Raw genomic sequence first — 144,179 nt, 5'->3', positions numbered from 1 at the left:
ACACCTGCAACTGTCCCCTGATGCCTGGTACACGGATAATAACACCTGACATCTAACTACCAGCGTGCCACGATGTGACTATGTCATGTGTGTGTCATGTGTTCCCATGAGCTTGCTGTTGGTGTACCGTCAACTGCATCTGCTGTTGCTGCATCCAACATGTGTCTGTGTGTAGATGGGCATGGCACACAATTACGCACACCATGCCACATGTGGTATCCCAAGTAACGTGTGTCTGTATGCATCGAACATGGTATTTCGACACAGTTATCCTACTGCGCTGACCCCCAAGATGAAGGTGATGGCAGCCCTACATTTTTTTGCCACCTGTACGTGTCAATTCACCATAGCTGATGTGGGTGGCATGTCCCAGACCATGTTCATCCGTGTCATGCATGATGTTTTAGAAGCCATGTTGGAGCACCTGGATGAATTCATCCATTTTCCAACTCGTGAGCAGTTGACAGGTATCAAGGGTGAGTTCTATGCCCTGGGAGGGATGCCCCATGTAATTGGATCCATTGATGGGACACATGTGGCTTTGGTACCACCACAGGCACAGGAGGTAGCCTATCGAAACCGAAAACATTATCACTCCATTAATGCCCTTGTGGTGTGTCTACCTAACTTACTGATTTCTCATGTCTGTGCACGTTTTCCAGGGTCAGCACACGATGCCTACATCATGAGGCGTAGCAGGGTGCCAGAAATGATGCTGCGGCTGCACAACGAATGAGCATGTCTTGTTGGTGGGTATACTCTGTTTGTCCTGTATTTAGCGGTATCTTTGTATGTTACGGCATCTCCTGACCCACTGCTTTACATGATGTTTCCATGTAGGGGACTCTGGCTATCCCAACATGCCATGGCTGATGACGCCTCTCCGCAACCCCAGAACAGCTGCAGATCACCGTTACAACAACGCCCATGGGCAGACCAGGCGAGTGATTGAGAGGACGTTTGGCCTCCTGAAGAGCCGCTTCTGGTGCCTCCACAAGACAGGTGGGTCCCTCCCATATGCACCGGTGAAGGTCTGCAAAATCTTCCTTGTGTGCTGCATGCTGCACAACATGGCAGTGGAGAAAGCTGTGCCACTCATCCTGGATCCGGATGAGCAGGAACATCCACCCATGGAGGATGAAGGCCTTGGTTACGAGGCAAGTGAGGAGGAGGAGGAGGAGGAGGACATCCGGAGTCAGCTCATACGCAACTTCTTCTCATAATGGTGAGTCCCTTGGTCTGAGTGTGCACGCTTGGAGTCTTGTGTGGCATGTGTTGCAATGTGTGTGTCCAGCTGACTGTATGCTAAGTGACTTAGAGGTGTGTTCTTCTGATGTGTCACTCGAGTGATGATGTCATTCCACACAATTTAGCTGACACACTCAATTTTCAACTAGCATGGTGTCAACCTTATTAATGTAGAGTACATGACCATCCATGCGGATGACTATCTTTTTCCTGACTTCTTGTATGTCTTTCATCCCCAGGTAGTTGTGCATGCTGTCTGCTCGTGGCATCGTTGTGCTCCTGCTATTCCTCATGAGTATTGCAACATGTGCTGAATCAGCGTTACATGCACGGACATGGTGAAAAGTCTCCTTTGGGTAAGGATTACAACAAGGCATTTTGGGTGTGGTAGTTGTTTCTAATGTGTGGGCACTGCTCCTGTGCAGGTTTTGTTACTATGCATACATGTCGACTCACTATGGGGCATATGACATGTAGCATGGCTCACATGAATTGATAGTCACACTTCGTGACAGTAATCTGTAATGGGATTGTGGATTGTGATGAAGGCCTCAATGTGTGTAAAACTTCCCTCTGAAACATACAGGATACTACGGGTGGACATAGTGTGGGACATCCCCATGAGAGGCTCAATGGGGAATTGCAGCCTCTCCGTGTGCAGCAGGGGGTGTTTGGCTCACCCCCTTCACTTGTGTGCCAGTTCAATGGATTTACAGCATCTGTGGTGCGAAGGGGGTGTCCAGTGTAGGTCACACATGTTCATCCAAAAGACCTGTGAGTCTGTTCATATTGATGCAGTTCCATAGGTGTGGCCCTGAGTAATAAAGGTGTTCCTCACCCTCCAAGGTGTCTCATCTCTGTCAATGCAGGTCTCTTGCCACTGTGCATGCGGCATCTCTGGCATAGTTGTCAAAGATTGTACATATGAGTCTATGTGTAGATTAGCAACATGCATGCTGTTCTTCATGTATTTGATTCTCTATTGTGCATGAAGTCCATGGCTGTGTATGTGTTTTGGCATGTTGGTCCCCACAACGGCCCGTCAACACCTGCTGAGGGTGTGTTTCCTGTGCGCAGTTCGGCCTTCAGTTTCCTGATCTGGTGTCAGTCATCTTTGGTGATTGTGCATCCATTGTCTCTGGGTGTGCCATGGAAAACCGGACACTCCTTCCTTTACATACACCTGTTGCAGTTGTCCTTTCTGACATCCTTGTCTTTGTGTGCAACTTGTGGCATAGTTTCCAGGACATGCCGCCTGCTGTTGCAGCCCCTGCAGCAAGGGTACACAAAGTTTCCGGATTTGGCAACACACACACATCAAATATGCTCCTCCCTTCCTCCCTCAACCTATTCATTTGGCTGTCATCAGCTTGTCTGTGCCACAGTTGCGGCTACGCGGTGCCAAAGGCTGGACCGTCTGCACATGCAACGTGCACATTGCACGACCCTCAGGTCCTTGCATGACCCACATCACACTACAGTCTGATGTTGCAGCCACCTTCCAAGCAATGTCCATCCACAAATCTACCGCCTGCTCTCAGGCATACACTAAGCGCACACACAACACCTTTGCATGATGAGTGTGCAACTCCAACTGCCTACACAGCGCTGCCACGCCTTCCAGGCCCTCTAACACCAACAAGGTCATGTACCTCCTACTCCCCACTGGCTCTGTACCCCAGCAAGGCCACGGGAGTGGGACTCAAGGCTTCTGCATGTAGTATGGTGTCGTCGTCAGGCACATGGCACAGGTATCATCTCTCAGCGTGTCAATCTACAATGTGTCCAGGACCCCCCTCTCCACCATCACATGCGCACAGCACCTCATCATCAGCTCGTATGCCATTGACAGCCAGGTGCTCCTCACCCTCACCAAGGACGCAGACATTGCCAGTTCTAATATTCAAGAATGCATGAGATCCATTGATGAATGGCTGAACATCAGCCATCTGAGGCTGGACTTGTACAGGACTGAGGTCAACATCTGAGGATTGTCCCCTTACAGCTGGGTCAACTGCTTGTGTCCCACCCGCAAGAGCCCTGCACAAGCACCCAGTGTCCACGCACCCAAGATGGTGTGCATCATGGATTGCTTGCTCACATTTGCCATGCTAATCACCAGCATCTGTGCCTCAGCCTGCAACACCCTCTGCATTATGCACATGGTCCCCAGATAGATCCACTCCAAGGAAAGACCGACCGTCCCCCAGGTCCACGACGGTTCAGTGACTTAATATCGAGAGACAAAATATCGACTACACAAAATATCGACGACAAAATATAGAAAGACAGAGGTGCCGATCAGGATCCTGGAAAAACCGGGTACAAACTGTCGGTCGGAGCGTTTTCTCCATCCGACTCGTACCCGGTCGTAAAACTTCACAAACATGCAAGTACGATTCGCACGGAAACACCATTTCCGTACGAGTCGTACAAAACACCAACCGACGAAAATATACATACAAATGTGATCCGGGAAAGCGCCGACGTTACGTCGGGACGCTTTCAGGCAGCGTTTCACGAACCAGGAAGTACGATTCAAACCGACAGCAGTCCGGACGGCAATATTTTTACGGCACCCAAAAAGTGCCGGAAAAGCGAAGTACGCCGCGATGCGAGTGGAATTGGGGGCCCGGTACATGCCGAACCACCCCCAGCCCCCGTGAGTACGTGCCGAACACCCCCCCCAGCCGCCGTATGTACACGCCGAACACCCCCCCAGCCCCTGTATGTACGCGCCGAACCCCCTGTGTATGTACACCCGTGTACGTACGAGGCGTACCCCCACCCGTGTATGTACACCCCCCGTGTATGTACACCCGTGTACGTACGAGTCGAACCCCCCCATGTATGTACACCCGTGTACGTACGAGGCATACCCCCACCTGTGTATGTACACCCCCGTGTATGTACACCCGTGTATGTATGAGGCGTACCCCCGTGTATGTACACCCGTGTACGTACGAGGCGTACCCCCACCCGTGTATGTACACCCCCTCCCTGTATGTGCACCCGTGTACGTACGAGGCGTACCCCCACCCGTGTATGTACGGTGAGTAGCCCCAGCGCTAGGCACTGGGGGTACGCACCGTACATACACGGGTGGGGGTACGACTCGTATGTACACGGGTGTACATACACGGGGGGTTCGACTCGTACGTACACGGGTGTACATACACGGGGGGGTGTACATACATGGGGGTTCGACTCGTACGTACACGGGTGTACATACACGGGGGGGTTCGGAGCGTACATACGGGGGCTAGGGGGGTGTTCGGCGCCAATGCGGGCACATGTCTCCATGGTTGCTATGGGAGTTCGGTGCGGACGGTGTTTTTTCCATACGGTTGTGACATCGGACGCACGGGATGGATCGTACTTGCGCGGTCGGACTTCACTTTTTACATTTGTACGGTAAATCGTCTGGGGACGTGTCGGACACATTTTCCGACCCGAGGACGTGTGGGGAATTATTCCCAATGCGATTCGTATGGACTTTTTCCCATGCGAATCGTACTTGGCAGTTTGTACGGCACTTGTACGATTCGTACGGTAAAAAGACCGGATACGAGTCGTACGGGGAAATTTTTTCCAGGATCCTGATCGGCACCAGAATATCGACTCCCTATCTACAAACAGGTAAGTACCAAAATATCGATTCCAAAATATAGAATGTTAAAATATAGTTAGCTAAAATATCGAATTTTTTTAATGTATTAAAAATAATATAAAAGTAATTAAATGTTAAAAACAATTAAATAAAACATACATAATATAATATAAAAAAGCTTAAAATGTAAACATAATAAAAGTAATGTAAAAAAAGTGGAGATTTTGTTGGATAGTGAGAGCATAAAAATTACTATTCCCACTCCAGTGAGTGCAACAGTAGGGAAAGCGTTGGATAGCGGTGGGGTAAAAATTACTATTCCCACTCCAGTGAGTTCAATAGTAGGGAAAACGTTGGATAGCGTAGGGGTAAAAATGACTATTCCCACTCCAAACAGTGCAACAGTAGGGAAAGCGTTGGATAGCGTAGGGGTAAAAATTACTATTCCCACTCCAGAGAGGGCAACAGTAGGGAAAGCGTTGGATAACGGGAGGGTAACAATTACTATTCCCACTCCAGAGAGTGCAACACTAGAGAAAGTGTTGGATAGCGCAGGGGTAAAAATTACTATTCCCACTCCAGAGAGTGCAACAGTAGGGAAAGCATTGGATAGCGGGAGGGTAACAATTACTATTCCCACTCCAGAGAGTGCAACAGTAGGGAAAGCGTTGGATAGCGAGAGGGTAACAATTACTATTCCCACTCCAGAGAGTGCAAAAGTAGGGAAAGCATTGGATAGCGTAGGGGTAAAAAATACTATTCCCACTCCAGTGAGTGCAACAGTAGGGAAAGCGTTGGATAGCGTAGGGGTACAAATTACTATTCCCACTCCAAAGAGTGCAACAGTAGGGAAAGCGTTGGATAGCGGGAGGATAAAATTAACTATTCCCACTCCAGAGAGTGCAACAGTAGGGAAAGCGTTGGATAGCGCAAATGGAAAAATTACTAATCCCACTCCAGTGAGTGCAACAGTAGGGAAAGCGTTGGATAGCGTAGGGGTAAAAATTACTATTCCCACTCAAGTGAGTGCAACAGTAGGCAAAACGTTGGATAGCGTAGGGGTAAAAATTGCTATTCCCACTCCAAAGAGTGCAACAGTAGGGAAAGCATTGGATAGCAGAAGGGTAAAAATTACTATTCCCACTCCAGTGAGTGCAACAGTAGGGAAAGAGTTGGATAGCGGAGGGTAAAAAATACTATTCCCACTCCTGCAAGTGCAAAAGTGGGGAAAGTAATGATTTAAATTTAAAATAAGATTACATTAATTATCAATACCAATAAAAAGTTAATTAAAAATAATTTCCAATTAATAACAATTAATTACCATTTAAAAATATTAATTACCAATTGATAAAAATTAATTACCAATTAATAATAATTAATTACCAATTAATAATTAATTATCAATTATCAACACACATAAATAAAAAAATAATATTTACTTTATTACAATTAATTTACTTCCCACCCAATTCCCCTATAAACCCACAACCCACTCCCAATAATAAAAAATACAATTAACATTATTATCAATTAATCAATTAATAAACATAATTTTGCAAACAATAAAAATTAATTAGCAATTCATACAAATTATTTACCCATTAATACACATTAATTACCATTTAATAAATAATTATCAATTAATTATCAATACACATAAATAAAAAAATAATTATTTACTTTATTACACTCAATTTACTTCCCACCCAATTCCCCTACAAACCCACAACCCGCTCCTAATAATAACAAATACAATTAACATAATTATCAATTAATCAATTAATATAAATTAATTACCAATTAATAAAAATTAATTACCAATTAATAATTAATTATCAATCAATTAATTATCAAAACATATAAATATAATTAATATTTAATTAACCATAATTAAATTACTTCCCACCCTATTCCCCTATAAACCCACAACCCGCTACGGAATTAAATTGCGCAATAATTAAATTACATAACATTCATTTGTTTAAATAAATTAAACATACATTACAAAAATAATACATTATTTTAACACATATACTACCACACATAACACTAAAAAAAAATTCGATATTATGGTAATCTATATTTTAAAATTCGATATTATGGTATTCTATATTTTTTTAATTCTATATTATGGAAATCGATATTTTGTACCCCAATTTCGATATTCTGACCTATCTATATTTTGATAATTCGATATTCTGTCCACTCTATATTTTAACTTCGATATTCTGGGCAGTCGATATTTTGGAATCGATATTTTGGGTGTTCACCGTCCACGACAACATCCGTGTCAAATACTGCCCTGCCCTCTACGGAGCAGGCACATCCAAGCTCCCGGGAAACTTGTCCACATCCAGGGTGCATCTGCACACCTCAGCTTCAACATACGGCGCACCAGCCACATCACCGTCCAGCAGAGATAGCTGCAATGGATCACTGTCTGCTGCAGGATGACCTTCACACTACACACCCACACTCAGGAGGCAGGCCACAACCCCGAACACAAACCAACCGTGTACCACTGTCATCCGAGACCCCGTTGGGCCATCTCCGTGCATCCAACCTTGCCCTGGACACCATTCTTCACATCCACCTTACTCCAGCATGCAGGACATAGTCCTCCCACCTGGCCACACATACCTGGGACTCCCTCCCCGGGAACCTCCACATGAGCCATGACCTCTGCGCCTTAATGATACTCTTCCAAATAGGTCTGTCCACACAGTATTGCAAGGCCCCCTCAGCAGCTTGAGGACATCACAGGTGAGTATTGTGCTCCATGTCTGCATTGAATGATACATTGTGACCTATGTGTGTCCTGTACCAGACTCAGATCCCAGGGTATGGATGGGTGGAGTTAGTTCAACACTCAGGCATAGTTAGACATTTACACACACATATGTTGTGGACTAATGCAAATTGACAGCAACATCTCATGAAAAAATAAAGATTTTTATTTAGGGTGGGGTACGTGTTTTGGTAGATAAACTAAGGTGCTCTACCGGGTGCATAGAATCCAAAGTTCACAAGGGGAGATGGGATCCTTTGCTTTGGAAGTCATCAGAGTCCAGACCACAGTGTTGGTCATCATTGGTCAGACTGTGACCAGCAAGTCCATGTGGCAGAGAATGTCATTGGATGAGGTGCTGCTGTTGCGCCAGAGGGCCAGGTGCCAGGCCAGGTGAACTGGGAGATGTGGATGGTCCGCTGACTCTCACGGTCTTTTCTGTGGACGACCCACCTTCCTGGCCAGGAGCTCAGCCAGTCTTGCCTCCATCCGTCCTTGGTGTTGTTGTTGACTGGCATGTTGCTCGGCCTGCAGGTTCTTCATCTCGTCGAGGGTCCCCTTCATCTCTGTGAGGCTCGCCACTACCTGGCTGATGCCCCTGGTGTCACGCCGGTATGTGTCCAGGATGTGGCATATGTGTGACATACCGGTTCCCACAGCTGGCTGGTCAGGTTCGCGCCTCGACTGCCTCCACTCCCACCACCCCTGCCCAAACGAACCTGGCCTGCCGTTTTGGGCACATCGGGTATACGGGACCCCTGAGGGATGGCATTTGCGGGGTTGTCTGCCTCCTCCTGGATGCTCGGAGAACCTTGTCCCTCCTGGTCAGACTGGCTCTGTTGTTCAGTGCGAGCAGGGCTCCTGGGTGTCTCCTGGGATGTGGCAGGAATGGGGGTGGGGGATGGCACAGATGTACCTGACGCAGGTGCTGCAGCACCAGAGGGGCCAGGTTGGTCGGGGTCATCCACGGAGTGGTGAGAGTCATCGCTGCCGGTGGGATCATCTTCACGCTGAGCCTGGGACTGTGATTGTTCCCCCCCATTGTTGGGGGGAGGTCCATGACGTTGCCCTGTGTGTGAGAGAGAGACAATGTTAATGCTGTTTCATGCCACATCCATGTTTCATACATATTCAAGTTGTCACAGTTCCTCCAGGTAGTTGGATGTGCCTAGCATTCCTCTCAATGTACACTTGGGGATGGGTATGTTGCGGGGGACAGATTGATATGTTCTCCTGAGTGTTTGACAAGGAGATTTTTGGCTAGGATGCTTATTTGGCTATGGATTGGTTTTGTTGTGTCACATGTCCATTGTGAGAGTGGGTAAATCCGTTGCCTGCCCCGAGGGTGTGTGCTTGTGTAAGGGGGGGGGGTGTGACCAGGCCTGCTGTTGGGTGTAGTGTGATTTGTCATTGGGTCTCCCAGGTGATGTGTCTGTCCCCTCATGGTGCATGCTGGCATGACAGTGAGTGTGAGTTCCTGTGCTAGATATCTGAGCTTGTGGAGTTGGTGTTTGAGTGTACAGTGGTCACAGGAGGGCCTTGTGCTGCATACAGCAGGGCCAAGTGTCAGCTACCTTGTCAGTACTTTGCCGTCCCTGTGCATTGGGCATAGTGCATGGGTATGTACCTAGGCCAAATGGGCTGAGGGCATTGGTGTCTGCTTCTGAGTTGCACAATGTGTTGTGTGAGCCACACCTTCCCAGCATCCCGGACATCCAGTCTTGGGTTTGTGGTTGGTGTGGCCTGGGACATGGCATTGCCTTTATTTGTGAATGGGGCATGGAGACGTTAGTGGCATGAGCGTGGTTTTTGAGTGTGGTTGTGTGCGGTGAGAGCTTGGGGGAAGTTGCGTGCATTTGGTGTATTTGTGGTGTGGATGCCATTCACCCCATGTTACGTTAGTTGTTTGTGTACTCACCAGGCTCTGCGACTCCTTCGACTCTGTGTACTCCCACCGGCGGAAGCAGGGCCATCACCTTCTCCTCCCAGGGATGGTAATGTACCGGTCTGTGGGGCAGCCCACCTCCAGTGATGTTACTCTGGGCGTATTCCTCGTTCATTTTCCTCTTGACTGCCCTCCGCAGATCGTACCACCTGGCTTGGCATTCATGCCTGGTCCTTCGGATGGGCGCAACAGCATTCACCTTATCGACGATCCTCTGCCACAGGCTAGTTTTTTGGGCTATGCTGGTCTGTCTGACCAATGTTCCAAACAGCTGTGGCTCGACTCTGAGGACTTCGTTGACAAGGAGGTCCAGCTCCGCCCTTGTGAACTTTGGATTCTTGTCTGTGGGCATGGTGTGGGGTGTGGGTGTGGATGGTTGTGGGTGTGTGGGTGTGAATGTGACGGTGTGTGTGTGAATGTGAAGAGGGGGTGTTTGTGAAGGAGGTTGTGTGAAGGTGTGTAAGTTAAGGTGTAGTTAAGGTGTAAGTAAGGTGCAGTTGTTTGTCTGCGGGGTCTGGCAGCAGTGGGTCTGTTGCAAAGGCTCATGGGTTGTGTGTGTGGGCCCTTTTTATTGGTCCATTTGTGGGTGTGGCTGGGTTTGAAATTTTGGTGGGTGTGTTATAAGAGGTGGTTGTGATTTTGGACCTCTGTTTGGATGTGGCAGGTCAGTCATTGAGATGTATTTTGTCATGTAGACGTGTTTTGTGGTGTTGTGCGAGTCAAATTGACCCTCCTTGTGCTGTTTTACAGTGTCCTGGTTCTGTACGAGTCTTTTTCCCGTAGGTAAAGTCCATACATAAGCGATGCTGGGTGAGGGTACTGGTGTACGGTGTTGTGGTGCGGCGCGTACAGGTGCAGGGCTGGGGTACGTGTCTGGGGTATGGCGCGTACAGGTGCGGGGCTGGGGTACGGGCCTGGGGTGCGGCACGTACATGCACGGGCTGGGGTACGAGCCTGGGGTGCGGCGCGTACATGCATGGGGCTGGGGTACGGCCCTGGGGTACGGTGCGTACAGGTACGGGGCTGGGGTATGGGCCTGGGGTGCGATGCGTACAGGTACGGGGCTGGGGTATGGGCCTGGGGTGCGGCGCGTACAGGCACTACGGGCCTGGGGTACGGTGCGTACAGGTACGGGGCTGTAGTACGGGCCTGGGGTGCGGCGCGTACAGGCACTACGGGCCTGGGGTGCGGTGCGTACAGGTACGGGGCTGGGGTGCGTGCCTGGGGTGCGGTGCGTACAGGTGCGGGGCTGGGGTACGGGCATGGGGTACGGTGCGTACAGGTACGGGGCTGGTGTACGGGCCTGGGGTGCAGCACGTACAGGTGCAGGGCTGGGGTACAGGCCTAGGGTACGGTGCGTACAGGTACGGGGCTGGGGTACAGGCCTGGGGTGCAGCGCGTACAGGCACTACGGGCATGGGGTATGGCGTGTACAGGTGCGGGTCTGGGATACGGGCCTGTGGTACGGTGCGTACAGGTACGGGGCTGGGGTACGGGCCTGGGGTGCGGCGCGTACAGGCATTACGGGCCTGGGGTACGGTGCGTACAGGTACAGGGCTGGGGTACAGGCTTGGGGTGTGGCGCGTACAGGCACTACGGGCCTGGGGTGCAGTGCTTACAGGTACGGGGCTGGGGTACTGTGCGGACAGGGGGGGGTACGGTGCTGACATACGGGGGTACGGTGCTGACATATGCGGGGGAGAGGGGGCTGTACGACTCGTATCCGGGCACAAGTTTACCTGTGTACATGTGTGCTACTGCGTTCGCTCCGTTGGGGCCTTTTACATGCGGTTGTGTATTCGGACGGGCGGTACGGATCGTACTTGCGCGCTCGGACTTCTGTTTTACGATTTACACGTAAAAATGTCTGGCTCCCTCTCGTACTCTTTTCCAGACGCTATTCGGACGTAAAAATGTCCGGCTCCCTCTCGTAACCTTTTCCTGACGCTATTCGTATGTATTTTTCACGTACGAATCGTACTTCGCCATTTGTGCGGTACTTGTACGATTCGTACGTGAAAATATACGGATACGAGTCGTACGCAAATTTATTATACCGGATCGGAATCGGCACCTAAGTGTTGTGTATTATTCGAAAATCAACCTCTACACAAGTCTTTAAAGTTCTCTGGCAGACACATTTCTGTTAGTAGTAATGTAATTCTGCAGGTTTCTGGGCTATGTAATGTCACAATCTGCAGCTGACACCTTCAACAAGAAGATTCGTTCCAAATCGTGATGTCTGGAAGTCAAGGTCAGATTTGTGACCTTTAAGGTCAATGATCTGACCTAGGACTTTGATTATATTTAGGAGATAACAAATACGGTTAAGGTATTTATGCAGTCATAGGACCTTCTATGGGAAGGTGTTGAAGCTGGGACTCTTCTCAAGGCCAATAACCTGCAAGGAGCCTCTCCAGAAAAGAACACAATTTTAATCGGTTTTGATGTAGCTGAAACAATAAAACAACTGTCAGGCTAAACTTAGAGGCAATATGTAAAGTTTTTATCCAGTATTTCAAACAGGGATACAGTCAAATTATAACTTATGAATTATTTGAAACTAAAATGAGAAGAATCCAATTGATACAACCGGAGATATGAAATTTGAGAGATTTAAGTAAACATAGTGCCTAACAGCACAAAGTGCCAGCCATAGGTATCTGGTCACTCTGGATCGTGACAAAGTCACAAGTTCAGGCTTGCCATGATGAACTATCTTAAATCCGGGTTTCAGAACATTGTGAGGTCCCATGTTCAGAATGCATTGCGTGGTGACTGGGATGTCCTGCATCAAGGATGCATCACACAGCAGCGGTTAGAGGAACCTTGGGACTGCAATGCGAGGACCTGCATTGAGGATGTGCCTCACTGCAAAGATTCTGATGCAAGGCTTGGAGGAGATACATCATGCTGCATCAGTGCTGCCCAAGAGACCACAGCTGGGCTGGCAGAGCACATTCAGCTCCACTTCCAAGGGTCTAGGACTGAAGTGGTACCACCTGGGGGGCAAGACTCACAGCAGCAGAGTCCAGGTGCTAAGTTGAGGGCGGTTGGAGACTTTTCTGTCCCTGAGGCTCTGATCAGGAGGCCAGACAACTTGCCCTTGAATTAATTGTGGTGTCCTTGGTTCAAGATGAAGGTCCAGTCCTTCTCGCACAGGCAGCAGCGTAGCAGGACGGCAAGGCAGCAGAGTAGCAGTTCTTATTGCAGAGAAGCACAGCAGTCCTTTTGAGCCTTCCACAGGTCCAGAGGGGTAACACTTTGTGAGTGACCTCATGCAGAGCCTTTGTGGTGTGTAAGTATGTTAGGCTACAGCTCACCCCCCTCATTAAGTCAGGATGGCCAATCCTGCCAACACCTATTGGCCCTTTTTCGCACTGTCTGGGAGCAATACACAAATTCATCGCAATCTGGAGCGAAATGATGCTTCTTTACTGGACGCTCAGCGAATAAATGTCTCATGACAGAAGATTCCACAAATGTATCCATGTTTAATAAAGTTTTATTCCATGTATTCCAACTCTTTTGTCTGCTTGTTCATGTCAGTTAATCATGTCACATGAGAGACACAAAGTATTTTTTACATCTAATGCAGCAGATATGCCACTCCGGGCCTTTTTCTGAAGCAAGAATTCATACGTAAATCATCCTTAGTAGTACATGTTATTCCCAATGCATTTCGGGCATTTTTTTGCCCTTCATCAGAGGTTCACTACAATTAACCCCTTCCATGCGCATGACGGAACCACGCCGTCATGAGCCATGGGCGGCGTGTTCTCATGACCGCGTGGTTCCGTCATGCTGTGGCCGCTCCGCCCACACTGCACTGATTCCCCCCCTGTGTGGGCAAAATATCGAGTGGGCAGAGTCCTGACGCAACCACACCGTCATGAGCACAGCTCGCCCGTGACTCATGACGGCGTGGTTCCGTCACGAGCATGGCGGCACCGCGCTCACCCCGCACCTCCCCAGCGCCACGGCGGAATTCGCGCCGCGGCGAAGGAGTTAAAAACAACATAAACATTAGGATGTTTATCTAGATCGTGATTCATGCAATGTCAATAACAATATAGCCCACAGTTCCTACTTTATTCTAAGATAGCCCCCAAGATCAACGTTTTCCCTCTAGTTGCATAATTATACATCACACAGTGCCCAAACAGGCTTTCTTCAAACTGCTTGCGATCTTATCCATTTTACTTCCACATCCCTTTTGCAGCCCTCTATGGCCAGTCCCCTAGCACTCTACCATCTTTACACCACTTCCCAAGCCTGTAACTAACTGCCTCCTCACACCAAATCAATTACTCTGGTGCATGAGCTATCCCAACACCCTTCCATGTATCTATCCAAACCTCCCACCTTCTAAATCACCTGCTGCACTCCTTTCAACTTCCTTCCTTCTAAACCCCTTCATCTCAACCCCTTCAGTGTGTTCAAACAGAAAACGTACCCGTCCCATTAAACAAGACTTAATCAGTGTTCCACCATACCTTATTCCTCAGTTGCCCGATTCTCCTTCCCGTCATACTCTCACCTAGCGCAAAAAACAGTAACGCGCCCACTTTCACCTCCTCCCTTTTAAGTGCTCAAAACTACATACCGCCCCTCCCAGTCAACCAATCATGTGAGCAGCCAACATTCTTGTGCCTACAATTCCCATAACCCTCCTGCAAACAACTATTCACATACTCTACTTGAATGATTAAACTCGTACATGTCGCAAGCTCACTACCTCTCGATAAAAACCTCCCTGGGCTACTCCCTCGAGTACCCCGCCCACCCGCCGTTGGAATATGAAACGTCAATCATGTAATGAAGTGCTGAAGATTATGACACATATCTATTTCTATGCGATGCTCTACTTCAAAACTGTAGTTTACATTTCAAAGTTCCTGTTGAAAATCCGTTACTTCTAATACTCTGCATTAGAACATTGGAATGTTGGGAGCTCCATTGAAAACAATGGAGCGCTCCGGGCTTATAATGGCTGGTATAAGCCCGGAGCACCAACATTCCAATGTGTCTTTGTTCACAGCTCTGGCTGTGAACAAAGACTTCAGGGAGCCTGAGGGGATTTCAATCCCCTCGTGCTCCCTGAAGGCTTTGTTTTGTTAGAACATCCTGCCCTCTAGTGGCAGAATGTTCTAATAGCCTTATAGCCCTTCGTAGCAGGGCTATACCGGCTTTTAAAGTCCCTCTGCTTTGATAAAGTCCCTCGCCTTCGGCTCGGGCCTTTAACTCTGCAGCGGGCCTTTAACAGCCGGTATAGCCCGCTACGGCGGGCTATAAGGCTATATTAATGCATGCCCTCAACCCAAAAATATCCATCATGCTGTTTTTCAGCGCGGTTCACTCGCTCCCATGTTTAAGGTGACGTTATCTCTCACGTGACACCCCCTTTTCTAGCAATACACAAATACCATATGCCAGCTGCACCTAGTCATTTAACCCAGGGTGCTGGCTGCAGGCATCAAATGGTTAGGACAAGAAAATGTCAACTTTCTAAAAGTGGTATTTCAGAAAATGTGACTTAAAATATGACTTTTGCATCAAATGGACTTAAAATTAGAATTATTTAGACACCAACTCGACATTCCTATCTGCTCCCAATTGAAAGATACCACTTAATAAATGGAATGGGGTAGCTAAATGTTATCCTATGAGAGAGGTAGGCCTTGCAGTAGATAAAAACAAATTTAAGAGGTTTTCACAACCAGAACCTGCAAAAGTTAAAAGTATATTTATAACTTCTTAAATATACTACACCCTGCCCTATGGGCCTTTTAGGTTAACCTAGGGATGACTTATATATAGATTAAAAAGTAATGTGCAGGCCTGGCAATAGGTTTCTTTTGCTAGATATAAATGGCAGTTTAATACTGCATAGCAGACCTGAGACAAGCACTTTAGAACTGGTTAACAGTGGTAAAGTGCACAGAGGTCTAAAAGCCATCAAAAACTGGTTCAGAAAACAGAAAGAGGGAAGGCAAAAAGTCTGGGAATGGCCCACAGAAGAAGGCCAAGTCCAATAGAATCCATCCAGTATTATAAAACCATAAAATGTGCATGAGTTAAAAGACACCAATATCGTTGGTCGGTTTTCATTTTCTATCTCTCTGTGTGTTTAAGTTGGTGCTTTTCCAGTATGGTTTTCACTGTGAGCAAGGGATCCCAGAAATGAGTCGCAGTACCAACAAACTTAAAGCTAAAACTGAAATAGAGCATTATTTTTCAGTAGAGAAGGAAAAGCTCTACTGTGAGCTTAGAAGCCATTTACTACTGTTCTAGTCTATATGTATGCGCAGGAACTAATTGAATCACCCTTTTGTAAGCATGCAAAGAATCCCTGTGCATGCTTAGAAAAAGGCAAATCAGTACGTTCATGAGTATACATATAAATTAGAATAGTAGTCAATGGCTTGGAGGCACGGGGTCCAGGTGTGGGAGGAGTGCATCTCATGAGAGAGAAAGGAAGGGCTTTGAGCGTCCACTCTGGAGGTTAGAGCCCACGGCTGCAACACTGCAGTGATGTAGTGCAGTTACGGCACAGAAATGGAGCAGAGAGCCTTATCTGCTGAATCTGAGGACATTGTGGCAGGCACTCTGTGTCCCCGGCTGCTGCGCATCTTATTAGTCAACACGTCTATACATGTGCACAAATTCACAGTCAAAGAGACTTCATTAGACGTGACTAACACCAAAGATACACCCATGAAATGCAGCTGAAATCCAGACAACTGCTTGCAAGCCATTATTTATTTAAAAAGTACAAAAAAAATATGAAGATTTAACATTTATTGATAATAATCATCACCTCATGTTCAGACGACTTGCTGTGAGGAGTGTCTTTGCGCTTGGATGCTTTTGATTAACACTATCAATAAATTCTAAGGATATCTTGCTCACAATCAGTTTATCGTGTTTGCCCACGCCTAGGTATGCTCAAGCTACGAGCGCCATGTCTGCTTTAGGAGATAACCATTCCTTTACTTGTTCTGCTTGCCCTGCCATTTGAATGCTGCCTTTCCTTCGGCCAATGTGTGACCGGGGGTCTTTATTCTGAAGCATGTACATTGTTTTTTCTAGGGGTGGGCATAAATCGTGAAATTCTTTGTAGTGTAATCTCGTGGAGTTACCGAAGAATTCCGCAAGATTACGCAAGAAGATTTGTATTTTTTAAAGCTCTTTCTTAGTTAAAAAATGTCTTGGATGCAAGGATACATTTTGCGCTATGGTGTTAAGTGCAACCGAGCGTGAATAGCGAGCAGGATCAGCCGCTCATTCTCGAAAAAAGTACTCTGGCGGTAGGATTTTCTTCCAATTTACTACTGCATTTAGAGCTAGTTTCTCAGCACAAAATAGACCCTGGCAGCCAAAATAGATGCAAGGATGCATTCTGCACCTAGAAACAGCACTAAGTGTAGCAGAACATGAATAGGGAGTGCAAGCAGCCACTCACGCTCGTTTAACGTGCTCTTGATTTTTCTCCCAAAATAATCTTAATTACGCGAGTAGTAGTAATTGGATAATAATCAGTAATTTTATGTCTAAGAGTAATGCGGATTTACCAAAAGTACTCAGATTACTCCTGCATGATTGAAATTCTGCCCAGGCCTACTTTTTCCACTTCTGTCCTATGGCCTAGTACGTCACTCATACCCTTTATGCCATTGCTCTAGTGTTGGACGTTTGGAAATTCTGTTGTTGGGAAGTGGAGATTCCTTGCCTGCCCCATGGAGGCAACCCCTTTCTACTCAATTGTCTGTGTGTGCCATTACAGACTGGCCTCTTCAAATCAAGCTGATGTGCTGGTCAAAACTGAAGGCTATGGCATTTCTGATGCTCTTCCACCTCAAAGCCTTAAGCCCCGCCCTCATTTCTGGTGCTCCTTTAGTCATGCTTTGCTCCTTGCTTTGGACCCCATTTTATACTATGTACGTGGAGCAAGAAGATTTCAGGGGCCTTTTTATGCACTTTTGCTCCTGGGCCATCTGCTGGGTTATTATGGCTCTGGCTCCATGATGCTCCGTTCATGAGCTTGGCCTTTGCACATGAGGCCATGACCTGTGACCAACCCCGCTGCGTACAGCCAATGCTCTCAGAGGGGTAGGCACTTGGCCTGGGTTCTCTCACAGTGGTGGGCACAAGGCCTGCCCACAAGCTGGCCCTGGGCAGCAGGGCTTAGCTGCCCAGCAGACAGTTTGATGAAGTACCTGGACGTAGACCAGACCCAACCGCCCACCGCTGCTGTGCACGGCCATAGGCCATGCAGAATAGGGGTTGAGTGATCTGCGATAGGATGGAAGGAGAGTCTGACTACAGGCCAGTGCCTGCAACCAACCCCTATTATGCATGTTATTTGGCTGTGCTCAAAGAGAGTTGGACACTTCCCTGGAGGTTGGGAGCAGGGCCTAGCTACAGTCCAGGTCCTGTGGCCAATCCACATCGTGCACATTTGGGGCTGGGTGTTCACTAATGGGTTGGGCACAGGTTGCCTGAGGATGTTGGGTTCATGCGCAACTATATTATCAAACACCCCATAAAATCACTGAAAAAAGCAAAGGTTAAAGTGATATTATAATTAGCGATGGTAATAAGACCTTATCTTATGTGAAACAAAAACAGGAATTAATGTAAAAAAAACAAAAGATAAAGTGACATTATAGTTTGGTGTACAAATGAGGTATGAAATACTGGTTTAAAACAGAAAACCCCAGGCATTCCTCAGTTATAGTTTGGTGACCTACCTATAATCTGCACCTGTTATGCACTGCTTATGATCTCACATATTACATTACTCTAGATGACATCACTGATTTTAAACATTAGTTTTGTGTAGTTCCTACAAATCTAAAAAGGCTCTGAGCGTTTAGGCAACATAAACTAAACGATTGATGTCCAGACTGATTTCAGACACCCCCAGACGACATGTTAGTTTGTAGACCAGCTAGCTCAGTGCCAGTGGCATCTTTTGAACATGATAACCCTGAACCCTCAGTGATCATGGAAACAATACAGTACTTTTCGCTCAGTCACTCGTGCTTACTACCTCTTAGAGAGATACTCAGAATAAACAGTGGTGACGTTTTCAATAAAGATTTATTGAACCAGTGTCATTCTAGTATAAAATACATGTGCTACAACAACCATTAGGCAGAAACAGATATATACGATAACAAGCAACAACAGAGTAAATGAAAGGTAGAATTCTACCACGGTGCTAAAACAGTGAATATATGCAGGCATATAGATACATGGCAGTAATCGTGAGTACTTCTACGATGCATAACCCTAACTAGATGTACCTTAATGTGCCTAGCATGTATGTAGGAAAGAGCCAACCCCATTACAAGATGTGAGAAAGCAAAGGACCCCATCTTGGTCGGGAGTTGGACACCCCAATAGATGTCAGGCCACAGTGTGGTGGAGTGCCTGCGTGCAGGGACTTCAGTGTCTCGTGTCATCATGTCAGCATGGAAGCTTTTTCTTCTCCTCCTTGCCCAGCAAAGATGTGGTACTTATATACCAGAAAGGTACCCTCAGGGGTCCTACCTATGGTGTCAAGGCACTGTAGGCATGTCAGCCAAGGATAACGATAATGGTGACCTTTTTACAGAGTTATTATGCAGAAGATGGAAATCCTGCTGTGATACTGAAAACACTCATGCATATTAAATGAGGCTAGCTTCGGAGAATACCGTACAAAATTTATGCAGCACCTAACTAGGTAAAAAGTCAGTGCCGGAACTGTTATGTAGAGCAAGGTAGGACAAATGTATGTAAAAGGTCGTATAACTACCTAGTCCTATATTGGAGTATATTGGGGTTCATAACACCCACTCCTCATCGACAAAGTAATAAATGCTAAAATATGCCTGATTAAAAAGCATAAAAACATTCCTAAAATATGAGTATAAAAAATCTAAAAACATGGTATGTATTAAAAAATTATGTCAGCGTTAAAAAGCTCTATAAGTCCTTTAAATAGTCAATTTACTGTTAGACCAACTGAACACATCGAAAGCCATAGTGCTCAGTGAGAGCAAAAGAGGAAATAAAACAAAAAATTAAGATTTCAAATTCGAATTTAGGTCATTTGAAAAAAAAAGCAGAATTGTTCCCAGCACACAGAGAGCCAAATGTTTATGTGTCCTGTGTGGGAGACACAACATCACTGCTGCTTCCCTTCGCAGATGATGGTGCCTGTAACACCTCAGTCAATGCTGAATTCATGTTAGATCTACAAAAAGAATAGAAATAAATTAAGATTTTTTCATCAAGATTCCGTGACTCCTGTGTATTACTAATGTACACTCCAGTAATTACGGGTTGGAAATTTATATATTTGGTCTATATTAATTATGATGTCTGGGCATCATCAACGATGGAAATGTGAAGTTTCAAAATAAAAATAATGATATTATCAATGATAACACATGTAGATAATAGAGACTCTTTTCCTGTATGTGCTATGTCATCCAGCGTATCCCCACTATGCTGTGTATAGTTTTTCCATACCTCAAAGTGTGAATGCGAGGGAATCCAAGGTGTGTTCAAGTCCTTGATCTTGGCTAGTCCAAGACAGGAAGTCTGTTGCACTGTGTTGTTCAGGGAAATATTCTGCTGTGGTATGAGACATGCTCTAAATAATGTCTTAGTTCCCTGAACTTGCAAGTCTTTAGTCCTACAGACAAATGTTGTGTCTGTGGTGCCCCTCTAAAAGGTAAAACCTTGTAAAGACAGCTGGGAAATAAAGAAAGCAGAGTATATCTGCTTTGTATTAGTGAGCATATTTTTCTTTGCAGGTGGAGGTGCAACCCTATAATAATATGAGGTGTGGACTGAAGTGTTAAACCAGGAAAAATAAGCAAACATGTATGAAAACGTTTGTGAACTACCTTTCGGTGGTGTTGGGCAAATTTTCCGTTGATGGTAAGTAAAAATATTTCATGGGATACTTGTTTTGTGCAAGAAATGATGACCATAATGTTGGTAACAATACACAGTATCAAAATCAGATGAAACCCAATCTCAAACTATTATTCAGGAATCGGAACTGCTGTAATATTCACAAAGGACAGGTCTCTTCGTTCACGATGAGATGATGTATGTGGCTTGAGGACCAAGTTCACATGTTGTACTGCGGAGCGTACTGGAAGATAATGTCCATTCAGGAGCAGGAAAAAGACAGTCACCATACCTACCCAGAGGACTAGAAAAAGTAGACCAATTGCCATCCAGAGCTGTAGCCAGGGAGAAACAAAGTAATTATTTTTCAGCCAAAAGTAGATATTATATATTTTTTCTTCGTGGGAAACAGAAGCTGGCGGTAACTCAGGTTCACTCGGATCTAGTGAGGGGGTATCAAAATTGATGAAGTAGCAAGATGCTGTTCAATCTATCTTTGGTAGCTCAGCAGGTTGTGTGGAACTGGCTGTTGACTCCTTTCAAGACATGTTTACATACATGTCGGTATTAGGCCGATTTGAGATCTGTGTTTCATTTGTATTTGGTTGTTCAATTTTGACAGGTACAAGTTCCATTCCATTGTTGGCAACTCCATTACTTCATACAGTAGAATCTTCAAACGTTATTAGGCTTTCTGTCTAAACTTCCTGTATGGTAGCAAGAGGAGAACGGTGGCTACCAAGAAGCCCACGTGCCCTGCTATTAAGTGTTGGCCTTATAGTGTGGTTTGACCAGATCAATGGAGATTAATCAAGGTTTGGTACCCACATTCTCATCCCAAACAGGACCTCATAGGGAGTACAGTCTCTTAGTGAAACTATTGGCATGTTATTAAGTGTCCTCTGGACCCCATATAGGTGATTGACCCAACTGCCACACGTGCCTAATACCCTTTCTGTTAAGGATTGCTTTAAGTTCCAGTTTTTTCTCTCCATAACCAAATTTCCCGCAGGAGGAGTACCGCAATGCAACACCCAAGCATCCCATGGCTTCTGTGTAAGCCTGAGAGCTAAGTGCAGGGCCACGGTCAGAATGTAATGTGCCAATTGCATATGTTCCTCTGAAGACTCACAAATCCTTTATAACAGTTCAAGCGTCAGCCGAGCGCTAGGGCAAAATCCACAGGAATCGAGAGCATGAATCCACTGCCAACAAGCTGTACTTGTAAGCCCCCTCAGATTGTAGGTGCTGCACTGGTCCAAATAGACACATGTGAGAGGTCTGTCTGATATCAGTAAAGGTTTCTGGGGTGGACGTGCTATGGTTCCAGCACAAGTGCAAATAGTAGCAGCAGCAGGGGGCATACCTGTCACGTCCCTCTTCCAAGGGATGAAGACTGCTGAGGGTCGCGCATTAACTACCACTTGTGCCAGGGGTTTTGTACATAAGAGGCTAATACAAGCCCTGAATTTGGGGCCAAGCACAACACATTCCAAGACTGCAAATAGGTAGGGCCATTCAATGGTGCCAAAAGCAAAAAGCGCATCCAAGGAAAGCACTATGGCTTCTTCTCGGAGGGTGTCCTTCCTCCCCAATACTCTATGTAGTTGGCGTAGATTGAGTGCAGTGTTTCTCCCGGGCATAAAGTCGGATTGGTAAGGGTGCACCAATTTGCTAATGCATTGCGTCAGTCTGGTTGCAGGTACTTTTGCGAGTATTTTAGTTTTCGCCTTAAGCAGCAAGATGGGGTGGTATGAGGGACAGTCTTCAGCCAGTTTGCCTGGTTTACAGGTAGTGACTATGGTTGCTAATCGCTGGTCCCTTACAAGCTACCCTGTCTCTACACTTCCCGGGACATGTTAAGGAGGTATGGCGCCAGTTGTGAGGCTGTCATTTGGTGCAGTTGAATTGGGATACCGTTGGGGCCTATAGCTTCCCCTGACTGCATACTACCAATAGCTGCCACTATTTTCTCCACTGTGAGATCGCTTTTGAGTTGTATTGCTTCTTCAGAGGTAAGTGTTGTGAGGTGAATATCTTTTATGAATTTTGTAGAATTTGCAGCTCAGGTCGCTGCTTCCGGAGTGTAGATCTTTGTGTAATATTTAGCAAATGCTTCCGCAATGTATTGTGTGTCCCCCAGTGGGTCCCCTATTTCTGAGTGGAGCAAGGTGACCCATCTGTGTAAGTACTCATTCTCCCAGAAGTAGTCATCTATAGTTTTAGTGAGCCCTGACCTTATTTGTGGGATTTTGAGGTACCCTAGGTGTATGGATGAAGCTCATTGTTCACTCTGTGTTTACGCTGTGTAACTGGGACAGATGGGGGAGTGGTCGGAGATGCCCCTTGCTAAATGATGTATGTCATTGAACCTAGAGACTCCGTCTGCGTAGGTGAGGATAAAATCAATGCAGGATAGGCTATTGTGCGCCCTTGAGAAAAACATTTATTGTTGTGTTTGGGTGTCATGGGCCTGTCACACCTCCACTAGTCCCAGGGCTCCCAAGAAGTCTGTGAAGAGCAAAGCATTCCGGGTTGCCCTTCTGGGGGGGGGGAGGTGGTCTATCTGGCCGCATGTTGTCGAAATCTCCTCCGATTATTAAATCCCCTTCTGGCGTTTTGAGTAGAAATGTGCTTATTGGACTTGGCCCTTCTTGCAGAGTCATCCCTGAACTTTTTGCCTTCCTCCTATATTTTTTCTGACCTGTTGTTGGCTGTTTTATGACTCTGGGCACTTTACCACTGCTGATCAGTGCTAAAGTGCATATGCTCTCCATTGTAAATTGATGTATGGATTAGTGATTCCATGATTGGCTGGTTTGGTTTACCTGTCAGACCCTAGTACAGTGCACCAGGAGTGCCCAGGGCTGGTAATACAAATGCTGCTGGTGGGCTCCCAGCACTGGTTGTGCCACCTACAGAAGCAGCCTGTAAAAGAGTGTCTCAGGTCTGCCATTGCAGAGCCTGTGTGCAGTCTGGTACTGCCATGCTGACTGGGCAAGTGCACCCACTTGCCAGTCCCTAAACCTTTCCTTTTCTGCATATTAGTCACCCCTATGGTAAGCCCAAGGGCAGGGTGCATTGTAAGTATACGGTAGGACATGCCCTGGTGTGTGTGGCATGCCCTAATACTGAATTACAGCCGTTTTCATTTTTCACTATTGCAAGGCTACCTTTTCCTCATAGGCCAGAATGGGCAGTTTGATTATTACTTCTTATAATCCTAACTGACTCAGGAACTAGGTAGAAATTCGAGTTTAGTATGCCTGAACTCAGAATGATAAAATGCATCTTTTAGTGAAGTTGGTTTTAACATTCTGTGTTTGAAAATACCACTTTTAGAAAGTAGGTATTTTCTTGTCTAACCATCCAAGCCTGCTTCTGCTAGGTTGTGTATTCCTTGTCTGGAGTTTGAGTGACAGAGGCTGAGGGATTCCAGGAGACAGGGTGAGTCAGCACAGGGCTGAATAGAGAGATCTGCATGTTGATAGGTGGGAGGAGTTGCACCTGGGACCTGAATAGGGATGTGCCTTCCCTCCACAATGCTGGCTCCACCTCCTGTGGTGCCTCTGATGTCCCTGGCCTGCAATGTGAAAGGAAAGAAGGAGTCTTGTCAACAAAGTGCTCCAGGACTGACCAGAACTGGTTTGGACTAGGCAAAGGCCTCTCTGCCTGCAGAGAACAAAGAGAAACTGGGTATAAATATTGGGACCCAAAAACAAGAACTTTAGATCACTTTGGGAAACAAGAAGAAACCTTTGCTGAGGAGAGGAACCAGAGAGACTGAGGAGAGACTATCCCTTAACTGAAGTGCTGCTTGGGGGATTGGCCTGCAGTGGTTGCCTGACTGCCAAAGAGAAGAGAAAAGGAACTTTGTGTACTTTATTCAACTTGTGAAGGATCTCCAAGGGCTTGAGAAAGAGCTAGCCTTCTGCTGAAGTCTCAGGGACAACAGACTTCAACCACCGGCTCCCCAAGAGTTCTTTGGAAGTGCCTGCAGCTGTATTTGGGGTCTTCTGAGGGACTGCGTGTCGCAAGGAGCTGGAAGCTGGACTCACGAAGAAGAAGCATGTCGCCACCGCAGCTGCTGCCATTGCTTCTCTGAACAAGGGTGTCGCCGCTGTAGCTGTCACATTCCATCGTAAGCAACGTCTAGCTACCTCGAAGAAGCATGGCGCCTCCGCAGCCGCTGCAGTCGCATCTCTGAACAAGGGTGTTGCAGCTGCAGCTGTCGCATCAAGCCGACACGTCTCGCTACACCGGAGAAGCGTGCTGCCGCCTCAGCCGCTGTCATCGCATCACTGAACAAGGGTGTCGCCGCTGCAGCTGTCACATCGAGCCGAAGTGCCTTGCATCACTGGAGAAGCATGCTGCTGCCGCTGTCGTCGCTTCTCTGAACAAGGGTGTCGCCGCTGCAGCTGTCGCATCGAGACGAAGCATCTCGCATCATTAAAGAAGAGTGTCGCCGCCATAGCCTCTGACGTCGCATCACTGAACAAGGGTGTCGCCGGTGCAGCTGTCGCATTGAGTCGAGATGACACGCATCATCGGAGAAGCGTGTCGCAGGGCCTTTCGCAGCTCAGAAGAATCGTTGAGTCACCGCACAGTGCAGTAAGAAACCGACGCATCACCGTTCCTGCGTGTAAGGAACCGACGCATCACCTTCCCTGCAACACTTTCGTTGTATAGCATTACGCATCCAAAGGTACATTGACTCAAAGTGTCGCATTTTCACATCTAAAGAAAACTAAGCGAATTCTACCATTTTAAGTAAGGGTGGGCGTAGTTCGCGAAGTAGCACTTCGCGAAGCTACGCAAAGTGAAGTTCGCACTACGCGAGCTATGCGTAGCACTTCGCGAACTGCGAAGTAACATGTTCGCACTGTGCAAGATGTTGTTTTCAATGATTGCACAGTGCGGACAAGCAACCGGCACTGTGCAATCATTGAAAATGGCATCTTGCACAGTGCGAGCTGTAGTTTTCTGCTGCTCGAGTAGATTTTTCCTCGAGCTGCAGCTTTCTCAACGCGAACTGGTAGTTTCTCATCGCGAGCGGTCGCGAGCATACGCGACCCCTCGCAATGAGAAACCTGACCTTCTCGCGTTGTGAATCTCGCCGGGAGGTTTATTTTCCATGCTCGCGATCGCGAACAAGGAAAAAGTCTCGCCAGGATGTCATTTTGCTTGCTCGCGGTCGCCAACTTGACGTTGAGGACCGCGAGCAAGCAAAAAATGACCGCAGCACTACGCAACACTACGCTACGCGTGTTCGCACTGTGCTACGTGCAGTTCGCGTAGTGCGAAGTAGCGCGAACTTCGCAAACTACGCGAGCGTAGCTTAGTGCTTCGCCCAGGCCTAATTTTAAGTACAGTATTGTGGATTTTTGTCGTTTATGGTCTTGTGTTAAATCCATATAAAGTATACCTATTTTTTTATATAAAACTTGTGTGGTGTCCATCTGCAGTGTTGTCACTTGGTTACAGTATGTGTTCACAAATGCTTTACACACTGCCTCTGAGATAAGCCTGTCTGCTCGTGCCAAGCTACCAAGGGGGTGAGCAGGGGTTATTTTAGGAATGTACCCCATTACCCTGACTAGACGCAAGGGTCAAAAGTTGTCAAAAGTACCTATCTCTGCCAACTAGAGACCCCAAATCTAACAGTGCTCAACGTGGGCAAGGCTATACTATGCAGTGCTGGTGGAATGTGTACAAGACAATGATATGTTTTCCCTCCCAGCATCCTGAAATCGCTGCAAATCTACCTTGCTCATCTTTCCATGTGTGCTCTATAATGAGGGGAAATTGATTTCTTAATAGAATGCCTACTCCCCTCGATCCGGAGGTAAATCGAGAATGCGCTCCCAACTTGTATCCTTATCTGTCAAGGGCTTTACATGAATTACCAACTAATTGTGTCTCCTGAAGTAGGACTGCATCAGGTGAATGTCACTTGATATATTGTAATACCGGCCTTCTTTTCAGTTTTTCTCTCATGCCATTCACGTTCCACGAGAGGAGTCGCAGATTCAGGCTACGTAGCAGGTCATGCATTGTGAGTGTCTAGCAAGAGTCCCTTCCTCCCCGACCCCGGTCTAAGTCTGCCTCCTAAGGGATTTCTATAACCTAGTGTGGGATGATGGTCTTTGGAATGCTGTATGCCATGTCCTACTGCAGCTAGGGATTTAGCACTATAACAACTAACATAACTACTGTGGCTCCCAACCCCCGGTCCCTCCCTCCCTCCCTGCATGAAGGACTTAAAAAGAACCCGCCTCCCCAACAATGCAGAGTGCCTGTCGTTCCCTCACTTTAACTTATTTGGAGATGGTATTCCAGCTCCCCCCTCTTTTCCTTCCCCCTGATAGATTATTATATTGTTTTAGTACCATACGGTGCTATAAGGTCCTTTTGCCAGCGTCACTTGTTCAGTCTCTGTGTAGTGCATTATATATTCCTTGCTCACAGTTGAGTCTGTCGCTTGTAGAATAGAGACCCTAGTTTTTCCTAAACACATTTCAACAATGTCTCTTGGATCAGTTTGTCTATTCTATTGTGTTCGAGCTCTGTCAGGGATTGGTGTGTTTTTGTGTGCCACTGGTTTGAGTGCCATCGTTGTTCTCTAGATTGGTCTCCGCTGAGTCTGACTGGTTCTGTGCCTTTGGAAGCCTAATGCGACCTCTCCTTCTTTTGCCATGGTCTGTGACTTTTCTCCATCCCTCGAGCCATTCCCATGCCTCTTTTGGTGTTGTAAAGAGTCATACTTTTCCTTCTGCTTCTACTCGCAATTTTGCAGGGAACAGCATTGAGTACTTCACTTCTCTGCAGCTCTTTTTTTCACTTTCATTAAGCTGCAGCTTTGTTTTTGCACTTTGACCATGTAGTTTGGGAAGAAGGTGATAGTGCTTTGTTCGTACCTCAGTGGCAGAGCAGTGCAGGCCACCTGAAGAATAATATCTCAGTCCTGAAAGTAAAAAATCTGCCCCAGGATAGGTCTCGGGGTGCTCCTGGTCTAGATATGTCTCCTGGTACACGGCTTGCTCCACTGAAAAATAATTTGATAATCCTCTGGGTTGTAGGTGTTTCTGCACTAGTTCTTCCACAAACCGGTCTACTACTGGGTCTTCTGCTTTCTCAGGGATGCCAATATTTTGTACATTATTGCACCTCATGCGTCCCTCCTACTCATCCAGCTTGGCAGCAAGCATTTTGCTATTACAGTGAAGTTGTTGAACTTGATGCTTGAGATTGTTTGTCTCTTCATTGAGGGTGGCCTTTTGGTTTTCCTTATCCTCCTTTGTCCCTTCTGCGTGTTCCCAGGAGCCACCTTCAGGAGAGAATGGTTCATGGGTCATGGTCTATGGGTTCTTCCCTAGGTGCTTTAATACCCCAGCCCACCCAACCTATGCTGGCTCTGACAGATTTTTGGAGTGTTTAGTTTGTAAGGTGGTCTTGTTGAGCAGTGCCGACTTTTATAGAGCGTGGCTCTTATATGATTCCAGGGCTGTTCCCAAGGTTGTAGCAGCTCTACAGCGTGGGAAGGGGGGGTCCACTAGGTCTCTTCTGTAATGTGTCACGTCCCTTGGCGCTTCTGTTTAGGTTCTGTATTCTTGCCACTGTGCTATATCTGCTCCGCCCTTTTATTAGCACTGTTGCTCCTTGTCGGCTGTTGTGAGCCTCACACAGCCTCCAGCAATGGCTGCATTTCTTTTTGAGGTCTGCCCAAAGGTGTTGCTGCTTGCTCACTCATCTCCACCCCACTCTGGGCGCATCAGCATTCACTCCTTGGCCTCCCTTCGGCTCTGCAACCCATTTGGAGCTGACGGATCTGGCCGTGCACTGAGCTGTGTGATGTTCTTGCCGTCTTCCCCCTTCGCAGTTCTCTCATGTGCTTTCAATCCGGGTGGCCGTAGGTCCCTTCATTGCATGGTCCGGACCTCTTTCTTCCTACTCTGCTGGCCAAAGTCCCGACAGGTTTAGGCCGTCGTTATGTTACTTGGCCCACTCTCTGTTTGGTTGCGTGCCTCCAATCAGGAGCTTTGAGGTTCCTGCGCTGTTTTCAGTGATGGAGTGATTGCTGATGCTACCCGCACATGGGGTCCCGGCTTCTCCTTGTGGGTAGGCGTCGATCTTACCGACAGTGTTCGGCGAAACTTTCTTAAATTTTTGTTGCACCGCTTGACTGTCAACATTTTCAGGTCTTGGTATCATTGTGCTGTGCGGTTCGATGGCCAGATTAATGTTCAGATTTTGGGGGAAAATGCTAGGGGTGCATTGGAGCTGTGCTAGTCGGCGGCCATTACACTCGGCAGCTGGCCACACCCCCTAAAATTGCTTGTGGTTTTAACGTGGAATCAAATTTGCAGTCTACATCTGTTGCAGTGAGAGAATTAGCCCATTGTATCCATTGTGGATGCAGTGCTCTAGCATTAGGAACACTTGCTTTAGTAACAGCCTCTAAGGTTGGTATCGGAGTCGCGAAAAGTATTTGTTTCCCCTGAGCCAGTGCTCTTTGCATCAATAGAGAAGTCTGTACTGCTGTCAAAAACATGTCTGCCGATGCAAAACGCATCTAAGCGTTTGTGTACAAATGTGATTTTTATGCAATGGGTACAGCTTCACCTTCATTGAAGGTTAGGTAGGTGTACCCGGATTGATTCGCAATTAAACGGGTCACCAAATTTGTAGTATTTACACATGTATGTAAACGTTTGGAAGCTATCATGCCGGCTTCTTTATGTTTCTGTGTCCAAAGTTGAACTGAGACATTAGGTCTAATTAAGTCGTAGAAAGGTTTGACTTTTTCTGCATCATCTAAAATGTATGTACTGCTAAAATTTAGGAATCTCAAAATGGATTAAATGTTTTTCTGGAGCTTTAGAGGTTGGAGCAGCACTTACTTTTCTAAAACAAATAGCTACTAGGCTTTTACCTTCACTTGAGAGCTAATATCCTAAAAATAGGACACTGAGGTGGGCAATTTTAGATTTTTTAAAGTTACATTTGAAGCCCTCAGAGTTGAACCCCAAAATTATGTTGTTCACTCTGTCGAAATGATCCAATAATTCATTGTCCATTTGAAAAATATCCTCTACAAGGGACAATGCGTCTTCATCAAAATTTTGAAATAACTTTGATGCTCCTGCTGAGAATAACCCAGGGCTATTCTTATACCCTTAGGCAATCTCCAGAAATTACCCTGAGAGCTGAGGGCTGAAAATGCTATCAAATATCTGCTCTCAGTTGATATATTTTGGCAAAAGAATCCATTTGAGATATTTAGTATTTTTTCTGCAAAATGTTATTCATTAATTCGGCACTGTGTGCATTCTGCACTGCAAATGTTTTTGTGTATGCGTTTACATGCCTGTAGTCTAAAACTAGACAGCATGAATTGTCAGGTTTCATTATGGGAGACAAAGTATTATTCATGGAGGAGGTGCCATTCTCAATAACACCGTGATATTCAAGTTGATTCAAGATCTCCCTGACTTTTTTTCCGCATCATGCTTTATTGGTTACCGCCTTTGTGGAGTTGGAGTAGTTTTTACTGGGATTTCATGGCAAAGTGACACAGCATTCCACCCTACATGATTGTGGTATAATGCAGGAGCTAGTGATACCGCCTAATCCTGCGCGTATGAATGTTTTAGTGATTCTGGAACGAGGTGGGAGAAGGCTAGTAAAATTACTGTTTCTCCTTTTGGGCAGTCCATAACGAACTCAGGTGGCTAATATTTTTTAGCCAAAAGGATATCATATCCATATGTCAGGTTCTCCCAAAAGAGACCCTTCCACTTTCCCCGGTATGTCCCCCTCCATATGGAGTGTTATTTCATGTAACTGACGTGGGACGCTTACCCTTGTAACAGGTGTTACCACCTTCATATGTTCATTCAACGCTGCTATCACCAGAAATTCTATCAGGTTCTGGCGAGCTATTGTTACTTCTGCTTCGCTGTCTAGCATCGTCAGAGCCCATTCCCCATTCAGAAGTTGAGTCCACAGTAGCCTGGGTATTTAGGCCAGCTACCTTCTACTTTTTAAATTGAGGGTTGTATTTTGGTTTAACTTCTGTTTTGACGATGTAGTCTGAAGTGCGAAGTGTGTCTCTTGGCTTTGCTCACTCTTCTGATCTGTATTCTGACCGTCGTTCCCCCTCAGAGTTTTTGATGAACCTTGAAAGGAACGAGAGGAACGTGTATCAGTATCCTGATACCTGTCAGGTTTTTTAATGTTATCATGGTTCCTAAGGTCATACCTACTGTCAGAGGGCTCCTGTTGATGAGACCCACCCGTGAAGCTGAGAGTGCATCAAAACTGAGTCTTTTATATCTGAACAAACCAACATGAGTTGAAAACACAGTAATGTATCTATCATTTTCTTCTAGTTCAAGTTAATGGTAGTCTTTGTTCAAATCAAGGTGGGAGAAAACTTTGGCGCCATTCACCTGTGTAATCATGTCTGCAATGTGTGGACCTGGATGTCTTTCTCTTTTGATTGCTTTGTTGGCATGTTGCCTATCAACACAAATGTGCACTGAATCTCCACTGTCCTTTTTTGATACCACCACAATGGGTGAAACCCACGGCACTGGACCAGTAGAGCACTAGATGATGTCAAGCTTTAACAGTGTCTCTAGTTCTTTCTCAATGGCTTCCTGTATGTGAAAAGCTATTTGAGGGTGTCGCTGGCCATCAAGGCGAATGTCTTCATTAATGGGAAGCTGCCCCTTCATTGTCTTAAGTTTTCCAAGTCCACGAAACAATGTTGGGAATTGACTTACTATTTCAGAGCGAGCATTTAAGCTGTAGTTAAGAGAGATCAGTCCCATGTCAGCTGCAGTATCAAATCTTAACAAGCATGCATTTAACAATGTACCCTGGAGGACATGAATTGGCATTTCCACTGTCATTTACTTGTGCCACATGGTCACTACAAAAAAGCCTTGATTCTGCAAAGGCATCGAGGCTCCCCACATCTACATCTTGGTTCTCGATGGTGTGAGACCTGGCACCAGGGATAATTTGTTTTATCTTCCTGCTGGCATGATGTTTATCGACGCACCACTTTCTGTAATAAAAGTAATAGTGCAACCATTTACCTTGAGCGAGATTTAGAACAATGTTCAAATGACCTTTGTAGCTTTGTGTGGTGATTCTTTTTCTCTTTGTGTTCTTCTTTGCAAGCTACCAATTCTACATGCACACATCGGTCTATGATTGTCACCATCATTGCACATCTATCTTCCTCGCTCTCACTTGATGATAACATTAATGAACCTTTAGAAGCTGAATTTGAGGATGATCTACTCTGTTTTGTTTCCACTTGCCTCAGTCGATGTTGCTGTTTGACCTTGTGGGAGTGGCTAGAGTGCTTCTGGAACTTTCTGGCATCCATCTTCTCATCTCTTCGCGATGCTCTTAGGTGCTCTTTCACTTTACAAACAATGATGAAATAAAAAAATGAATCCTGCAGCCTTTCCTTACCAGTCCAATGGTGAGACATTTACCTTCATGTGGAAAGGAGAATCCACAGTGGTTAAACAATTCTTTTTCTTCTGAGACATCACTCTGTGGGCCTTTGCCTATTGTTTCTGCTTACTTTTCATACTCAATCCTGATTCATTTTGGGTTGTTCCAGCTTCCATATCAGCAGCCTGTCGATCAGCATATTCCTCCACTCTGCACAGCTATGGGTACTTTCTACAAACTGAGAATTTCTGCAGCACATGGCATCAGCACGAGTTGGAGAGACATCCATCGATGACTGCAAGACATATGGCTTTATCATTGAATTCACTGAATTTGCAGTGCTTTATGAGCTTATCAAGTCTTTCAACAAAATTTGGTGTCTTGCATGGTTGAAGGTGTCCCTCTCATAGTTGACATTCGGCATTGGATTTAACTTGGCTTTCAATGTCTTTTTGATTTGATGGTATAATACTTCATCAGCTTGTGATATTCTCTTCATTACTTCCTTTACTCCATCACCTGCCAGGTTCTTTAAGTATTTGATGGTCTTTTTGTCATCTGCTTCTTCTATAGCATCCATGAAGTCATCAAACATTTTGATCCAGGCAGTCCAACTGGAGCCAATATTCAGCTTTTTTGGCAGTATTGAATGGAGGTGGTGGTTTCAAGAAGGCAGAGGTGCAGTATTTGGCGCTCTTTTCTGCGGTAATTGGAGCCCTTCAAATTCTTCAGAGCTGTGCTGAGTGCACCCGGCAACTTCAGTGGTTTGCCGCTTTAGGTATTAACAGCTCCTTAAGCACAACCCCTGTATGCTGAGGTCAGATGGCTCTGTTTCCTCTGGCTCTAGTAAGTACAAATGTACTCTCTGTACATGGTTGTCACAGATGTGTATCACTTCCTTTGGCATGTCTCTTTGTCTGACTATTCCTCTCCTGCCACTCCCTTGCAACTGGCTGTCACTATCTTTAGAATTTCTTGGACTTTATGGATGATGGCTCTGTGGTAGGTTGTGAGGTAGTACCTTTTTGCCTAGCCTTACCAGCAGGTTCCTGGCCAACAATGAGTGCGCCTTTTTGTAGACCTTCACATTCTTCAAAAGTCTTGCACTGGCTGGATTGGCGCTTTGACTCCACATATGCCAACTGTCGGTTTTCACTTTGAGTGAGGCACACGTGGCACGTACGAGCAGTTTGCTGGACCTCGGAAAACTCTCTGGGACAGCAATCTTGATTCTTTGGGTTACAGATCCCCTATCTCGTCACCACCTGTAGTGTCCTCCCCAACCCAGGAGCATGCAACAGATCATGCCGCACATGAAGATCTGGTTTGCATGTCTTTGTTCCTCAGCATGGAGGCATGTTAACTGAACGCACTGTGTCACCAACTTTATTAACCACACACAGTCACAACCAACCAATTCATAATACTTGTAAGGAATTCGCAGAGAACCACAAAAGGCATCATATATACAAACACAAGACAAGACTATGGTATAATGAGGATGTGTCCCCTTACAATTCAGAATTGACTGACCCCGGTGTACAACACATTATTTTGAAATATAGAGTGAGTATTAGTCCAATTTTATGGTATGAAGTTATCCAATGCGTCTTTCAAAGTTGGGGAATACTGGAATTGTAGTGTGAATATGAAATATACAGGCATGCACATTTTAATGGATTGTTGGTTTTATATTGTGGAAAGGCATAGATTTTAAAAGCCCATTTGAATGAAATATATATTAAAACACGCCTAGTAGCCTAAATGCGTTTATGTACCATATGTTCATTAGAGGGAGTAATTACAGTTGGCACATTTTTACAAACAATTGAAAATAAAAATAAGGGGTATTCATTTATTTTGTGATATCACTTGTCTATATTTTAATGTATTATTGAGATTGTTTTGTACCTGAGAATTTTAAATATTGAGTTGAGTTGTATATGATGCTAGATATGTTTAAGCGTGGAATACCTTACCTGACTAAGGGTCCACCAAACGTAATTTTGACTGACTGACTGACTGACTGATCATTCAAGCTTATAGGAACAAGCGAGCTTCACAATCCACATCCCTAAATGAATGCCAAATATTTGTGTGGGACCTCAATGTCAGTTATATACAGCTTGGTATTCTCGTAAGTGTTCTTTGATTAATTGTGTCGCAAGAGGGACAGGAGCTAAGTAATAAAGGATAACCTCTCTTTGAGAGGATTTGACAATGAGCCAAGTGCTTTTTTGCTGTCTGTTTTCATGAGCCATCGTCCAAAGCCATATTTTCGGAGCCAAACAAAATATGTGCATCGACATTTCAAAGGACACTGTGCTGAAAGTTTCAACCGAGTTGGTATACACTAACATACAAATTAGGTATCAAACATAGCATCTCTGGCAAAGACATTACAGAGGCGTTGAAAAATCTTGTTTGGCATTTTTCCTTTCAAGTCAGTCTTTCTTGTTCCCTCCTCTCTTCTTCTTTGTCCTCGTTTTGAATTCAGGCACAACCACCAGGGAATTGTGTCTGATGACTCAAAGATCAAAGGCCTACAAGCCATCTGGCAGGTCCCTAAAAGTCTTGAAATGAAAGAACTATAAATATTTTATAAATAGCAAACGAGATCCCACAGATATATGAAATTAGCATTCTAATCATGGGTTTTTCTATTTTTTAAAAGAAAACTGGGCTGCTCTCTTGTTAAATGTCAACATTTAACCTATAGTGAATCATAACTTTACTGAAGTTATCCATTTTCCTGTGTCCAAGTACTGACCCTTGGAGTTCCTGAGGTCGGAATACTTTTTACGTTTTGAATCAAACTGCAAAGGCAGCGAAATTGAAACAAGTAAGCACAATATTTTCTTTGGAGCCCGGGAAATTGAAGAATTGATGACCGCTAAAACAATGCGGAGAAAAGAACACGCTGAACGCAATGGATTCATTTTCGTTTCTGTGTTAATGTCATCTGTTGACGAAATTGTTATTCATTTTTTTTCATGGCTACACCTATAAAACCTATTCCGAAACACAATTTGCCATTGAATGTTTATATATAAAATTCAAGGCCCTTAGAAATTACATAAAACGAAAACAAGACAAATGGGGAGAATAAAGGCTTGCACATGGCATCCAGTTGTATTTGATAAAGCTGCCTTAACGCCCACACATCTGGCAAAATATCCACATTAAAACTGCGTTAAGGAGATGGGGCTTAGTGCCGCAGAACATGTCGGCATTCCACTAGAGATGCAGGGGTTCCCTCCTTCAAGGGCCGGCTGAAACTAAGTCAGAGCAACAGAACCCGGAGAATCACTGAGGGATGATGACTGAGAAGACGCCTACTGCTGTGGAGTGTCCACGCCACACCACCTCCAAAAGTAGCTTCCACGGCCTGACTGGTAACAGAGACCAGCCATATTAATTCCGTTGGACCGGCGGGGAGGGGGGGGAATGGGGAGTAAAAGGGGTGATGGGGGTGGGTGAGGGTATGGGCGATTGTGAAGGAGTGATGCTAGTGTCAAAGACTGCTGCAGCTTTTGGTACAGGGGGCTGATATTGCAGCACTGCTGCAAAACTGCCCTCCGGTAACAAAACCGGCCCCCACAGGTCAAAACACTGCTCCCACCCTTCCGGCCCATTGCGAAAACGCCCTGTGCCCACTATGACCTGTCCGGCCCTGGAGGCTTCCCTTTGTCGGTTGACCTCCACCCACCCGCCAAGAGTGCCAAGCTCTGCGGCAAGCAGACTAATTGATGCATTGGAATCCTGCTGCTCTGTGAGGAAGATCAAGAATGTCTCACATCTGATGCATTCGTGCCCACTGTAACTGGCGACAGCACATGCAGCCACGCTAGGACTTTGGCATGAGGTGACTTGGTGTACAAAGTTGCAACCTACTTGCTTCATACCAATACCAGACATTGTAATTGACTGCAGAAGTCCATGCCAAGGGACATACCCGACAATGGCAACATGCTGTGTCGAGAGGTAAAGGGTACTGAGCATATGACGAAAAGTTCTGGAGCTTCCGCGGAGCAAACCTGAATTTCAGGCCAGGTCGCAGTTTGACTTTGACGGCTTGACTCTCATTGGCGGGTCGGTCAACTTATGGAGCTACAGGTCAAAATGCTCCAAATGATCTCAAACTTTTGGAGATGCCTTCAGAAGGTTCCTTTGGGTTCTTGGTGGATCCACAACACCACCCAGTGGGCCATATTATCAAGGAACGGCGATAATATTATTGACGCTTTAGCGGCAGGAAACTGCCGCTAAAGCGGCGATAATGGGCTTGATAATATGCCCTTGTGAACTCCCATAGAAGACCATGTTCACTCCAGAACCTGGGCTTCTATGGGAATTCTCCAGGGCATATTATTAAGCCCATTATCACCGCTTTAGCGGCAGTTGTCTGCCGCTAAACCGGCGATAATTTTAACGCCATCCTTGATAATATGCCCCAAAGTTCCATAAGCTCTGAGTTGCTCTTGGAGTGTTGGGACTACAGTTCACACAATGCACATATCCAAATCCTTTAAAGTCCAGCTGAAGGTGGTCTGCTGGTTTCTTCTTTGTGGAAATGATGCAGGTGGAGCTCCTTTAACCTTTTGCTTAAAGCGTGTTCACTCCTTTTAGTGCAAGGCAAACTCCTTCTTTTGCTGTAGTTCCAAAATGTGCAGCAGCTGCGTTCATTCAGAGTGCAGTCCTCTTGGTGCAGGCCATGGTTTCCATCAGGACAGTCCTTTTTCTACTTGTTTCTTCAGGCAGTATCTGATTTGCTGTGCTGTTCTCCCATATTTATCCAGGTTTCGGGGCTGGCAAGCAGGGGGAAACACCTGACCGATGGGGTGCAGGGTACAACCCTATTGTTGACCACTTCCCCTAAAGTGTTTGCAAATTCTTGTCCCAGAAAGCACTGTTCTTAAAAAACTAAAATGCAGAAACTCTTTCCTGGAGCTTAAGGTCTGCTCAGAGGTGTGACTAACTTTCCCTAACACTCCCCTTCCAACCCCTCTGCTAATTCTATCACATGGGCTCCGATCTGGCTGGGGGAGGACCTGGGCCCTGTCCTAAGTGTCTTTCCCTCTTTGTAGACCATTGTGGCTACTTAGCCTTCTTCCTGCCCTTTGCTCTGCTATTGCAGGTCTCCTCCCACCAGATGTCTCTTTAGTTCCTTTCAGGCCACTTCACAACTCATCGAAACAGCTTGTCTGAGCCTGTCAAATGCTAGACAATAAGGAGAGGCTACTATAGAGCTAGACATAGGCACATCAGAAAAGCAGGTTCTATACCTTATTTTCTGTCATAGCAATAATAAATCTAACCTTGGCAAGTTGTTGGATTTATTCTAACTGTTATTTAGACACTTCAATGAATACGTTTAGCTCACTCCTGTAAATAGTTAGACTTTATTAAAATTTAATAAAGCTTTCCCATGCTAGCCTAGGGAGCAAATGTACAGAAATGGGAAAAAACGATATTGTCATTTTTTCCCTCATCAGGATTATAAAACATATTTTAGAATACCCTGCTTATAGTCACAAGGCACCCTACCACTGGGCCACCCAGGAAGACATTAGAGGTAGCTTAAATGTAAAAATAAGGTAGTTTATGACTTTAGAGGTACTTTTAATTCCAAAGTTGAATGTGCATATAATTTTACTTTAAAAGCATCCTGCAAAGCAGGGTTGACTTTTAAAATGACAGCAGGCAACACAGTAGTGCACACTTAAGTGCTCCAGATCGGATGGGCCTCTAAACCTACATGCCCTACCATATACTGTGGACTTACAGGTACATTGTCAGTACCAATTTTAATTAAACCTAAATACCATATACTTTTGAAACAGAGCACTGGCTGTGGGCTTGGTTAACAGAGCCCAGGGCACGATCATTCAGTAACCACCAGTACCAGTCAATAAAGGGGGTGATCAGGACCAGAGGGATTACTTTCTCACACAAGTGGAAGCAGGTCCAAACCCTCAGGGTTCAACATGGGGTACAAGCCAGCTGGTCCAGTCCTCTTCTATTATTTCACAGGCCAAGACATGTACTGATGAGCTGTGGCTGAGGGCTCCCTTTTGTAGGACTCACTAGCCAGAGGAAGGGGTTACTCCTGGACACTCCTTAACCAATGTGTAAAAAGTTCCCAGGTGGAACTTGTCTCACTTTTGAAGCATATCTTATTTGCCATACTCCAACCTAACCTGCAGTGCACTATTCTGGGTATATCCAACATTGCTGCATCCTTTTGCCCTTCATGGGATGTGTTTAGATCAATGACAAGTTCACTCTTACCAAACTGGTTCTTGTTGGGGTTGTCAAGTAATGCATGGAATGTGGAATGATTGAGGGTTGGGAATTCCGGGATGTCAGTTGGCAGGGTGATTTTCTTTCTATGATAAGTGATGCAATGTTCTGGTGGCATTATAGTCAGCACCATAAAGAAATGAATATGTTACCATCGCCTGCCTTGAAGACTACTCTTTTCATTGGCGACGAGCGGGAGCTATTCTTGCCACCGGTTTCCCACATCAGCCAGCAAGGATACTCTTGGCTGTGCAACCACACTCTCAACTTTCATCACAGTAGCACAGAGGCTATCGTGTAGCAGCGCCTGTAGCAGCTCCTGGTGGAAGTGCTGCGGGGCAGTGGGTGGTAGTAAACCATGGAATACGGCCGAATGGAGGTAAGTACATAAATAAATAAATAAAACGAATTGCATTGCATACGCTGCAACATCAAATGGCGATGCAGCGTGTGCAATGTAATTTGTTTTGTTTATTTATTTATGTACTTACCTCCGTTTGGCCGTATTCTGTGGTTTACTAAACCCACCCTGCCCCTCCCCCGCCCCGCCGCCCTGCAGCACTCCCACCAGGAGCTGCTACTGAGTAGCGCAGCTGTGAGCAGTTCTGATACGGAGCTGCCCCTGTGCTGGTTTCAGCTCCATGCATGCAGCGGCTGTCCTGAAAGCCTCGGTGTCATGAAATGTCCCGATGGTGGCATCGAGTTGTCCACTGCAAGCCTGGACTGTTCTTGGTGCCACCCACTGCTAAGTTTACATCAGTCTTGAGGTAGGCCAAGCCATGCCCATGCCGGCAAAGCGTCCCCAGCCACCATCTTTGCTATGGGCAACTAGCATTTTTGAGGCCACTTTGTGCGTCTCTTCCAGGCAACTTTGTGGCAATTTTAGATTGGTCTTCGGGTTGTAAATTACAGTGGCCATATTAACTGGCTTTTACTGATTTTGTGGGCATCTTGAATTGGGCCATAGTGAAATACTTATCCCTGGGCGACTTTAATTTCTCCTTTTCAGACAAGGGTGACTTTATATTGAGTCATGCTTGTGTATTAGAGCCTCCATTTTGGACCAGGGTCTACAACAACTTAAAGGAGCTTCTTCCAATTCCTACAAACAGCCAAGCAATAAGGCCTATTGATGACTTTGTATTAGTTATGTTATGTCATGTTAATAAAATTTATAATGTGCGTGAATCACCCCAGAAGGGGCATCTCAGCGCAGCGGGGCGCGACAGGCCAGCAGCATTAGCATCTGAAAAGTTTTGCTTTGAGAAGCTTTCTAAAATGAAAGTGGGCCATACACGTCTGTAGATGGGAGGGTAGCTGGCGCCAATATAAAGGAGTCGGATAGGAGAAAGCTTTCCCCCATGAGCATGTTTTCCTAGTGAGAAGAGATTTGCGCCTGGACTGCAAAGGTCTGCTTGGGAGGTACTGAATACGTTTCTTTGTCAGATATCTGGGTCCTTTGCAGTTCAATGATTCGTGCACTCTGCAACAGATCTTGAATATAATTATCTTGCAAAGGGAAAGCTAGTGGAGTGAGTGTAAGAGGGGAAGATCGGCTGTTCAGGCTAGGCGGCTGATCACTAGTGCTTGTAGTAAGGTTTTACGCACCGAAAGTGGGAGTGAAAGTAAGATTCTGCGCAACAGACTCATCATATGAAATCAGGCGCCAGTTGTAGACACTAGCTGATCTTTTATAGTTAAAGACTGGTATAGGCAAACTGAAGACTTGGGGGATAGGTGCTACACCCAAATCAGTTGGCCACCAATCTGGGGTTCAGAGTAGTTGGGCTTTACCAAAGAGAATAATCTCCAACTTGCTCATATTCAGCTGGAGAAAGATCTCTGTCACCCAGGCCTAGATGGCTTTCATACCCTCAGGAAAGCGTGCTTTGGTAGCATGTAGATTGTTATTGAAGGAGATGAGTAGTTGGGTGTCATCCGCATATGACAGCTGAGCAAATCAATAGGTTCTAATGGTTTTGGCAAGGGGGCCTGTTGGAAAACGAGGCAGCATCTGTGAGGCCGGCACAAATAACATGACTACATTTGTCCTTCACTGGGAACCAAACACCCAATTGTAGCGCCTGACTTTCAGAGGGTAACATTGCAGAGCAGTCTGAGGCTTACTCAAGGCAGGTGGTGTGGGCTAGTAAGCAAGCCTGGCTGAAGACGGCTGATATGCCAGAAACCGGTCCTAGGAAGCTTGTTTCCGGTCCAAGGAAGACATGGCCTGGCAGTTCGGGCTGGACTGTTCCCATGAGGCACAGGGTCAGACTGATTTGCCTATGGCCATGTCTGAACTGGGGTGGCAGAGTGGGCTAAAGAACGGTGATGGATTAAACCCAGATCAGTTGACTGGGGGTGAGTGCTTGCATTGTTCAACACTCCGTCCATCATTTCCTTTGGTTTTTGCTTTGTTCTCCATAAGTTGGCAGGGTATGCTCAGACGTGAGTCCCTTGCTCACTTTGCCACTGGATTCAAGCAAGCCTGGCTGAAGACGGCTGAAATGCCAGAAACCGGTCCTAGGAAGCTTGTTTCCGGTCCAGGGAAGACATGGCTTGGCAGTTCAGGCTGGACTATTCCCATGAGGCACAGAGTCAGACTGATTTGCCTATGGCCATGTCTGAACTGGGGTGGCAGAGTGGGCTAAAGAACGGTGATGGATTAAACCCAGATCAGTTGACTGGGGATGAGTGCTTGCATTGTTCAACACTCCGTCCATCATTTCCTTTGGTTTTTGCTTTGTTCGCCATAAGTTGGCAGGGTATGCTCAGACGTGAGTCCCTTGCTCACTTTGCCACTGGATTCAAGCAAGCCTGGCTGAAGACGGCTGAAATGCCAGAAACTGGTCCTAAGAAGCTTGTTTCCGGTCCAGGGAAGACATGGCTTGGCAGTTCGGGCTGGACTGTTCCCATGAGGCACAGGGTCAGACTGATTTGCCTATGGCCATGTCTGAACTGGGGTGGCAGAGTGGGCTAAAGAACGGTGATGGATTAAACCCAGATCAGTTGACTGGGGGTGAGTGCTTGCATTGTTCAAAACTCCGTCCATCATTTCCTTTGGTTTTTGCTTTGTTCGCCATAAGTTGGCAGGGTATGCTCAGACGTGAGTCCCTTGCTCACTTTGCCACTGGATTCAAGCAAGCCTGGCTGAAGACGGCTGAAATGCCAGAAACCGGTCCTAGGAAGCTTGTTTCCGGTCCAGGGAAGACATGGCTTGGCAGTTCGGGCTGGACTGTTCCCATGAGGCACAGGGTCAGACTGATTTTCCTATGGCCATGTCTGAACTGGGGTGGCAGAGTGGGCTAAAGAACGGTGATGGATTAAACCCAGATCAGTTGACTGGGGGTGAGTGCTTGCATTGTTCAACACTCCGTCCATCATTTCCTTTGGTTTTTGCTTTGTTCGCCATAAGTTGTTAGGGTATGCTCAGACGTGAGTCCCTTGCTCACTTTGCCACTGGATTCAAGCAAGCCTGGCTGAAGACGGCTGAAATGCCAGAAACCGTCCTAGGAAGCTTGTTTCCGGTCCAGGGAAGACACGGCTTGGCAGTTCGGGCTGGACTGTTTCCATGAGGCACAGGGTCAGACTGATTTGCCTATGGCCACGTCTGAACTGGGGTGGCAGAGTGGGCTAAAGAACGGTGATGGATTAAACCCAGATCAGTTGACTGGGGGTGAGTGCTTGCATTGTTCAACACTCCGTCCATCATTTCCTTTGGTTTTTGCTTTGTTCGCCAAAAGTTGGCAGGGTATGCTCAGACGTGAGTCCCTTGCTCACTTTGCCACTGGATTAAAGCAAGCCTGGCTGAAGACGGCTGAAATGCCAGAAACCGGTCATAGGAAGCTTGTTTCCGGTCCAGGGAAGACATGGCTTGGCAGTTCGGGCTGGACTGTTCCCATGAGGCACAGGGTCAGACTGATTTGCCTATGGCCATGTCTGAACTGGGGTGGCAGAGTGGGCTAAAGAACGGTGATGGATTAAACCCAGATCAGTTGACTGGGGGTGAGTGCTTGCATTGTTCAACACTCCGTCCATCATTTCCTTTGGTTTTTGCCGTGGGCTAGTAATCGCCATTTGCAGGTGCGCAGAAATCACACTCAATAATTGATTGTCCATTCTGTACTTTGCTTTATAAAAGTAAGAGTCCATTTATTAAACACACACACTGCTCAATACCATGCACCAATTTACAAATATACATAATCTGTTGGAATTACCTTGTGACATTGCATAACATCTCCACCCCTCCAGCAGGCAGGTTGGGGCCTAGTACCACCACTCCCGTGTATGCACATCATCTTTCCCCCTATACAGTTAGTTGAACATAACCTGGCGCGTGTGCCCTGTGCACTAGCACCATCCCAGTGGCGACCCCCCCATTACCTGAACAAGCATTAAAAATGGGTACACCTGCCTTGGTGACACATATCCCTGACTGAGCATTTCCTACTGACCATAAAGTATGCACTTCCATATCTTAAGGGTTAGCAGTCTGGGTTCTTCACCTAAGCGCTGCAGTAACAATACATGTTTAAACATCACTTTGGAATGGCAGTACTCGGCACATTTGTGCTTCATTAGAATGCATTGCAATTACAGACCCTAAAGGCATCACAGATGAAATGATAGGATTACGCATACACATAACCCCATTTTACTTATGACATCACCTTACATCAGTACTTCACATTACACGTGAACTTCAGTCTCTCTAAAAGAAATAACCCTTAGTGAATGCATTTCGGTGCAATTACACCTCTTCATCTCCAGGGGATGCCCTTCTCCAGACATCCCCAACTCAGCCGTTCACTCCATGATGCACTTCACAATACATCCTCAGCTGTAGAACAAAAGTTCCAGCCCAGATGGTGTTAACTGCTGGCTGAGCCCGTGAGGGGTTGTTTCTTTTAAGTCCCCAAGACACTTAGGATGGGACTTTTCTCTTCATGCTGGGGGAAGACTGTGCTTCTCCAGCAGCTCCCCCAGCACCTTCACCAATATGAGGGTGACCCCCCTCCTCTGAGGGCCACTTCAAGCACCAAAAAGATGTTTTCCCCATGCCTTGCAAGGCATTATGGGGCACTTCAGCACCTTTTCCTGCATAATAGATGAGCAGCTCTCCCGCTGTACCGGGGAGAGCTGCGCTGGTGAGGCTGATGGCTTCTCCGCGTTTCTGGGCCTCGGTGGGGGGCTCGGTCCCACCCGGACCCCCAGGCGTGTGTCCTGCGGCTTGGGGAGCCCACCCCCAGCCGCTCTCCTGGATTTTTCTGGGGCCCGGTCCCACCCGGGCCCGAGCACCACACCTCTTCTCCACCCTGGGACCCCGTCTGGCCTCCTTTGCTGGGGAGCCGCTCTGCACCTTCATTCTTGTCATGGAGGTTCCCGGCAGACCTCGGGGGAGTGCGACGGCACACCCCCTGCCTCCCTCCAGTTTTGGGGCCCAGAGATGGGGTCCCGGGCCCCGGCCTCCTTTTCACGGGGAGCGCGCCTGCGCTCCCCATCTTCAACTGCTTGCTGGGGGCCAGGGTGGGATCCTGGCACCCCCACCTTCCTCATCTTCACAGGGAGCACGACGGTGCTCCCCGGCTTCGGGCCTGGGGATGGGATCCCGGGTCCCGCCCCTTGCCAACCTTCACGAGAGCACGACGGCACTCCCCGTCTTAATTTTTTGGCGGGGGCCAGGGTGGGCTCCTGAAACCCTGTGGGGGCATCTTCACGGGGAGTGTGACGGGGCTCCCTGGCTTACCTCTTAGCGGGGGGGGCGCGGCGGTGCTCCCCCGCCTCCATCTTCGGTGGGGGCCAGGGTGGGCTCCTGGCCCCCATGCTGGGCATTTTCACGGGGAGAGCGACTGCGCTCCCAGGCTTCCCTTCTTCTGGAGGCAGCCCCCAGGCACCTGACCCACCCTAGGGGCATCTCTGGGACCGACAGCAGGGCCCAACGCGCTTCGTCGTCGGTCTTCTTAGGGGTCAAACGTTTGCCTACCTTCCGGGGGCCATATTACAGCCCCTGGGGGTCCGATCTGCCCCGTTTTTGCGTCTTCTTGCTTCTGGTGGCACCTCCCAGCCACTCTCCTTCACCCTCTGGGTCTCCAAGAGGGTGCATTCTGCAGGGAGCAGTCTTCACTGGCTCCCTGCACCTGCCTTTCACCTGGCTCTCCTCCTTGGCCTCTGTTCTCCCTGCGCAGAGATCCCTGCTTCTGCGTACTGGTCCTGGGCACTTCTTCTGGTGCTGGTAGGGCCCTGGCGGGGCAGTCAGGGGGTTCCTCCTTCCAACTGACCATTGCCAGGTTCCAGCACCTTCCACCTCAGCAGACCACACCCCAGAGAGAGCTTCTCTTCCTGTACAAGCACTTTTTAAAAGTTGAGTAGGGGGCTAGCAGGAAGTTTCTGTTTGTCCTCGACCCATCACTTCCCTGCCCCTGCTCCCTCCTTCTTGTCCAGCCTCTGGGTTTGTTCAAAATCGCGTCGTCCAGGGTCTCTGGCCACATGGTCCGCTTCCCCCTAGTGCTGCCTTCACCTTGGTTCAGCTTGGTGTCTGGCACGTAGCTCCACCTATCTTCTCTCCTTGGAGGGAAGAACTTCGCTCTGGGAAGAAAGGTCATTAATCCAACCTGCCAGGGCCAGACCCCAGCCAGTGACTCAGAGAAATATGACAGTTCTGGATGACCCAAAAGCAGTACGAATATGACTTTGGACTCTGCAGAATACTCCTGTTCACATCCGTTACCAAGGACTTTTGTGCGAGTCTGGAATCTGTAGGCCTTAGGAAAGTAAAACTAGGACATGCGCTCCCTATCCCCATAAGAGAATAATGGAATACACACTCTAAAGCACCCTGACTTTCCCTGGCATGTCTCTTCCCACTGTATAAAGCCTATTCCATGTCACCACCCAATTCTGCATAAGTCCTGCCACACCATTCACTCTGTTGCTGCGCATGGACTCCGCACGCTAGGTATCGCCCCTGCGCAGCCACTACACGTTTGCACACGCATGTACACCTGTGTCTGCATGTAACCAGTATGGTGCCCCTTACTCCAGCTGCTGCGCAGTGGCCTGGTCAAGCCAGAGGGACACCAGTAAAATCCCCATGCAGTCTCTTTCATCCTGAGTTCACTGTGGGGAGTCCCAACTTATGAGGCTCCCCCACAGTAAAAGCTCACCAATTAGGTGCTCAGAAAGCAAAAAATCCGGGCGGCCCATAGTGTCAGAACCACCTTCTAACAGTGCCACATACATGTTAAAGACAAGAGCACTGAGGCACCCCCTATTGAGCTCTATGGTGCAGTATCTGAAAGGGCCTAAATTGATGGTCTGGGTTTGATGAGTTAAAAAACTTCAAAACATTGTAGGACAATGTCCCAAATACCTTTCACTTTTAATCTCTGGTACAGTCTATGATGGGACACTGTATCGAAGGCTGCCGACAAATCAAGCAGCACTAACAGAGAAGGCTGATTTGCATTCTGGGAACTTCTGATGTAATCTGTTACTGCTGAGATGGCAGTTTTTGTGCTATGTATGGGTTTAAAGCTGGATTGGGAAGAATCTAGGAGCCTGTTGGATTCTGAGAGCTCTATAAGTTGTTTATTAATGTGTTCAACCAGCAGTTTACTAATAAGGGAGAGAAGCGAGATAGGGCGGTGATTCGACTGGTCAGAGGCAGCAAGAGTGACCCTCTTACAAATGTGAATGACCTGTGCGGCCTTCCAGTCTAGTGGAATCCTACCATAGCGCATTGAAAGGTTTAATAGAGAACATATGATGGGGGCAAGCTGATTGTCCAACATTGCTGAGATCCCGGTTGGCACTATGTCAAAAGGAGACCCTGATTTGTCAGCTTTTCACAGACAGGGTCAGCCTTAAGGGGTATAAAGTTCTCTAGTAGTCCCGAACTATAAACAATAGTGGGGAAGCAGTGGGATTCTACTCCCAATTAGTAACTTGCTCCAGGAAATCTGTTGTAGATCAAATTAACATTTTCTTTGAAATGGTTTCCAATCGTATTACATAAAGCTTGTGAGGAAGGGGTATCAGTGGAGCATGCGATAGGATTTAAGAACTTTACATAACTCTTTAGATGAGTTATCCACCTGGCCAAATTGTACAACAATGTGTTCCTTACGCGCTTTTGTTATTGTTCCTAGGATATTGCGCTATGGTTTCTTTATAGGTTTCACTATCAGTGGGGTTGTGGGATTAACACCATCACCTCTCTAGTTTTTTGCACCGGGCTTTCTCCTTGCACAATTCAGGAGTATGCCAAGGAGCATGTAGACCATGTTTGACTGCGTGTAGATGTTTCATAGGTCCTAAGTTGTATATAGCTATTTTTAGAGCTGCATTATAATCAGCTAACACCATGTTCACTTCATGCCTATGTCAACTAGCAATTCATTTCAATTACAGAGGATTCAAAACTGAAATCATTTTTGATCAATTGATAGAAAAAGCTCATAACAAAAAGATTCAAGAAAGGTTGTTGTCTACCAATGATCCTAGTCTAGAGATGGTGATCACCATTGCCATGGATGTAATGAATTCTGATGCATACTTTAAGGAACAGGAAGGCCAGGGCACAAGCACTTCTAAGGTGGTGATTGCCCTACAGACTGAAGATTTGTGTAGAGACAGAAATATCTTATGTGGATGAAGCTATATTTAAGGGTGATGATAAGGATGCTATTCTATCAATCACTGTATATGATAATGATCTATGTGTTGCTGGTAAGGAATTGATTGAGGCAAATGAGGAGTTGGTGATAGAATTGAAATTTCTATGCAGGAAAGCACCATTATGTAATGTGATAATAAATTATGTAAATGTATGCCTAATGGTGGAGTCATGGCCAACTTTCAAGTTAACTGGCCCCAATGTCTTCTCGAGGTTCTAACCTCAGGAACTTCAACCATGCTAGGTTAAGATGTGTGCTTATGGCAGGAAAAGGATTGAATTTGAGGGTAATTTTGATGGATGGCCTGTTACAATTTAAAGTGAAAGCAGTGTGTGTGGTCGTTTTTGTGGCAGAGAAGGGTTCAAATTTATTGGGATGGCATGATCAAGGAGAATTAGTCCTGGACACTAACCATCCAGATTGCATGATATCGAGGTCCAAATTGATGCTAATGAATGTATCTTCTGCCAACGTTTGGAATGAAAAATATCTCAAATTATTTATCAGGCAGTTAGGGAATCTGAAAGGGTTCAAGCACAAAATCATATTGAAAATTGAGGTGTGGAGATTGCCTTTATCGTTGGGAAACGATTTGCGCATGGAACTAGATAACATGTGCAGTTTGGATGTTATCAAGCCCGTTGAGAGCTCAGAAAGGCTGGAACCAGTGGTCTTAGCACTAAAGAGTCACAATGCTTTGTGTCTATGTGTCGATTTGCATGACCTCAACCAGACAATTTGGGTGGACAGGTAACTCCTCCCCAACATCAATGAGAGAAGAAGCAAGACCACTGACCTGGTCAATGTGAATGCTTTCCCCCCGTGCAGCTCCACCACTGAGGGTTGCACCCTGAGCCCTCAGGTCTCTCATGCAGGGTGTTCGAGGCCCTCCTCCACCCACAGGCACCTGCCTGCAGCTCCTCCCTGGTTCTCCAGTAGAAGAGACTCCGTTCTTCTGCTGTTATGCTTCTACCTCTCTTGCTTATTTTTCCACGCTTTCTTGCCTCTTTTCCTCTCTGCCCTCTTACCTCTCTTCTCGCTCTGGATTTTCTCTTTTTTTGCATCATTTCTCGACATTTTTTGCTGCGTTTTTCTCCCCTGCTGCTGCTGCCCTTTGGCCCCTCCCCCAGTGTGTCCTCCTGCCTCCCAGCTGACCCACCCTTCCCCCAACCCCTACTTCATGGCGGTTGCACAGCAGCCGTACGCAGCAGCAGAAGGCAAGCCTGTCTGCGTCTGTCTATGACCATGACCAGAGCCAGGGAACCTGATCCTCCAACCTGACACCACTATGATTTCAAAACCCTCCACGTTCTCAACCCGAGACACAAAAACAACTGCCAGCTCTCGATGCCGAACAACACCCAAGGCCCTGTCTCCTGTCTACACTGCCACCGTACCTTCACCCACCACTGAGCAGGACCCCCCAGCCTACTGGACTCCACCTCTCACAAACCACTCAACTGCATCCTCCTCAATGTGCACTACCTACACAATAACGCCATAGAAATCTTGGACCTCCTCAGCACCTACTTGCCTAACCTCCCCCTCCTCACAGAAACCTGGACCAATGCCAACTCAGCACCTTCCATCGCCACCCTGATAGTAACAGGTTGTTGCGCAAGGTCCACGCCAACCGCAACAGACTATATCCTACTCGGAGTCCCAAACTTCCACCTTGACAACCACGACGACTCAAGCACCGCCTCCCTCCCAGTGAACCTCGCCAACATAGGACTGAAGCAACCAGTCACCGCCCCACATACATAGCGGGACACCCAATCGACCCCATCTTGGCCGAAGGAAACAGCATCTCACACAGGCCCACCACTGAACTTCTATGGACTGATCACCACTGCATCCATTTCTGCTTCAAAAAACCCACCGTATGCAAGCACACCCACCGATCCCCTCACAGAAGCTGGAACAAAGTAACTGAAGGCCAGGTCACCTCCACCCCATAAGTGCCCCACCATCGACTACACCAGACACAAACACCGCAGCATGTAGCCTTCACCGCTGGATCATGAACTGTGCCAACACACTTGCATCCTCAAGAAACACACAGGAAGACACATCAAGAAAGCAAGCTGGCCTACCCCTGCACTCCAAGAATCCAGACACTCCTGCAGATGACTCAAAAAGGCATGGAGGTACAACGAAACCAAAAAAACACATGCCGCCTACAAAGCAGCCACCACCACTCGTCATCATCTCATCAAATCCACAAGGAACAAATCCCTCCAAGACATCTACATTTGAATAATAATATTGAAGTTTTCCTGTTCTATATAATAGACTTGTTAGTATGCTACATGAAATACCATACGTTAAAGGTAAATGATGGTATGTGACTCCTTCTGCTACTGAAGCTGGTAATTTCATACAAACATAACAATCACTAATCTCCATTGTTTCTACATATTCGAACAACAATTTTGTGAATACATTTAAAGATATGTCATTATCTGTTACTGTGTGATGTAAATCTATCTCATCTGCCTCTTCTAATTCTCCTCTATCTCCTGTCATGGTAGCTGACTTTACATTAGTATTTGTGTCATGAGATAAGGGACTGCTACTGTTAGAAATAGCCATACTATGACCACTAATAAAATTCTACATATGCAAACCCTACAGCATTTCTTTGTACAATTTCGTTTTGGTCTTTTAGCAACCCTGTCTTCAGCCATTTCAGTCTAAGAAGATTCCTCTTCTTTTCTTTTACTTTACTTTGAATTTAAATCTTTGGTACTTCAAGGAGGCCTCACTTCCCCTTGGTCAATCTGTTCTGCATCTATCTATTCATTGAAATCTAGATTCTCAAATTCTTCTAGTATCACGTAGGTCCATTCAGGACCCTTGAACTTATTGTTCAAGACCCTCAGTCTTGACTTCTTCGAGTGTTTTTCACAACTGACTGCTCAGACTGACAAGTAACTTTATTCACTTGTTCTGGGTTTACACTTGTTTTTCTTAAATGATATTTCAACCTTTTGACTCCACCTGGCCATAATCACTTTTTCTAACCCTCTTAACTTGCACTGCACTGTCACCTTCTTTGTCTCTCTCAAGAGCTCTTTTATTCTCGTTATGTTGTGGCACAATCTTATTTTCCCCTTCTACAGAGTCACCCTCTATCAGTCCTTGTTCAGGTCTTGTTATTGTGGCTTAATCTTCCTGAACTTGTTCTTCTTCTTCTATCTGTTCCTGTTCGGGTCTTATTTCAAATTGGTCTTCTTCTTCCCGAACTTATTCTTCTTCTCCTAACTGGTCCTGTTCAGGTCTCACTACACTTTGTTCTCCTGATGCCTGAACGTGTTCTTTTATACCTGTCGGTCCCTGCTAAGGTCTTTTGGTTGATCTGCTTGCCTGAGTATGTTCTTCTTTCCATGTCTGGTCCTGCTCAGTGTTTCCAGTAGTTTTGTTCACTTCTTCCTGAGCGTGTTCTTCTACACCTATCTTGTCCTCACTAGTTTCTTGTCTTTCTATTCTTGTTCTACTTCTTGTTTGAATAACCACCTCAGGTATGTCAACCACTGGTATCCAGCCTTCCTGACTTGTGCTCGGTTGTTCTCTGTCAGTCACTTCAGAATCTGTCACTCTGATTCTTTGACTGCACAACCTTCAGCAGTCTCAACTGTTTTAGTCAGTTGCGATGTTTTTTCAGTAGGGGCTGGAACCCTTTTTGTGTGACTTGCATGGATCCAATTGGGCAAACCTGCACACTTCTTCCTGAGCGTGTTCTTCTACACCTATCTTGTCCTCACTAGTTTCTTGTCTTTCTATTCTTGTTCTACTTCTTGTTTGAATAACCACCTCAGGTATGTCAACCATTGGTATCCAGCCTTCCTGACTTGTGCTCGGTTGTTCTCTGTCAGTCACTTCAGAATCTGTCACTCTGATTCTTCGACTGCACAACCTTCAGCAGTCTCAACTGTTTTAGTCAGTTGCGATCTTTTTTCAGTAGGGGCTGGAACCCTTTTTGTGTGACTTGCATGGATCCACTTGGGCAAACCTGCACCCTTCACTGCGGTAGTAGTGACCAGTATTACTTGCCGTGGATCATCCCACCTGGGTGCTAGACACGACTTTCTGGTGTGCTTCTTCACTACCACCCAGTCTACAGGACTCAAATCATGCGCCTTATCTGGCTGCCTGGCAACTGCGTCTTCTCCAACCTGGTAAGATACAGAACGCACTAGGTCAGCCAATCCTTTGCAATAGTCCAATACCAGATCGTCAGATATATTCAGCAATTTATGTCCTGGTATAAATGCTTGTCTCATTGTTCTTCCCATGAGTATCTCAAGGGGACTCAATCCTGTTTTTCTGTCAGGGATACTTCGGAGTCCCATCAATACAAGGGGCAATGCGTCTGGCCAACTCAGTGATGTGGATGCACAAACTTTTGCCAGTCTGGACTTGATTGTGTCATTCAATTGCTCGACAACTCCAGAAGCCTCTGGGCGGTATGAACAGTTCAGTTTTTGTTCAATTTTGAATGCTTCACAGATTAATCGAATCATTTCATTATTAAAATGAGGTCCTCTATCAGATTCCAATGTTACTGGAAAACCAAAACGTGGAATTAACTCTCTCAACAAAAATTTGGCAACTGTTATACTGTCATTTCTCTTAGTGGGGAATGCCTCCACCCATCGAAAAAACAAAAACACTATCTCAAGGACGAACTTAATTCCCTTGCTTGGTGGTAACTCTATAAAATCAAGCTGTAATCTTATGAATAGTCCTTCTGCCTTTCCGATTTTTCCCCAACTGACCACTGTCTTTCTTCCTGGATTTATTTGTTTACAGACTAAACATCTCTGGCAAAGACTTTCTGCGACTACCCTCAACCTTGGATTATACTAATCTTGTCTAAATCGTCTGATCATTGTATCCCTGCCTACATGAGTGTCTCCATGATACATTCTTGCCATTTGAGAAAGTAAGCAGTCTGGCATGACTGGTCTGCCATCAGGATACACCCACACGTCATCTTCTACCATCCTTTCACAGCCTGATTTTATCCAGTTTTTATTTTCACTTACTTCCACCTCATCCTGCAACCGTCTCACCTCATCCCATGTTTCAAAAGCTGAGAATAACATAAGTTGAGCAATCTGGTCAGCATATCGATTACCAGCCGCCACATAGTCATTTCCTTACTGGTTAGCAGCACACTTGACTACTGCTATTTCTTTTGGCAATTGTATTGCTTCCAACAATTCTTTCACAAATTTCCCATTTGCCATTTCGTATGGGGGATCCTGAAGAAGTCAGAAATCTCCTCTGCATCCAGAGCTGGCCAAAGTCATGGACAACCCCGTAGCCATATTGACTGTCTATAAATATCGTTATCTTCCAATTTTTCCCAATTTTGCATGCCTTTATTAAGGCCACCAATTCAGCTACCTGTGTAGACTTGACTCCCGGTAAACAGGATGCTTCAATGACCCCAGATATTTTGCATACAGCATAAGCTGCACTCAGTCCTCCTCCTTCAATCCTTAAGCAAGAGCCATCGACAAATTGTTCATGGTAGGGCTCTTTCAGAGGCTCTTCCTGTATATCAGGGCAGGGCTTAGTGCACATTTCAGTCACATCTAAGCACTCTTGCTCTGTTTCATCCCTCACTTCTTCACGACGTGGATCTGGCAATAGAGTAGCAGGGTTTACCGTTGTACACCTAATCACTGTCACATTTTCTGCTCCCAGAATTATTCTTTCATACTTAGTCATCCGACTAGGGGTAAGGTGCTGTGTTTGAGTTCTTGTTAAAAGAATCTCGACTGAATGTGGAACATAGACCTTTATTGGATGTCCCATCACTATTGACTCACTTTGCTCTAGACTCCTACAGGTAGCAGCTACTGCTTTTAAGCAGCCAGGTAATGCTGAAGCCACAGGGTCCAAAGTAGCAGAAAAATATGCGACTGGACGTCAGCTTAATCCATGTCTCTGGGTCAGGACTGCAAGCGCACAACCCTCTCTTTCACAACAGAACAGTGCAAATTCTTTCGTATAATCAGGCATACCTAGGGCAGAGATCTCACATAGAAAATTTCACAATTTTACAAATGCTTCCACACTTTCATCATCTCAGACTATTGGATCTTTCACTCTCTTTCGTGTCATCTGAATAAATGGTTTTGCTAGTAAAGAAAACCCTACAATCCACTGTCGACAGTATCCCACCACTCCGAGAAACATTCTTATCTCTCTTTGTGTCTGTGGTAACTGCATCTGCTTGATTATTTTAATTCTCTCAGGGGTCACTTTTCTCACTCCTCTTCCTATATTTTGACCCAAGTATTTTACTCCTGTCTGACAAAATTGTAATTCATCTGGTGACACTTTATGTCCTCCATCAGTCAAATGGTTCAGCAATGCAATTGAATCAGTAACACAGTCCTCTCTGGACTTCGATGCCACAAGTAAGTCATCGATATATTGCACTAGAACTGAATTTCTAGGCATAGCTAACTTCTCTAGACACTTTTTCAGTATTTGATTAAAAATTGAGGGACTTTCTGTATACCCTTGAGGAACTTGTTCCATACCAAGATACGATCTTCAAATTTAAAAGAAAAAAAACTGTCTCTCTGGATGTAACAGTATTCTTCTTACCACTTCCTCCTTGGAATCCGGCGGCCGCAATTTACTTTGGCTGATTCACAAAATTTGGCATAGGGGCAGGTGGCACCTGACACTGCTGATTAACTACCTGCTGCGGCTGATTCACAAGCACCTCATTCTGCATCTGTGGATTTACATTTCGGTTTGGCCCATTATTATTCTGAATATTATTACACTCCTTTTTGTAATGTCCAAGCTTTCCGCACCCATGACAAGGAAATTTCTTCTTTTCATCCTCTCTATTCATTCGTTCTCTTGATTTACCACCGTTCGCCACTTGCTCACTCTGATTCGGTTCTTTCATCTGACAATCAGCCTGACTATTCAACTTAAGTTCCTGTTGTTCTGCCGATTTCATTTTCGCTCACATCATTTTATCTTTTAACTTTTTACGCCTTGCCTCAATATCATCCCCGCAATATCTTGCGTATTTTAGAATGTCATCAATGACCTTTCCTTGCCAACACAACTTGTGTTGTTGAATCATCTGATTAATCTCTGGTCTCAAACCATACACAAACCGATACACAAAATGACCCATATCTTTATCTCCAATGTTCTCAAATCCACTATACTGCTTAAACACCTGCAGCAATCGCTCATAGTACGCATGTACAGATTCATTCGGCTCTTGAGTTGTTCTCTCTGTCTTTACCCAGTCTGTTTCTTTGGGAGGGATTTTTCCTTTCAGGAAAGTAATTATTTGGTGATATTTCTTCATCACATCATCTGAGGGTGCTCCTGTTTTCGCATCTCTAAGATACACTTAGCTTGGCCAATCAACTGTAATCTTACATTCTGTCAATAAATCAGCATGTACCACTATATCAAACAGACCTTCCAAATCTTTCAACAGAGCCTTTGAAACTTTCACAAACATCTCAACCTGTTTGTACCATTCAACTGGTTTCTCTCTCCGTGTAGGAAAATCGTTTGTAACATACCCACCACCAGGTACTTCTCTCATAGGACACAATCTTTCAACTTTTCCTGTCTCTTTTAACAGATATGCAGTAGACACTTCTTTCGCCTGTGCTTCCTCCTTCTTCCTTGTCCACCTTCTTCTCCACTTGTCAATGTCTTCCCACGTTTGCAAAATATTCATCAATTCCTTTACCTGTAACTTCTTTCCAGACACATTCATATTTTCTAAATCTTTGTCAGTAAACTCCACTCAATATGATTTCTGTAGCACTTTTGATCTCCCTATCTCTATTCCCATTTCAGAGGCAAGTTCTGTCAGTTTCTCATGGAATAATCTCACATTTCTGGTTATATTCCTGCATATAAACAACTCTTCCTTCCCCACCACCGACTACACCAGATACAAACACTGCAGCACGTAGCCTCCATCGCTGAATCATGAATGGCGTCGACTCACTTGCCGCCTCAAGAAAGACACAGGAAGACACATCAAGAAAGCAAGCTGGCTTACCCCTGCACTCCAAGAATCTAGACGCTCTTGTAAATGACACAAAAAGGCATGGCGGTACAATAAAACCACATAAACACATGCCGCCTACACAGCAGCCACCACCGCACACCATCATCTCATCAAATCCACAAGGAAGAAATCCCTCCAAGGCAGAATTCTCACCAACGTTCACAATACCAAATAACTCTTCTTCATCATCAAGGGATTTACCAAATCCCACAGTGAAACAACAGACATCCCACCCTGCCAAGACCTCTGCAATGGACTCAGCACCTTCTCCCACCACAAGATCAAGATGATCTACAACAACTTCGACAACTAAGACCTTCGCAAAACTCCAGCTTCCCCTCCATACGACGCCACCCAACAGATCCTACTCAAATGGACCCCATTCATGACAGAAGACTCCTTGAAAACCATGAAAAGCATCCACTCCATAGCACTCTCACACCCCAGCCCACATCACACCTTCCACAGAGCCGCCTCAGCCATCGCCCCAAACTAAATTGGACAATCAACTGCTCCTTCGAAGCTGCCACCTTCCCCGATGACTGGAAACACTCCAACGGCAATCTCCTCCTGAAACAACCCTCCAAATATCCGATGGACCTCAAAAACGTTAGGTCCATCTCCCTGCTTCCATTTGCAGCCAATGTCATTGAAAGGCTGTCAACGCCCAGCTAGCATACTTCATTGATGCTAGCAATGTTCTGGACATCTCTCAATGCAGATTCCAAAGCAACCACAGCACTGAGACCACTCTTCTCGCCACCATCGGCGAAATCCACTCCCTCCTCAAAAGAAAGGCAAAAATGCAGCCCTCATCCTCCTGGACCTCTCGCCTCCTGTCTCCCACCACACCCTAGCCACCAGACTATCCATTGCCGGCATCTGCGGCAAGGCCCTCGACTGGATATGCTTATTCTTCACCGACAGGTCTCAGAGGGTCATACTCCCTCGCTACCTCTCAGAACTGACAGAAACCAACTGTGGTGTGCCCCAGGGCTCCTTCCTCAGCCCCACCCTCTTCAATGTCTACATGGCCCCACTTGAGACTATTGTCAGGATCCACCGCTCAACATGGTCTCTTATGCTGACGACACCCAACTCATCCTCTTCCTCACCAACGAACCCAACACCACCAAGCACAACTTCCAAGAAGGGATGATAGTCATAGCCACCCGGATGAAGAACATTTGCCTGAAACTCAACTCAGAGAAAACAAAAGTACTCATTCTGGCTCCACCTCCTCTGCATGGGACGACTTCTGGTGGCCCCCGCCCTCAGAACTCCACCCACCCTGATGGACCATGCATGAAACCTCGGCATCATACTAGACTTATCGCTCACAATGAACCACCAGATCAATGCGGTCGCCTCGAACTGCTTCAACACCCTCCACATGCTACGAAGATGTTCAGATGGATCCCTTCCAAATCTTGAAAAACTGTCATGCACACTCTCATCAGACGCAGACTGAACTATGGCAACTCCCTCTATGTTGGAATTAACAAAAAACGTATTCGCAAACTCCAGACTATCCAGAATGCCGTAGCCAGACTGATCCTTGATATCCATCGTCATAGCCACATCACCCAACACCTCAGCGATCTCCACTGTTTCCCAGTCAAAAGTATATTAATCTTAAAGCTCCTCGCCCACGTATACAAGGCCCTTCACACCACCGGACCAATATACCTGAACAGCTGCCTCTCCTTACACGTGCCCAAAAGACACCTCCAATCAGCCGACCTTGCTCTGGCCTCCATCCCACACATCCACAGGACCAGAACAGGTGGAAGGCCCGTCTCCTACTTCTCAGCCTAGGCCTGGAACGACCTCCCCCTCCACCTCCGGCAAGCCCCCACACTGCCCCAGTTCAGGAAGGACCTCAAAACCTGGCTCTTTAGCAGGGGCGCAGCATAGGACCCCGCAGCCCCCATGGTGTGGGGGGGCCCAACATCCAGGGGGCCCCCTCAGCACCACACTTCGGCTGGATGGCTCCAGATTAAGTCCAGAGGGGGGCCCGTCCACATACCCTGAAGGAGGGCCCCCACAAGTTTTGTTACACCAGTGCTCTTCAGATGACCCCAGCACTCAATGGAGCCACCCCCCTCAGTGCCTTGAGACCCTCACAGGTGAGTAGTTGCACTTTACCAACCCTGATTGATTGATTTATGTTGAGTACTTTGAAGGGAGTGACAATATTTACCACCCTAGACATGTTCGCAGCATACCACCAGATAGTCTTGTGTGAGAAATCAAGGCACTTAACCATATTCGAAACTCCAAAAGGTGCCATTTATTTTCAAACACATGCCCTTTGGACTTATAGCTGCTTCATCGGTCTTCCATAAACTTATGAAGGAGATATTCAAAAACTGTGAGGGTATAATATTTTTAATTAGTACTCTTTGTAAAAAGTGATGATAAATTGTAGTGTTTATATATTGTTGACTTTTTGATGTTTAATTTAATTGGAATATTTTTAAATTTCCAGATTACTTGTCATGCTTTGTAATTTATTGTGTGTGTGTGTGTGTGTGCGTGTATATATATATATATATATATATATATATATATATATATATATATATATATATTACCTACTGGCGATAGCCAGTAGGTAGTTATAGTTAGGACCACGTTTCCATAGGAAAACCTCAACATTCTATTTTGAATAACTTTGGCGCCGGTCGACGAATCCTCGCGAATTTCTCAAAATAGGTGGGGCGCTACGCTCCGCTCCTACCCTGAAAGTCTCGGGGGGATTCGTCAAGCGGGGGCTGAGATAAAAGGGGGGTCCCAAAACGCGTTTTTCCCATGCATTTTTCCATAGGACCTTTAGAACGAGCTACAGCCCGAATGGCTGAACAGAATTACTCAAAATTTGGCAGAGAGGTAGTCCCTAGGTCAAGGAAGTGCCTTTTGTAGGTTTGGTGTAAATCTGTTCAGTAGATTCTGAGAAAATAGCCTTTAAATCAATATATATATCTGAGCCAGCTTACGGTACGCTTACCGTACGCTTACGGTAAGCGTACGGTGGCGTGCGCGAGCGCGATTCTGATTGGCTCTTAGATCTTAGTAAACATTCGAATCAGCCGAAACCAGGAAGCGGCGGCCGCCATTTTGTCTCTCGCACTGAGAGAGATTTTTAAAATCGGAAGCCCAAAAACATGTAAAGGGGCTGTTTTGACAACTCCCTTCCACATAGTCATGTTGAGGGAGTCCCCAAACATCCCCCAAGTGCAAAAACGGTTTTATTTTTTTTTCGGCAATTTCGCGGGGTACGCTTACCGTACGCTTACGGTAAGCGTACGGTAAAAAAATAAAAATAAAAAAAACACTATCCACACTTACCCCACCCCCTGTGCTTTTGGTGGCCGAAGGCCACCAAATGTGCTGGGCTTCTTACAATGGAAAAAAACACTATCCACACTTACCCCACCCCCTGTGCTTTTGGTGGCCGTAGGCCACCAAATGTACAGGGCTTATTATAAGGGAAAAAAACTTAGCATTTAAAAAACCGTACTAATTCACTGAAAAAACCATAGGTTTCACACACGTTATAGTTAGGAATTAGCATTTAAAAAACCTTGCAAATTCACTGAAAAAACCATAGGTTTCACACATGTTATAGTTAGTGGAAATTTTACTGATAAAAAACCAATGAAATTGCCCCGTTATAGTTAGCGCAGGCAACTATAACTCACGCGACCGCAATCCTCTGCTGATGACATATGTGTCTTTATGAAAAAAAAATATTTGTAATATATGTATAGCTAAAAATGTATGGAAGAAGGCATGGGCAAATAAGTGTCTAAATACAGTATTAGCATCAGCAGAGGATTGTGGTCGCGTGAGTTATAGTTGCCTGCGCTAACTATAACGGGGCAATTTCATTGGTTTTTTATCAGTAAAATTTCCACTAACTATAACATGTGTGAAACCTATGGTTTTTTCAGTGAATATATATATATATATATATATATGCCTGTGGCGTTTTGTGCTTATACCCTCCTTGTGTGGCAACTTCCAAGGGCAACCTTTTTGTGTGGATTTAATTGCGTCTGGTCCAGTCACGAAGTTGCCCCGCCGCTGCTTGGGCGGATCCCTTGTGTTTGGTACACAGACACTTTTGGGAAAGGAGGGGGCCTCAGCTACAGGTATATATTGGCAAGATGGCAGCAGAGCGCACAACGCTCTTCACCCAACTGGGTTTTGACATTTTAACGTTGAAGGAGGTAGCGGTGCCCACTTGGATTGATGGATTGAGCTTACACAAACTACTGTGACCATAATGCCTGGGTTTGTGACGCCCACCAGGGCGGGGCTTGTTATTCAATAAAGCAACTGTTTCCATCAGCCCGTTTTCCTCGTCAATGCAGCCAGTGAACAAGAGCATGAATATGCTCGAAACACGTATGGCATGTTTGAAAGGCTTGTGGCATGCTGACCAACCCTGCTGCCTGTGGCGTTTTGTGCTTATACCCTTCCTTGTGTGGCGACTTCCAAGGGCAACCTTTTTGTGTGGATTTAATTGCGGCTGGTCCAGTCGCGAAGTTGCCCCACCGCTGCTTGGGCGGATCCCTTGTGTTTGGTACACGGACACTTTTGGGAAAGGAGGGGGCCTCAGCTACAGGTATATATTGGCAAGATGGCAGCAGAGCGCACAACGCTCTTCACCCAACCAGGTTTTGACATTTTAACGTTGAAGGAGGTAGCGGTGCCCACTTGGATTGATGGAGTGAGCTTACATGAACTGCTGTGACCATAATGCCTGGGTTCGTGACGCCCACTAGGGCGTGGTTTGTTATTCAATAAAGCAACTGTTTCCATCAGCCCGTTTTCCTCGTCAATGCAGCCAGTGAACAAGAGCATGAATGTGCTCGAAACACATATGGCATGTTTGAAAGGCTTGTGGCATGCTGACCAACCCTGCTGCCTGTGGCGTTTTGTGCTTACACCGTTCCTTGTGTGGCGACTTCCAAGGGCAACCTTTTTGTGTGGATATATATATATATGTATATATATATTTATTTATATTTGCATGTATATATGTATAGATATATATACACACACACGTATATAAATATATATGTATATTTGTACATATACATGTACATATGTATTCCTTTTTTATATTATGAACCTATAATCTGTTTATAATATTAATTAAAATTATTTTAATAATAGTTTTACATTATGAATGTGTAAATAAACATATATGCATATATATGTGTGTTTTTTTGTAACTAATATTTATATATAGATTTAAATTATTTAAATATATTTAATTCATATTATATTATGGTTACTTGCTAATATATTTAGGGTCTTATTTCGAGTTTGGAGGTCCAACCACCTGAGAACCATGTCTGAGTCAGCAACACCACCACTGTGTCGGCAACGCCGTCACTGCGCTGCTGATCTACCGCCCACCATATTATGAGTTGTGCTGTCTGAAACGCTGACCACATCCAGGACGATCTATCCAGCATAACCGCAACTACACAGTCATACTCACTGTCTCACCCGGTGGTCAACAAACAGCGGTTATCCAATGGTGGTTGACCGCATTGGTATTCGCCCAAGAACAAAATAACACAACAGCGACCACTGTATGGATTTAAAAACTGTATACCTGATGTGCTTTCCCAAGTAGACATGCATACAAATCACACTATACAGCATACCCCACCCCTGATCAGCATCCTTTGATTCCAAACTAAAGCACAGCAAGACAGATACCGCCATTGTTTGCATTATAACAAAAAGCACTGCTTTTGGCTTCTTTCCACCACCTGTGATATTATTTTTGCACCATTTTACCTCTATCACTTGTATTTCGTTCATATACTCACTAGCAATATACCAGCAAGGTTTACTGAGTAAGAGTTGACAGTATGGTGGTCGAAATCATTAGAGTAGAGTTGCACATTTTTGGGTCCCAAGTCCAGCAAACGCCTCTCAGTACGAAAAATTAAATGAGGGACAGGATAGTCAACAGAGTGAATGCTGTTGGTACCACTCTGCACACACAGGGTGCCGTTAGGAAGAGGTGGAACGTCCTCAGGCTGAGGGTACGTACCAAGTACAACAGTGGTCACTTGGACACTCAGAGGACAGGAGATGACACTCCCCATGCACCATTAAAACGACTACCCTGTGAGGAGAAGGTCTTGGCCATCCTGCATACTGAGGACTTTACAGGAATAGAGGGGGGACTTAAATGACTGCTACAATATCACGTCCTGTTAGCTTTCAACTCTGCTTTTGCCATTGTGTTCTCTACCTTATTTCATAACATGCAATACTCAAAGTATATGAGATGTTGATTTGTCTGTGGCAATGTGTATTGTTGCATATATGACCACATGTATCCAACTCCATGACATGTCACAAAATGCAATGCAGTCTGTAAGTGCATTACCATCAAAATATCAATCCAAGACCCATGATATGTGTGAAAATGTAAATGTATAATCCATCTCAAATGCATGTTGCCATCAGCTATGGTATACTGATCATTTTCCATAGGGGTGGGCAGAATTTGCGTAGTCGCGCTACGCAAAGCTCGGCGAAACGGTAAAAAATCTCTGCGAGCATGCAGAAATTCCCCAAACACGCGGAATTGAGTGTTCGCGGTGCTTTTTTCCTGTTCGCGAACGCTGTTTGCGTGCTCGGGGGAAATATCTCGCAAACACGCATTTTGAGAACACGAACAAGCAAATAACTCCGCAAAGCCGCGGAACGCGAAATTACCCAAATTCCGCAAGCGGAACGGAATTTACCGCCCAGGCCTAATTTTCTAAAGTAAACTTCTGTTGCTAAAGTAAGATTGAAGTGACTGCAGCTACAATGAGGCCCTCTCACTACAACTCTAACCAAGATGCTAGACTCCTTTTGTCCCTTCTCACTTGTCTGCCATGTCACTACTGAAGTCTGAAGTTCCCTAGTCATGCAGCTTACCATTACTCAAGTGTTACTAAACTGACATTGAAGTGTCTACAACTACCATGAGGCCTTGTCACGCCAACTCGAACCAAGAGGCTACATTCCTTTTGCCCCTTTTAATTTATCAGCCATGCCACTACTGATCTGCACCGTTGATGGACTGTGCAATGTACAGACAATGCTCCATCCAGATATACTTCTGAATACTTTGATTGCTGATGCCCTAGGCCCATCAACTCAAACAATTCATGACATGAGTGACACCATACCAATGATGTACCCCTAATATATGTCAACCATGAAGGAAACTCAGCTGATTTGCAGTGCCAGGTGACCCTACTACTATCTAATGAATGTCTACATATGTCTATTAACCAATTTAAACTCCAAGTAAATAAATGTCAATAATAATTTCTATCTATTTTGTGTCATTCCAGGTCCCCAATCACAATCTACCTTGACACAAACAACGGGGATGTCGATACCTCACAGGTCGTTCTATCACTGCACCTGCACAGAGGTTGGAAACAGAACAGAGTTCCTCTCCCACCCAGGATGAAGCCCTCAGTGCTGACAATGCTCCTGAAGAGGTGGACATGGATGACGGTCCAGGCCCATCTGGTCAGCCTGTGCACACCACTTCTGCAATATTACAGCCAACCACTGCACCCCAACCTGTGCACCTACCACAGTCAGTACTATCCTGTGCACCCTAGTCCTGCATTCTTCGATGGCTAACACCACCCCAGTCACCGAGGAACCGGGATCCAGTGGGAGGGTACAGCCTGTGTCAAGGGCACAGAGGCATCCGAGTAGGCTTAGAGAGAAGGTAATTGTGGGCCCCTAGCGTGAGCCCACTCAGGCCACGGACACCCAGCTGCCATCATCCAAGTCCTGGGAGTCTACCAGGACTCCCAAAGTACAATAGGCTAGGTTTTGGCTGAAATATGGGAAATGAAGGACCTGCAGAGCATTGCTGACATTCACATTGAGGCGGCCCATGTCCACACTGAGGTGGCTGGCATCTGCAACGAGGTGGCCTCACTAATTGGAGTGCTGCGGGACATCAACACCACCCTCTGCAAGACTTTTTCACCTGCATCTACCCCATCATATTAGCCACACAATCAACATTTTCCACAGCCACAGCAAGGGAGGCCCTGTCAGAGGACGACATGCCTGCACAAGCACCTGTCTCAGCAGCTCCTGATCCCCCTTCTGGCAAAAAGAGGGGACACCCATGCAAAAACCCAGGAGATCAAGATGGCAAGTCACCCACTACTGCCAGTAATTGACCTCAACCCTAATGTCCCCCTGTGTGTTCTCAACGTTCACTTTGTTGGACTGCTCCTGCCCAATTTTCATTATCTGATGGGAGGAGATGTTGGATTTTGGACTCCTTACCATTTGGACCCTACTACAATGGTTTCATCCACCATGACTGAAGACTTCACTTTATGTTTGCACTGTTGAATTTTAAGTTAATTTATTTATTGTGCCCTTGTTCACCTCATTAAAAACACACGTCACCAAAGCATTGTCTCCTGTTATTTTCACACATCCCAATAGGAATATACTAGCAGGTGAACTTTGCAATGTTAAGACTAGGGGATTCTGGAAACATGGATATGCTGTATGTAAACAATGTTCAACTCAGGATCACTACCATGGCACAACAACATCTTTATTCCGTTGTTCAAAACATAGGCTGACTTGAGGTCAGAAACATAGCAAATAAGACATGACTCAGTTATTCTGGGTCAGTGCTCACATAATCATTTGCAGACTTTCACAACATGGAAGGATGGGATACATCAGGCAATATCGTACACAGTAGGCAATGATGAATTAGGTCTAGATCGTCAGCTGGAGCCACATTACCTACCTTGCAAAATAAATCCTACATCAAATAAAGAAAAAAAGCAGACACATGTCAGTACAGCAGCTTCTGACCACAGGGTAGTTTCAAACTGTGTTGCTTGCATGTGGTGGAATACCACAAGCAAATGAAAGTGGTGTGCTACAAGCACTTTGGATGACAGGAGACAAATCAACAGCAGCATCCAGTTCATCAATAAAGGAATTAGCCAATGTGCAGGCAGAATACATTACACAACACAACATAGTGTTGGATCACATGATGGCACACAGATTGCATTAGGACCTACATACCACGAGGAACAAGTCCAATGGAAGCCAGGTAACTTCTATTTAGTTGCTGTACAATTTGTCCTGGTACCGGCATTGTACACCCAATCTCTGTGACAGGCATTCCCAGGACCAATCCATGTGCACTTCGTACATCTGAACAGCATCATATACCTGCTTATGTCACAACTCTGAATTGTCCAAATGAAGATGCCATGGTGAAGGTACCTAAAGCAGACCAACACGGAGAGGTTAGCTGAAAAACACATACATATGACACACATCACATTGTCACCTTCTAGAGAATACTGTCCAAAACAGCATGTGCAGCTGAACAAAGCTACACTTATTATACAAACACCTTTCCTCAGATATTTCCAGACTCATAGATTCCTATTATGTTTCATTAACATCTTCCTCACAACATCACTCCAAGCATTGCAAAAGCCACGCTGGTTACTCTGCTGAAGCCAGATAGAGACCCCAAGCAACTTGGCTCTTATAGCCCACTGGCACTATTAAATGTGGATTATAAAGTTCTGGCTAGTATACTGGTGGGCCGTCTGACACCATTAATGCCCTAATCAATACACGCAGACCAAAATGAGTTAGTCCCAGACCAGCACACAACACTTAATCAGCGCAGACTGTTTCGAGTGATGCACTATGCCCCTCGGGCCAGGCCCAGTTCTGGTTGCATGGTGCTTGATCTGGACAAGGCATTCAACACTGTGGAATGGACCTTTATATTCAATGCCCTGACCATATATGGACTGGGCACATATTTTATCACATTGGTGCTGCTACTATATAAAAACCCAGTTGTGAGGGTGACGTCAGGACGCATGATATCCTTAACCTATATCAGTGAAAAGAGGCACTAGGCAAGGTTGTCCCTTCTACTCTCTTCTTTTTCTTCTAGCAATAGATGTTCTGGCATTGGCGATGTGAACATCTGCAGCCTCCTGGGGGATCCCTCTGGGAAATGAACTACACGCAATCTTCCTATATGCTGATGATTTACTACTGTACAGGAGCGGTGCTAGATACCATTCCAAATACGCTCAATCGCTTCACACATCTTTCGGATTTGACCCTACCCTGCCAAATCTGATGTCCATCATTAATGGGACACCGCTTGTATGGCAGATGTCCATGTTTAGATACCTGGGTCTCAGAATACATCACTCAGAGCAAGATGTACTTGATGGAAATATCACAAGGGTGATTACCTCTATATCATCACTAATGATATTCTGGAAGATGCTGGCTCGGTCGGTGGCTGGTAGGGTGTCGCTTATAAAAATGGTAGTGCTTTTGCAAGTTATTATATTATTTTATGAACTTAACATTGTAATTATCACCCTCTTTTTTTGACCAATTGAATGCATGTTCCAACAGTTAATATGGAGCAACACAAGATGTATGGTGGTGCTCCAAAACTGTATCTGCCGTTGGATCGGGGATGACTTGCACTACTACCTAGCATCCCAACTACAGTGGGTGTCACGCTCAGTCGCGGGTAGCTTTCTAGCAGATACAGCATGCGACGAAGTGACATATAATGAACACAACATCCTTGCGTTGATTCACCCATGTGGCAGGAAGATTAGCCCTCGCCCCTTGCTGCTGTGAGTAGCATATAGGTGTTATCACCACTCATTATACCTCACATATTAGACCTTATGCACCTACGATAACATTACTGGGGATCCCGAGGAGTAACAGACTAACTGTTCTGCCCGATCTTGATACATTACATGCGCCAGGCCTATACACCTTAGGTGACCTTTATTTAGACAGAACACTCATCACGTACACTGATAATACACAGGACGGCAAAATACCTGCAGGACATTTCCTCATGCATGCCTCTTGGACAAGCTTATTGCAACGTATTTGGGGATGCATTACACAAAAACTGCCAACAAATGTTGTACTCTAATATATACATGTTATGGGAAATGGCAGGCACTTCACCCGTTGGTTTGCAGAGGTGCTCTGTTTACATACAACATTAGATCTCACACCACTGCGGGCGAAGTGGGAACTGGACTTCGGTCGCCCATGCACAGATGCATAATCGGAGGGGATTTTGGCAAGTCCCACCTTGGTCCCCCGCAATGCCAGATTCAAATTAATACAATACTATATAATACATCATGCATATTTAATACCGGAAGAAAATCACTCACTACTTCAGTAGAAATGATCTGCAGTGTCCTCGATGCTCCTGTCAGGATGCAGATATTGTGCATATGATGTGGTCCTGTGGCAAATTAAGGCAGTATTGAGAGAGAGAGTAGTGAATCATTTAGCTGTTTGCACTGATAATAGGATCTAAAACAAATGGAAAATATTTATTTTAGAATTGTTCACACAAGAAAAAAAGCATAGAGCCACCAAAGGATTTCTAGATCTGGGGCTGGTGGTGGCCAAAAGACTAATAACGAGGAGCTTGAAGTCTAAAGATACCCCAAAACTAGAGGCCTGGACCCACTCTGTACTTAAATGGGCTAGAGCTGAGGCAGCATCCCTCCGGAGGGAGGACACCGTGGGGCTTGTGAATTTCTCATCGCAGATAGCTAGAACTCAATACTAGTGGCATTGCAAATGAACATGCTTACTGATCCGAGAGAGGATGTGTTAAAATGAATGAAAGAGCGCAGGCATGGTCTTGTATTAATGATTGATGATTTATTCTTCAGTCCAAATCATTAGTTACATGTTACAGGAAGATGTTCAGGTCCTTATCAATGCCCCACCAGGAGCAGCGTCCTCCCTGCTCAGCCCCTTCTCACCAACTGATTCACCTACAATCCAAACCACCCTCAACATTCTAACTGACCTCATCATAGGCTGAGCAGGCAGGCAGCAAACCAGTGTAGGGAGAGTGCATTGAGAATAAGCACATTACAACACATCTCCCCCCTTATAATATTTGAAAACAATCAACATGTGTTATGATGATACAACACTCACTCAGCATAGGAGGATGCATTAATAACAACTAATTAAACATCACCCCCCCAGCCATAATGATCATATACAGTAAAATGCATGAAGATAGTATAACACACATTTAGTAGAAAAGGAGGATGCATAGCCAAAACATTAAACACCATCCTTCCCCCTGATAATGATCATAAACAAATTGCAAGACTAACTAGAAAACTCGTACTACAACTATGGGTACACAACACTACACCCCACAACGTACCCATTGTGCCTCATACTAAGGCCCAAAACTGCGGCAGAACAGGGATCTACAACCCTAAACTGCACAAACTAAGACAAGACAGATCTACCACTAAGACAGATCTAAGACTGAAACTAAGCAAGTCCAAACTTACTTTAAGACACAAGCAAATCTAGGGCATATTTTAACCCCAACACTCACGCAACACTCTTCGGGTTATCTTAACCCAAGACAAATTGCAAGGCAACTATAACCTCAAAACAACCTCGCAATAAACTATGGGTAACCATAACCCATGACAAATTTAGGGTATCCCTTCACCCTAAAACACACTCGCAAAATACTATGGGTATTTATAACCCATGACAAATTTAGGGTATCCCTTAACCCAAGACACACCCAAAAACCCTCACGTGGGTGACTCTAGACCATTTAGGGTATCCTTTAACCCTATACAAACACAGGGTAACCTTAACCCCAAAACAATTCAGGGCAACATAGAACCCCAAAACACCCTCGCAATACACTTCGGTATGCTTAAACCCATAAAATACCAAATAACCTAAACCCAAACCAACCCCCAGGTATCCTTGACTCTAGGCATACAAGACTAATCACACCAGAACTTAAAATTTAAGAAACGCTGTAAGATGCCTATAAATCACACATTAAGCATACAAAACATCAACTAGGGCATACAATTTGCAAACCATAATATCAAAAACATAGTAATAACATGTAGAGTTAAACTGTAATAAGTGTGCGTGTCACCGCAAAAACAGAAAAGATGACACGCTCTGATTGATCCACAAACTGCATTGCAGGGAAAAGAAGCATCAGGTAGACACAATATGATAATCCAAAACAGGAAATCGTTCCTCATGGTGATAGATCTCACCCCACCGAACGATTCCATACAAAAGAGTCACGTAAAAAAAAACTTCTTGGACTGCCACAACAGGGACCGGTGGTTAAAGGAAACCAATTAACAGTACCCTCTCGAAGGTTTCCATTCTCGATACCTTCTGCCTCAGCCAAAATCATCGTCCACCAAGAATCGATACAAGAAAGATGAATCCTCACGGCACAGCAAGATTCCAACTCCTCTGAGGTACCGGATGCCTTCTGAGAATAACATGGCAGCACGTTAAAGACGTCGTGCAGAATGGCTCACGGCACGCCAAGGCAGGCAAACATCTTGACGCAGTCACAGACTACCTGAATACACTCACATCAGAACAAGGAATCCAGTGAGGTCATCACAACCGGGCTCGAGGCACAGCAGGTAAGATCGCAGGCAGAGAGTCACGCGCTGTGTATATATATATATTTTTTTTAAACGCGGAAATCCAGTTAAACTGCCGATTGCCCAACTCGCTCAAATTTCGGCCAAACGACGTCCCCAACAGCTTCACAACTAACTTAAGCTTACAGCAATACTTAGCGGTGTTATCCACTAGACACAGGTGGTACACAGGTTAAGCCAAAAAGTCTGATGGCAGCAGTTTTCCACTCTCAGTAGCGATCCCACTCTTATTTCAAAACAGTAGTTTGTTAATCAGTCCAAAACAGGGATAATGTAGCAAGAGCTGGCTTTACGGTAAAAACATGCTGAAATCAGCAGGCTCAGGCTAGAGTTGACCGTTCCCAGATAGTCAGAAATGTCTAAAACTACTGTCAATCTAGTCTTTTGGGGAAACACTCACCCAAGTCCATCATCAGGCACATCCACCATAGGGCTGACCGGTCTTTCGGTCACTGGTGGGGCTTGTGGAGTGCAAGATTACTTCTTTTCTCATGCGCTTCTTCAGTTCCCAATTCATCCAAGGTAGGCTCTTAAGTTACACAAGTCAAAAATCCTTTGAAGGTACAGGCAGGTTCTTTAACTCGTCGCCAGTGTTAAAATGAATGAAAGAGCGCAGGCATGGTCTTGTATTAATGATTGATGATTTATTCTTCAGTCCAAATCATTAGTTACATGTTACAGGAAGATGTTCAGGTCCTTATCAATGCCCCACCAGGAGCAGCGTCCTCCCTGCTCAGCCCCTTCTCACCAACTGATTCACCTACAATCCAAACCACCCTCAACATTCTAACTGACCTCATCATAGGCTGAGCAGGCAGGCAGCAAACCAGTGTAGGGAGAGTGCATTGAGAATAAGCACATTACAACAGGATCTTTCACAAAATGATGAACCGGGGACTCCTCGAGGAGACCAGATAAGGTCCACCCAAACAGCACACACAGGGTAGTCTGCTATGTACATGTGGGCATGATGACGGAATGTTAATGTATTGGTAACAATGATTTATTTTTGTCTGTAATTTAGAGACATATGGTGGGTGTCCTGGGGGGTGGCGGAGAGTGCAGAAACACCTAGAATTTGGTAATGTTAGTTTCTGGTGATGGGTTACAAGTTGTTGGTTCCTTCATATTATGTTTGAGGCTGGTGATAATGGCATCCTTTTTTCATTTTGCTCACCTGTATAGGACTGCTATGGTTGGTGGGGTGAACCTCCAGTCCCATCTTGGTACTTCTGGGGTAAATATAATTACAATGGCCCTGCAATTGAGTTTTCTGATGCAATAACAAAACTGGCAATTAAAAATTACAAGTTGAATGTACGGGGGATTACTGCATGCACATGGCCATGCATGCATATTGTTGATGATGGAGGACAACTAGGAAATTTGACTAGGACTGACACTAGGATTGTGGGACATTTATGTACCTAATATACAGATGAAATGTATTTTCTTCCAATGCCCCAAAAATTAATAAACAGATGAAAGAAAAAATCACTACAAGAGTTGCAAGACTAGTCAAAGTCATCATATCTCACGCCATACTGCACTCAGAAGTAGTACTGGATGAGATCCCGGCACAAGTTAGCTCCTTCCTCTTCACCACTATCATCATCTTCATTTGGCATTTCTGGGTCCTCACCTGTTGGGTCTTCATGGCCTACATCCTCTGCGATGCAAGGTATGTTCCATCGCAGAGCAATGTTGTGGAGTATGGATCAGGCCACGGTGATCTTACACAGCTTCCCAGGTGAGCAGATGACGGCTCCCCATGTCCGGTCCAGATATCTGAATCTGGCTTTCAGGAGCCCAAAAGTCTGCTTTGCGGGCCGGTACTTCTTCCTTGGGCCTCATTGAAGCAGACTTCCCCAGGCGTTGTAGGATTCCTCAGAGATGCCAACATCCATGGCTGGTTGGAATATGCTGAGTCTCCTAGATGGCACATTTAGTGACAATCTTTTAGATCATACTACTTGACATTTCCCACAAAAGGTTAGGACAGCTCGCACTTCCCTACAAGCTGGGGCTCTCCGATAGTCGTTGTTACATCAGCAGGGGTATGGTGATGTTCCGCAGTACGAAGGATTCATGCACTGATCCTAGGAATCAGGCACAGACGTTTGAGATGTACAAATCCGGTAAGCAGACACCTTGCACATTGATTGAATGGAAGTGCTTCCTGTTCCGTTAGACTTTCTTTCAGTTGTGTGGTGGTATTGAGCCAATATGGGTGCCATCAATAGTATGTGGTATGTGACCAAATCCACAGAAATCTGGCTTCCCAGTGGTTAAATTCTGATGTCTAGGGAACTAGATGGACCTGCTCACGGGTCTCAAAAGTGCTGCTAGCACCTTTGTGAGGACTTGACTGAAAATAGGTTGTGACATTCCACCAGAAATAGTAACAGTAAATTGAAATGAGCCTGTGGCCAAAAATGCAAAACTGACATAATTTTAACTATAATTCTAGACCTGTAAAGCGCAACTTATCACCCCTAAGTGTATCCAAGCACGGGGAGATTAAGTAAGCTAGTGGTGGTTATTGATATAGGATTATTGAGGTGAGGTAGGAGGTCAGGCTCCAACTGATGACATAGATCCACGATTGTTTACCTGTTTAAACAGAACTTCATGGTGATATGTCATTCTTCCATGGTGTGTAGGTCTAGAAATGGGCAGTCGACTGGAGGCTGACATCTTCTCCCTCTCCCATGGTACCTATGTTAGGCCTGGGCAGTAAATTCCGTTCCGTTCGCGGAATTTGCGGAATTTGGGTAATTTTGCATTCTACGGAGAATGCAGAATTGCCCAAAATTCTGCGTTCCGCGGCTTTACAGAATTTTTTGCTTGTTTGCATTCTCAAAATGCGTGTTTGCAAGATATTTCCCCCTGAGCACGCAAACAGCGTTTGTGAACAGGAAAAAAAGCATTGCGAACAAGCAATTCCGCGTGTTTGCGAAATTTATGCATGCACGTAGAGATTTTTTACCGTTTCCCAGAGCTTTGCGTAGTGCGACTGCGTAAATTCTGCCCACCCCTAACCTATGTAAGGAGTAACACAAAAATGTATCTTGGTTACAGTGCATAGAGAAACATATGTGGAGAGTAAGCCTAAAGTTGAGTCTGAATATCAAAGCTTCATGAAGCAGTATAATTTTTACATCATCATTGTCATATCTTGAACATCCAACTGTCATCCCCAAGCTGGCCTTCACAGATAGAGGCATAGCTATCCTGCAGACAGTGTTTCCATGGTGCCCTTAAAATGCCTTTTCATATGGGTGATGTATGAGAGACCAATACAGAGTAGTAGCAGAGAAGGTGTGTTTGACTTTACTGACACATCCATACAATTATTTTTAGACATCAAAACAGGACCTGGGTTGAGTGCAATGTGAGTGTCACATTCACTATAGCATCTTGGTTATAGTTGCAGTGTCAATTTCTCATGGTGGTTGTAGTCACTTCAATGTCACTTTAGCAACATTTGAGTAACGGTAAGCAGCATGAGAAGTGAACTTCAGAAGTGACATAGGAGACAAGTGAAAAAGGGCAAAAGGAGTGTAGCATATTGCTTAGAGTTGGAGTGACAAGGCCGCATGGTAGTTATAGTCACTTCAATATCACTTGAGCAACACTTGAGTAATGGTAAGCTGCATGACTTGTGAATATCAGTAACATAGTAGAGAAGTGAGAAAGGGCAAAAGATGTGTGACAGAGATTAAAAAGTGTGATATTGTTGAGGAGGTGCTGTTGTGGAACAAAAAGTAATGCACACATCACTTTCACTGTATATAATTTGTAAACATATGTTCATTTGTGTGCAGTATGCCTGTGCAGCACCAATGTTTTGACCTAGGAGGGCATCCTATAGAAATATTTTTGATTATTGATAAGAAACAATCCCAGACAGGGTCCCTGTATATGTGTAAATTACGTAGCGACCCCAACTCCTTTCCTGGTCCACTTCGTTTTGCAGAGGAGTCTATGGTAACAGGTAGTTGTATGAGTTACTGCCGAGATTGTCCATGACGGACCGGGTTTTAAATGTGGTGCAGTACATGTCCAATGGGCTCAATGACACTAGAAGATGAGTAGAGGTAAGTACAGATGAGTTTCAAACTTATATCCCTCCCTTTCCACCATCTCAGATGTGATGGTTGGACCGCCATGGTCACGTGGGGTGTAAAGCAACTCATAATTGGTCAGATGGTTTCACTGGCTGTCGGAGCCTCCCACAACTTCATAAGGCCCATGTCGGGGCCACTGTGCTCAGAGTTGGTTGATGGTGTCTGCAGTTCGGCAGCAGTCTTTGGAAAGCAGTTCCACTCAACTTGCAATGTGGTGACCGCCAAGCTCACCGCGGACGGACTGCCACCACCGGTACAGTGGTCAAAGGGCCACCAAACTCGTAATAAAGTTCTTAATGTTTACTATTTTTAAATATACGTAAGTTAAAAAACAATATTTTTGTAATCAATATTAGAGTATAATTATATATTTTTTTGTCATTTACATTCTAAGTATAGGATAACTATATTTTTCTTTCAATATCTTTGACTGGATTTTTATGTCCCATTATATTTGTGGTTTCGATATTCTGTCAGAGAACTTTCAGATGCTGTATCCACCATTCTTTTTTTAATAGGTTTACATTCCTTATTAGTAACATGTGTCTCTGGAAGTATTGTTACATGAGCTTCACATTATCTCAGATAAGCAAGGACTAGTTTCTATTTTCTGCTTCTTCTTAGCAAGTCCATTAATGGTCCCTGTTGTAATAATGTACTTTTTCATTATTGATCATATATATTTTAATCTCTATATATATCTAAGAGCTTAGTTCCATAGCTTCAGGACAAAAACATGTTTTTTCCCCCTACCTCATGTGACCCTCCCATTAGGAACACTTCTCCCATTCTCTGGCACTCTTCCAGTGCCTATTTTAGAGATTGCACCTTGTCATTAAATGCCTTATTACTTCCTTATGCATTCTTTTGGTGGATTTTGTTCCCTTTTCTCTCATAGGGTCTCTTAATACTTTCCGTCTCATCAACAAGGTCTTGCGTGCTTCCTATGTTATGCATTTTAATTTCCCATATTATTCTTAGCATTGTTGTAAATCTCATTTAGACTTTACCTTCCAAAGCTCGCAGTTTCTCCATTCTCGTTCCCAGGGCCCATTGTCTTTCTTCATTTGTTCAGCAAATGACTGATCTGATAAGATATTTACAATTCTTGAAGTTGTTTTATTTGGTCTGCAGTGATGCAGCTAGGATTTATACTTTGACAGTATTTGTCAAGAAGTTGATCAATATTTTTCAGTTTTTTTCCATCCAGGATTGTATCTAGCTGGGTCAAGATGAATTATTTGTATTTCTTGTTCCAAATTTAAATCATATGCTCCTTTAAGCACTCCTTCCCTGAATAATGGTGAAGAATTTTAATTCCTCTCCCTCAGTCCCCTCAGGAATGTTTAAGGTCTTTAAACTATTTACCTTATGTGATATCGTTCTCTCTCTAAGGTATCAAAAAAGGCCCTATTCCGTCTTTTCAGTATATTTGGATTTTTTTTTCCTATCTCCTTGTTACTTTGGCAACATTATCTTCTAGAACTGTATTCCATGTTGAAAAATCATCTATCTTTTTCCTCAACTCTGACCATGTCTCTTGTATACTTTTTTGATTTTTTCCCAGAGTTAGTTAAGCCATTTTTCATGTTCAACAGTAATTCCTTGAACAGCTGGGCTAAATTACCATCCAAACTTTGTTCTGAGCTCACTAAATGCTCTGGAGTTTCTTGACTCTCTTTTCCCATGACCTACCACATTCCCACAGTCAAAACATGTATGTTTAAAAGGATGTGTTTAATTCTTTCTGCTAGTTTTTATGTGGCCGCCGTGTCTTCAGCTTACCCTGCCACCAACAAACCATCAAGTCTTTTAGATTGCACAGTAGCTGTGGAGCATCTTCATCTTTTATAACCAACTCGCTATTCAGATTATCTGATCAAACATGACGTTTCTACCTACTCCCAAGCAAACATTATCACTTATTAAATATAATACGGTTACCTAATGTTATCTTATGGGAGAGATAGGGCTTGCAGTAGCGGAAACAAATTTAGGAGTTTTTCACCACGAGGGCATTTAAAATTTAAATGTACACGTCCAAATTGTAAAATACAATTAATGCTGTCCCATGGGCTGTATATGGTCTACTCTTGGGGTGACTTATATGTATTAAAAAGGAAAGTTTAGCCTGGCAAAAGATGTATTTTACTGGGTAGAAATAGCAGTTTAAAACTGCACACAGGATGCAAAGGCAGACCTGAGACATGTTTAACAAGGCAACGTAAGTAGGTGACACAATAAGTGTTGCAGTCCCACTAGTTGCAGTTATTATACAGGACCTGGGTACACGTAGTACCAGTTTACTAAGGACTTATAAGTAAATTAAATGTGCTAATTGGGTGTAAGCTAATCTTACCATGTTTGGAGAAGAGAACACACGTTCTTTAGAACTGGTTAGCAATGGTAACATGAACAAAGTCTTATGGCCAACAAGAATGAATTTAGTGAAACAGGAGGAGTGAAGGCAGACATTTTGGGGGGAAACTACAACAGGGATGTCAGATCTAACACAGGGTAAAGGCAACCAGTTTGGGGGAATACCAGCAAAGTGTGACAGGTCTAACACATATTAAGGGGCCTTTGGTCAGTCAACTTCCTCGACTGGTCTATTGAATTGTAAATAACATTTTGCTTCAACCCACCAGAGCATAATACATGGGCCAATGAGGCATGCCACTTTATCCACTGAATTCCTTCACCCTGAGTGAAGGCACACAGCTTGTGTTGTGTCCTTTATTCTCTGCAGCCAAAGTATGATGTTGCACTACACTCGCTACATCAGCAATTTGGCATAAACATCGAAAGCGTGTACTCATTGCCCTTAAATCATCACAATATATTATGTTTATCCCCATAAAGCCCTTCCGGCTTCTGTTCCTGACTGAGACCCTTCCAGGAGTATCTAATCAAAATCTCACAATATTTTAGGTAATAATTCTGTGACTATGTGATATAGCAGCCACCATTGCTGGGAAAAGTCAATTTAAGCCATTCCCAAAGCAACTGCTGCTTGCTGCTGTCTTCTCTTTAGCCATCCTAGAGGAGGTATTTGAAGGTCCTGCATCTCTGGGAGCCTTTGTGTACTTAACTGTTTGGATTTCCAGTTGGCACTCCTTCATCAAGATGTACTGGTTGTCGGCAGGTCTCATCTCCAAGGAAATAAATGATAGAACCATAAAAAAGCAAAAGGAAAAGGTTAGTGCATTGAGAGTAACTAATCGAAAATCATAACATTAAGAAAGTTGTGTTTTTAACTTGAAACAAATTATTTTGCAGTTGAGCACAATAACAAGTGAAATGGTATTTTTATACCTGAACAATTCATCTCTATAATAAGCATGAGAAAGCATTTGCAGAACAAAGGAACTTTTTATGACAGATAAACGTTTCTTGTCTGATATTTCATTTTGGATGGCAAAGGTTTTTTTCAGAAAGTACTATTTTTCAAATCAAAAACAGATACGAGACAGTATTTTGCATTTTTGGCATTTATATTTCAGAACAGGGACGACTGATTTGAAAGAAACATAATTGAAAAAAGAAAGGGTAACGAAAAAGCTCTTACTGATAAAGGTATTATGTATTATTCATACAATTGTTCTGATTATATTTAAAAGCCAATAATTATATTGTTGCCTTTCCTATACGTTTAGATACCTTGTCAGATAATTAAATACGTATTTACTGGGTGAAGCTGCAGATTTAGATTAATAGAACAACCCATCAAGACAGAAACATTGCAAAATCTTCAATCTCTCCTCACTTACCCAACCCCCACTCCCGCATCGGGTTTTAAGAACAAGCTAACTGGCACATGCATCAACAATGCCATTTGCGATTCCTTAATAGCGAAAAATAAGGATTCGCTAATAAGGAATAGCAAAAGGCTATGCATGTAGAAATCGCTTACAAAATAGCGATTTCTAAACATTCCTTAATTGCTACTCGCAAATTGCGAGTCGCAATTAAGGAATACCTCCCTATTGATTCCTATGGGCCTAAAGGCCCATAGGAATGAATGGGAGGACTTTCTCAATTTGCTAATCTCAATTAGAGAATCGCAAATTGCTCATGCTATTTCAAGGGTGCCAGGGCGTCAAAAAGACACCCTGTTGCACCCCTGAAATCTGCATATGAATACATCTTGCACACACACATGCCCCAAGGGCATGTGTGTGTGTAAAATGGAACTTTGAAAAATGCACTTTAGTGCATTTTTCAAAGTTTTTGCAAATTACCATGAAGTTCAACTTCATGGTAATTTGCTCCCCCTATTAGCGAAATCGCTAATTTTTAAACTTTCATGCATTGCATTTAAGGAATCTCAATTTGGGATTCCTTAAATGCAATCGCAATTTAAGGAATCACTATTTAAAGATTCCTTAAATAGCGATTTTTGCATTTGGGATGATGCATCCCAAATGCAAAAATACCGGTCGCAAAGGGGCAGATTCTGCTAATCTGCCCGATTGCAAGCAGTTTTCCCGTTGATGCATGTGGCCCTAAGTCTTCTAAGCAAATAGAGAGGTAAACCAGGAAGAGAAGTGTGAGGATTTACACCATTCTAGTAGAAGGTCAGAATGTTAAGTTGAGTGGTTCTAGACAGCTTGTGCATATTGTTCACATCCACTGAAAAATAGTTCCTTTCTCTTCTTTAAAAAGCTCTTCAAAGTGTATTTTAATTTAAACTTTGCATATTATCTTTTTTTTAAAATGGTTATTTGTTTTGCTTACATTTTGATGCACGCGCAGGATTTATTTCATATATATTTTTTAAAGTTGCTGTTATAAAGGTTACATAAGCTGCAACATTTTAGCTGTCTTCAATTTGACCACTTGATTGTGTGATAATTTATTCTTGTTGCATTCATAAATAAAGTAAAGGTAAAAGGTACTACAGAAACTAAAAGACTTGTTTTTAAAACAAAGGTACATATCACAAGTAAAACAGCCACATTAGTGTTTTATTTCGGTCTGATCTTAGCCATGTCTTTGTGATTTTACTAATATATGTATAATAAATATATTTGCACAAATGGGCAATCAGCCACCTTTCTTCATTCATTGCTCTGTTGCTGTGTCATTCACATTTTGCTTCCGTGCACTACAGCATACAGCATGGAGGAAGGTAAACCTACTTGTGGCACTATTCAACTTCACTTTGAGTGACAGCATTTTGCTCTTTTACAAGAAGCACATTCACACACAAGCTAGTTCCCTTCAGTGCCAGAGTTTTTGTTTTTACTTTATAATAACTTTAGGGTTGCTTTTGTATTTTGAGCCCGATATGATAGCAGGATGCTCCTGATATGAACTCAGCGCACATTTCATCTTTATCAGATCCCATCTCCTGCCAATGCTGTTGTAAATTACTTCTGGTGTGCTTTGTTTTTCTGACTGCTGCTATTTCACAGCCTACCGAAATGTGTTCATTTGAAAATGCTTTGCATTAAGGTATGCTCTTTTAACTTTTCTTTCTTTCTTTCTTTCTTTCTTTCTTTCTTTCTTTCTTTCTTTCTTTCTTTCTTTCTTTCTTTCTTTCTTTCTTTCTTTCTTTCTTTCTTTCTTCCTTTCTTTCTTTCTTTCTTTCTTTCTTTCTTTCTTTCTTACTGTCTTTCTTTCTCCTGCATGCCTTTACTACACAAGTCTTTACCATGCATATGCCTTTACCATGCATGCCTTTACGATGAACATTTTCTTTGTAAAGGCATGTATGACAAAGGCGTATCTATCTATCTATCTATCTATCTATCTATCTATCTATCTATCTATCTATCTATCTATCTATCTATCTATCTATCTATCTATCTATCTATCTATCTATCTATCTATCTATCTATCTATCTATCTATCTATCTATCTATCTATCTATCTATCTATCTATCTATCTATCTATCTATCCATCTATCTATCTATCTATCTATCTATCTATCTATCTATCTATCTATCTATCTATCTATCACCTACTGGAGGCCGTCAGTAGGTAGTTATAGATAGGACCATGTTCCTATAGAAAAAGCATTTTTCGACTTGCCTATATCTTTGACGCCGCATGACAAATCTTCACAGCATTTTCAAAAAAAGTGTGCTGATGAATCATGTTGTGCATGGAAAGTTTTGGGGTGATCCTGCAAGTGGGGGCCAAGGAAAAGGAGGGTCAAAAAAAGTGTGCATCCCCATGTTAACGACATTAGCACAAACTGCTTGACAGAAGTATACAACATTTTACAGGAAGGTAGATTGTGGTTTGCAGATTACGCTTTATGTTATCTACTGTAAATCCGTTCAGTTGTTGTTGAGAAATCTAAGGGAAAAAATAAGGTTATCTGTGGCCGATACGACTGCGCAAATAATAAGAAGCTTATGCAGAGCTCTGATTGGCTGGCAACACTTCATCTAAGAAGTGTTGGCAGCCATCATGGGACTCTGATTCAGCCCAGTCTCACAAAAAATTGCAGAAAAAAGAAAAGGGTGCAGGATGGGTATACCCTGACCCCTAAACCTTCGTCTAAGGGTCCCTCTGAAACCGCACCACAGCAATAAAGCATTTGAAAAAAATAATAATTTGCCACATATTTGTGAACGTTACAAATTTGTTGCAAAAGAATAACAAAATAAGCACGAGCTCCCACACTTGTTTTAATTGTAGACCCTGGGTGGGCCAGGTCTCGTGAACATGCTGGTATTATTTAAAAAATGGAAGGTGGCCCACAGAGCCTCCCTCCAAGGCCTAAAAATATCCCCAGGGACCACTACCTGCAGTGGGCTTCAAATTATATGCTGGGGGGGCCTTGTAGACACACTATAGCCCTGGGGACAACCACCTCCCCGGGGCTTTAAACAAAATGTATGGGGAGACTGCACAGACCACCACCTATCCAGGCCTAACCTAATTAAGGAGCAGGGGTTGTGTGGACCCCCTACACCTTAGGGGCCACCTCGTCTTTGTATTAAAGGAAGGAGGGGGTGCATGGCCACCTCCAAGCCTGTTCTCGGCCCCGGGGACCACCACCTCCCCAAGGTGGCCCAGGCAGAGAGAAGTAGGCAGGCCATGTTGCCCCCCTCCTGGAGCCATGCATGGCCATGGGAACTCTCACCTCTTAAGGCCGGCTCTTGCTATGTCCTGGGATGCACACTCTTGGGACATAGCTGTATGATTTAGTGTGGCAGCCAAGCAAAAGCAAATCCCCTACCAGTGGACGGGAGTTGTCAAAGTGCTCCAATCCACTGGAAGCAGAGTTTTCATCTGTTTCCCCTCCAGCTGTAATGTAGTCAGGGAAACAGATGAAAGGATTGCTCATACAGACAGGGAGCTGAATGTTTAGCAAGTCCACGTCTTTGAGAGCAATGCCAGCTCCTGCAGGAGGCATGTATTCGCAGGGACTGCAGGTCCACCTGCAGTACTGGGAAAAGAAAGCAGAAAGAGGCAAAATCAAGGTAAAAAGCAAGCACAAAGAGGCAGAATAAAGTTCAGAAGCGAGCGTAAAGATGCAGAATAAAGGTTAGCAATGAGCAGAAAGATGCAAGATGAAGGTGAGAAACGAGCAGAAAGAGGCAGGACAAAGGTCAGAAATGATCAGGAAGAAGCAGAGTAAAGGTCAGCAACAAACAGAAAGAGGCAAAATAAAGGTGAGAATTGAGCATAAAGAGGCAGAATAGAGGGCAGAAACAAGCATACAGAGGCAGAATAAAGGTCAGAAATGATCAGAAAGAGGCAAAATAAAGGTTAGCAATGATCAGGAAGTGTCAGAATAAAAGTCAGCAATGAGCAGAAAGGCAAAATAAAGATGAGAAACAAGCAGAAAGAGGAAAAATAAAGGTGAGCAATTAGCAGAAAGGAGCACAATAAAGGTCAGATACGAGCAGAAAGGCAAAAGAAAGGTGTGAAACGAATAGAACGAGGCAGAATACAGCTCCGCAATGAGAAGAAAGAGGCATGATAATGGTGAGGAGCGAGCAGAAGGAGGCAGCATTAAGGTCAGAAATGAGCAGAAATAAGTGAAATAGAGATCAGAAACGAGCAGAAAGAGGCAAAACTAAGGTTGGAAACAATTAGAAAGAGCAAAATAAAGAACAGAAACAAACAGCAAGAGGCAAACTAGATATCATAACTCAGCAGAAAAAGGCAAAGTTAATGCCAGAAATGAGCTGCAAGAGCCAAAATAAAGATAAAAAATGACAAGAAAGAGACAAATGAACAAAAAGAGGCAAAATAAAGGTTAGAAATGAGCAGAAGGCAACAATATAAAGATCAGAAACGGGCAGAAACAGTGAACTAGAGATCAGAAACTAGCAGAAAGAGGCAAAAAAAATGTCAGCAACAAGCATAAAGAGGCAAAATAGTGACAAGAAATGAGCAGAAAAATGGTAAATTACAGGTCAGAACAAGCAGAAAGAGGAAAAATAAAGATCAGAATCAATCAGAAAGAATTAAAATAGAGATCTGAAACGAGCATAGAGGCAAAATAAAGAACAGAAGAAGGCAGAAAGAGGCAAACTAGAAATCAGCAAAGAGCAGAAAGAGGTAAGATGAAGCTCAGACATGAGCAGAGAGGCAAAATAAAGGTCAGAAACTAGAAGAAAGAGGCAAGATAAAGGTTAGAAATGAGCAGAAAGAGGCAAAATAATTCTCAGCAATGAGCAGAAAGAGGCATAATAAAGGTTAGAAGGGATCAGAAAAGGCAGAAAACAAGCAGAACCCACCCAGGCACTCATGTACTCCTTTTCAGAACAACATAGACACTCTCACAGTTACTCACAGACTCATTCTCTCATGCACCCACTTATAGACGAACTCAGACTTGTACACACACTCACAGTAACAGCCAGACACTTATGCACCTACTAATAGAACCACTCATACTCTCTCTCACCCACTCCCTACCTCACAGATCTACTCAGAGACTCATGTGCAGACTCACAGACCCTCTCAGAGACTCACACCCCTCTCACAGACCCATACAGACACTCCTATATGCACTGACAGCCCCACTCATACTCTCTCACACCCACCTACAAACTTACACACTCATACTCCCACTGAGACACTCATGCACTCACTTACACGTTGAGTGTCAAAGGTTAGTGGTTACAATTAGGAAATACATTTTTTTTTAAAAACCTTACAAATTCACTCAAAGGTGATTACAGGGACATTATAGTTAGAATTTTTGTATTTTTTATTAATGTAGAAATGCACAGAAACAACTAAAAGGTTACAGGGATCTTATAGTTAGGAAATATAATAAAAAAGCAACCTTAGAAATTCACAAAAAAACAAAGGTTACAGGGACGTTATAGTCAAGCTCAGATTTCACTCAGAAAACTAAGGAAATTCAGCAGTTATAGTTAATTATAATTTACACCCCACAATGCACTGCTTATGACCTCACTTATTGCATCACTCATGACATGATCAGTGACATTACATATGACATCACTGATGGCATTGCAAATGACATCACTCATGACATCAAGTGTGTGTATTTGTTTTCTAACCATTTATGAGTGTTAAACATATATACTAACCTACTAAATGCTATAAACCCTAAAATTACCCTTGTCACCCAAAACCCATACCCTCCCTAAACCCTAAAATGACCCTTGCCACCCAAAAACCCATACACATCCTAAACCTTTAAATTACCCGTGCCAGTCGAAAACCCACAACCACCCTAAACCTTAAAATCACACTTGCCAGCCAAAAACCCACACCCACCCTAAACCCTAAATTTCCCCTTGCTACCCAAATCCCATACCCACCCTTAACCTAAAATTACCCTTGCCACCCAAAAGCCCATACCCACCCTAAACTCTAAAATCACCCTTACCACCCAAAAACCCATACCCACGCAGAGCAATCCAAGGCCTACTCAAGGTAGGTGGTGTGGGCTAGCAATTGCTATTCACTGGCGTGTAACAATAACATTCAATAAATTATTGTCGTATCTGTGTTTTTTCTTTACAAATAGGAGGAGTAGATATATTAAACACATACGACTCAATACTATGCAGTAATTTACAAATATACTGAAGGCTGATAGAAATACCTTCGGCAACATTACATTGGACCCCTTAATGATCATTACCTCAAAAAATCACTGTACATCTCTCCATGTACAACTCAGCACATAACTATATATTGGGGGTCAAGTGCACTTTTCACCAGGTCAACTTTACCACACTTCAAGATCAGAATCAAATTTAAGGGCAGCACTTCAACCCACCACTGACTTCAGTAACCATGTAAATGTATATGTACTTATATAGCACCGAAACACCCCTAGGGGTATCTCAGCGCTGTACTCATACTGCTGAAGGAATCCTTCCTTGCTTTCCGTGTGAAGTGTCCACTCCTGGGCACCCCCATGGGTAAGCCAGGCATCCCAGCGCTGTTGGGGCCGTTATGGAGATTAAGCAAGCTATTGCCCAGAATTGCAGCATGGGACCCATGATTAGAATAGGCACTGAGGCGAGAATATCCGGTCCGAGGAAATTATAGCCCGAGACCCTGACGCGGCGGGAATCGAACCCTGGTCCCGGACCAGTGCTCTGCATCGAGATCTGCCGCTCTAACCATTGAGCCACACTTCTCCACAATACCTCTGCAATTGTGAATAATCAATCATTTCAATGTGCCCAGATTATCAGTAACAAAACGTTGCCGCCTTCAGGAATATGTGTTACTATCCGTACTGAAAACACTTTTAAATAAAGTAAAGTGAATAACATTTTTAAATAAAAAATAGGATAAAGCCATACGAGTATGATTTATGAATAGAGCATTGTTCAAATCATTGCAAAAAAATCTTTTTCAAACATCACCTTTCTTGACAGCCTTTAGGCCACATATCCTGCAGCCATAGACTAAATCTCTAGAGGGCGCTGCACTACACTCTCAACTGTAGAGCTACCCTTGCCACCCAAAAGCCCACCCCCCATAAAACCTACAAATTCTCCTCTCACCCAAAAACCAATACCCACTCTAAACCTTAGAAATGTCCTACCCACCCAAAACCCAAACCCACTCTAAACCCTAAACATTCCCTTGAAACCCAAAAAACCATACCCATCTTAAACCCTAAACATACCCTTCTCACCCGAAACCCTTACCCACCCTAAACCCAAAAAATTCCCTTGCCAACCAAAGTCCCACACCCACCCTAAATTCTAAAAATACCCAAGCCACCCAAATTGCCTTACCCACTCAAAACCCTAAAAATTCCCTTGCCACTCGAAACCCATACCCACTTATCTACAAAATAATTACATTGTATGTTTAAATGGCATGCATGGTAAGCAGGTATGCATTGTAAACCCTGCATGGTTGTGCTTAAAATAAATCCCAATCAAAGCTCAAGGTGGTCATCTTCTCTTTGACTCTCTCAACTTCATGTCACCTTTTTGGAAAAGTTCCTTGGGCCTCCTTGTGGAAGGGAAGTAGATGTGGCGCTCCTGCAGCTCCCCCCCACTCTTTTTTCCCTGTTGGTGGCTCCGCCATTTTGGTACCACCACAAATAGTAGAAAATGCTTTGGCAGTATACATCCCCTCAAGGCATTATGGGGTGCTCTCTCAGGAGCGTATATACTTAATTAGCTGTTCCAGCCACTTTCTTGTGATGTGCTGCGCAGCCTCGCTCCCTGTGGTTTGCCTTATTTCTTGTATTTTCATTATACTGGGGTGACCTGGTTCCACACAGGTACCCACATGCCTCTGTTTGTTGAGAGTAGTCCAGGGAGCCCAACCCCGAGTGCCTAAGCTGGCTCTACACATCGGGAGCATCTCGCCTACTGCCCAGAGGAGCTGGCAGCACTCTTCTCTACAGGCTCCCTACACCATTCTTCCTCCTCCTCCTCCTCCTCTGGTGCTTTTCTCCTTCTTGGTGCACTGTTCTTACCCTAACTAGTCCTGCGGGGGTTTCCCTAGTCCTGGGGGATCCCCACTGGCCCTGGGGTCAACTGTAGTTAGAGTCCTTAATCCAAGTAGGCATCAGTAGTTCCTCGTTCTAGGTCTCCATGGCTATTGCCATTCAGTCCCAGCATCCAGCAAAAAGTATAAAAAGAGCACTCGCCCCCTTGTGCAATACTTTTTAATTGGGGGTGGAAAGTTCTAGAAGACTGGAACTTATGCCAAATTCTGTGGTGCCACATCACAACTCCGCCCCTATTCCAACCTTCCTCCACAGCATTCTGGGACAATCCAAGATGGCATAATTCAGGAGTCTCTGGTCACATCTCCTCTTGGGCCCTCAGCTTGGAGTCTTGCTGAAATCACTGTCAGTGCCTTTCCCACCAAAACTTCAAAGAGGAGCCCCTCATGTATTGGCTCCAGATGTCCTGGCTCCCCCCTTTGTTCAGTGGGCTTTGTTTTTCCCATCCCTGGTACAGTGTGATGGCTAATTGATAGATGCAAAACCTTTATCTCCCACCCCTTTCCTACTCAGGAGCTGAGGCAGCCCTGTTAATTGCTCCCTTTCTTCTGGGCGGCCTTTGTTGCTGCTGCTGGAGAGAAATGTAATTAACGTATCCCAGCATGGTGACAAAAGGGCATGTGTAATCAAGTGCTCCTTACCCTATCTGCATCACAGCAGCCTTATCTTAAAAGGTGGTCACTGGCGGTGAACACATGCGATCCATTTATCGTGTGTTTACCATGGATGAGTCACCACTTGTGAGTTTCACGCACAGTGAAAAGGCCACAAACCAGGTAGTCAAAAAGTGAAAAATCCGGGTGGATTGCCTAACAGAACCCATTTCTTTACAAATTGAACTACCATGCCATGTGCCATGGCCAGAGCTAGTGGGTTGGTCAATGCTTCTTCTGAACGGTAATCAACTTCTGTTTTAAACTTGATCATCACCATCAAACTTGTCCAACTCAGGTGATTTACATGAGCCTTTGGATAGTAATCCCCTGATATGTCTGTCATTAAGGTGCCTATGGTTCTTACTTTACAACAGCCAATTACCTACAATTCCCTGATTTAAGTGCTTCTCCTTGATTACAGCAATCTTTGTCTGTGAGCTATGTGCCCTCTAATCTGCTTGCATGCCTGCAAGAGCAGACCGTGGTTTATTGCTGTGCAGGGGTTCGTCAGGGCCACAAAAAAATAATTTTCCTGCTCCCATAAAGATGATATCTCTCTTCTCTATGGAATGAGAATCATTCACTAAAGCCAGTAGCAATACTGTGGCACAGTAGCAATAAAACTCCAATCCAAGCACACAAAATGTCCAAAATCAATAATGTTGTCCAGAACAAGTGTTATTGTTGTCCACTTTTAATCCAGAGAATTACGTCTGGGTCAATCAGTATCCAATTCCTTTACAGCCAATCCAGATATAAAAGTTCCACATTAGTCTATTTCACGTAATCAGCATATATTTCTTCAGTTTTTGCTACTTAATACAGCCAGCCTGTGTTTTGTCGTTCGGTAATTTTTACCATGACTTATGCAGGGCTGCAAATTATAAATACATAGCATCAGATGCTTCATCTCAAGGACTAACACTCACCACAATGCATTTCAATCAAAAACGTGCAAGTGGATCAGTTCCTCTTGTAGAGAAAGCCATAGGGCCCAACATGTTCATCTTATCTTAAAGACGAAGGTGATAAAGAAAAAGTAGATGTTATTTAACATAAAGGAAAAATATAAGGGAGGTAATAACCTAAAAATATAGCAGAAATAAGTGTCCGAGGCAAACAATCTAGAGTGTAAAAAAATCCAACCACAAAAAGTGAAAATAAAAAAAACGAACTAAACATAATTGACAAGTCGTTACATAGCATGTGTTCCCCATAATAACCGAAGAGGCAAGTGAATAGGCAAACTGTAAAAGGTATAATAACCTGTTGAGAACAAATAAGGCCTCAAGAAGTGATTCATATGTTCATATGGCCATCATATGAGAAAGTTTCCAAGTGCAGTAGTCACTAGTGCAACAAAGTAAACAAGGCAGTATTACGGATTTGAACCAGGCCAGTCAGAGTCTATAAGAAAAGGTACCCATCATTATCTAGCGTCTCACATACTCTATCAATTTTAATTCCCTTTTCTGTTTTAAACTCCTAAAGCATAACATCACCAAGGTATACAGTAAATATTGATTAGGGTTAAAAAAGTATTATGTGCTCTAACAGAGGACCAAATTGCCCAAAGAGAAAAGGTAAAACAATGAAAAAGTTATTTTACAATTGCCTGGTACCCAAAGTTATAAATTAATCAAATCAGTCACTCAGTCTCTCAAAATATTAACCAAGGCATCTAAAAGAAAGCCCAGTCAGCATAACGCAGTCTACGAAAATTACTAAATGGAATATTGAATGTGTAAAATAGTAACCTGAAAATAATTGCGATGTGTCTCAGAAATAAAGACAGCCACTCTAGTGGCTCAATACGGTCAATAAATGCAGTATTAATAGTTCATCTGTGATGTGAAAAAAGAAAGAAAGGAAGCAATGTATACAATAACATAAATACATTGATGCATAAAATCGACACAGTAAGGTGTCCATACAAGTCACCTGACTCGAGCTACTAACTTAAAAATCACCTTATCCTCTTGCATATAACTAATTTGTGAGTCTCACATACATCATAAATAGGAAAATCTATCTTGTGGAGATGTCTGTGAGTTTTAAGTCACACATATAAACAGGCACACGCAAGTGTTCAAAAGCTCCGACAACTTAGTCGGAGTCGCCATCAACCATAGCGGCTTCAAACTCAGTCAGAGTGACAATAGTATCACGCACTCCCGTATAAATAATTTCTACTAATAATATGTCCGAACACTAGTAAGTTAGTAAAGAAAAGGGAACCTAAAAAGTATCGTTCTCCCCCCACCAAAAATTATAATCTGAAGATCACAAAATGTATGTAAAATAGAACTGAAAAACCAAAGCAACAAGTGAACGCACGGCGACTAAGTCAATGTATCTATGGCGTGGACCACCCGCGCAATCTTGCTTGCGCATTATATGCCACCAAACCAATCACTTGGCATGCATCCACAAATACGCGTGCAATCTCTACCTTATAAATGTAGTATTTAGTTTTTCAGCCGAAACTAATATATCTTGCCATAAAATTCTGAGTACAACATATCACATATATATATATTACCTACTGGCGGTTGCCAGTAGGTATTTATAGTTCGGACCTAGTTTCCATAGGAAAAGCGTTTTTTGTTTTCCCAACAAGTTTAGCGTAATTGGACGAATCTTTGGTCAGCTCCTGTGTTGAAAGTTTCGGGGTGATTCGTGAAGCGGAGGCCGAGAAAAAAGGAGGGTCCCAAAACACTTTTTCCCCATGTTATTCTCCATAGAAAATTAGACAAAGCTACAGCCCGACTGCTGAACGGAATTACACAAAATTTGGCAAAAAGGTAGATCTTGGTTCAGAAAGAGAAATCTTTTTCAAATCGTGTAAATCCATTCAGTAGTTCCTGAGAAATTAGAAAAAGAAAAAGTTTCGATATCTTTGGCCAAGGAGGGTTCGCGAACGCTCCCGACCACGAGTTTCATTGTAATTGGCTGCCAACACTCCCAACCAGGAACCGAGTCACAAGAAAACATAAAAAAGAGGTTAAAAAACAATAAAAGGAGGCTGGGTAGAAACACCCTGACCCCCTAGGCCTGCTCAGAACTCCCGTGCTTTGTTTTCAAATAGACCCCGGGTAGGCCAGGAACCCGGGGCCACTGCCAATTAATTAGCGGGGGCTAACAGGGTCCCCCACAGCCCTGAGGACTGCCACCTCCCCGGGGCTATATAAATTATGTGCGGGAGGGCACGTGGCCCTCCCGCAGCCCCAGGGACCACCACCTCCCCGGGGCTTGTTTTTTAAAACCTGTGGACCGCCACCCAGGGCTTTTTTAAAATATGCACGGGAGGCACACGTCCCTCCCGCTGCCCAGGGGTCCGCCACCTCCCCGGTGCTCTTTTTTTTAAATATTTAAAAACATGTGTGGGGCAAGTGCCCCCACACATGCCCCTGGGACCACCACTTCCCCAGGGCATATAATCAGTGCAATTCGGGGGTCCGTTTCAGACAACCAGCCCCGGGGACCACCACCTCCCCGGGGCTTTAAAAACTAAGGGTGGGAGGCCGCGCAACCCCCCTCCTGGAGCCCTTGATGGCCCTGGGGACCACCACCCCCCAGGGCCGGCTCCTGTAGTATCCCGGGGTGCCCACCCCAGTGACACAGCTGTTTGCTATGGCAGGACGGGAGCAGTGTGGCTCCCCCCGGTCATAGCAAACTCTGCTTTGGATTTTTGAAGCGAAAGTAGGTTTTCTGCTCTCGCTTCCAAAATCCAAAGCAGATTGCTTTTCCACAAGGAGAGCTGCATGTCAACCGCTTCCCGTGTGGAAAAGCAATGTTGGCTCTCGTAGGAGGCGGGGAGCCGGCGGCACCATTGGGGTATTGGGACCCCTCCCACGGTGTCCAATGGAGTGGCCAGGCCCTTGGGGATTTGGTCCCCGGGGCTAGAATCGGTATGGGATGGGGGCCACACAGCCCCCAAGCCCCCTAAAAAAAAGAAAGGCGGGCCCCAGGGAATGGGGTCCCCGGGCCAAAAATTGCCTTGAGAGGGGGGCAATGCAGCCCCCTACCCGTATTTTTTGTTTTTCTTAAATTACAAAATAGGGGTCAGGCCCTGGAGGGTGGGGCCCAAAAAATAGGAAAAGAAAGGGGGCCACAGAGCCCCCCTTCTGAAATATAAAATAAAAAATAAAAGCCGGCATCATGTGGGAGGCCCCGCCCCTCGGTTCATCACTCTGCAAACTCGCCCTGTGGTGCGTTGTAAGTTAGGGAATTAATTCCCCTTGAATACTGGGGGTCCATGGGGGCCAACAAGCCCACCAGGTATCTCCAGTATGCGCCACAGAGCTGCGTTGCAGAGAGGTGGTCCGAGGCACGCCCCTTTTTACACCTCTCTGCAATGCAGCTCTGTAGTGCTTTGCACAGTGGTGAAGGGAGGTGGCGGGGCTTGACATGTGTACAAACACGCCCTTTGACATTAGTGATGACATCACTGATGACATCTTAAATGACATCACTGATGACATTGTCCACGTGACAATCTGATGCACCTCCTCACACTCTAATATAGTCTTTGCTACACCCACTGTAAAATACAGACTAGCATTTTCAAAACCATCGACATATCAATACCAGTTACTACATATGCACTCACTGATTCCTAGATCTACACACACATCCACTCATTCACCCATACAATCACTCATACATGCAGTCACTCATCAATACAACACTATCACTATGCACTCATACACCTATACAGACACTCACATACCGCCACTCATCCATGGAGTTACTCACACACCTAGTCAGTCATGCAAAGAATCAATCACAATCCTTCACCATTTACTCACCTATACAGTTATACACACACCACCTCACTTATTCATAGAGATCCTAACGCATATTAATTCTTTCATATAATCACTGAAACAAGTACACACTCATCAATACAGCCACTCTCACAATCACTGACTCTCATGTGTAGTCATTTATATACTCCAACTCTCACATACACTGCCTTTTACAAATGTTGTTACTTGGACATGTACCACTGAGACATCAATTCACTCACCAACACATCCATACACACACTTACCCACCCATAGAGCTGCTTCCTCATACACTCTTGAACCCATACACCCAGTGAATCAACCACTTACACATCTATGCACAGAGTCACACACCATACACACACCCACCCACACACTCAGTTTCCAATACAAATACTCAGGCAAACAATAAATAACCCATATAGACACTCAAGTAGCTACTCGCCAACCCATGCAGCAGCTTACACAACAACAGACAGACTGATACAGACATTCACACAGATTAGTCACTAACCCATGCATTGAGTAAGACACATTTAATCACTCACTTATACAGTCAGTCACGTACCTACTAAATGCTCCATACAGACACTTATACACCCACTCATTCTTCAATACACCTTGGCATATATCTAAAACATATTTAAACTTTACAGAAACACACAGTCACTGGATGATGTCATCAGTAATGTAATTTGAGATGTCATCAGTGATGCCATCAGTGATGTCACTGACCATGTCATGAATGATGTAATATGTGATGTCATCAGCAGAGCATTGCGGGGGCACGGGTTATAGTTGAACTAAATATAATGGCTGAATTTCTCTGGTTTTGATCGAGTGAAATGTCCAACTAACTACAAAGACCTGAAACCTATGGTTTTCTCAGTGAATTTCTACCGTTTTTTAAATGCCAATTTCTAGCTATAACATGCCTGAAACCTAAAAGTTGTTTCAGTGATATCTATATATATATATATATATATATATATTCACTGAAAAAAACATAGGTTTCACACACGTTATAGTTAGGAATTAACATTTAAAAAACCTTGCAAATTCACTGAAAAAACCATAGGTTTCACACATGTTATAGTTAGCGGAAATTTTACTGATAAAAAACCAATGAAATTCCCCCGTTATAGTTAGTGCAGGCAACTATAACTCACGTGACCGCAATCCTCTGCTGATGCTAATACTGTATTTAGACACTTATTTGCCCATGTCTTCTTCCATACATTTTTAGCTATACATATATTACAAATATTTTTTTTTCATAAAGACACATATGTCATCAGCAGAAGATTGCGGTCGCGTGAGTTATAGTTGCCTGCACTAACTATAACGGGGGAATTTCATTGGTTTTTTATCAGTAAAATTTCCGCTAACTATAACATGTGTGAAACCTATGGTTTTTTCAGTGAATTTGCAAGGTTTTTTAAATGTTAATTCCTAACTATAACGTGTGTGAAACCTATGGTTTTTTCAGTGAATTTGTACGGTTTTTTAAATGCTAAATTACTTTACACCATTCGAGGCATGCGCGCCCACTTAACGCAGTTCGTTCCGTGCGCGCACAGTGAGCACGCGGTGCGCTTCGCGCACTGCGCGCCCACTTTACGCAGTTAGTGCCGTGCACGCACGGTGGGCACGCGGTGCGCTACGCGCACCGCGTGCCCACGTTACGCTAGATGGACCATGCACAAATGGTGCCCTTCGGGCACCATTTGCACACGGGGTGGGGAGAGTGTGGATAATTTTTTTTTTTTATATATTTTTTTTTTATATTTCAGTTTTTCGTAGCTCTAAAAAGCCCTGCACAAATGGTGTCCTTCGGACACCATTTGCACGCGAGGTGGGGAGAATGTGGATACATTTTTTTTTTATTTATTTTTTTACCGTACGCGTACGGTAAGCGTAATCGGCGAAATTAGCGAAAATATAAAAATTCCGTTTTTGGACTTGGGGGATCTTTGGGGACTCCCTCATCATTGCTATGTGTGTGGGCGCTGTCTAAACAGCCCCTTTACATGTTTTTGTGCTTTGTATTTTCATCATCACTCTCAGTGCGAGAGAGAAAATGGCGGCCGCAGCTTCCTGGTTTCGGCCGATTCGAATGTTTACTAAGATCTAAGAGCCAATCAGAATCGCGCTCGCGCACGCCACCGTACGCGTACAGTAAGCGTACCGTAAGCGCACCGTAAGCTGGCTCAGATATATATATTGATTTAAAGGCTATTTTCTCAGAATCTACTGAACAGATTTACACCAAACCTACAAAAGGCACTTCCTTGACCTGAGGACTACCTCTCTGCCAAATTTCTAGTAATTCTGTTCAGCCGTTCGGGCTGTAGCCCTGTCTAAAGGTCCTATGGAAAAATGCATGGGAAAAACGCGTTTTGGGACCCCCCTTTTATCTCAGCCCCCGCTTGACGAATCCCCCCGAGACTTTCAGGGTAGGAGCGGAGCGTAGCGCCCCACCTATTTTGAAAAATTCGCAAGGATTCGTCGACCGGCGCCAAAGTTATTCAAAATAGAATGTTGCGGATTTCCTATGGAAACGTGGTCCTAACTATAACTACCTACTGGCGACCGCCAGTAGGTAATATATGTATATATATATATATACATATATATATATATATATATATATATATATATATATATATTATCTACTGGCGGTCGCCAGTAGATAGTTATAGTTAGGACCGAGTTTCCACAGGAAATCTGAAAATTCTATTTTGAATAACTTTGGCGCCGGTTGACGAATCCTCGCGAAATTTTCAAAACTAATGGGGCACTCCGTTCAGCTCCTACCCTGAAAGTCTTGGGGTGATTCGTCAAGCGGGGGCCGAGAAAAAAGGGGGGTCCCAAAACGCATTTTCCCCATGCATTTTTCCATAGGACCTTTAGTCGAAGGTACAGCCCGAACGGCTGAACAGAATTACTTGAAATTTGGCAGAGAGGTAGTCCTCAGGTCAGGGAAGTGCCTTTTGCAGATCCGGTGTCAATCTGTTCAGTAGTTCCTGAGAAAATAGCATTTAAAAGCATATAAATATCTATAAGCGCGCACCGTGCGTGCACCGTGCGCGCACCGTGCGAGCACCCTAACGTGCGAAAGCGTAATTCTGATTGGTGGTTACATGTTAGTCAGCGTTGGAATCGGTCGAAATCAGGAAGTGTCGGCCGCCATTTTGTTTGTTTTCAGTGCGAGAGTGAAAAAGGAAGGTGGCGAACGTGAAAAGGGGGCAGGGTAGTGAGTTCCTGACCCCCTAGCCTTTGTCAGGGGGTCCCTGAAGGACCCCGAAGGCAGAAAACAGTTTTTTAATTTTTTTGTTTAAATCGCGGGGGTGCGCGCACCGTGCGCGCACGGTGAAAAACCAAAAAAAATGTAATACGTAGTTTATTGTAAAATAAATATATAAAAAGAACTAATAATACATAAATAAATTAGCATTTAAAAAACCGTACAAATTCACTGAAAAAAACATAGGTTTCACACACGTTATAGTTAGGAATTAGCATTTAAAAAACCTTGCAAATTCACTTAAAAAGCCATAGGTTTTACACATGTTATAGTTAGGTGGATATTTCACTCGTAAAAAAACAATGAAATTCCTCCGTTATAGTTAGTTCAGATAAGTGAATTATATATATATATATATATATATATATATATATATATACTTAATTGTATTGATTTCTTAGTACATACACCTGCTAGTTATAAAAAATACAGAATTCACATATCTCGCTAAAGAGTATGTCTCTCACCAATATAGTGAAGAATAAGAGTACCTCACGATACTGTACCAATCCTACTCAGTGACGTAGATATGGCACACTTATTTGGAAGTGCAATTAGGGTGGCAGATAACATTGAAAAAGATTATGTTAATCGTTGAGGTAAAAACGTGGACGAAGAAAAATAGTTAGACCAGTGAGTATCATGAAAATCAGTTAATCGGCCATCTTGATGTGGTAAGTATCCACATCTCTTCAGTTAGCAGTGGAGGCGACAAAAGTGAAAATGTTAGTATACTCCATGCACAGCCAAAGGAAAAAAGGGCTTATCATCACTGGATTAATAGAATGGATAAGATGGAGGTAAAGAATAAGTGGTATAGCCCAGGAAGAGTTAAATAGGTAAAAAAACAGGACAGCAAATAGTACCTTATAGTTTAAATCCTCTTATACCTCATGACATCCATATTAATTGAGGAATCCTCATGGCAGTATGACTGCTAATTACAGCTAATATCAAAGCACAATAATGCATCTTACCTAGTATTTGTGATAGTAATTATCCAGAAATATCTATTAGGACATTCATATCTAAAGGCAAATCCAATTATAGTAAAGTCATCGTAAACAGTGTACATGTAACAAATTCACAAAATTACATATATCCAAATACAGGTTATAGCTAGATCCATTAGACAGTTGTCATCTAGTCATAACCATACAATGCAGTAATAACAGACACAGTAAAAGATCACATCCATGGCTCGGGATAATGCACTTAATGTGTTATTAGTCTCCAAGGAAATATTGCAGTTCATTGTCAATATTAAAACCGAGCTCTACAGCCCATAATTTCATTATCCACATTGCCTCTCTACGCCTGAGTTGAAGTTCTCTATTACCACCTCGTGCATAATTTTTCATGTGATCAATTCCATGGAAACTGAATCTATGGGTTTGTGAACCAGGGGCACACTCATGAGAATGTTTCACTATTGGATATTTTAAATTGTTGTTTTTAAGTGTTCTGCAATGCATTCCCATAAGAGTCTGATGGTACTTCCAACATAGATTTTCCGGCAAGAACATATGATCACATACACAGAAAATCTTGTGTCACAATTAATAAACATTGGTATAGTGTAATTGCCTTTGTTATTAAAACTAAAGTGTGACACCTCGTAAATGGCCCACCTACATGTATTGCAATGTCCGCATTTAAAAAAAACGTTCATGCGGGCACTCAGTCAATTGTTGTGTCTAGTAGTTAGAGGGTAACTGGGGCTCTTCAGGTTGGAGAGACTCTGACCTCTCCTAAATGTAAGGCTTTGAGACAGTATGGAGTAAGTGATCTATCTGAAGTCAAGAGATACCAGTGCTTTTGTAAAGCACAATATAATTTATCAGAGTTGAAATTGGTAACTAATCTGATTTTCTCCAAAGGTGTGGTCCCATTTCTGTCTGTCGGCTTCAGTGGGCTGTTGCCTTCTCAATTACTTGTTTATTGTATCCTCTCTGCACAAACCTACTTTCCATATCCTATACAGTTCTCACAAATTCCATATTCTCACTACAATGTCTCCGAGCCCTGACCATCTCCCCATAGGGAAGCACAGTGCTGGCACAGTAGCGACGTAGTCACTACTGTGTCACGTTTCTGTTACTACTGCTGTCATCTTATATTCCCATCTCTAGTGCACCGTCCTCTAAGTTCTAAAACATTAATGTGCCCCTTTCTTATTTCTCTCTGTAGTCACAACCACATTGTGACTCCCCTACATAATTAATGAACCGAGGCTACCTTAATTTCATGAAAATGCGATTTGCTTTGCAAAGAAATTATAAATAGCACAGAAATTCCATGCGATCGTTTAATCCATTTGGTTTCATCGTGTTCAGAAAGCGGATCCAGTAATTATCTCTCTGTAACAGTTTGTTATTGTTGTCAATGCCTTCACGTTTGTCAACCACCTCCAGAACCAAAAATTTTAGTTGGCAAATATTATGCTGTTTTTCCAGAAAGTGCGTAGCCACCACTGATTTGATATTCTTAGTACGTATACTGCTTTTGTGTTCCAAGATAGGTGTGCTTATCCTTCTCTCTGTCTTTCCTACATAACCCAAGCTGCATGGGCAATTTAGTAGGTAAATTACCTTTGGTGTATTACATGTGGCATTCACCTTTAGTTTAATCTTGGTACCTTTCATGGGGTGGGTTATGATGGCTTCTTGTATGGTGTCATGGCAATTACTGCAATTATGACATGGTTGTAGGCCCCGGTAGACTATTGCTGGTGTGTTTACTGGTGGTCTGGTCAATATTTCTTTCAAGTTGCACCTTCTTGTGAAGGCGAAAGTAGGTTTGTTCGTGAATAGTCCCTTGAAATCTGGTACCAAGGTAAGGATGGGCCAGTGTCTGATTATGATATTCCTAAAACATTGACTCATCGTGGAGTATTTTGACACTACTACAATTCAATCTTGCGATTGCCTTTCTTTATTTTTTAAAAGATCATTTCTATTTATGTTTGTTCTGGCTTGTTCAAGAATATTTGTTGGATAGCCTAGTCCTTTGAATCTGGTAAGCATGGTTTCAATTTGATGTGTGCACTGATCGGAATCTGATACAATATGTTTAACTAGTAGAAGCTGAGAGTAGGGTAAGTTGGTTTTCAAGTTGGATCGATGAAAACTGTTGAAGTGTAGGATGCTATTCCAGTCAGTGGCTTTCCGAAAAATACTGGTGACCAATTTGTCTTGCCTTCTCTGTATTTCTCTGTCCAAATGATGAATATGTCGTCAATATAATGGACAAACAGCTTAGCATTTTGTTGCCAGGTATTTAAGTTCAAAATGTGCTGTTCCTCAAAGTAGTGCATAAAAATGTTAGCATAGGATGGGGCAGCACAATTGCCCATCGAAGTTCCTGACAATTGTAAGAACCATCTTTTATCACATTTGAAATAACTTTGGTATAACATGAATTGTAACAGTTCCATTAAAAACACTGGAAAATCTGAATCTAATGTCGAATGTAACAACGCGTGTTCAATGGCTTCTGTGCCAAGATCATGTGGGATGGACGTATATAATGATTGCACTTCATTCACTCGGTCATATAGAGATCTCCTTGGGAGTCACTGCGTCTTAAATTTCCACACATGATGACATGAGGCATTATATATTGGCGTATGCGTTTGTTTGGCACGTGGGAAAACATTCACTCCCCGTCACTACTTACTTAAAATTCAGATGGGATCTCCTCATTTTGTAAGCGCTGTTTCTTTTGGTCTTCATTTTAGATGTGTTTTTCCCCTGACGAAGGGCACTCCATTGCCCGAAATGCATCGGGATTGATGTAAAAAAATAACCATATAGACATGATCGGGATTGATGTAAAAAAAGAACCATATAGACATAAATTGGTGCATCGCACTGTAATTACGGATGTTGAATAAACACATATTTTTCATCAATGGATGTGAATAAACATCAGTTTACAAGCATGAAAACTTGAAGGATTCCTCTATTTTCGTATAAACTCATACCCCCGATTGGGATTTATAGCTGTGCACAGGGGGACATCTCCAAATCAGGAGATGCTACTTGGTTGTTTTACATGGTATACGCTTTGAGGATTAGAAAGTGAATCCCCAGGAGCACGCTACATTGCTATAAACTTTCGAATACACAGGTAGTGCGTGTCTTAATCTTCTTTTGATTGCCCAGTTCCTGTTAAGCCATTATTTTTTATTATTTCTGATCACTCGACATTGAGTGGGAGAGAGTAATGGTCAGAGTGAGTATGGGTGAGTTGCTGAGCGTTAGTGTGTGAAAGTGATGAAAGATTAAGTTAGCAATTGAGGCTTAACAGGAGAGACAGTGAGAGGGGAACAAGAGCAAGAGAAAACATTAAAGGGTATGATGGAGAATGAGTGGTTTAGAGAGAATGTAAGAGAGTAAGCATGACTGAAGTGGAAGGAGTGAGCAATAGAGAAAGAAAAACAGAATGAAAGAGAGTGAATGAGAGGCTGAGTGTGAGTGAGAACATGAATTTGACAATGCTGGAACTAAGGGTTAAGAAATATTGAAAGAGCGACAGAGTGTTTGATGGAATAAGAATGAGCAAGAGTGTTAAAAATGTAGATTAAGAGGGATATGCTGCATTTTCAAAAGTGAAGGTGCTTCAGAATAATTGTAAGGAGAGATGTATATATGTATGTAAAGTAAAACAGGAAATGCAAGAGAGAGGGAAAGGATAATTGTAAACTCATGACGGGAGACCAGGGGAAGTAAAGAAGGAAACTTGGCAAGCATTTGTGAGCAAAGTCTATGATGTCTAAGCACAGTACATAGAGGCATGTTCTCTGCAGCACTGTGACTTATACGTTGTCCTTATAAGCAGGTATGATACTATGCTATGTGTACCTACAAAGTAACTGATACAAATTGGCTCTCACCACAGTAATTGATCAGAGTAGTAATAACGCTGGAATTATTTTAGTCTTAATCTTTGGCATGGTAATACTGTTTTGCAATACATAGGATTCTATAATGCTTGCATAAACGGAAATCACTAATTTATTTATAACCTGTGATTTATGATGCACAAAAACAGAACTAGATAATTATAAGGTTATTACAGTCGAGTTCTGACATCACAATGCCTTCTAGCAGAGCCCACAGCTGAGGTGAAGGCAGGGCATGTCACGGAGAATAAAAGAAGCACGTTCCGAGTAACTGCAACACTTTTTTTAAAACTGACTTGTATTGAACTCTTGCTAATCTCTGTTTGCAACAAATACCCACCAGGGTTTAGATGTGTTTAATATTGTGCTAGATGTATTTTCTTTTTTCATCGTATTTGCAAACATGCTCGCTCATTCTTGTGAAAGATCTATGCACAAAGGTATTACGTGGTTTGTTAGAAATTTGATGCTGTGACTGTGTATTTTATGGGATAAAATACCCCTTGGCATACATGATAAGGATATTGCAAGTTACCTTGGAGTTTCATAATCCTATAAAGTAGCTGAGACTTTTGCCTCATTCATCTATACACTTATGTAACTTCACAGTGATTTGCAATATCCTTGTAATGTACAGCTGGGGTACAGTATCCCTTATATTACTGTCACATGCATTCAATTGTATTGATTGTCTGTCACAGTATATTTCAAGGTTACTATATGCCTTGTAAAAAGGTGAATAACAGAAAATACATCTCCTAACTAATTGCTGGTGTTATGAAAATGCAGTTCTTATCCAAAAGACCAGCTTTAGGTCCAACAACACCCTGAGTAGAAGAAGAATGTGTGCCCTATGTGAATGGAAGCCCTGTTCTTTTTGTTGGTGTTAGAAATGGGGGTCTGTAGTTGGCAGAGGTGGGTACCTTTGTTCAAATAGGGACCCTTGCTTCTAGTCAGGGTAAGGGGATACACACTTTAGATAACCCCTGTTCACCTCCTGGGTAGCTTAGCATGGGCCGACAGACGTATCCCAAAGGCAATGTGTAAAGTATTTGTACTCAAGACACACAGTAATACACTGATAACACCACAAATGGACACCACACCACTTTAGAAAAATAAAGTATCTTTATCTAAACTCAGCAAGACCAAAATGACAAAAATCCAACATAGTAGTATTAAGAAAATGAGTTTTAAAGGTTTCAAACAACTTGGTCGATAGAAAAATATGGATGCCTGATTTCTCTCAAAGTAGTTACGACAAAATTCATAAGGCCTACAGCCCCAGAGATGGGAAGCATCAAGAACATAAAGAGATGCGTCAGTTCCTGAGACCATGAGGAGGCGATGCGACAGTTCTGCTGCATGCAGGAGAAGTGTGCGTCGCATCCTGTCTGAGGTAGAAGGGATGCGTCAACTCCAAGACGATTCTGGTCCAGTGACGACCGATGCAGCGTCGAGCGGCGCTGCATCGGTTTTTTTCAGCCACAATCCCTCAATACATCGGTTCTTCCAGCGGCAACAGGCGCTGCGTCAGATTTGGCAGCAGTGCGGCGATGCGTGGGGATTCATCTTGCACAGTGGTGCTGTGTTGGGAAAATAGCAATTTGTCGATTTTCTTGTAGTTGCATTGCTTTTACAGCTCCCAACAGCAGGTATGATCTCCAGAGGCCGAACATAATCAAAGGCACCTCTTGGCAGGTCAGAACTTCCAGCAAGGAAGTTCAGGGGAGCTTGGGTGAAGTCTTTGGGTCCCTGAGACTTCAGAACAGGAGCCAAGCTCTACTCAAGCCCTTGGAGTTCCTCTTCAAGCAGGGGAATAAAGCACACAGCAAAGTCCTCGTCCTTTCCTTGGCAGGAACATCTAATGCAGGCCAACCCCAGATAGCACACAGCAAAGGGGCAGTACTCCTCCTCCAGTTTCTCCAGCTCTTCTCCTTGGCAAAGGTTCCTCTTGATTCCAGAAGTAATCTAAAGTTCAGGGGTTTTAGGTCTAATACTTATACCCCAAAATGTCTTTGTTCTCTTTGTGCAAGGTCCCCAAACCCAGTCCAAACCAGTTCTGTCCTCACTGGTGAAGAATGACCACAGGGGGTGGAGACAGTATCGTGCAAAAAAAGACAGGCACTATTCAGGAGCAAAGAAATCTCCTCCCACTACTCTAAATTCAGCCAAGGTCTATTCAGATCAGCTCCATGTCATCAAGGAAGGGCCAGGCACACCTTAATGCCCCAGTTGCTCGCTACAGTAAATGCACATCCCCAGCCCGTCACTCCAAAACCAGACGGTAAATACACAAACAGGCAGAGTCACACAGAATGGTTAAACAAACAAATGACTGTGTTCTAAAAGTGAATTTTTCAAACACACAATTTAATAACCAACTTTACTAGAAGATGTGTTATTGAATTCTGAGTTCAGAGAGTCTAAATTTTTTTTCTCAGTCTTGTCCAAAAGGAAAGTTCCCATTCTATCTTATGGGGCAAGTTAGCCTTATAAAAGTGAAAAACGAAATTGGCTGTATTTCACTATCAGGACATGTTACACACACCAGTACACTGCACCCTGCCCAGGGGGGTACCTTGGGCCTACCATAGGGGTGCCTTACACGTAAGAAAAGGGAAGGTTAGGGTCTGGCAAATGGGTGCACTTGTCAAGTCGACATGGCAATTTAAAACTGCGCACAGACACTGCAGTGGCAGGTCTGAGATATCATTTCAGGGCTACTCATGTGGGTGGCACAAGCAGTGCTGCATGCCCACTGGTATTATTTGATTTATAGTCCCTGGGACACTTAAGTGCACTTTACTAGGGACTTACCAGTAAATCAAATATGCCAATCAGGTAGAACCAATTGTAATCACAATTTTACACAGGGAGCACTTGCACAAAGTCCCCAAAGCATCTAAGCCAGCAAAAACAAAACCCAGCTCAGCATAACAAATACAGGAGGTAGAAGCAAATGTCAGGGAAACCATGCCAAATATGCCAAGTCTAACAGTTGGTCTTGGGAGTCTAAGCACTTTGCCACCGCTAACCAGTGCTAAAGTACATGTGCTTCTCCCCTAAACATGATGAAATTGGTGTATACCTGATTGGCATATGTGTTGTACTAGCAAGTCCCTTGTAAAGTGGCATAAAATGTACCCAGGGTCTGTAATTCAAATGCTACCCGCGGGCTTCTTCATTGAATGTGCCACCGACAGAAGTATCCTTTCAAACCTGTCTCAGGCCTGCCACTGCTGTGCTTGTGTGTGCAGTTTACTGCCACTTCGATTTGGCATTTAAAACTACTTGTCAAGCCTAAAACTCCCTTTTTATTACATATAATTCACCCCTAAGGTAGGACTTAAGTAACCCTTAGGGCAGGGTGCCATTTAAGTAAAAGGTAGGATTTGTACCTGTATGATTTGCATGTCCTAGTAGTGACAAACAGCCTATTTAGTTTTTCACTACTGTGAGGCCTACCTCTCTCCTAGGCTATTATTGGGAATTCCTCAATACAACTTTAAGCTGTAAATCCTGATCAGAGAGGAGTAGGTTTTTCATTCATGTTTGCCATGTTTGGAATGGTAATGATAAATCCTCCATACTGGTACTGTTGGGTTTAACTTCACTGATTTTTTAAATGCCACTTTTAGAAAGTCGATATTTCTCTGTACTTACTGCCATTTGTGCCTGTCATCCTGTCTCCAATACACGTCTGTCGTTGGGTGGCAGCTACACTTTGTGCATTCCGTCTAGAAAGCCACAAACACAGGAAGGTAAGGCTCATCTGCATCCTGAGCACTCATCTGCATTCTGATGGGTCTGTCTGGACAGGTTGGAATAGAAAGGGCTGACACACTTCAATAGATAGTGGCATGTCCACCAACAAAGCATTGATTTATCCCCCAGGGGTAACCTGGCAGACAGGACTGCGTTGAAATGGATCCTTGCGCACTTCAGAGAGATCTTTTGAAGTCACCCCAACATCAAAGGCACTTTTGGGTATAAGTACAGGGTCTCTGACCTTAAAATCAGGCACTTCTGGTTCATGAACTGAACCTCTGTCAGAAGGACTGCTGTGCTGCTTAAAGGACGCAACTGCACTGCTTTTCTGGAAGGATGTTTGTCGTTACAACGCACACTTTTACAACGCATGCACTTACACCACATTTTTTACAACGCAACATCCACTACAACGCATTCCATTACATCGCATGACACTACAATGCATTTTTAAAAACTACCTTTACAACGCATTCCATTACATCGCATACTACCTTTACAACGCATACCATTACAACGCATAATATTAAATTGCATTTAAGGTAAGTATTAGATAGTATAGGGTTAAAAATTACTATTCTAACTCCAGGGGGTGCAACAGTAGGGTAAGTGTTGGATAGTATAGGGGTAAAAATTACTATTCTAACTCCAGGGGGTGCAACAGTAGGGTAAGTGTTGGATAGTATAGGGGTAAAAATTACTATTCCAACTCCAGGGGGTGCAACAGTAGGGTAAGTGTTGGATAGTATAGGGGTAAAAATTACTATTCTAACTCCAGGGGGTGCAACAGTAGGGTAAGTGTTGGATAGTATAGGGGTAAAAATTGCTATTCTAACTCCAGGGGGTGCAACAGTAGGGTAAGTGTTGGATAGTATAGGGGTAAAAATTACTATTCTAACTCCAGGGGGTGCAACAGTAGGGAAAGTGTTGGATAGTATAGGGGTAAAAATTACTATTTTAACTCCAGGGGGTGCAACAGTAGGGAAAGTGTTGGATAGTATAGGGGTAAAAATTACTGTTCTAACTCCAGGGGGTGCAACAGTAGGGTAAGTGTTGGATAGTATAGGGGTAAAAATTACTATTCTAACTCCAGGGGGTGCAACAGTAGGGTAAGTGTTGGATAGTATAGGGGTAAAAATTACTATTCTAACTCCAGGGGGTGCAACAGTAGGGTAAGTGTTGGATAGTATAGGGGTAAAAATTACTATTCTAACTCCAGGGGGTGCAACAGTAGGGTAAGTGTTGGATAGTGTAGTGTAATATTATGCGTTGTAATGGTATGCGTTGTAAAGGTAGTATGCGATGTAATGGAATGCGTTGTAAAGGTAGTTTTTAAAAATGCATTGTAGTGTCATGCTATGTAATGGAATGCGTTGTAGTGGATGTTGCGTTGTAAAAAATGCGTTGTAAGTGTAGTGCGTTGTAAAAGTTGCGTTGTAAAGGTTGTTCCCCTTCTGGAAGGACTGCTATTCTTCTTGCTCTCTTTCTACCTGCTGATCTCTGACTCTGTTGTAAGGACTCTGCCTTCTCTCCTAAGGGTATCTGTAAGGGCTTGCTGGCTTGCCTCCTGTTTACTGAAGCCTCAGGAACACAAAAGATTTCCTGATGGTGCTGATGTTCTCTGCTTTCTGTTAGTCCTACTCTTGCCTGAAGTGTGTCCTCCAATCCCTGGACCTCATAAGTGGGTTATGCAGCTGTTTTCATCAAAAACCAACACATTTCATCGACTGCGTGATAACAGTTCCACAGCCTGTATGGCTCACAGATGACAATACTCTGCTGGGCAGACAGTAACGCATTGCATTCCCTTAAATGGAGTTCGACACTAGTGTGGGAATCTCCTTGCTTGACTTGACGACGACGCAGAAGACTCTCGACATCAACAAAAGCTCCATCCAAGGTGTTTCTTCAGTGGAACCTGTCTGGGTCCTGTAGCCAGCCTACAGTTGATCGTGCTCAGACTGAACTTTGGATGTGCACCAGTCCCTCGCGAACTCAAGTAACCTTTTGACCGCTAGTGACTTCTAAGCACTATTTTTGCATTTAATCTTTAAAAATTCATATCTCAACTTCTACTGATAGGGGTTTTGTTGTTTGGGTCTTGTTTTGCTCAGATAAATATTCTCTATTTTTCTAAACCTGTGTGAAGTCTTTTTGTGGTGTATTTTTTGTGTTACTGTGTGTGTCTCACACAAATACTTTACACTTTGCCTTCGTAGATAAATCTGACTGCTCTGTGTCAAGCTACCAGAGGGTGATCACAGTTTATCTTATTGTGTATCTCGCTTACCATGACCACGGTGGTGGATCCTGCCTGGTCTGGGTGCATACCTCAACAAACCGGGAGTCCCAGTTCTAACAGTGGTTATTTTCAGAACTCAGTAACAAGCTTAATCACCAAAAGCCCAGTTCAAGGGTATGGCCATTAATCACTTATTTTCATCTGACTTTGTAGGTCAACGATTAAAAAGCATCATGACTTTAGGGAGCTACTAGTACCAATGTCCGGAATTTCTTCAACAGAGATTCTAATGATATAGATGCCAAGCAGAATTCAGGCACCGATGTGCTTAATAAATGTATTAAAATAAATTAAAACATGAACAAACAGATTGGGTATTGGAGTCTCTTTGAAACGTTCTGCATAATCATCCACTTGGGATTGGGAGATTCTTGCTTTCTGTTACAACTACTTATTCTCTCAAAGGTAAATCAAGGCTTCATAAAAGTCCTTTTGTCAGACTCTTATAGTCCATTGAGTGTTTATGAGGAGCGTCACATGATTAAAGTGAGGATGATAATGAAGCTATAACACTGTGAGACAACTTGTTTTGTGGAACATTCTGAGACCAGTTCCTTTAAGAGCACTCTCCCCAAGTCAGAATTATACATATGACCTGTCTTTATTGTCTTTGAAGTGGCTCCTCAGAATCAAAAGATGACAGCTACTCTGATGAGCAAACCAAACGTTTCCTATTTATTGTCTGTCTTCAATGTCTGTAGAAGTATTTGCTCCAGTACTTCCACTAGGCAGCAAAGCATGTATCAATAGATTGCACATTCCTGCTTTGCAGCTTAGTCAGAGGTAAGAAAGAAAGGAAATGAGAAAGAAAGAAAGAAAGAAAGAAAGAAAGAAAGAAAGAAAGAAAGAAAGAAAGAAAGAAAGGAAAAAAGAAAGAAAGAAAGAAAGAAAGAAAGAAAGAAAGAAAGAAAGAAAGAAAGAAAGAAAGAAAGAAAGAGAGAAAGAAAGAAAGATGTTGCTGTTAGAAACCCAAATGCAAACCTCCACTGTCCAGAGCTTTAGGATTACGTCTGAAACTCCTGGATTCCAAGGCTTTGGAGATCAGTGTCTGCGGCTGCCATATGCTATTTGCTTGCAGACCCAGGGGCACCAGCCATTGAGCCAAATTTATGAGTATAAAGATACACTTGTAACACATAGGCGAAAATCGCAGCCACCTAGTTGCAGAGTTCTGTTACTATTGAGGAGATCTTCACCAATGTAATGGAGATCTCTACCACTACGGGGGAGATCTTCCTATGGGGAAGTATATGGAAAATATTGAATTTTCTTTTTATAAATAAAGGTTTTATGTATTTTATTCTAACATATGAATGTAAAATAAATGTAAAACATGTTTTAATCCTAGAACTAATATAATCACAATATTTCCTGTGGAGCGTTTTATTATGCTCCTATTTCCATTATATTCTATGGGAGCGTGTTGAGGTACGCCAATAGCCTTGTATGGTGCTAGACCTACTCCAAAGATGAGCTAGAGTACACTTAATAATATTTTGTCACCTTTAGGTCAGTAGTAACTTTAATAGTGTAGTTTGTGAATAGTAATGGCTTTACTCTTTTTAGGGTGGGTGTTTGTATTAGCATACCCCTCTCTAGGGTTCTCCTGACCCCTCTAGAAGACTCTCCATTTCCCAATGTCTACATTCCCTTTAGTAGCAGATATTGAAGCGTTTTCCAAACACATGACAAAATAGAGAAGAGATGGAGGCTTAGTTTTCCACTGGTAGGTTTGGGGATTACATTTTGCAGAAAATAAGTAGTACAACTTCAGTACTAGTATCTATGCTTCAAAATAAAGTTTGTGAATCAGGCCTTATGAGTCTATCAGCAAGTTCCAGAATTTCATATTTATGGGTCCTCCCAAGGAGGAAGAGAAGGGATAGAGCAACATTTCTTAACCTTTTGATTTCTGTGGCCCCTACTTAATCATTGCTAGAACCCAGGGACCCCCAATAAATCGATATTGATATCCAGGAACACCCACTAAGTAATTATTGAAAGGCAGAGACCCAGAATAGGCATTTTGGATGGTTTGAACCACATACAGAAACAATACAGAAACAAGCATTCATGAAAAAAAAAAAAAATGAAATATTTTATTTAATTCACAAATAAATATATGTAAAAAAATAATTTTAATGGGAAGGTTGGAGCTGTCCTAAATTTATTAATTACTATATTCTGTTTGATGCATTTGCACTGTATCACACAAATCAATCCGAAGATATTAATTACATTTTTACCATCCAAATTCAAATTCCTTTGCATTTACACAATGATTTTTAAAAAAAGTCTTAAATGTTGCTTCTTTATTTACATACACTTTATTAATATGTTAATAATATATAAATTTCTAAGCAGACCCGGCCCCCCTGACAAGGCTTCACGGAACCCCCCGGGGTCACTGGTCCACAGGTTAAGAACCACTGGGCTAGAGAAAGGAGCAAACTTGAGTTATTGAAACAACAATGAAGATCATTGTATAAGAAAGGTGACAAGGAAAGTGGCCCAGAGGGTTTGGAAAAGTTTTATTTGGAGAATGCGCTTAACAAGGAGATACACTTGGGGCTATTCACAAAGATAAATCTACACATATAAATTTACTATTACTTTTTGTAGTAAATTTACTTCTTTTAACTAATCATCACTTACACATGCAAATGTACTACACAGTATAGAATGCCACGTCCCCGCCCTTGAAACCAGGGGATGAAGCCAAATTTATAGGTGAAAAGTTAGTACTAGAAACTTTTCGTATGAAGGAGGTGATCGCTACCATTGAGGCTAAGAACTTTTTATTCAACTTAAACAATTTTGAAAATAATTTTCTATGTTAAATATTAAGTTAAATAAATGTATATACTTTTTTTAACTTTGAAACATAGTAAAATAATGCTACACCTCTGTTAATTTAGTTTTGAAGTAAATACTGAATTAATATAAATACAGTAAATTAATTTTTTTAAGAACTATTTAAAAAAATCCCACCTACAGTAAAATATTTACAATTATTTAGTATGTACTAATCATTATTCATAAATATCTAAAGAATGAATTTAAATGACTTTATTCAAAGAAATGGGCTACATTTACTTTTTTTCAATAATATCGGCTATTTAAATGTATTATAAAAAACAAGAATTATTTTAATTTAGATATAATTTTACTATCATTAAATAAAATGTATTTACAGTTTTAGAAAGTCAAAGACAATAATTTATGTTAATATTATTTCCTATGGTTACTATTTTTTTGGGACGGTGTTGCAGTACAGCGATCGGCCATGAGTGGTGCTTTAGTTACTCCAGGTCTGAGCTGGAGTACATTTATGATTGTTTTGTGTCCTTTTTGGCTGAGTAACTTTAGAAGTGTAGGGCCTCATTTATGTTTTTTTTGCCGTAGGGCATACATCGCATTCCTGTCCTTTTTCCCAACGCCGGCGCACAATGGGCTGCAGTGCGCCACCTTTGTACCTTGGTGCAAGGGTGCCTGCATTGCGGGGATGATTATTTTTGTGCATGAAGGAGAACCTTCCTGCACAAAAACAATCACAAGAAGCTTTTTCCTCTTTCTATGTGTGCTGCAGAATGCAGCACACATAGAAAGGGGAAAAACAAGGAGAAGTTAAGATATTTCTCCTTGTTAGCCCTCCTTTACGCCTCCCATGGTGAGGCGTATGTTTTTGGTGCTTCCTCAGACTTACAATTTCTCGTAAATCTGGGGCACTGTCAAAAAGCCGTGGATGTTGCTGGGAACGCCCCGAGCAACACCCATGGAACGCCCCTTTTACACAATTTTCTGCGTGGAAGGGGCACATATTTATAAGGTCATAAAAGCAACGTAACATGGCTTTAAATGGCTTTTCGAAAATGCCAGTGGCACATTGCGCCACCGGAGCGTCACAAAAGTGACGGTCCGGCGGCGCAATAGTGCGGGTAGGGCCTCATAAATGAAGCACCGTAGTTTGCACATAGGTATTGGCTTAGTTGTTCATCTCCTCTCTCACCTTCCATTAACCCAATTTTACTCTTCCCATAATTCCTACTTTTTAATAGTAAGTATGCCCCACTTTCCAGAATACCCCGTGTCCTTTCCACATTTACTGCTTAACATATGTGTACATGGGCAGGGTAAACATCATTTACCACAAATCCTTTTCCCCGCAGGGAATTACAACGCGGTTGTTACAATTACTGTGTTGTAACAACGCATACCATTACTCCGCAAGTCAGAACTGCCACTTGCGTAGGGGGCAGAAGGTGTTGGATTTAAAATCCAACACCTTCCCTTCTGTTGCACATACTGAAGTTGCAACAGTAAATTATACTATTCCAACATCAAGCGCCCCACCTAGAGCAAGTCTTTGTTACGATTTGCGGGGTAATGTTATGCATTGTTACAACGTGCTTGTTGTAACGATCGCCTTGTAATTGCATGTGGGGAAAAACCATGCGGAGTAAAGTGACATAATCATGAGCAGAGATCTCAACAGTTGGGGAGGTGATCTTAGTACAGAAAAGACGACAGAGGTGAAACCTTTGCATGTGGGTTAGTGAATGTAATTTTGTAGTACTTGACTAGCACTACTGCAGTACTACTAAACTTCCTTCAAAATGCAGTTTCTGAAATGTATCCTATATCTTTTTAAATGGCAATCTTTCTTTAATTTTGTTAATGAGCATTATTAATTAGAACAGACTGCAATTTATTCCTTACTAGAGTATCTTGTATAGAGAAACCTAAAAATAAAAGGCCGCATGAAGAGATAATACATCAAGAACTGTGGAAAACAGTGCATCCGCACCTCTCGAGGTGTCTTTCTCTGTCACCATCTCTCTGTCTCTCCAAGGCTGTCTGGTTTTCTTGACCTTTTTCCCAACTTTTGTATTTTGGCCTGTCACACAATTTCTCTTTGCCTCTCTTCAGGCCTCTCCTCCTGTCTGTCTCTCTCTCTCTCTCTCTCTCTCTCTCTCTCTCTCTCTCTCTTTCGTTCCGTCTCTGTTTCTCTCCGTGCAGCCATCTATGTTCGTGTTTCTTTCTCACTGCAGCCAGAGCCTTCCAGGTTAGCCTTGTTTCAACTCCCTCTGTCTATTCTGCAGCTCTCTGCGTCGAAGCCATCGCCATCTATCCAGTCCTGCAAAACTTTAAATCAATGTAAAGTGCTGGCGTTAATTGGAATGCAAGGGATGGTTTGAGCAGGCGTGGGCGAAGCACTGCAGAACATTGCTGCTGTGGAGAAGTTGGGTTTCAGAGGGGTCGGTTTAAGCAGCCCACTCATGGCACATTGCAGCAAATGGAGGATCATCAGAAACTGACGAACTAAGTAAAGACCTCACACCGTGGAGGTTTCAACAAGGCCTGAATCACTGCAGACTTATACACCGTGACGCCAGTTCTGAATGATATTTACTCTATTGTCTGAAATATAGGGGCATGTTAACTAGGGCTTTATCTCCGCTTTTTTTGCTTTAAAAGCCAAAGAAGCGGAGATAAAAATATTGCCCTATCAACAACAGGGTGCTAACATGCAAAATCACATGTTAGCACCCTTTTTCACTACGCTTCCCTTTGCATCGCTGATGAGATGAAAAGTGGGTGTTCCAGAGCAAAATAATAGGAGAAATGTCGCTAAGCAACATTTCTCATATTATCAAGCTTGACGCTAACCCTGTTAGAGACAAAAAAAGCAGCGCTAACCACGGTTAATGCTGCTTTTTTACGTCTGCTAATTTTCAGACTTAGCCATGTAATCCAATGGGAGGTTGATTACATGGCTAAATCCACCATGGGCTATCAACAAGGATTTCCCTATCCTTGTAGTTTTATCGCTGCATTACCAGCGATAACCTCCCAAAATGCCGCTAACGCTGGATTTTTTATCGCCTAGGTGGCTAGCGTTGTTAATAACGTGATAACCAGGCGATATTATCCAGCGATAGCGGGCGTTAAAAAAATGAATGCTAAGCGCCCTTAGCGTTAATTTTCCCTGTTCCTTGTTAATAGGCCCCATTATACTTTATTGCTTGAGGTGGATCAAGAGTACAACCCCGCATGCGCACTCGTACGTATGATATGAGGGCAGTAAATATACCATGATTGTAGTAAAAGGTTAGAGCATGAGCAAGACTTATGATTGTGCTGTGCTTTATGCAATAAATAGCGTTTTTGCTGTATTTATTGTATGACTGGTCACGTTTTAAAAAGCTAATCCCTCACTGCCTTTGGGGACCTGACCCTCTCCAGCTGGACTTCAAAATTACAATCACAGCATAGACCAGTTAGGTTCTTTTTATCCCCCTGAAAAATAATTTGAGGAAAAGAAAAAACAAGCTAAAAACACAAGCTGTTCTACTCTTCATGAACTGGAACATAAGTAACATGGACAAAGTTGCAACAAAGTTGTAGTGCCTTGAGGTTTTGTGTCTTTTCGTATCTTTCATAAGGACTAGTGGGCAAATTGCGGGGACCTTAGACGCAGAATGCTGCGTTTGTTAATACTGAATCTGGCTGACGTCTCCACACCTAAAATATGCTATTATGAGTTCAGCCCCTGAATGGGAAATAAGTACCTGGACTGGAATTAATGTGCCCACAGACGTGTGGTTTCTTGATTCCTGGGGGTTTAACAGTAGCTTTAGCCACTTTCTCTGGGCAGGTGGTAAATGACAGTAAGGGGCACGGTGGTTTGCAGGGTCGGTGCCTGTGTGGCTTGTGGCAGTTGGGTTGTCCAGACTCCTGGGGTGTTGCAAGGAGCACTGCATGTGCTCCCTGTGCCCCGGAAGCTGATAAGTCAGGAGCTGGATTGGGCTTACGCCCTCACAGCCAGCACGGAGGTTCTGCAGTTTTACTTGGTGGATAATTATACCTGCAAAAACCAGGGAAGGTGTTATTGTACCAAGTTATTGCAGGTCCAGTACCACCAGATATCTCATAAGTGGGCTGAGTGATATCCCCGAGTGATATCAATCTTTAAAGCTTGTAATAGCGTCCTATGTAGGAAACATAAAAACACTGATGAATGTTATAGGCTCCCAAATCTCCCTTCAATAGTTCTTGGGTAACTTAGAGCCAATTTTGACCTGGTACTATTCAAAGACTACCAAATCTCAAAGGGATATTGTTGGAAAGTGGGTTATTGGTGACGATACGTATGCACCTACCACTAGTAATAAGGCCACCAACATGGTCTAGGGTCCAGTAAAGGTCTTAGTAAATAAGCCCCTTGCTCAACCCTTGATAGCTGGCAACGAGCAGTCAGGCATAATTTAGAAGACAGGAGTGTAAAGCATTTAAAAACACCAATGCATCACATAAGTGAGACAGCACACAATACAAATACTACACCAATTGTGAAATAGGAATCTTAATCTGAACAAATAGACACCAAAATGACAAAAATCCAATGTAGGGAACCAGCGACATGATTATAAAAAAACTAACCACTTTATAGTGCTTAAAAACATAGCGCCACTCTAGGACATCTGGTCGTGCTTGACTGAAAGACAAAAATCATATGTAGGGAACCGGAGATGTGAATTTTTAAAGATTAACCTCTTTATAGTGCTTAAAAACATATGTGTACCAAGAACGAGGGTAACCCTGCTTACTCGGAACCAAGGTATCAATTATGCAGCATCGAACAATGGTACCTGTGGTTTATGTATAAAATATTTGATAATTATGACGCTCACTGGCATATATTCATGGGAGTGGAATGTCAGAGAGAGAATCAAGATCATACACACCATGGGTTGCAACGTTGTCTTACTTAATTTTTGCACTTTCCATAGTGAAGTCTAACAGACAGTGTGCTTAGTATCCCAAGTGAACTAGAACCTAGCCAAGGTGACAGTTTTGTGACATACAAAAGGTTTCACTTTGTACAAGATGACCACAGGTATGTATAAACAAAATATTAGCAGCCTTCTAACAAAATGATAGGGGCTTGAAAGGTGTTTTTTTTTAAAAAATACGTGTAGACAGCGTTTCGACCCCAGGGGCATATAAGGGGCCTCATCAGTACCTAATAACAATGCAGGACACCTGAAACTGTCAGTGTGAAAAAAAGGGGTGCACACAAATAAAAATGTGGTTTAAGACATTATGGCTCAGATGGAAGTCCCACACAATAATCTTCAATTGACTTGCAAATTAGATGCTGTGAAGCATATATCATAGGACTATGAGTCCCGCCTTTCCCTCTCGCTTTGGGGTGAGTAACCAACATGGCCAAACAAACCTCTGATACAATATTAAAAGGCAGTGCATCCTAACTGTTCTTGCTCCTTTTTCCTCTATTGCTAGTGCCCGGCTGGGCCCCTTTATGAGTACACATTTTTCTCATCTTCACCTTGTAATGTACCCCATTTTTATTGGTGTGCACCACTTTTTTCACACTGACAGTCAATTGTTCAGGTGAAATACCCAATTAGCATTATTCAGATACAGAGTTTCTCTCTGTTTTGGCAGACCTAGTTACTATTCCGCTTATTCTGTTTCAGGTATCCCGCATTGTAAGGTCCTGATGAGACCCTTATTTTCCCCTGGGGTCGAAACGCCGTTGACACGTATTGCAAACAAACCACTTTTCCAGCCCCTATTATTTTGAATGGTCTGGTCACACTAGTGTAGTCCAACCTCAACATCTCCGATTCATCCGCATGTAGTATGGAATCGCATTTGCATCATACAACTTCCCAACAGCACTCGATACACAAGCATCCGAGATCATCATGATCTGGTTTCCCTAATCACTGTCAGGATCAGAATCAACCTCTGATATGCTGTCAACTGACAGAACCTTCTTCGACAAAGGTTTGACTCATGCTGGCTTGGATTTGCATACTTTTGCTAAATGACCCTTCTTTTTGCATGTCGCGCAATGCTTATCCTCAGCGGGACAGAAAGAAACATTCCCCAAGTGACTTTTGCTCCAACATCTGTAACATTCTAATATTCTTTGCTTATCACTTTTCCTTTCTTTCTTGTTCACCACATTCTCCACAGAAACAACAAGCCTCTGCTCCACCGCCCCCCGCCTGCACAAAATCATCAACCTGTCCTTCGAGACCGCCACCTTCCCTGAGATCTGGAAGCGTGCAGAGATCAACGCCCTACTGAAGAAACCCAAGGCGGATCCAAGCGACCTCAAGAACTTCCGACCCATTTCCCTGTTTCCGTTCCCAGCAAAGGTCAAGGAGAAGATAGTCAACATCCAGCTCACCAGTCACCTCGAAGACAGCAACATCCTGGACCCCTCCCAGTCAAGATTCCGCAGCAACCACAGCACCGAGACCGCCCTCATCGCCGCCACAGATGACATCAGGACCCTGCTGGACAACGGCGAGACGGTTGCCCTCATCCTCCTGGACCTCTCCGCCGCCTTCAACACAGTCTGCCACCTGACACTACACACGCGCCTCCACGACGCAGGGATCTGTAACAAGGCCCTGGACTGGACCACCTCCTTCCTCTCCGGCAGAACGCAGAGAGTCCGCCTCCCCCCGTTCCGTTCCGAGCCATCCAAGATCATCTGTGGCATCCCTCAAGGATCCTCCCTCAGCCCGACACTGTTTAACGTCTACATGGCACCTCTAGCACGCATCGCCCGACAGCACGACCTCAACATAATCTCATACGCCGACGACACTCAGCTGATCCTCTCACTCACAAAGGACCCCCTCACCGCCAAATCCAACCTCCACCAAGGAATAAAGGCCGTTGCTGACTGGATGGAGGACAGCCGCCTCAAACTGAACACAGACAAGACGGAAATCCTCATCCTCGGATCCAACCCCTCGACATGGAATGACTCTTGGTGGCCCACTTCACTGGGGTCCCCCCCGGCCCCCACCGACCACGCACGCAACCTGGGAGTCATCCTCGACTCGAAACTCTCCATGACCAAACAAATCAACGCAGTCTCCTCCACCTGCTTCAACACCCTCTGCATGCTCCGCAAGATCTACGGATGGATTCCGACCAGCACGAGGAAAACAGTCACCCAGGCCCTAGTCAGCAGCAGACTCGACTACGGAAACGCCCTCTACGCCGGAGCCCCGTCCAAGCTCATCAGCAGACTACAGAGAATGCAGAATGCCTCCGCACGCCTGATCCTCAACGTCCCGCACCGTGACCACATCACCCCCCACCAGAGGAACCTGCACTGGCTCCCCGTTGACAAAAGAATCTTCTTCAAACACCTGATCCACGCACACAAAGCACTCCACAAAACCGGCCTAGCCTATCTCAACAGTCGACTCTCCTTCTACGTACCCAACAGGAACCTCCGCTTTGCTGACCACGCCCTGGCCACGATCCCACACATCCGGAGAACCACTTCTGGAGGCAGGTCCTTCTCCCATCGCGCCGCCAAGACCTGGAACGCCCTCCCCCTCGACCTGCGACAAACCGAAGACCTGCTGTCTTTCAGGAGACAACTCAAGACCTGGCTCTTCGACCAGTAACAGCACCTCCATTCCCCTCCCCCCTCCCAGCGCCTTGAAACCCTACCGGGTATGGAGTGCGCTTTACAAATGATGTGATTGATTGATTGATTGATTGATTGATTGATTGATTGATTTATTGATTGATTGGTCCACCCCTTTGGTGCTGGTACCAAACGCTGGGCACCGGGCACTACCTCAGAACTCTGGTTCTGTGTAGACTACAGGGGATTCAACTCAGTCACCAAAACTGACACTCACCCCATTCCCCTGGCTGATGAGCTCATTGATAGGTTACAGGCTGCACAGTTCCTGAGTGCCTATGATCTGACTGCAGGGTTCTGGCAGATTGCCCTAATTGAAGGAGCCAGGGAGAGGTCAGCCTTCTCCACTCCACAGGGCCACTACCAATTCAAAGTAATGCCCTGTGGATTAAATAAGGCCCTTTTCACCAACCAGAGGCTGTCGAACAGGGTTTTTGGCTTGTATGAAGGCCTTTAGTGCTGCTTATCTGGATAGCATAGCTGGTAGTAGCAGCTGGAGGGACCACCTTTTTCACTTGCAGGCCAGACTATCAGGTCTGACTATCAAGGCCAGTAAGTATCAGATAGGACAGGGGTCTGTGGTGTACTCGGGACACCTGGTGGGCGGAAGTACGGTACACCCCTCTAGGCCAAGATAGAGACTATCATGGCCTGGGAGCCCCCAAAACTCAAATTGAGATGAGAGAATTCCTGGGTCTCACAAATTTCTCCAGGAGGTTTGTCCAGGGATATAGTACCATATTTGCCTCCTTGACTGAGCTGACTTCAAAAAGCAGCCCAGAATGGTGATCCGGATGGAGGCTTGCCATAAAGCATTTGACTTGCTAAAGCAGGCCATGTGCACAGCCCTTGTGCTCAAGGCACCAGCCTTTTCCAGTGAATTCATTGTACAAACTGATGCCTCAAAACATGGCATAGAGGCAGTTGAAAAGCTGTGAAAAGCATTATGATGAGGGCCTCGACCAACCTGTAGCTTTCGTCTCTAGGAGGTTACTTCCTAGGGAACAGAGATGAAGTGCTATTGAAAGGGATGCCTTTGCTGGGGTCCGGGCACTGAAGAAGTTGAGACCATACCTGTCTCGCGTTTGGGAATCACTTCCGGATTCAGACAGACCACAGGCCCCTTAGATGCCTAATGCAAATGAGGGGTGAGAATCCAAAATTGCTGGGGTGGTCCATCTACCTTCAGGGAATAGACTTTATGGTGCAACACAGACCTGGGGAAGACCGCACCAATGCTAATGGTCTCTCAAGGTTCATACGCCTTAGTAATGACAAATCCCAGGAGGTTGGGTAGTTCTTCCCATTTTCAGCTGGGGGGGACACATGATAGACCTGTCAGTCTAAGGGCAGACTCACCAAACATTTTGCCGGCTTGTCTCAAATTTTGCTGAATTTGTTTTCATTGGCCTTGGGACTCTGTGCACTTTACCACAGGGAAACCAGTGCTAAAGTGCTTGTGCTCACTCCCCAAAACATTTTTGATTGGCATATACCTAATTGGCATATTTAATTTACCTGTAAGACTCTTGTAGAATGGTTTGCCATATACCCAAGGCCGGTAAAATAAATGCTACTCGTGGGCCCGCAGCACTGACCTAAGTAGCACTCTAAAACTTGTCCCAGGCCTGCCATTGCAGCCTAAATGCAGTGTCATACTACCATGTGGACTTGACATTTAGAATCTCTTGCCAGGCGTTAACCTCCCCTTTTATTAGATATAGGTCACCCCTAAGGAAGGTCCTAGGTAGCCCATATGGCAAGGTGATGTGTAATTAAAAGGTAGGACATGCAGTTTTAAGTTTTCATGTCCTGCTAGTGAACAACACCTAAATTCACTTTTATCTACTGTGAGGCCTACCCCTCTCATAGGTTAACATTGCATATTCCTCATTACACTCTTAAGCAGTAATTCCTGATTGAGAAGGAGTAGGCCTGTCATGTTTAATATCATTGGAATAGTAATTATAAATTCTCTTTGCTGGCAAAGTTGGATTTAACATTAGTATTTTAGAAATACCACTTTTAGAACGATGGCCTTTCTCTATTCTTAACGCTCTGTGTGATTTCAGCCTGTCTCCAATACACATCTGGGGTGGGTGACAGCTGGATTTCGTGCATTCTCTCTAGACTGCCACACAAAAAGGAATGTTAGGTGTGACTGAGTGGCCACCTGCATCCTGATGGGTCATCTTGAACAGGATGGAGAGGGAGGGGCTGACACTTACACCTAAATGGACAGTGACTTGTTCCGACACAAAAGGATTGCATACCCCCTGTAGTAAGTTTGGAGCCAGCACTGAGAAGGGTGACCTCTTTGCACTCAAAGCACCTCTCTGAAGTTACCTTCCCTTCTAAGGCACAACTGGGTGCAAGGACTGGGTCTCCTACCCCACCAAATGAGACACTTCTGGATCTGTCAATCAACACGGCCAAATCTCTCGGCTACTAGTGGGCCCGCAGCACTGACCTAAGTAGCACTCTAAAACTTGTCCCAGGCCTGCCATTGCAGCCTAAATGCAGTGTCATACTACCATGTGGACTTGACATTTAGAATCTCTTGCCAAGCGTTAACCTCCCCTTTTATTAGATATAGGTCACCCCTAAGGAAGGCCCTAGGTAGCCCATATGGCAAGGTGATGTGTAATTAAAAGGTAGGACATGCAGTTTTAAGTTTTCATGTCCTGCTAGTGAACAACACCTAAATTCACTTTTATCTACTGTGAGGCCTACCCCTCTCATAGGTTAACATTGCATATTCCTCATTACACTCTTAAGCAGTAATTCCTGATTGAGAAGGAGTAGGCCTGTCATGTTTAATATCATTGGAATAGTAATTATAAATTCTCTTTGCTGGCAAAGTTGGATTTAACATTAGTATTTTAGAAATACCACTTTTAGAACGATGGCCTTTCTCTGTTCTTAATGCTCTGTGTGATTTCAGCCTGTCTCCAATACACATCTGGGGTGGGTGACAGCTGGATTTCGTGCATTCTCTCTAGACTGCCACACAAAAAGGAAGGTTAGGTGTGACTGAGTGGCCACCTGCATCCTGATGGGTCATCTTGAACAGGATGGAGAGGGAGGGGCTGACAGTTACACCTAAATGGACAGTGACTTGTTCCAACACAAAAGGATTGCATACCCCCTGTAGTAAGTTTGGAGCCAGCACTGAGAAGGGTGACCTCTTTGCACTCAAAGCACCTCTCTGAAGTTACCTTCCCTTCTAAGGCACAACTGGGTGCAAGGACTGGGTCTCCTACCCCACCAAATGAGACACTTCTGGATCTGTCAATCAACACAGCCACATCTCTCGGCCGCACCCTGCATCTCGCTGTTGGTTCCAGGATCAAGGTACTTAGTCCAGTGGGCCTTGCATGGCTTCTGTATCCAGCCCGCGCTTCATCGTGGTCAACCTTAACTCTTGACTTTGCTCTGGTTAAGCCTGACTAGATAACCTACATAGGGGCTTATTACTAGCACTATTTTTGCATTTAATCTTTACAAATTCATATCTTAACTTCTAATTATTGGAATTTTGTAATTTTTGTATTATTTTATATCTAAAATCATAATCTATTTTTCTAAACTGGTATGGGGTATTTTTGTGGTGTTTTCACTGTATCACTGTTTGAAGTGTTGCACAAGTACATTACACATTGCCTCTTAAATTAAGCCTGCCTGCTCTGTGCCAAGCTACCAAAGGGTGAGCACAGGTTAATTTGTGGTTGGTATCTGACTTACTCTGACTAGGATTGTGGTTCCTGCTTTTTCTTACAGCAACGCAACTACATATAATAGATGCCCCAGGTTCCAGATCAACCTTGCAATCATAACTTTGGTGTGGCGGTAATACACATGTTTTTGCATCAAGCACCTAATGAGGAGTCAGGAGTCAGGAGTTGATATTATTCCAGATTATGCTTCTGAAGTTTGCCTGTAAGCTTATTCTTCAAGTCTCAAACAATGATTCCAGCAAAAATCACAATTTGTCTGTATCGTTCTTCCTACCAATCACTAATTTGTTTATGTAGGGTTAACCCTGGAATAAATACAATAAATTTGAATTGGGAGGCAACATCAAATCAAAACTAACCACTGGAGGGGTACCCTTACCTGTTTCCCGGTCCCATCACCATCACTACATGGTATTGATCATCTGGACCCTACATAGTCCTCTGAGCCTAATTCCCAACTCATTATCATCTCGCCCTCCGGAAATGTCCCCATGGCTCATGTTCCATATACATCATTCTCCTTATCCCCGACCATGCAGACATGGGAAGGGCCTTGGCTCCAGTGGTACTTGCATGGTTTTCTTGTTCTTCAGAAGGGGATCAAGTGTTGTGCTCATTACTTTGCTCCTTCTACCTATTTATTGATGTGCCCATGTTCGGGTCGCCAATTCTACTGTAGGGCGCTGTTGGTATTGTTCTATGCTAAAAAAAAACTAAATTAATCTTTTAATGCTGAATTCCAAACATACTAAAGAGATTATGTACAGGAAAGTGGAGAAGACCTGAAGACAGTGCAGAACCATTGACTTCATCAATCTCTTCAGCAACCTATATTTGGGAACAGAGATGCCTGCAAAGATTGTGCAGGCCTGACTTTCATATAGTTCCCTTGAAGCCACAGAATCTGAAAGACCTAAAACAATTGTATTTTGTCCACTGGGCTAAGTCATTTTTTAGGAACTATAAAATGACCAACTGATGACTGCATGGAATTAACTACCCAAGTTGGAACTGACTGATTTTCTTTATTAGGCAAAGCAGATTCTTTTTATAGTCATGGAATACTGTGTTACCACAAACTGCAACTTTTATATCTTTGATATTACTGGTATTAGATTCACAGATGTCATGGGTTATTCTGACAGTCATTTATAAAAATGTCCACATTTACCACAATACATATATCATTTTTATAAACGTTTTCTTTTCTTTTCTTCCTTTCCTGCTCTACGTACTGCACATGCCCGGACTTTCTGAAAGCTTATTCTCTTCTATGGTTGGTTAGGCTTTGAACACCTTTGTCATTATTTTATTTTTGTCACAGAAACATTTGGCATATGATGATCTAACTGTACTACTAAATTTATGAGCTTTGCACACTTCATAGGCATGTTAACAACGTGTGCTAGTATTTCAGTCCATTTTGTAACCCTTAATGAAATCCCAAAAGTACCAACTAGCAAATGTTTTAATGTGATTACAAAACTTAATACATCCTGATTGTCCAATTTCAAATTCAGCAACTAATTATTTAAGGAAAGAGCATGTGATTGTATATTCACATTGGACCTTAGTAAGCAGGAGAAATATACAACAATGAGCTATGATGTAACTGAATACACCAGTTGGCAGCATTTCCATTCAAATAAGCAAGAACAAACATTACTTTGTTCCATTAATCAGGGAATTTCATGACTACACAAAGAAAATGTAACTGTTATCAGAAAATCTCTCTAGAGATACTAAGGGCACTCCAATTTGTGTTGTTGGTATAAATATAGGATGTAGGGTCTTATACTCGGGGCAGGAATGTCCAAGAGCTAGTAGTCTTGGATTCTTACGGTAATAGAATCACACTTCCTCTTTGATTCCTAATTCTCTTTTCCCTTGAACTAACTTAACTTCTATGCCATAATCTCTAATCTCATTATGCTAACTTCGTGTTGTAGTTTAGTTACTAAATATAGGGTTTGAGGCATGGCAATTTCAGAATCCATCATTTGGGTTGCAATAATATTATGTGCTAGGCAAAAACTAATTTAAACTAACCTGACAATCCAGATCCAACAGGAATTATGTTTGTTAGAAATGGGATTTCTGGTTAGCTAGGCCAAGCACCTAAGCCAGGCATAAAGCACCACACTAGTCAGTGCAAGGGAGTTACACACTGAAGCTAACCCCTGCTCACCCCCTTGGTTGCTTGGCAGAGTAGTCAGGCTTATTCCAGAGGCAATGTGTAAACCGTTTGCACAACACACACACACAGCAGTGACACACTAGGCACACCACAAAAGAAACTCCACACAAGGTTATGTAAAAATAGCCCTAGTATTATCCATAAAACACATTAGAATGCAATCACATATGTACACTGTGCCACCTGGCACTAGGTATGACTTTACAAGGGATTATATACATTACAGGGCTAATCTGGCCACTGTCATCACCATTAGAACACACATCACAGTTAGTGAGAATAACCAGTACATACTGGCAATAGGGCACTGTACGTAGCATACACACATTACGCATGAATCCTGAGCAGCAGTGTACGTCCTAACCTCATTCCTTAGGTGCACACTTTACCATCACATCATGCCTACAGTGCACCAGGTACACATCACGTGCCCATTAGCCTGTAGGCTTCCTGTAGCAATTTAGAGCATAAACTGCACCCAGTGACACACCATTACATCAGGCGGATCTGGCAATACTTCCCCTTCGTATTATGTATATAGCACAGTAGCCTAAAAATGACATTAGCAAAGCCTATTCCCCTGGTTATGAGGCAAGCAAGTCTCCACACTAGCTCCGCAGGTGCAGCCAGGACATGTGTGGCAACTCTGAATCTGGGGCCCCTAATGGACTTGCCCCGTGATGCCACTCCCAAAATGCACCCAATATCCGGTCAGCACACAGCTGCCTGCGACCATATGGCAGTGTAAGCAGATGAGGGAATTATGTTGGTGCTAGGACAGTACTTGAGTGATGACATCCAATGGCCCTTCGGGGCCGGAAATCACCAGTGCTGCCCGTCCCTTGAAAGGGGCACCCCAAGACTCACCACTGCCGCAGGGGAGCTCCTCACTGGGCCTCGGTCAGGAGACGCCCCTATTCTCCATTTAGCTCCAGGCACCGCCTCTCACCAGGGATTCCTTTCGGTGATGTACGCTGATTGCTTTGCCAGGCGGGGCTAATAACAATGTGCCTCTGTCGACTCTCCCTAAGGTTGCCTGGCAACAGCTGGGCCTCTGGGTGGCAACATTAGCTTCTTCCTGCACTGCAGCTTCTCTTCACAGCGCGGTTTACTCCTCTGTACCTGCCACATGTGAAGACTCTGGTTGGGCCTCTCCTCATGCCGCCACACTCCGGCGGTGCACAGCTGCTGCAAGCCCTCACAAGGCTCTATCTTCAGGTGCAGGCATGCGGGGCTTCGCCTCATCCGCTATGCTTCTCTTTTACTGGGCCACCCGATCCACTTTGAGCGCAGATTCTCTCGTCTCCTATCTCGTGAGGCTCTCCTCTCACCTCAATCAGTTTGGGCAGACATGCGGGGCTCTCCTTGTTGTCTTGTGATCCCCGCCCACCAACAGGCAGCAACTCTGCATGCCTTCTGCGGGGCACTCCTCGTTCTCCCAAGAGCCCTGCCCACAACCAGGCAATCTTTGCCTGGCTTCCGGTTTCTGTGCTCGCGCCAGGTCCGCCGCAAAAGCCCTCTCCTCCCGCTTCAGGAACCAGCTGGGGAAGCACCCACAATGCTCCTACGGTAGAGGCACCATGAGGAGGGGCAACCTGCAGCATCCTCCTCCTTCCTAGTTCTAGGGCCATATCCCAGTCCCCAATACCCTGCGCTTGGATCACATTGATGCCGGACTCATGGAAGCAAGAGTCTCACGGCAGAGTTGCTCAAAGTGTTCCCGTCTTTAGCACACTGGGGACACCTGCACAGGAATAGCAGGTAGGCCACAACATCAGGACCCGAAGCAGAGCAGAAGTCCCTCGAGACATCCCAGCCGGTAGCAGCTTCGTCCCGGGTGGCGGGTGCTCCTGTTGCAGTCCAAGTAAGCACAAAAAGCACCCATACATAGCGTCACAGCCCCAACAGTTATACCACATTTGTCTTTGTTCTTCCTCCTGGCACAGAGGTCTCTGCCCGGTCCAAACTAGATCTGGACAGGCACTTATACATTTCTTTTCAAGTGCACCTTTTGTTAGTGTAGGCTCTGGTCCCAGACACACCACAGGGGGGCGGAGCCAGCATTGTAAAAGGCAGGCACAGAACTATTCAGGGTCAGGGGCTAATCCTCCCACTACTCCAAATGCAGATCAGGCCCATTCAGCCTAGTGCTGACTCACCCAGCCCGTCTGGAGCCACTGCACCTCCCCAGTCCCTGTCACTCCAGAGCCATACATGCAATACACATCACGCAGGTATAAAGACACATAGCACACAGAAGTGCCAACTTCTAAAAGTGGCAGTTCTAAAATAGTGACAATAAATCTGCAGAAACCATTACGTAGCATTTAGTACAACTATTTCAAACATACCAAACGTGATTTCTCTACTCCTCTCAGATCAGGAATTACCACTGAAACACATATCAGGGACTCCCCAATGCATTTCTATGAGAGGGTAGCCTCACACTAGTGAGAAACCAAAATGGCTGTTTGTCACTACCAGGACATGCCACACAGTTAAGGCACATGCCCTACCTTTTACCTACATTGCACCTTGCCCATATGGCTTGCTAGGGCCTACCTTAGGGGTGACTGATAAGTAGTAAAAGGGGAGTCACAGATGTGGCACTCACTTTATGTGCCACGTCACAGTGGCAGTAAAACTGCGCACGCACACCCTCCAATGGCAGAGGCCTGAGGCAGGTTTGAAAGGCTACTTTGATGGGTGGCTCAAGCAGCGCTGCAAGACCACTGGTAGCATTTAATGTACTGGCCCTGGGTATCTGGGATACCGCTTCACACGGGACTGATAGGTAAATTAAATTAGCCAAACAGTGCAGGGCCGGACTGGAAACCGAAACAGGCCCTGGCAAACTGCTGAGCTGGACCCTCTAGGGGAGGGGGTTGCGTCTAAGCCGTTTGCCGGGCCGGTTTCAGCCGATTTTGTTACAGGAGGATGATATTGCCGGCCCCCAGTAACAAAAACGCCCCCCCCCCCCCGGGGCCTAAAACCAGCCCTCAACCAGGCGGCCTACCGGGGAAACGCCCTATGCCCACTACGGCCAGTCCGGCCCTGAAACAGTGATAAACCAATCTTACCACGTATTACCATAGAGAGCACATGCACTTTACACTGGACAGCAGTGATGAAGTGCCCAGAGTCCTAAAACCACCAACACCAGGTCAAAACAAATACTAGGAGGAAGGCAAAAAGTTCAGAGATGACCCTGCAAAAAGGGTCAAGTCTAACAATGATTCTTTCAACACTTCCTTGAGCCCACTGACAACCATGCACAGGGCACTATGGTGGTAAGCAGTGTATCCTGAGAAAGAGGAATGGGCAAGAGAGAGAAAAGGGGACACTGGTTATCTTTATGTTGCATGTTCTTACAGCTGGGCTTCAACTGCACTGCAGAAGCATTGATTCCTGTAACAAGAAATAACTTATTTAGTAGGTCATAATTTGAAATGCAAATCACTATTCCTATATGATATACCTTGTGGCAATATCTGTATTTCTGGCTCTGTACACTTGGTTGAAACTCAGATTTCCTAGAGCGCAAATACATATGAAATCTTTATAACAGATGCAATATGTAACCTTCACTATAGTACATGTGCCTATTTAGATAACTATTTCAGTGATTTGTAAATTAAACCTGTGATCTGAATGAATATTAATGTATCAAGCTCATCAGTTGTTACATGATAAATACACATTAGTATTGTACTTTTCCTCCTGACAATAAGCAAACACTTCCCCACAATGCCCATACCTCAGTTCCATATGTGACTCAAACTAAATATAAACATGATCTGCACAACCTAAAGATCCTCTTGCTCTTCTTGCGAAAGAATAATACCAAAGTAAGAGTTCAAAATCCTGGGAAGGATGATTCAAGTACCAGTGAGCAAAGAATAAAGACTAAATCATTGATTGTTAGTATGTCCAATGATACTGTCCAGTGAGACTTTGATAACTCTAGATGATAGCACATTGAGTTCCAATCTCTAGCATCTACGACCTCAATGCAGCCGCTAAGGGCCCAACTCAGAAAGGGCCTCAGCACTCATGGAGGAGGCCCCACAGTCATGGTGTCACTCGTGGCAGGATCTCCGCAATGAGAAAGTGGAATTCGGAGGTCCCACCACCAGTACAGGGCCCTCACCCTGATTGCGGTGTGTCGCCCATGAGTTCCACTGCCAGGCCCTTTGTGAATCGAGCCCAAAGTATCTACAATCCCTAGCAAAGTAAGCTCTGAGACATGAAGAACTTATACTCTAAGTAACTAAGATGATTGACACCATTGCAGGTCTTATTAAGTCCCACAGTACTCTCTGATATGTTGTCTGCCGTAGCTCCACTTGTGCATTTTGTGTAATGCAAGTATTCCAGATGGGAAGCCTCACACAAGCGGTGCCTACACTCTCCACCCACCGCCAACCTATTCTGCTACAGAGAACTGTAGCACTAAATTGTCCGGAAGAACGCATCTCCATGCATTTCCAGTATATACAAGTGAGCACAAGTCTTGCATCAGCACATCTTCCCATTCATAATTTAAGCATAGGGCTTAAGTGAGACTTCTTCCTAGACTTGTTCTAGTGGAATGGTATGATATGGGGTTACTGACTCTATAATGAGACAAAGAAAAATGTCAGGCATACTACAGTAGGGCCAGATATTCTATGGGTAATTGTGCTATAACCTACCTGCCAAATGGTCCACGTCATACTTGACAACTTCAGCCAGGCCAAGACTTTCTTTTGTCTTGCATGAAGATAGCATTAGCTGTCTTGTAGAAAATATATCATCAACAAAAATGATATACACAGTGAGGACCTCGTAATAGTTCTTCTTTACCAACGTGCTGCTATTGGACTGGATACTAAGAAACACTTGCCTTGCAATTCATGAGACGTCTGTTCTCTAAAGAAGCAACAACTGGCAGATACAATAAGGCTTTTTACTTTAATGCAAAGCTAAACTGTGTTTTTAACAAATGCTAATCAGTGGTATGATCTGAATAAATATGTGAATACGCTGTAGTGTTATTAGATCCCATTTTTCCAGCAAATATTTTTGTATGTGTGAAAAAAAAGCAAAATTTAAAAAACAAAGATCGTGATTCATTCGAAACTGAGGGGCATTTTAGGATTTACGTTCATATAAGATCATTATTTGACCTTGTGTATGTTTCTTAGTGGTTTGTGATTCTTTTATTGGGGAACGGCATTTTTTAAAGATGTTTGACGTACAGTCTCAGTACATTTTCCAGCCGAGGTAGAGCTGTCAATCAAAAACACAACTAAAGGCGATGGGGGGGATGCTTACAAAATGTTTAGCTGTCAGTCATTCAGTTCTAGGAGCGCCTGTCTCTGAAATCATAATCGAAAGAATTAACTGCCATCCCTGGACAAGGGGATGCAGAACTCATACCCTCTTGGAGGTAAGGCAGCCTGTCTAATACTAATAGCATAACATGCGGTGTGCCATTGCGCTCCAACCACCAGTCGCACAGCCTATAAAGACATTATTCAATAGACTCCATTATGATTTGATTAATCCATTTGAATACATTTAAACCAAGTTTTATATCATAAATTTCTCATTTTTCTCTCCATTTTTTTTTCACATAAAAGGCTGCATGTTTCCCAAATATTTTCAAATGCTATAGATCCTATAGCATTTAAAGGCCCTATCCGAGCCTTTTTCTGTAGCACGTTGGTAAACATTATTCATCCTGTTCAGCTGTATTCGCTTTGACCCAATGCATTTTGGGCTGAACAGCCCTTCGTCAGGGGTAACTATAAATCCAAATTAAAAACCGCTATTAATTTTTAGCAACATTAGACTTGAAGCATGAGCTATGGTATCTTGACACATTATACCAACTATGATCCATTGTTTACCCACGTGCTACAGAAAAAGGCCCGGATAGGCATAGCTATAGCTTTTGAAAAGATTGGGAAACATGCAGCCTTTTATGAGAACGAAAACATGGAGAACAAAAAGAGAAATTTATGATATAAAACATGGTTCAAAAACTGGAGCAGAGAAAGCATCTCTGAACATGCGCCTGTGCAGGGGACAAGCCTTTAATCCTCAGCTTGAACCACGCTGCCCAAACAGCGAGTTACGAACCTCGGATGCGCCTTTACAACGCGTTCCCTTACCCCACACGTGGTTACCAAGACCTGCCTTATAAAACCATTGGCCGCAATAGTCTGGGAGTTAAGCCTTTTACTCAAATGTAGACGCAGTCTCAAAATCAACAGGAAGGCCAGTCTGATAAAGACAGCCGACCGTTCTTTGCTAAGAAACACTGGAAAAATAAAAAACAGGGGCAGCATCAGCAGAAGCAAGGTTTGCGTGCTGGTTCACCGACACCTGAGTCTTGTGAGCGTACTCATGATTTACGCGATCACGAGAAAATTAAGACTCCTGATAGATTTCAGGTCCCTGATCAGCGCTCTCCTCGTTCTTTACAGGACACGGACTCTCACGTCGGTGGTGGAGAGTGCCAAGGTCATGGCAAGGATCCGACCACACATTAGGGATTAGATCAACCTCGACAGTTTGACGTTAAAGCCAAACAAGAGGAGCTGACTCGTTTTCAACCCCCGTATCAGAAGAAAAAAGTTGCCTCTTTAACAGCGAGATATGCCTCAGACGGTGAGAACGCGGCTCCAGGACTGGACTTGGGCAGTGACTGACAGCGCAGCGGAGGTTACCATAGTGCGGGAGGCACTGCGTCCCTGTCTGGAGGTGACAGCAACTGATACATTCACACAATAGAAACAGCAGACACCCGGGTTGCCTCCCCCAGATAGGCTTTATGACGTTATTTTTCAAATTGAAAGTGATATACCACGTCCAATCAAGGCATTTTTTGGGAAAAATCGAACCTCCACATATGACATTTTGTTAGGCGAGGCAGATTGGCCTGCACCTTTTGTGTTAGACGCTCCAAGGGAGGAGGATATGATCCTTCTGAGTTTTTTGCGTTATCTCCCTGAGGAGCATACAAAAGCTTTCCCAGCTGGGTGTGATTTGGGCCTTTCCCAGGTGGTGTACCGTAATCAAGTAGGCTGGGATATTGCGTCACTGGCTCATTAGACACCTTTACGATCTATGTCACAGCCACAACCGCAATATCCAATCAGGCGAGAAGCTAAGGCTCACGTTTGTGACATTCTAACACAGCTGGAGCATCAAGGAATGAGTGAACCATGCACATCACCAATGAATAATCCTCTCTTTACAGTATCAAAACCTGATGGCTCATATCGACTTGTATTGGATTATCGAAATTTGAACAGTCACTGTCGCACTTTGCAGTGCAAAACACTCAAAGCTCAGCGCTGGTGAACAGTCTGGTACGTGAAACATACAAAACTAGACTGGACATTTCCAATGCTGTCTGCAGTCATAATCTCGCACCTGAGAGTCGTGACTAGACAGCCTTTACTGCCGTCTGAAATCAGAAAACATTTACGCGTTTGACTATGGGGTATAAGAATAGCCCCAGGGCATTTGTGGCACATGTTGTGTCTCTGTTGCACAACATAGATCCAGATACGTTCTCGTATGTTGATTAGGCCTGGGCTAAATTTCCGTTCCGCTCGCGGAAATTGCGATAATTTGACATTTTCGCATTCCGCGGAGAGCACGAAAATGTCAAAATTTCCACATTCCGCAGCTTAGCGATAATTTGTTTCTTGCTCGCGCTGTAAAATAATACATTCTCGCGCACGCGCGATCGCCTTACCTGAATCCCCGCGTTCGCCGACAAGTTTTCCCGATCCAGTCGCGTTCTCTACGAGATGTTGGATTGTTGGTAGCCATTTGCGCTGTCTTGCGACAGTTCGCGCCCGCAGTAATGTCATTGGTTGCGAGATCACGTCTTTCTTCTCGCGATCATGCACCGTGAGAAGAGTAAAAACAAGATGGCCGCGCCCGTGAGCAACCGCATGGGTAAGTTGGCGAGCCGCGACCACGCAGAAAATACCGCAAACGGGCGGGAAAAAAACTTCCGCATCTTCGCGATATTTCCGCGTGTTTGCGGAGATTTTTAACATTTTCGCGATAATTTGCGAATGTCACTTTCGCAAATTCCACCCACCCCTAATGTTGATGACATCTATCACACGGACGATGAACTTATGCCGCATCTTGTCCGAGTCGACAACATCATCTTGTCATTTGCCGACTATGGATACATGTTCAATTTTGCCAAATCTCAAATCGCCCTTTTGGCGGTGCTCTTTTTGAGCTATGAGCTCAATAATGAATATAAGGGGATAGCCCCCCACTTCTTGGAGAAATGTGCACAATTGCAACCCCCTTCTTCACTGAAGAAACTTCAGTCTTTGCTGGGAATTTGAATTTCGGGAGGACATACATTACTGATTATGCCCAGCGTATCAAACCGCTTTATGTGTTAATACAACCGACATATTCTTTTGCCAGTTGGCTTCCGCAACATAACTCTATCCTAAATTCTTTGCAATCTGACTTGCTTGTTACTCACTACTTGTTGATGCATAATAACACTACAAACCTGGTAATAAGTATAATTCCAGGGGCAGTGGGATTCACTTACTTGAAGTTCAATGAGGGAGACACAGTCCCTATTGCATACAAATCACATTTGTACACTGCAGCTGAAATGCGTTTTTCTAATGTTGATTTTTTTTTACAGCGGTCCAGATGGCAGTTCTGAAAGAACGCTCACTGGCACAAGGTTAACGGATACTTATGGCCACGCCCATCCCTGCTTCAGAAGCCATGACAAAGGCAACTGTACCCAACTCTAAGACACTGCATCCCCATTGGATACAATGGGATATGTCTTTGACATCTATAGATGTCACTTTTATCTTTGATCCTTCACTACAGACACATGAGTTTTTACAGTATGAACATGTTCATCTACCTCTGCTGTCGTTGCTTCCTTTACATGAGTACGAATATATCATTTATACCAATGGCTTGACTGAATCAGCCACCAGATCCAAACAAGCTTATTCAGCAGGTTGCATTATTGTAGCTGGTTCAATCGTCAATGTAGAATTTAAGTCTTCAACACTGCATACTCAGGCTCTTGGGGACTGTACAGCACAATTGGCAGAGCTGTGTGCTCTTGTTCTAGCCCTCGAGTTTGCAGATCCCAATGTGAAAAATCATATTGTATACAATTCTTATTACTGTATTCAGTCTTTTAATGACAATTTATTCTTTTGGTCTCAAAATGACTATCGGGATTCTAAAGGCAGCGCAATTAAGCATAAAACGCTTTAGGTTCGAGTGGCAGACCTTAAACAACGTCTGTCCCTCACACATGTTATACATACTCTTGGCCATCAGCGTGTGGGGCACATGCTCTTGGTAATTCTTTGGCTGATGAAGTGGCCAAATCTGCAGTAGCCATGTGTTCCATAGCAGCAGTTACAAGGTCCATGACTAAAATAGATAATGGTATTCTGGCAGCTGTTGCTGCAACGAGGGAGGGTACTGTTTATCCACAGGGTTTCCCTTCTAAATACTCTTATCATGTATCTCCTGAACAGGTTCCTTATGCTAAGATACCATCGGTTGGAGATCAGTTGATTCCCAACTCAGACCGCAGACTTGCTTTGATAAAAGCTGCACACGAAAGCATACCCCGCAGTTAAACACTCTGCATACCATTACAACAAAATTTCCACAACTCAAAGGCCATGACACCACAACGTTTTATAATGAAGCAAATACAACTAAGAAGGCATACAATCCATTACATTTAACACGCAGTCTTTTACCATGCATGCTACAGCAACGAGAAATCAATGCGCAAATCTGTTTTTTTTAATTTAGTCACTTACCTACTGGCACGGGATGCCTGGGAAAACAGGGGTTTTGGGTGGCAGTTCTTTCTTCCTCCTGGAATTGCTTGGTACAGTCACCGAATCAAATGAAAAATCCCACACACCCTTGCTTCTTTGTCAACTATTAAAAAAAAAGATGTATATTTATATTTTGTTTAGACTTCAATAAATATATTTTTTTAATGAATACACTTTTTTGCATTCTTTATTCCATTACTCTTTTTCACCCTTACTTTCCTAATAAATAAATCCATAATAATTCTTTATTACCTTTTAGCTGATCTCTCTTGCAGCCGTTCCAGTTGAAGTCACACTGTAAAGTTAAAATAAACATATTGTAAATAAAAATTCTATGCGGGGTAAAAGTAATCGTAACTATTGACAATGCGTTTAAATAGGATGCGGGGCAAATGTGAAGGATTCCTTGTAAAGGGTATTTACTGTGGTTGGAACATTCCATATTATCATCTGTAAAAGTCCACCTTACACTCTTATTGAGTGACATTAATTTGGCGGATTTCCTCTTGGGACCTAGGACTCCTAGATTGACGAGATTTATTTATGCCACTTACAATGAAATTTGGAAACTTTTGCAGATGGAAGCAGCTTTTCATCTGCACCAAATTGATCAGGCCAATTTAGAAAAAGTCCTTGCCGTGGTTGACAATAGCATAAATACACTTCCATCACGCATTTACACCTTAGATAACATTGTTTCTGCTGTTATTGATATGTTCAAAGTGATGTAACTGTGTTGTACCATGGTCAAAATCAATTAAGATCTGTTATGCAGTTTGCATGGACGTTGGAAACTCTCAAAATGGGAAAAGTCCCATGGGATTATTTGAATGCTACTGCTTTATTTTTACCGTTTAATTTTACTGAAAAATAGAGATTTATGTCAATGAAAGATGCTGCATATATGCTGTTGCATATTGAACAATTGGAGCCCTTACTGTTCTCTGTTGCGGAAACAGACTCTGCTGTTTGGTTAATTCATGGGGTTATCTCTCTTCGTTTTGCCCTCTTTCAATTTAAATCATGCATGCAACATTTTCCAATTGGGCGTTTTGAACTGCTGGGCAGTGCATTTCTCCATGAATTATGGTCCCTACCTTTCACTTACAGATGTCAGCGGGAGGATAAGGAAGTTTTTCCCAACAGGGGAGGAGTGCGATTCGACAGTAGGACATTCCTTAGTTTGCAAACACATTAGGTTGCACGGCATGTGCAACATTTCAGCGCCTACTTTAGCTTGTTTTCTGAAAGGAAGTCCAGTCCCGCCAATAATTCCCGCTTTTACTTTGCTTACTAATGGCAGTTATCTTATTTTGAACAACCAAGACTGCTTTGGTTTACAGGCAGGAATCCCGTATTTAGTAACAGTTTCACAGCATGAAACTTGTTGTAGCAATGTGCTTTTTCTGCCCCTGCATGGGAGTCTAGATAGTTCACTTTGGCCTTCCATTCTGACTTTGAAAACAGATTTCAACAAGTTGAGTAGGCTCAAAGCGCTACTTTTCCAACAAGAGGTGGCTCTGACTTCGTCTTAAGAGACCTTCTATTTACAGGTGACTAGAACATCTAGCGAGATTCAGTCCCTTCTGAACAGTAACCTCCCACTACATTTTAGGGAGCTTATACATAAAATATTTAATGCGTCTGACACTACCAGCCTTGCACATTTTTTTAAACGTTTGGGATCCGGCCCTTTGACTTCTTTTCAGACAATATTTGGAGTAGTACCGGCTTTTATTCATTCTATTTTTTCCAGCATCTTTTGTGGCTTTCCCTTGCTATTGGCGTTAGGTTCTGGAATCCTGATTCTTCTGCTCCTGCTGCACAATGACTGTTCATCCTGTAATACTGCACCGTCCAAGCCAGTTGCAACTGTTCCGTGATCGAATGCAACAGGTTTTTAGATGCTTGCCATAAGCAACGCATAGCGTGAGTTATGGATTAACTTTTCGCTTTGCCTACTATACTTGTGTGCAAACAGTGTTCTACTGTAGATGATGCCCTTTCTATTGGGCTATGGATGTATGCCTCTCCAATACGTCATGTCCAGTCCCAGATTTTAACCAGTTGATGGGTCCCTTAGAGGCTCATGACCAGGCTTACTCGGGGGATGGCTGTATGACGCTTTTACTATAGTCCAGTCTGCTGCTGACGAGGGCCTGTGTCACTGTTCTTCTTGTTTCGGTCGGGATCCACTTGTAGATCCGGTGGAGCGTGCGTAGGGTGTTGTAGCAGGAGGAGGAGACGGTGTTGACCTGCTTGGACATGGAGAGGGAAGAGCTGAGGATGAATCCTAGGTTGCGTGCGTGGTCGGTGGGTGTCGGTGCTGTCCCCAGGAGTCGTCCCAGGCTGAGGGGGTAGGTCCGAGGATGAGGACCTTCGTCTTGTCCGAGTGCAGTTTCAGATGGCTGCTCCTCATCCAGTCGGCAATGGCCTTCATACCCTCGTGAATGTTGGTTTTGGCGGTGTGAGGGTCCTTGGTGAGGGAGAGGATGAGCTGGGTGTTGTCGGCGTAGGAGAGGATGTTGAGGTTGTGGTGGCGGGCCACTTGTGCAAGGGGGCCATGTAGATGTTGAACAGCGTCGGGCTGAGGGATGATCCCTGGGGGACGCCGCAGATGATGTTGGTGGCTTCTGACCGGAAAGGTGGGAGGCGGACGCTCTGGGTTCTGCCAGAGAGGAAGGACGTGGTTCAGTCAAGGGCCTTCTCTTGGATTCCCGCTTCTTGGAGGCGTGTCTTTAGGGTGCGGTGGCAGACCGTGTCGAATGCGGCTGACAGGTCCAGGAGGATGAGGGCTGATGTTTCGCCATTGTCCAGTTGGCGTCTGATGTCGTCTGTGGCGGCGATGAGGGCTGTCTCGGTGCTGTGGTTTTGTCTGAATCCGGATTGGGACGGGTCCAGGATGTTGTTGTCTTCGAGGTGGCGGGTCAGTTAAATGTTGACGATTTTCTCGATGACCTTTGCCGGGAACGGGAGCATGGAAATGGGTCGGAAGTTCTTGAGGTCCTTGGGGTCTGCCTTGGGCTTTTTGAGGAGGGCGTTGATATCGGTGTGCTTCCAGCTTTCCGGAAATGTCGCTTTTTCGAAGGAGATGTTGATGACCTTCCGTAGTTGGGGTGCGATGGCCGCGTCTGCTTTGTTGAATACGTGGTGTGGGCATGGGTCTTTTTGTTGATCGCGGGGAGGGTGGAGTTGTGCATCGTTGGTGCGGTCGTGGTGTTGAAGCTGTCGTGGATGTCAGCGATCTTGCGGTGGAAGAAGATGGCCAGTGACTCGCACAGTTCTTGTGAGGGCGGGATGTCGTTGGCGCTGGCGTTGGGATTGGAGAGTTCTTTCATGATGCGGAAGAGCTCTTTGCTGTCGTGTGCGTTGTTATCCAGGCGGTCTTTGAAGGAGGATCTCTTGGCTAGTCTGATGAGGTGGTGAAGTCTGTGGGTGGCGTCCTGGTGGGCTGCGTGGTTTTCTGGCGTTCATTTGTGGAGCCATTTCTTCTCCAGCTTACTGCAGGCGCGTTTGGAGGTCTGGAGCTCGTTGGTGAACCAGGTGGCTCTCTTGCTGGCGTGGCTGTTGGATGGTCTCTTGAGTGGGGCGAGGGTGTTGGCGCAGTCGTCGATCCACTGTCTGAGGTTGTGGGCTGCGGCGTCAGGGCAGGTGGGGTTGATAGGTGGGTTCTGGGCGAGGGTGGTGGTCAGCTGGTCTTCTGTGACTTTGTTCCAGCAGCGGCGCGGCAGCTGTTGGGTGCGATGGTGCGTGGTTGGCTTTTTGAAGGTGAAGTGGATGCAGCGGTGGTCGGTCCAGTGGGGTTCAGAGGTGTGGTCGAACGCGGCGTGGGTGCTTGTGGAGAAGACGGCGTCCAGCGTGTGGCCTGTGGCATGGGTGGGTGCGGTGACGAGTTGTCTGAGGCCAAGGTCGGCAAGGTTTTCGATCAGAATGGCGGAGTTGGCGTTGTTGTTGTTCTCGAGGTGGAAATTCAAGTCCCTGAGGAGGATGTAGTCCGTGGAGGCGAGTGCGTGGGTGCTGGCGAGGTCGGCGATGGAGTCGCTGAACTGAGCCCGGGGTCCGGGGGGTCTGCAGATGAGTGTTCCTCTGAGGGTGGTGTTGGGGTCGGTGTGGATCCGGAAGTGCAGGTGTTCGGCGGTGTTGAGGGTGTCGTCTGCGTGAGTGGTGACCTTGAGGGTGGACTTGTAGACGATGGCTATTCCTCCTCCGCTTCCGTTGGCGCGGTCCCTGCGGGTGATCTTGTAGCCGTCCGGGATGGCTATGGTGATGTCAGGGGCCGAGGAGTCGTTCCACCAGGTCTCGGTGAGGAAGGCCACGTCTGGGTTGGAGGTGTCGAGCAGGTCCCAGAGCTCGACGGCGTGTTTGCGTGCGGAGCGGGTGTTGAGCAGGATGCAGCGGAGGTTGTTGGGTCTCGTCCTTGGAGGTTTGGTGGCTCTGTCGCAGGTGAAGCTGCAGGAGCGGCAGGCGAAGGGACCGTGGGTCCGTTTTGGGGCAGCCAGGAAGCAGGTGTTGTTTCGGCCGGCTTTGAGTGCGTGGAGGGAGTCGGCATCATACCTGAGTCTGGCGTCGTGGCGAGTGTCGGGTCCAGGGGTTCTGGCACTGGGCGTGGACTGGGCGTGGACGGGCGCAGACGGGCTTGCCTTTGGCACGCCCGCTGCGCAGCCTCCATAAGAGGGGTAGAGAGAGGGAGGAGCAGCTGGGAGGTGGGAGTGGGATGGCCAATGGGATGTGCGGGGGGCGGGGCCGCAGGGGAGCAGCGGCGGGAAACTGAGATGGGCGAGCGGGAGGCAGGCGAGGGGAGCGGGAACCAGGGAGGAAATCAGCATCAGGGAAGGAATCAGGGACAGGGAGCAGGGATCAGGGCATGAACAGGGCAGCAGGCAGGAGCAAAACGGAGCAAAAGCGAACCTGGAGGCACACGGAGGGGCAGCGCAGTGGCTGGGGAGCGACCGATTATGCTTTTGAAAGCATCAGATTACGCAGAGCATGCTTGTTCCTTTGGCCTACCGGAGAGGATGGCTTGCCGTTTTTCTAATAGTAGTGATAAGGATGACCTTTTGGAGGGAATTGCATTCTTGGCTTCCTGTACCTTGATGGATTAACCAACTCCTTCATAATAACATTATCGCGGAGATACTGCTTTTTTGGATATTTTTTTTATTTCTCCAGTTATGGTTTATACATTTTTTTCCCCTCTCTTTTTTCGTTTCTGCCGATGGCTTTGAACTCTGCTTGACTCTTTGAACTCTGTTTTGGTTCCTTTGTCTATGTCCTATGACCATACCAGGGGGAGGGTGTTATATGGCCCTTAGGGACATTGTTGACATTGCTAAGTTAGCATGAGCTATGCTTCCATGATGCCGCTTTTGCTCACGTTACTATTGTTTTTGCAAGACTCTGTTTATGCCTTTCTCAGGAGAACCGTCTGCTCTTCACGTTCCCTGCTGAGCACTTGCAGTTTAGTTCTTAACATGTTGTACAAGGTCGAAAAAAAATGCCCCTTGTTATTCTGTTCTGGTCAGTCCCTAGCACCTAGACACAATATGCAAAACACAGCTGCCGAGCGCGAGACTTGTGCTTTGATATTACGGGGATGCATGTTATTTCAACACATATTTGGAGAGAGCCTTTCCATGGAGAAGACCTACGCTGTTCCTATGGTGTAAACCGCACATCCAGGCTTTAAGGTATGGGGTCTGCTACCAAGCTCAGAGATCTTCTAGTATGTAAATAAACTTCTTGCTGTCACCGGGAGGGTGGTTAGGCCTTATAATCCTTTATTCCACTGTCTTTATAAAATGACTACTCCCTTTATATACTATGGAATTGTCACAATGCTAACTATTCTGAGCTTATGTATTTTGCTGCTGGTGGTGGCTCCTATACTGTACTGTAGACCACGATAGTTAAAATAAAAATTTTTAACTATTTCAGTGACTCTGCCAATTCTTATTGTGGAAAAATACGAGTGAGTGAGTGAAAGACTATGTCTTGCTACCGCGATCACTGAGAGAGTCGAGAGTGTTGTTTTCTGGGTTTTCTAATCATTTGTGGCTTCGCGATTTTGGCGGAGAACGAATGAGACACTATAGCAAGTCGGTTTGGGATTTTTGGGTACTAAGGTGGTAGGTTGGTACACCCCTACACACTGAGGTCCTTTTTTCCTGTGCATAGTTCTGTGTAGGTGCAGAATCCCTCCATCACCATCACACAGTCTAAAAGCTTGTCTACTATACACATTCTACATTTACACACTCTTACATGTATAGCCAATTCATATATAAGTGAAATATCCAGGAGAGCAGCTGACACTTTACGGGGGGAAGGATGGTAGATGTCTGTCCTTAAAAAGGTCAGGTAGGTTGTCCTGTCTCTACTATAAAAAATCGTTGCCACTACTATTGATAGATGTAAGCCCAGACACAGTGGGCAGTAGCCACATCTTAAAGGGGGAGGGGTCACTATGGGTGACCTCACAAGATCAGAGGTAGGCTTGGAGGTCTCATAGAGATCCTCATTGAATGTCATGCTCACTGGGAGAAAAAAAAACAAGCATTTGCATAGCCAATAGGTCTCACTTATGGGATCTTATACGTTTTTAGCCAGAGCTATTGGCTTTGCCAATGTTTTTGAGGTGAGTTGTAGAGCAGCATGCGTGATGTGCAGCATACTAAAAAGTTATAGTCCAGAGAACAAAAAAAGAGAAAATGTAAATTTTAAAAATTGCCAGGTGAAACCGAATGAAATGATGAGACACCCACTACCAGCTTAAGTATGCTAGTGAGAACACATTGAATTTCCTGTATACAGTTCGTTATGTATCCAAACAACCATTTGTTAGGAAGTAGCAGGTTTACTCCAACTGCCTTCTGTTCAGTAAATGTGAAAGGTATAACTAGTGGACTGCCTACTATCAGGGTCGCACTGGAATTGAGATGTGCAAGCCAAAATAAAAGTGACCCCTATTAGTGAATAAAATAGCTGGCTAACGAGATTAAACTAAATAGAAGCAAGGATTAAAGATTTTCACACTGAGAAATAAAAATAAGACCCCACCAGAGTTGAGGTGACTACTAAAATTACAGATTAATCTACAGGCTTAGAGGAGTATGTCCAAAGCCACCAAAACTATTTTAAAAACCAGGAGGAAAAACATACAAAATTGTCCAAGACAATCAACATCACAAGAACTACAGATGAAGTAAGGATGTCGCAACCAAGCCCATTGAAAGAATTTAAGGCCTCTTTAGGTCAATGATGCTTAATATGATTAAAAATATCTATGATCATTAAACGTAATCATCAATTCCACCATTTATGACCTAAAGCTGGACACAAGCAATCCATCTGAGTCAGAGGTTCTGTGTTTATGGAGCATCTTTAGAAAGACATAAGGTCCTCATCAACCACTGAACAGATGGGTTGTAATCTCCTTGAACACATGAATGTTACATGGGTGAAGAAAGTGCTGCACACTCTACTCACTGTCCATAAGGTACACAAAGATGTTCACCTTGCAGCCTATATGTACTGACGAAACCGACGCTCCTTTTTCACTAAGTAAAACATGTGCATGATTACATGTTCAGAAAGCTTGTGATTCCAAAAGCATTACTATTTCACTGTGCCTCTTCAGATAAGCTACTATTCCTCCCTGGAACAGTGTCTTGCCTCATAACTAGGCAATGAATGAAATCACTCCCTTTGTGTGGTAATGCAGTGTTGATTTTATACCAGTTGCTTTCTTTAAGTAAATGAAATAAGTTTCCAAAGGTATTTCTCAATCAACTATTCCTTTTTAATCAAAAAGCAGAGTAAGAGTTTGCGAGGTGGAGTTGAAAGTTTTCATACGTTGATACAAACACGAAGAAACAGTGGACATGAGAGGCCATCAGAAAGCAACAAACCCATCCCTCCCCATTCCCTCTCTCAGGGCCACGGTACACAATGATAAATACAACTCTAGGTAGGGCCTTCAGTGCCCTCTACGTGAAGAAGTCCTGCGTTGTTTTCCCTTACTTGCCTCCCTCCAGGGCGTGGAGATCCAAGCGGAGGTATGCAGACAGGCATGTGTGGCATTTCCCAAAGAGGTCATTCATAAACAATATCCGGCACGTCATGGTATTAGGGGTTCCACCTGCCCATCTGTTTGGGGGGGGTGTAAACCGCTATCTGCATATGCCAAGAGTGGAAGCCAGCCAATAGACTGATAGCGTAACTTATTGTGTTTTATTCTGCCATTAAACAGCTAATAAATAGACTATGGAGCGTTACATGGACGAGGATGGCCGTGGGACGGCAGCTCTTACAAGCGTCAGTCTTGTGCTGACCTCACCAATGCACATCAACATAGGTCCAGAATTAGTGGGCAAGGCTGTTTCATTTTCTGCTGGGAAGGTTTCGACAGAAATTCTTCTTGATTGGAAATATATGTGCCGGATTTATATATATTTTGTAGGTCCTAGCAAGATTCAATCATCTCAGTTTTCTCACATTCCTCAATCCATACAATTCTCTGTCAGGTTTTCCAAGAGCTTGTACCTGAATTTGTAACAACCTGTGCAACAAACGAAAAACAAGCAGCAGAATAGGAAGGAAGGCAACAATGAAAGGAGGGAAGGGGTGAGAGCGAATAAACAGCAGATGGCCAAAGACGGCCAACAAAAAGCAGGGCAGGGAAACTCCCTTTCAAAACAAGCAGTAGCACCGGAAACACTGCAGCAATGATGGAAGAAAGGGGGTGTGAGTGAGGAGGCAACAGATGGCCAGAGATGGCCAACAAAAAGGAACAATCAGTGAATTCTGCTGGGAGGGAACCAAGCACACAATAGCGGGACAGATGTACACAATTCACCAACCAGAGCATAGGAATTTCTAAAGACAGGCCCAACAACCATACAAAAGTGCTGTGTGTGCTGAAAGCCCATAGACTGAAGACAGCATGTCTTGCAGACAGAGTATGCGCTGTCTAGGCTCGATCTAAAAACTGCTTAAACTGTAAAGGGGAAAAGACAGGAGAGGGGGCTTTCTACCCCAACATTCTCTCTGTAGTTTCATGCACATTTGTAAATTTTCATTTTATGCCACACAAGATGGTGAAAATAGAACTACACATTCTAAAACGGTTTGAAATAAGTAATACGTGCAAACTACAATTAGGAATTGTATTTCTCCTGCAGATTGTGTAAGTTATACAACAGAATTGACAAACACACTAATTCAATGCTTTGCCCATTTTTCTGTCCTTTTCATTTCATAAAGATGGTCAGGGAATAAGAAATGCAATTGAAAGTACTTTCGTTCCTGACGCCCTTTTAATGTTCTGACACCATACTCCAATAATTAGATTTCAACAGGTGACTTATGATGTAGTTCTCTATCCTTTGGTGCACATCTCCCTAAAAGATGCATTTATATAAAATAAATGACAAAATCACGACTATCCTAAATGCAAAATTTTAATACAGATCTTTCGTGGACTCTTGTTGTTCTATACCGTGCAGGGCATTGCTAAGTATTGCTAAGTATTTCAAATATAGACATTTTATTCACAAACCCTTCAGTGCCTTGTTCCTTTGTTCAATGCTTTTTCCCAAATGTTCGATACATCCTTAAGTCAACAATATTTTGTTTTAGTTGCAAGAAGAATTGTTAGGCATTTGTTTCTCTAAGGCGTCCAATGGGCTCTGGCATTGCCTGGAAAATTGCCATCTGAAATCAGTAACAGAGCAGCCCAGAAGCAAATTATTATTATTATTCTTTATTGTTTGATTAATTAAAATCTTGCAATGAGACAACAAACACAACCAACTATAAAAATCAGATTAATAAATGTAGGACAGATAAAAACAAGAATAAATAATGCAATATTTTGTTTAGCTGAATTAAGTTTGATGAAATCCATTTCATAATGCTATTTACATTTGAATATATATCATACAGTACTTGTAGATTATAATTTTTGCTGTTCTAATTTTGATCCTATTCTTACTAAAAACTTTGCAAAAGCGGAATTCATTGTTATATCATTGGAGTGTAGACATATTATCAAAGCTTGCCTGCATGACCGTTCTCCTCGAGCATTAAAATGTTTCTTAAGTATGGTTTTTCTTTCAGTTTTCAGTTCTGGGCAGAGACACAGCAGGTGAATAATGTTCTCCTCTCCTAATTTACATAGCCTACATAGTGTGTCTTCTTCTGACCTTAGCCATGGCGGAAGATGACATAAGCCCGGTAATATGCCAAAGCGAGCTTTTGTGAAGATTTGTTTATATTTCAACGTCCACGGAGTTTCAAAGTATGCTTGAACTTTCATTTTTGGAAAACCATTCATTATTGGCCAGGTGTGTTTTCTTTTTTGCGAGTAAATCTTTATCCCTTAACAGAGATAGATGATTTGTTATTTTGTTGACGGCTTTTTTAAATGATTATGGAGTTATTGTAGTCCCCCAAAATGGGGTCACAGTTATTGTAGTCCCCCAAATTGGGGTCACAGCGTATTCTTCTAATGCAGCGTGTATTTCCAGGCATGTGATTTCCTATTTCCATATGTTACCATATATAACTTTTAAGAATGGTCATTAACTCAGATCACTTAATGATTTCTGCAAGATTCTAAATGCAGCTATCAAAGCATTTGCTTTCCTTTGAATATCTGCTTTTTGCGGGAGAAAATGTCCATTATCATCAAATAGTGATTCAAAAGCAGATGAAAAGTGGATGCAACAGAAAAACCACATTCTATTATTTCCTGATGCATCAGTATTTCAGAAGCTTTTGTCCGTCCCCGGTCTCATGTGCTGCTGAGCCACCTGCTGACTCATTATAAACAAGGAATCCTGGAATACTGTGCTATATATTCAACTATTGTTTCACCATGAGCTTATTTATCAGCAGTCAGCAAATAGCCTGGAAGCACTGGGAGCCAGCAGTGACAAAAGCATATGACTAATGCTAATGCTTTTGTCTGCTTTCTAATGCAATTGATATGATGTTTGTTCCATGGGCACGCACCAGATTCACATACCATAAAAACATTATGGTTTTGCCAATGCTTAATTGGCTTTGCGATCTGCCTCCAGTGTGAGGGACAGTGGCAAGACGCTGTCATCTAAGCGATCTAAATAGGTTAGCAATACACAAAGTAAAAGAGAGAATGGGAAAAGATCAATGAAGGGAGAAAAATGAGAGAGCGAGGGAGGTAGGGTAGCAGGAGAGAAAGAGGGAGCGAGAATAGAAGACAGAGCCAGAAGAATCTAAAAATACGGATATTTTTATCAAATGGATTATGAAACAAAACATTTAAAATGCCTCAATGCATATTTAGTCCTTTTCACGAATAACAACTGCTTCAAATAAAGTCTAAATCGTCAATTAAAAAATCAACGTTGTATCTAAACTACTCGAGTTCTTTGACATATGAATGTATGTATTTATATCTGCATGTTCTATCATCTTGCACACAGACGATTTGCATATGTGAATATTCAAACTTTTCAAAATAGTTAAATGACTGATGGTGGGATGGTATTTCCAAAGAGCTGAAATATGAATGGAAAAGCTAAGCAGAATAAGTTCCAGCCAAGTTACTTACTCGACATTTCTTTAAAGCAAATGAGTAGATGCTGAAATCTTGTTCATTCTAATTGTATTGGCCACCTATTAAATATGTCAATGGTAACACAATAAACAAATTGCAGCATTCCACACAAACGTATAACACAGAAATAGGCTGAGTTAAAAAGAAGTAGCTTAGATCATTGAACAGACACAATGGCCCCAGGGCTGAGTTGCTATGGGCTTTAAATGGGGCCTTGTTATAGACTTGTTGCCTGAAAGATCTCACCCTGTGTGAGACAGAAGTCCTCAGTGTAAAGGAGGCATTCAAAATAAAGAGCATTAGTAGTATTGGAAGCTTGGGTGAGAGCCAATGCAGACCACACCTTGTATCGGAGAGCGGATTGCTTGAAGCCAGACATGTATTACAAGATGGTGATAGTAGGGAAATGGGGGCATTGCACACAATGGTCTGCCTACCACTTGAGAAATGCCAAGGAGCTGAAGAAATTTTACATTGTATCCTTGGGCTGAATGTGCCTTTCAAACATTTAGGAATGCCCATGAAATCGCAAATTTATAAGCGTTTGCCTACTTTTAGATCATTATGTCCCGGAACTCACCAACCTATGCAGTGGTGCTGGAACAATTTTCAGAGTGAGGGTGATGTCATCGGTATTATCTCACTGAAGACATAAAGTATGTGAAAAATCGAATCGTCACACAAAGGTCAAGTATAGCAAATGAGTCACGTCGATGCTGTATGAGAGTGGTAAGGTAGTGCTATGTAGCTGGCGGTGATGCATTTTGGAGCACACTGTAGCAAAAATATTACTAAAGCAGTATTTGGTAGTGGACTGTCATTTTCAGACAGCACATTGTCCATTGATCCACATTCACACTGAAAAGTAGTTCACTGATACAACTATATAGCTTACAAACAATAATGTGTGGAAATTGGGTTGCAGCAAATATTTATCCATTGCACATCACCAAATGATTCCTAATAATAATGTTGTTTCCATTACAGGTCAGAATTGCAAAATAAATGTGCTTATTTTGTTTTTCCCTAACTGCTATGTTTGAAATACGTGTACAGTTAATTTATAGGTATTCAAATAAAAAATGACAACCTTTCACACTCACTGTACTTCTGCAAGATTGTCAGATAGTTTACTTTACAAAATCCTCTACATTTGCAGTTAGGAAAAGATAAGTAAAAAACAATCTCCATATTAAAAGACTAAACCAACTTCTCAGAAACCATAGCCTGACATTTGACCTCTTTGAAGTACAGCAAATGTGATAAAATAAAAACAAAATATAGAAGCACCTTCATTACTTATTTGTTGGAAGGTGGGTTATTGGGAGTATTAGGTGGGCACCTAGCACCAGCAACAAAGCCTCCAACACGGTATTGGGTCTTAAATAGGGTCTCTATAAATTGGTACTCTGCTCAACCTTTGGTGGCTGAAACCAAGCAATAAGGCCTAACTTAGGAGACAGAAATATAAAGCATTTAAATACACCAATACAGTAAATAAGTAAGACACAACACACAATAAAAATCCCACACCAATTTATAAAAATAGAAAATATTTGTAACCTGGAAATGACACCAAAACCATAAAAATCCAATGTAGGGAACCTGAGATATAATTTATTTTAAGAATAAATGTTTTCTATTGCTTAGAAACCAATAGCTCCACTTCTCAACATCTAGTCACGCTTGACTGGAACAAAGTCAAAGTGTGAGACTGACCACGATGGAGCCGAGCTTGGATACACCACACAGGAGGCCTCAGTCAAAATTTTACCTGCACACTTTAAACATTTTCTGGAGCTTTTCAATTGGGGACCCTCGATGCTCTCCACCAGTCCGGAT

This window comes from Triturus cristatus, chromosome 3_1 (genome assembly GCF_964204655.1).
Source record: "Triturus cristatus chromosome 3_1, aTriCri1.1, whole genome shotgun sequence".
Lineage (NCBI taxonomy): Eukaryota > Metazoa > Chordata > Amphibia > Caudata > Salamandridae > Triturus > Triturus cristatus.
The sequence above is the reverse complement of the archived record's forward strand: the minus strand, read 5'-3'. Positions refer to the sequence as shown.